The sequence below is a fragment of the Aythya ferina genome, assembly GCF_964211825.1.
Source record: "Aythya ferina genome assembly, chromosome: 9".
Taxonomy (NCBI): Eukaryota; Metazoa; Chordata; class Aves; order Anseriformes; family Anatidae; genus Aythya; species Aythya ferina.
In genome coordinates, this window is record NC_140305.1 from 12,711,667 (window position 1) to 12,854,098 (window position 142,432).

The following is a 142,432-nucleotide window of genomic DNA, read 5'->3' on the forward strand; positions in this document are numbered from 1 at the left end:
TCCCTCTGCTTGGCGTACCTGAGCGTATGCTTTCTGCAGCTATGAAACCTCAGGAGGGGCAGGTATGACCAGGTGAACAGTGCTTATCCAGTGTGGCTAGGCAACAGCAAAACATGTTATTCAATATTTTATTAGGGAGAATTAATATTTCTTTAAAGGTCTGCTAATGATTTAACAATATTATTGTTATGTTAAGGTTGGGAGAATTAGAGAAAGAGTACTTGTGTTAATATGTCAACACATTAAAAACGCAGCTCCATTTAAGCAGACACTTAGGTTAATGTGCTACATATTAAAAAGTCCAATTTCCTTTGCTGGCTACAAATAACGACCTAGATTATTGACGTGAATGATTTGCAACGTACTATTTTACTTTTCACTTCTTGTGTTTGTACATTCTGCTTGATTTATAATGATTGGAGCTCTGGCCCCATAAATTTCCTCTCCCCTGAAAATATTAAGCCAGTTTTATAATAAACAATAAAAGAGAAGAAAACATTGCATGCTGCCATGCACGGACATGAGAATGCACTAAAACTGTCTGAAACCCTCTGCTTAGGCTGTGTACCCTGGAGGAAAGCCTGACAGAGCCCTTGGGTGGGTGGGACATGTCTATGGTGGCTGGGGTGAGACCAATGCGGGGCTGCTTGCTCGCTGGATGCTGGTGCTTGGGGTTGAGAGAGCTGGAGGTGAATCCAGCATGTTAATCAAGTGCAAATGGGAGTGTTAGCAAACGGGCTCCAGGGGATAAACCATGCACACATGAGTTTTGCAAATAGCTAACTTTAGAGGGTGTTTTGTAGTGATAAAATGTAGGCAGAAATACCTACCTTGCCCCAGACAGAGGACAGACCCCTCCCAGGACACTGTGCCCACTGCCATGGGTGAGCTGGGGCTGCCACCAGCTCTGGTGTCCTCATGTCCCTCCCGACCTTCTCCCTTGCTTCAGGCTAAAGGTGACTCCTAAGGACATCCTGAAGATATGAGGCTGGGAATGTGGCTCTGGTAGGTAAAAATATAAAAAAAAGTCCAAAATAAATTGATGAAGACGTGGGTAAACTAGTATGGTGCAGGGCAGGAGCGGGGGACAGCATACCCTGCCACTAACATATGCCTGTACCTTCATGGGGCTTCCCAGGATAAGACCGCTGTCTCATTTGCTTAATTTCGATCTGGAAACTGTATATTCAAACCGAAAACTATCACTCTGGCTGCTTACATCAGATAGGTGTGTTATTTTAATGTTTCATCTTACGGAGCCTACCTGGTTCTGGGAGGAAAGCTGGGGTCTGGAGAACTACTGGGGACATTTCCAAATTCCAAGCCAGGTAAGAAGGGACCATAACCTTCCCTGCATCACCCCCGCATCATACCCATTGCTCATCCTCATGCAGGACTCTGTCCTTCAGGAGACATGGAGAATTCAAGTGAAAATCTTAAATTTAGGCTGCCTTTAAAGTTTGCTGATGAGAAGAAGATATTTATCTGCCTGGCTGAGATGTGGTTCAAAGACTCAATAGCTGCATGTACAGTGCAGAGATGAATTCAGTGTACATTTCTGAATTTCTTTTTTATACACCCGTCATCAATAAATCCTCAAAGCCACTTGTATCAGAATAAAAACTAGCTATGGAAATCATTAGATCTACAGTCAGTAATTGATAACACGCATTTCAAATGCGGAAATGAATTAGCTTTTGGCTTATGGGGGGATTTCAGACTGTATCCAATTTCATTAGGCAAGAAATTCAAATGATGAACGAATAGCCTTTATTGTTCTGCTTTTAAAAGGGAACCATTTGTTATCTTCTTGCCTCTTCTGATGTGATCTCTTTTGTTGTCTACAAAGTTTAACTAGCTCAAACACAATCTTATGGTTCAGTAGGATGTGAACTTCCCACTTCCCACATCTTTTACCTCTCCAGAGCTTGGACTTTCAGATCAGTTTTGCTCTTAGGCATCAGACACAGGGCACTTTGCACCCCATCGTTAACAACTAAGCTTCCCCTCTTAATGCCACGACATCCCCAAAGCTCTCTGCTGGAGCAGTTGGAAGAGCTCTGAAAAGCAGACGTGGGCAGAAAGCCTCTCTGCCATGACATACAGACATGCATCTCACCAAACTAGTGCTCACAAGCCATCTTTCAGCTCAGAAACTTTCAGGCACCACTCTCGCTAGCCTCAAAACAGCAAAAAAGTTTCAAGAAAGCAAGATTTGGAACTTCTGTTGGACGAGGAAGCAGGGCAGGGAGCAGCTCCTCCAGCCTGAGTTGAGTTGCAAGTTTCAGACGTGTTCTCCTCTCTCCTCCATCCCACCCCAAGCTGGGACAGCGGGAGTCTGGCTACGGCTGAGCACATTTCAGTGAGCAGAGAATGTAAAACAGTTGTTGTTGTTGCGGCTTAGGCCAGTTGAAATATTTCGTCTTGGATTTCAATGGTTAAATTAAAAAAAAAGACACCCCCGCCCAGCCTCATTTTGTTTTATTTTAGCTGCAGAATTGTGCTGGTTTGAGCACAGGAAACACAGTTGCCAATCTCAGTATGTCATAACACAACATTTTCACAATTTGGATTTGTTTTGGCTTTTCAGAAGAAAAAGGCATAGGTCAGGAGAACTACAAAATATAAACCTCTTTTGTAAAAAGTTTCATTTTTGACCAATAATTAGAAAAATAGTTTCTTGTTTCTGATGTTCCCCTAAGCTTCCAGTTTCACTCATCAGCACAGAGACATTTTTGAAATCTCAAAGCCACTCTGTAAGACACAGTACTCTATAAAATGTGTCCCCATTTCCATCCCATCCTACTATGTGCCCCAAAATGAAATGCAACTTTTCTGTATGGCACTGGGCTCCCTCACACTCTCACTTCTCAGTGCAGGGCATCTTGAACCAATATACTCATGGAGGAATCCCAAATTCCTCTCTAAGCCTTCCCTGATGGCTGCCCAGCATCTTCTCGTGGCCTGGCAGAGATGTCTCCCTCCTGCTTGTTAGGATGTTTCTCCTGATGCCTTGCCTGAATCTGCAGCTCTGCAGATTCCTGTCCTATCCTCCATGGACCTACTGAACAAAACCTTCTCTTTGCTGATGCTAAATATATATTCCCATCCTTTAGTGTATTTTCCCTTTAGTATTCTCTCATGTGAATTAAACAGCACCAGTTCTCTCAATCTCTCCTTGCAGATCATATTTTCTGTACCTCGGATGACTCCTGCTGCCTCCCTCTGGGCTTCCTCCAGCCCACCTCCCTGGTGAAACAGTGGGGGACAGTGCCTGCTGTCTGAGTGTAATACTTTGCCCTTGTCCCTATCAAATTTTGTTCTACTTCTATTTCTCAGACCTTTTCATTACATTATCAGCTTCACCCTGAATTCAAACCCTCTCCTCCTGTGCATCCGCAATTTCTTTCTGTTGCACAACAAACCACATTTTGGAAATATAGTCTCCGCTCCCCAGAACCTGAGCAAAAATGCTCAGCAGGACTATATGCAAGACCAGCTCTTGCAAAAACTCATTGTTATGCTCTTTGAACCACTTCTTGGATGTAAGGAAATGACTTCTTTTATTTGTGAGCGTATTCTTGACTTGCAGAGAGACACACGTTTGTCTAACCTCAGTCATCTTCAGGGTGGTCCCAGAGCTGGAGGGAAAGACGGACCCCTTGATCTGGTGACTCATGCAAGCCTAGCACAGGTGTCTTCAATAGGTGGGAAAAAACAGTCACTTAGTCACTGAAAGGCCTGAGAGTCTTTTAATTTGTCCCAAGCTAGTGGCAGTCTGGAGGAAGGACGGATGTTATACTGGAGTGCAATGCAGCCTGGTACTCAATGGCTGCATGGCAGCTCTGAGAAATTTATTTTGTTCTTCAACCATCTTTAATAAGACAAAAATAATAATAATAATAAAATATATATATATATATATATAAACTCAACAAACATCAATCTGAAATTCATAAAATTTATAGGAGAAAAGAAAAAAAAAAAGAAAAAAAAAAAAGAAAAGAAAAAGAAAAAAAACCCACAGCTCCTCTATTGTTTGCTCTGGGCAACGTCCCAAACTCACACCGAACTGCGAGAGTGATCTTAGCTGGCCTGAAAACACTGAGGCTATTAGAGAAATTGAATCCAGACCTTTCAAAAAAATCATTTAAGATTGCAGAGAAACCCATATGGTTAAAGAATATTAAAGTCACAGAGTGAAGTACTCAAAACTTAGGAAGTCTGAGATTTAAGGTTGCTTGCAAATGCATTTTCAACAGGAATGGCAAAAAACAGAACTCAGACATGAGAGCCACCCCTTGCTACATTTCCAATACCAGTTCCTGAGTATTTTCTCAATGAAAGCAAATGAGGTTCTAAAAGCTTTCTTTAGCCTGTCTTAGGTGAAATGGCATGTTTTCATGAGATGTAGAGGGACACCTTGGTTACTAGATCCACAGGTGTCCTGTGCCAGGACACCGCTGTGCACAATGGGGTGTGTTGCTGCAAAGCAAAGTTATTTTGGCACTCCTGAGCTTTAGGAGGGTGGGGGATTTTTAGCAATTCCAATTGAAGAAGGTCCAGAAACATCAAAAGTCCTCTTTGGTTGCTGTGAACACCCCGGGGTCATCCCGGTATGCCAAAATCAATAGTACCCGCACTGTATTGATTTTGAAATTTGAGATTAAAGCCAATCATTTTCTACTGCCAGCTGCCATCTAGAAAACCAAAGTAGCAATGGAAAAATCTCACTGAAAGAAAGGAAAGCAAAACAAGAAGAAAAGGAATTGAGTTATGTTCCTTTATACGAAATAATCAGCTTTAACCAAGATGGGTTTTAGGTCTTAACACATTGAGCGCAAACAGGGCTGTTTCATTATCATCCAGCCAATGATTTTTTTTTGGAATGAAGGATTAACAGCATCTTAAACAGATGCTTCCAATGAACTTCCAAAAATATATGTTATTTTTCTCTACCAGGGATTAGAAGGATGTACAGTAATTAGTTCTGAAATATTTTGGCCGGATTACTGTGTACTGCTGTATGAAGGGTATGTAACTATCTCTCACTACTCTGGTTAATACGTTCCATTTTGTATTCCAAATTCATTTATATTGTCTGTGGATTTGCTAAAAGTATAAATAGAACAAAATTCCAATTTTCATTTGCTGGGAATTTGTCAGAGCACATTCTTTTGAGAACCGTCTCAAAAAAAAAAAAGCAACTTTTTTTTTGGACCAAAGACTATAACATTGCAGAGCTATGGCCTACATTTTCTGAAATGGCTCCCAGCCTTGAATTTGCAGTTTTGAGGTATTTGGTGTTGGTCAAGTCTGGATGACATCAATGACTTCCTCGATGAAGCCCTCAGGAAACATGATGACTTGAAAGGCTATTAGCTATTTGCCTGCACCTTGACTTTTGCATGAAGGTATTCTTGGACCCATTTTCTGAAATGGTTGAGTATCCAAACAGGTTGATAAGGATACCCAGCATGAGGTGGGAATGCTCAGCACCTCTCAAGAGCAGCAATTGCTTCCTGCATGCTGTGGTTTTGGTACCTTTGCCCCAGGGATCTGAAAGCTATGTTGGAGGCCATGTCTGGCATGAAAATCTGCAAAATCAGTAATTTTTGACCAGTATTTCTTTCTTTGGAATGTGTAGGCTCAGTGTCGGAACAATGACATGGGTGAGAGGCTGTCCTCCTCCAGGCAGCTATGATTGATTGGAGCTCCAACTGGAAATCTCGCCCATTCATAGAAACTGCCTGAGAATGAAGTCTATTGGCCAGGAATTACTTGCAGAAATTAGTCAGCAAGTATTTTGAGTTGCAAGACTGTGAGAAAACCACTATGCTGCTCACAGGCAGTTTGAAAAACAGAAAGAAAGAAAGAAAAAAAAGCAAATAATTCATCAAATAAGTTATTCATAACGAATTATTAGATGTTTCCTATTGGCTACTGTGTATCATCAGGATCTAGAAGCAGATGAGGCTCGAGGAAGATTGTAAATCTCATTAACAGTCAACAGACATATGTTCCTGACGGAGGGAAATCCTCCCGTTATGTCCTCAAGCAACGCTCCCATCTTGCCTGGATTGAGGCATCTGACTCCCATTTGCCTCTTGAGCCCTGTCCCTTAAGGAAACATGCTGCAAGGGCTTCATTTCCAGTTAGCGATGGGACTTGCCCATCGAAATGCCAAGTTCTCCTCCACTCAAGGCCGCCAAAGACCCCTCAGCTGGATGAAACCCTTGCCCAAACATGCTGATTCTCTTTAGGAAGGAGAAAGCCCCAAATTTACTCTCCAGGAGCAGGGCAAGGGGACCAATACCATGTCATTATTTCACATCTGATTTACAATTCTGCCACGTATTGGGTGTATTTTGTTCTCAAAGAGCATTTGTTTCCAGTGGCAAAATCTTCATCTGCCAGATGCCAATCAAACGAGCTCTTCTCACACATGATAGCATCTCTGATACTAGCAGTCCCTGTATTTCACTTCACATCAGCACTAACAGTTGTTGGTCTTGACTCTAGAAAGAGAAAGAGTATGAAATATTTACAACAGTACCCCTTTTATTTTTCAGGTCAACCTATCATTCGGATTTGGCAACCTCAAATGAAGATGAAAGCAAAGTATCTTTATCACATAGTGCAGAAGAATTTACAGTCCAAATGAACCAATTTCAAGGAGCAAGAGAAGGGGGCTTTCAAGGTCTTATCTGCTACTTTTCTGCATTCTGCTGTCTTGGAATAAAATGTAATATTTATAACAAGGAAAACTGTGTACATTTAGACTGACATTTGGAGCCAAACTTCTTGTTTCTAAATATTCATGAAGCAAGGCGACTGCAAGCATCTCAACAGCGAGGAACACATTCCTTCAATGCATTTTCCACATAATTCTCTTTTTGCATTTATTACATTTCCTGTATTTTTTTTTTGTTGCTTTAAACGCCTTCTCTTCATTACATGGGTTTTGAGATATGGAGATGTGTAAAATTGGCAATCTGCTGTAGCGAAACACAGCGTACACTCATCCTGTGCTCAGTCCTCTGCATCCCATTGCTCTGGCTGGCCGCGTGCCGAGCGCCGGCTCTCAGCAGTGGCAGTGCTGGGCTGTGTCGCTTGCTTCTGCTGCTCCCGAGGGTTCATGTCACCCTCAGCTCGGTCTGTATCACACCATGGGCACAACTGGGCTGTGTACTCTCTGAATGCACACATAAAATCCACTTGCAACGCCCAGGACTATGCCCTCAAACGAGAGATGAAGGCTGTTCACGTCTTAAGGATGCACACTTACAGAGGGATTGGGGAAATTTCGGATAAAAACTGATGGTGAGGGGAGGGAGGTGGAAGGCAGAAGCACCCCCCACCACCACCTTATGAGTTTGTGAGGTGGGGGACGATCCCCTCGCATCGCTCACGATGTCACAGCCATGGGCAGATGCTGCTTCCCTCCTGCATTGCTATTGCTACTCTCTCCGAATTTTGGGTTGCTGTAATTTCCTTCCAAGAGGCACAATGTCCTAGATGGAAGAGCCCGTGGCACAATGCAGGAGCACTGCACTCTCTATTTTGTCCTTTCTTCTTTTCCTATCAGCCCCGTGGCTATAGCCATTTGCTGGCCACTGCAGCCTGCTGGGCTGTCAGCCGCAGACAACTGCTCTGAGATCTCGTTTCAGAGGTAATAGCTAATTTAGTTCCTTTCACGGTGAGGGTAGAGCCAGGTTATTTTCCCCCTATGTGTCTTACTTTGCTCTCAGCAGCACTGAATGCCAGCTGCCATTTTACCACAGCCCTGGGAGCCCCTTTTCTGGCTCAGCCGCAGCTCTTCACTGTAGGCTGAGGACACAATGAAGCCAAATATTTTGGTATTGTAAAACAGGTCATGGAGCCAGACTAGCTGCATGGCAGAGCAGCTTCCCCTTCCTTCCAGGGCACCCTTTATGGGGGTTTTATCAATGTGCAGGTGTAACACATTTGAGTGCAGTCACTACATGGAGCTGCTGCTGCAGCATGTTAGGGGAGAGCCTCCTTTGGGGCACACCACTGGCAGGAGGTCTGCCTGGGGTCATGGCTGGCCCTGCTCTGGATACCCCTGGCTTGCCCCTGCCCGTTGTTTCCCTGTGGATGGTGGTACTGCAGCATTTGGGTGCAGGCACAAAGCCTCAGGGAGCCGCAGGCCAGCCCACCAGTGGGCTGCTCTTTGTATCCTCACAGACCTGTGGGACGTGAGGGCCGGTTATGAAAGCTGGGGACACTTCCCTAGAACATTTCATTTTTCCAGAGGTGCTAGCTCTTTCCCTAACCAAGTTTTCTGCCGATGAACCCAAAGGCCAGCCTCACTGCTCTGTGTTTCCCTGGGTTGCCCCCAGGCTTGCTGTGAAGACTTTAGGGCCTGCACCCCCCAGGACCCAGGCTCTGCGTTGTGCCTTTGGCAGCAGCACAGCACTGGGGCTTCTGGAGATGTGTTGCTTGCGGACAACGAACAAAACAATCTGTTTCTCTTTTTCCCTTTTCCTTGATTGCCCCTGCTTGTCTCTGCAGGCTTCCTGTGTCTGCTGTGTTTGGAAAGGCCTGTGGTTTCGGTTTTCATACTCCTACCACGCCTGTCCCATCTGTCTGAGGGTTTCACGTTTACCCTGGCAGGGTGTGTGCTCTTCTCCACCTCCCACGCCTGAACAGCCTCTGCTTTTCACTCCTCTTTTGCTTCTTACCTCCTCAGCCTCCTCATGGCTTGCAAGCCTAGCTTCAGTCCAAGTCCAAATGAAAACAGCCAGAGACCTAAAAATCCTTCATAAACATAAAATTTCTGTCCACCCCTTACCATTACTCCATTTACTTTTACTTTATTATTACCATTATTTTTTCCATTATTGCCATTTATTTTTTTCAATATTGAGGCTGGTTTATATGCACAGATATTTGATCTCAGATGGATTATTGTAGCAAAAAATGAGTAAATAATGCAGCGGTGAATTACAAAAATGAATAACTTAAGATGCAACCTGCCTTAGCAGAGCCCTGTGAGAATCAGCACTCCATAATGTGAGTGGCTGTGATTTATGACCTTCTGATAAAGATACCCTGATGGAGAAAAGATGCAGTTATAGGTAGGCAGGAGAGATGTCACATAGTTTATGGGGTTTGAACTTCTATTTTGGTATGAGAAGCATATATATATCAAAGGCTATTTATCAGAGCTGGGCAGAAAAAGAAGATACTTGATGCTAATTTTAACACCTTGCCTCAAAATAGTGCTGAAAAAGTTTGCTTTTCCAGCAAGAAATTTCTGACCGATTTGTAGATATGTTTTCTTCCAAAATACTAACATTTTTTCCTATTTATTCTGACTCTGACAATAAGGATTGCTGCAACATGCAATTTTTTATTCTTAATGTATAGGACTATATATCAACACTTTTGGAACATGAAGACATTGGAGCCTTTAGGCCTAGATGTGATAAATTGAGACTGTCTAGGGTGAGATAATTACAAAACAGTTGCAATTATCATTGTTGCTCATTGAAAATCTAGGGTAATTTGCATGCAAGACTGCCAGGTTCAGTTTCAAGAAGGTGAACAAGCTGGATTGACAAATTTGTTAAATCTGCTTGAGAAGCACAGTTTAAAATAATAACAATAATTAGTAGTAATATAATTGATCTATTTTGTTCTGTGCATGACAGGAATTCACTTTAAATTGAACCAGCAAATTAAAGCAACATTTAGCATACTAAACAATATTGCTCATGAAAACGTCTATTTATATCTGCCAATAATTGTTATCTAACTCTGAAGTATGCAGTGGATTATACAGTAACCTTGCAGTGCATCAGAGGAAGGAGACTTAAATCACTGAAGAACAGCTGAAATTTTCCAACAAAAGAGACCCTATCTGAAACATCAAGAGTTCATTTCAAAGCCAGCCACTGAATAATCCACCACACCTCGTACTGTAAACGATCTTGTTATTTGTGTACAAGAGGTTAAATGAAATTCAGCTAAATGGACAAATCGGCATTCTTGCGGATATTTTCTGTTTTGAAATTAAATAAACCAGACCTGGAGGTTTTTGAGGGGAGGAAGGATTGCTAAGAATGTTAGTTTGGGGGAAAACAGAAGGAGAAGGAAAGCAGTGAAGGCTGCAGCATGATCCTGGGGACACAAGAGGGACCGATCCATTTGGTTCTGCCTCCCAGAGTTTTCTGCTCCAGAAAGGCTTTACAGCTGGCTGTGTCAAGACACACCTATGCCTTTGCTGTGTCTTTCAGAGTTGAGTTATAATACCCTGGCGATATCAGAGTTGGTCTTTGGAGGTGATTCACATACCTAAGGCTACAGAGAGAAGGCTCAGAAGGTCTCAGGAAGGCTTGCTTAGGGCCGGGCTTGTCCCAGAGAAGTCCTCTCACCCAGCTGGTTCCTCTCCCTCTCTCTCTGCTGCACTGGACCATGGCTTTTTCTTTTTTTCTTTTTTTTTTTTTTTTTTTTTTTCCTTTTTTTTTTTTTTTTTTTTTTTTTTTTTTTTTTTTTTTTTTTTTTTTCCGGCCCAGAGCCCCAGACATTATTTCTTGGGCCTTTTGAATGCAGCTGTGCTCTGACAGAGTGCTGTGAAAATGTGGTGCTTTCTCACACAGGTGTTTCTGTAGGTTTGCAGAAGGAGCATGTTGCTTTGCAGTCTGGGTTGCTGCACAGAGCCAGGCTAGTGGCAGGAGCTGGATCTTGCTGTGGCTTAAGCCTTGAGGTGGAAATCACTGGCACACATCATGCAGGAAAGACCTCTCTGCCTCTGTTTTCTTTACTTTTGCATCTAATCAGATTTACCCTGGGCTTTCCTGAAAGCCAACAAAAAGAAATCTCCAGCACCAATAGCTTCTCAGAGCCAAACTTCTTCCTAGCATACAGGGTCTGGGTCCCCACATGTTTGCCATGCTCTGATGATGAAGGTGTTAACCAGTCTGGGGCAGCTACCGGGGTTTGGAGGATGCTGAACCACAGCAGCTGAACCCGAGGAGCACAACAGGTCTTCCCCTTGTCCATAGGGCAAACTGAGGCCCAAAGCCCATCCAGGTCACCAGCAAGTCTCCTGGTGTCACTTCATCAAGCCTGGCTTACATGTCTTTGGTAAATGTGCTTCTAGGGAAGCTTCTCTCCCTTGGTACTTGGTGGAGTAAGTTGACAGAGCTCGTGGAGCTCAGGGAGGAAGTAATATAACCAAATGGGAGGCGTTTGTTTGTTTGTTTTTTTTTGTTTTGTTTTGTTTGTGTTGTTTGTTTTTTTCACCCTCTTTTTACAGAATCACAGAATCACAGAATTTCTAGGTTGGAAGAGACCTCAAGATCATCAAGTCCAACCTCTAACCTAACACAAACAGTCCCCACTAAACCATATCCCTAAGCTCTACATCTAGAAAAGATGATTCTGTTGTAGACTGTGCCAACACTAAGGACTATCTGAGTTCCTGGCAGAGGTTTTCCCTGTCCAGCCCAAGGCATCCCAGCCCCATGGCATGACTGAGACCTGCTCCTAGCTCCTAGAGCTGGTCCCTGCCCTGTGTCAGGGTGAACCTGTGTGCTTGCCAAACCTAAATCCATCAGTTCTGGTGACCAGTGGCTCCTAGACCACAATTCAAAACCTGCTAAAGTCCATAGAGGTCCCTCTGCAGACTTCCATGGGGGAGAGCTTAAAGGCTAATTCCTCTTCCTCTGGTGCCGTGGAGCAGAAATATCCACCTCATCAAAGGGAAATGCCTGGCTGAAACAGCCAGGACGGTGCCCAAGGGCAAGCTTGAAAGATACAGACAGGTCTCCGTGGTGCATGTCATACTCCACCTGGCTCTGTGCTTCAATTTAATAAGTGACTCCGTTTCCCAGGAACGAATATTAACTGAACAAACTATTTAATTTTGCTGATTAATTAACACAGGAAAAAGATCTGACCTTGCTGCAGAGGCAGTAATGTTCCTCTTATGCCACCGCAAGAAGATGGTTTAATTCTGTGACCCCGGAGCAGCTCGGCCATCGCTGTGTGCTGAGTGCTACGGTGAAATTCTCTTTCCTGAGGGGAATGTGGGTGACCCTGGGTAAGCAGAGCACACAAAAAAGGAATTATCTGTTTTATGCAATCAGTAGATCAAGAGATAATAACAGTGCAGAAATGTCATGAAGTACATGTCTGTCTCCGTGTACATTAGCCCTCCACGTGCCAAGAAGCTGGGATCGGAGGCATCTGGTCTGTCAGAAAGCAGAGTTAAAAGAAAAGCAGAGAAAGCTTTGTCTTTTGTTCCCGGGTGGTCAGAGTGGAGCAGCCGGGGCAGAGCGCTGATGCAGCTTGAAAACAACATGAAGTTGTGGCAGGGCTTGGGGTCTGCTCTCCTGCGGCTCGGGACCCCACCTGAAGCCCTCAGACTGATTTCCAGCCCACTGGCCTCTCCAGAGCAAGTTCCTGCTCTGATTCCCACCACCCAAACATCACGTCACCCTGGGCAGCATGCAGTGACTTCCGCAGGACAACACTCTCCTCCAAAAAGGCTGTGCTGCCACCGCCTCCCCACAGCTCTCCCTCCTGTTCCAGCACAGCACAGCAGTACTGGAGGCATTTTCAATATCTAACCCCATGGTACACGTTGCTCCCTCGCCAGCCCTCTAGACCAGCCACGAGCTTGTTGTAATAAATTCAATGCTAAAGCTGGTCGAAAACACTTCAGATGAACGTTGCGGTTTTTTCCCCCATGGGAAAATGCAGTCGGACTGAAATCAAAACATTTTGAAGGAAACGTGTTGATTTTGACTGGGAAGTATCAAAACAGATTGTTTCAACTCTCTCGGTTTGTTTTGACAGTTTCAAAATGTTTCATTTCCATGAGGTAAAAACATTTGGGTTTGAATTTGTCTTAGTTTAATTTTGACTTTCACTTTACATGAAAACATTGTCGTTTGTCACAAAAAGCCTGAAAAGAAGCTCCTGTAAGCCTCAAAAAAAGCCCAAATGGAAGCACTTTACTGTGGCTGCTGCCTCCAAGCCAGCTCCGGACCCCCCCAGAGCAGAGGAACAGCCGGGGGAGCAGCCATGAGGCCCTTTGGGATGATGCTGTGCCCCCCAGCACAAAGGCCTTGCAGACAGCACCCGCAGTGTGAGGCTGATGCAGAACCAAAACCAAGTCTCTGCTTGTCCCCTCACTGTCCCCCACCACCGTGAGCAGCTTTTGTCACCCAAAGTTAGGGGAAGTGTTTAAACCTGCCAGGGGAGCCTGGAGGGGAGACAGATCTATCAGCAGGCTCAAGCAAACAATTAAAGCAAAGCAGCACACGGAAATTAACCTTCAGAGGATAGGAACAGATAAAATGACTCCTCTTCCTCTGCTGATCTGTTTCACAAGCTGGTGATTCATTTCTCCGTGGTGCTCATTGCCATGTTATAAAGCATGGAGAAAACTAGTAGGTAGCTTGAGAAGTCCCAAACATTAAAATACTTTATTTCCTGGGTGTTCTGCTTTCCCGTTTGCTTGCTGATTTCCTGTGGATCTTTTTCTAAGCATTTTAGGGTGTATTTGCCTGTTGAGCATGGCAATGACTTGAGTAAAAAAACAGGGTTACTCCTGAAGTGGCTTCTGCATCTCATCCATGTCTGAACGGGCTGCGCTGCTCTGGGGTGAGAGGTGAGGGCTGAGCAACCTGCCGGATCCATTACAACTCTGCTGCCTGCGAGGGCATCTCTCACACGCCCCTCTGCCTCCTCCACCGCTGACATCTGTAGGAGTTTTAGTTTTTTAGAGACTTTCTTTGGTCAAAACTGGCCAAGAGATTAACAAGTTCTTATAGAAAGAAGGATCCCATAAGCTTTGCTACCGTGAAAAGCAAAGGAACACAGGGGGCTGAGTGCCCACACGCCTGCCTGTGGTGGGACAGATGAGGGGTGCTGGGTTCGGGGGGAAAAGTGCCCCCAAACCAGAGAGCAATAGGCCAGGGGAGGCCTGTGGAGGGCAGGGGGAGGAGGTGGGTCTCCAAAATATTGCATAGGGTTCCTTTTCCCAAGCACAAAGAGTACACGTCCAGCTTCTTCCCAGAGAGAAAGTGAATCTCTGAGTACCTGGAGGATAGCCGCAGTTAATTTAACGGGTCCAATTCAGCACCTCGTCCCGCACTGCTGAGATCAATGGGTCACACAGACTGTAAGTGTTTTATGAATACATTAAGAGGGTGATATCGGCTGGAGTCTATTAAACAAGCAAAGGCCCCAGCATAATAGCTTCTCTCCTCTGCAATTAGAAGTAAGTTCTCCGTGTGCAGTTCCCGTCTTGCGTTTGGAGCTGAGCCCTTGGCCGCCCACCACAGGACATGGCGTCTCTGAGAGCAAAGCATCTTGGACAAGTCGCAAAGTAAAACCACATCACTAGGTTAGAGAAGTTTTTTAAAAAAAAAAAAAAAAAGGCATCAAGAGAGAAAGAAATGGGGCTGGGGGCAGGAGAGGAAATCAATACCTCGTTGAGCCTTTATTCTGGTTCTGGTGAAAGCCCAAGATCACTCATAGGAGCCCGCACAAGTTCATAAACACCTTTATTTGTAGTTTCCAATTTGACTTTGTTCAAAGTGGAGGGTACAAATGTGTTCCTGTCGCTAGCTGCTGATTCTGCTACTTCTCCAAAAAGAAATGGCTTTGCCTTTTTTTTGTGTGTGCCTCATAAAATAGGGATTAAGAGCATTTTTTTAAAACATAGTTTTTGTAATAGTGCAGCCCCAAACCCCTTCAATCAGCAAACTTTAGCACGACTTGACAGACTAAACTGCCATTCCTTAACCCACAGGACAAGAAGTGCCATTTGCACATGGTTGAGTGGCGAGCAGGAAAGATTCATGTTGCTTGCTAATTGCCTTTGGCTCTGCGCCACCGCACAAACACTTCAGCACCAACTGCATTTCTGCTCCCGCTTCCATCTTTGTAAATGTCTCTTGCTGTATTTCAATGACTCGGGAGTGCGTGTAGCTGGAATTCTTGTAAAAAGGTGGGCAAGCAGAGGACAAGCAGCTATTGCTGGAAGGGCACGGGGAGGCAGAGTGCTCCAGCAAGGTGTGTGAGCACAGCAGGGGCCTTTGTGCCCACCTGGGCACAGAGCCTGAACTGTTGTGGGTGCTCACTGAAACCTCCCGTGAATGTCGGCTGAGCACTCGGTTCTTGGTGCAAAAGCAGTGCGGACATGAGGAAGAATGCCTGCCTTCGATGTTCTGTCATCAGCCAGGTCTGGTGGTGCTGCTGGAGGTACCTGAATGTATCTGAGATGTCCTCCACACAGGGCTGGGAAATAGCAGACAGGTCTTACAATGGACACGTGCCTTCTTTGAGTGGCTTTCAGCAGCCAGGGGTGGGTACCCCAGATGAACACCCTTCAAGTGACCCTAGGCACCTCTGAGCAGCCAAACCCCTCCATCCGAGTCCCTCCTCTGCCTGCAGACTTTACCCCAAATTGGCTCGGAGCTGAGCTGGGGATCAGCTGAGCATCACTCCCTCACCCTAATCCCTCAGAGCTGGGTTGGGGCACACAGAGACAGCTCCTCCAGCCCTCGCTCAGGGGGAAGAGCATTCCCAAAAAAGCCAGGAGAAATGAGCCTCTCTGGGCCCAGGGCCAGAATCTGCAGGAAATCATGCAGAGGAGGGTTGTGAGCATTCAGACTAACCTGGAGCGCTGGCCAGCCCTCCCTGAAATCACAGAGAGGAGGGTGGGAGCCCACCTGAAGGCGCATTCAGTGGAGAGGAAGATGAAGGTCTTGGCAGTGGGAGAAAAGACGTGGCTGTCTAGTGAATCCAGGCAGAATGCCAAGGGGGGACGTAAGGGGGGCATGGAGCTTCGTCGCTGCCAGACATTGCAGTCTTCACAGGACAGTCCTCATGTTTTATGCACTTTTTAACTCTGCAAATAACTTTCAAAAGATAATTGAAGGTCTTAGGATGAGTCTTCCTGAAGAACTACACCACATTTCCAGTTATCTGCACAATCTCCTTTAGAGCCACATAGCAGAAGCTGTAGTCATTGATAAACTTAATCCGTTCATTTCTCCGGGGCAGAATCCTGTAAATAAGAGACTCGTTTCCCTCTCCTTCTCTTGTTTGTTTTGTCATTCTTGTGGACAGGATGATGGATTTTGATTTCCTGTACCCTTCCCTTTCATTGATGGGCTCTTGTAAAGAAACACTGCTCACACGGATTTTCTTTTAATAGACTTAATTGAAATGATGGCAAATGTCATGACTTGAAGTGCAGGATATGAAATACGAATATACTTGCATATGTTCACTTCTAACAATACAAAATTTATGATTATATAGCTTACATTGAAATAGCCTAACATTGACTCTAAATGCTGATTTCAGTATATCATGTGTTATGTACCCTGCAGGCAAAGCAGCACATACAGGCGTTAAACCAGGAACAATTAGGATTTGGCAAGTTTATTTAAATCTACAGAGAATGTAATCGACCATGAATGCTATGAAGATAACGTCAAACTGTCAAACGGAGTGACAAGTTAGAATGGGGAAAATCCACGGTGAGAGCAGTGGTTTGCTGCGGAGCATGGGTTGAGCTGAAGCCAGGGCTGGAGCTGGCCCTCAGAAAAGAGCCTGGGAACCGGTGTCTGCCAGGAGCTTTGGAGCTCTTCGGCCACAGGACATGCTGGGACATCGTGGGGCAATACAGGCCTTAGGTTTTTGGTAGCTCACCTTTCCAGAAATTGCTGCAGCAGCTGGAGCACACACCGGAAAGCTGGGAGCCTGATGTGCACATCCCTCCCTGCAGGTGTCAGTGCCCCCTTCTCATCTTCAGTGCCTCTCAGAGTCCTCTTGCCTTCATGCACTGGCACCCACTGACCTGCTGTCTCCTGCCAGTGCTTAACCTCTTAACCTCAGTTTAACAATTAAATGGGAACTAGCTCAAGAAAGAATGTACTTTGTGTCTTAGGGCCAGATCAACATCTTCCCATGTGGGTGTCGGGGATCAAAGATGATTCTGTTACTCCCACCCTAAATTGCTTTGTGCTTTGTCACTTCCAGCTCACAGCTTGCGCTTGTTCAGGAGGATAACACAGAAACAGCAGGTGGATCCTGCAGCCTGCAACCAGTCTGTGGCTTTCTTACATTTCTGGAGAAAATGAAGTGGGCAGAGAGAGGTGTGCAATGGCACGAAGCCTTCTGAGAGATGGGAGGACTAATGAGGAAAATTGTCAATCACTTGGCTTGATAGGGAGCAACTTCTCCATCCTGCGAAGGCTCCTGGCTGCCTCCTGTCAGGGGTATGTCGGTGATAATAAGCCTTGCGTAAATTACTAGGGACAGCCTGAATACATATAACTCTACGTCTTAGTAGGCCTCCATCCTCCTGTAATAGCTGGGACCAGATAATGGGAGTTCAGAGTGACACCAGTCTTAGAAAAGAGTTAGCTCTGCCTCCAAGTTTAAACAGCATTAAGTTCTTTTTTCATGCCTTGGACTAATTATTATTAAATCTAAACATTTTCCTGAACAGTTCAAGTCTTTTATGTGCTTCCTTTTATTTTCAAAGGAGGATGGATCTCTCTCTCGTCTGGATTAAAACCTCTTTTAGAACAAAATCTACAAATGCCTTGATTCTCTGCTTTTAATTTTTGCAAGTGCTTAAGAAAGAAGACCTTTCATAAGAAACATGAGAGATTCATGCATAAGACAATGCAGATTTGTGCATCATTTGTGTAAGTAAAATACAGCTACAGTTTCAAGTGATGTGACCAACCTTCTGCTCTTTCTACCCCCTAGCAGAACTCCCTAAAGGGCAAGCTAAGCCCTCTGCAGCATTTTGTCTGTTGACACTAAGGGGCCTTTCCAGTTACACTTTGCCCCAAACAAAAGGCTAAGCACTTAATGCCTTTTACATTCATTACCAGGAAAATTTGTCACCTTCTCAATAAAGCCTGGCTTTTCCATTTTCAGACCCTGCTCCCTGATCAGTGCCTAGCAATTAGCCCTTTTGTGTCCAGCTGAAGACCTTCCCAGGGACAGCTGGTAGGAACAAGCAAGAGCAGCGAGAGGTTTCTACCTGCAGTGCTTGCCTCCTCAATCACATACTGCTCTTGCCACGTGTCAATGACAAAGAAGGCTGAGCAAAACCTCTCCTGAAGCCCTATTATCCAGCCAACATTGCTCAGGCTCACCCAGGAGTCAGGGCAAACTCTGTTTGCCTTTGCAGGTGCATCTGCAAACTCTTGAGTCTTTGGGGGATACAGAACAAATACATCTACCCGAGAGGGAAACCAAACAAATGAGATAATCGCTTGCTTTATTTGTGGAAGCACACGATGGCAGAGCTGGCACTGGGAGCACAGCTGCTCCCCCCGCAGCAGGAATGATCGTCCTTACCAAGGAGGCACGTCGGTGGAGACGGACAGATGTGGAGGCTGCGAGCTTTGCTGCCATGCTCATCCGTCTGGAGGACGGCAGGAGACACCACGAGGGATTATGAGCCAACGGCTTTATCCTCAAAGAAGGCTCTGTGATTCATTATTTCTTTAGCATCACGAGGCCTTGCACGATGAGCTTGGTTTGGTTTCCCTTCTGAGGCTCCACTGAGCATGAGCTGCTTTGACTTGCTTGGTTTCTGCAGGCTGGGAAGCAAATCACGTCTGAAATGCAGCAGGAGGCTGCCTGGGAGAGTGGATTTCACACCGGAGACAAAATGCTGTGTGCAGTGTGTTCCTAGCACATCGTGCAGCCTCTCAGACTCTGCCTGCAGAATACAGCAAACATTTCCCTGCCAGCTGTCAGAGTGTGCCTGAAGTGAAGGCAGACGCTCCCCTGATCCCACCTGATGCAGGAGGGCTGAGTGTGACACAGCACTACATGGCTCAGATGAAGACATGGGCACCTGGAGAAGGACAGCAGCACACCAGTGTGTGTCCCTGCCCCAGGCATGGTGACACCAGCCACACCATCTGTGACACCTGTAATGCCTGGAGCTGGACCTGCACACTTGTGGCCTTTCTTATCTGTCCCCCCATGCTACTGCAGGGGTTGTGCCTCTCTGGGGCTTGGCAGTGAGACTTCTGCTCTCCAGACACAAATTACAGGTGAAAACTCCACCGATGGAAATGGGGGAGAGTTGCCCTGGCCAGCTGAGGTTTACCAAGAGAAGCTGTGCTGATGAGAAGGCTGCAAGGAAATGCAACACTAGTAAGAGGTTAAAAAGAAACCCCAGTGTTAGGAGAGAGCCCTCAGAGAGAGCCAGGGCTGCAGCAGCAGTCCTCATCGCTCCGGTGCTTTCAGGCTTGCTCCTGGAGGCCTCAGCAGGCGCCAAGCCCATGTGAAGGAAGATCCTTAGAGGTTTATAGGCTGGACAGGTCTGGGCAGATGCTTTGCAGGTCTGTAAAAGACACATCTGTGACAGCAGGGTGACTCCCTGCCAATTCTCAAATCCTTGCTCCGAGCCCTGGAAGTGTAGGGTTTCTCAAAGAAACCATTGTCAGAATTTGTTTAACACGAATGAAACTGTATTTTTTCTTAATCTCATTTTTATTGATCCCTCCTATGAAATGAAAGAACATATAATCTGCTTTTCTATATATCACAGGCTGTTAAAGGTCACCCAGGTATCTAGATCAGGCCAAAATATGAATTATGGCTAATGTTTTGAACCTAAAGACAGAAGATATCTGATACAGACAAGGACAGAAGGGAGCAGGATGTTATCAACACATTTTTAGTTTTATGGCAAGGCAGAGAAAACCTTGAGCAAGCACACTGCATACTCTAATGGACCCAACTTTTCTTCTCACTTCATAGTGCTAAGTTGAGTTCCTTAAGCTTCACATCATGAGGTGGTTCTCCTTCCTGGGAATGATCCAGAGCTGGAGTCAGCCTGTCCTCACCACCAGCTCCAGACAAAGTTGCCTTCCAGTCTGGGCTAGGAAGGGTTTCACCCTTTCTTCTTCACCCTTTAGGTGACAGCTCCTAGTTCAAAGCATTTATAAAGGCTGAGGAAGCACGGCTAATTTATTATTTCATTTTAGATGAGGAAAATGGAGGCACTGCAATAAGAGGCCTCACCCAAGATGGCACGCTGAGGCTGGCAGAGCATCTTCTCACCCCTTGGTGAAGTTAGGTGGAAGAGGGACCTCCCTGGACATGAGTGCTGGGTTCCTCTTTTCTCCTCTCTACCCCAAACATGATAGATCAGGGCCATATGGCAGATACGTTTTAATTCTAAGTGATTCTATTGTTTATTTAGAAAAGTAGTGCTGATTTTGGCAGATGGAGTTTCTGAAGAGTCCTTGGAATGGCTTTTCTTTCCTGATCATTCCTATGTACACAGTTTCCTTGGTCCAGGGAAGTACCACTGATATCTGCCAGCCTTCCTGGATTGCCTCGCAGACGTATCTTCTATGGCTATGATAAGTCAGGGGTTTCTTTTTCCAGATCCTTTTCCCTTTGGTTGTAAAGCCCACTTACATTTCCAAGGCTGTGTTGCTGCGTATTGAAATTAAAAAGTCCTTTTTGGAGAAAACAAATCACAAAATATAGCACAGAACTATGGGACAGAATAACAAAAAGATTACTAAACTGGCAAAAATGCAGTCCAGGTATGGCTCCAGGTATTAGTAGGTGGTGGGGATAAAAGCTAATGAATGCAGAGATAAATATGGCGCTTCATGATGTATTGAGATGAAAGCACGTAGTCTATATAGTGAAGTAAAGTATTTATGTCTCTGTTCTCCAGGAACTTTTGGAAAAATACTTTTGCTTGTGTTTTGCTGAAAGAGAAGCCAGACTGCATAAAAATCATTATAAGCTGTTTTATTATTATTATTATTATTATCTGTGATTTTTTTTCCCCTCACACTAATGGGTCCCAGACCTTTCTAAACCAAACAATAATAGCTGGGGAGAGAGCTGGAGGGATCCCTTCCTTTGCCAGTGCTGAGCTACAGAGCATCTAATCATAACCAGGAGATGGGAACAAAGCCCAGAGCCCTTCAGTGTCCAGTTCCTAGGAAGGAAGAAAGAGAGAAAGAAAGAAACACCCCAAAGTTTCCAAATGCAGTTTGGATCCAGCCCTTTCAAGCAGGAATCAAAACTGTACACACCTGTGAGAGCTGCCAGCAGGACCCTTCCCATTGCATATCTGGAGGAACAAGCAAGAAAGCTGTGCTGGAGCAGAGAAAAGGCTGCACAAAGTTTTCCACAGCAACATGAGCCACAAATCTACCAGTATACCTGGAAAACCCTCTTTTCCCATGCAAGAATAAGAAGATAACAAAAGAAGTGAGCAGAAGCTGGTTGAGACAAATAGCAGGGCAAGGTTTCCCCTGTATGCTGCCCATGCTGAAAGGTATGGAGACCACTAACTCCATGTGGAGTCAAAGGCAGCGGGGACAAGCTCCTGAAGGAGAAGACATGAACAGAGAGAAGCTACAGGCAGACAATAGCATCTGGGTCATGCTGAAACCGATCCTTCACCCAAACAGAATGCAATCTGCCCAGGTCTAGTGAGAGGATTGTGCTGCTATACATGTAGGCTTTCTCCTTTTCTCTGCTTGGTCCAGGTCCTCACAAAATCCACTAAAACTCTATGGAGGTGGGTTAGATCCTTTTTTACCAGCCATTACCTTCATGTCTCAGAAATAGCTGCTCTTTGGTGGTTATTACACCTTGTGCATGTGCATGCCGGTGGAGGTAGCCTCATATTTCCAGCACACAGAAGTATTCCTGCCAAGTCATGTCTCTTGCAGCTCATGAAACACCTCTTGCTTCAAGTGTCATTCAGGCATTCATCGCTGCATGAAGCTGTGAGGGGGACCTGATGGCCAAGAGGTGGTCAAGAGCAGGTCAAAGGAATGAACCAAGTCCCATCTCATGAATACGGAGCAGGGAAAAAAGACGTGTGGGACCCTGCCTTCACCAAGCATCACCGCCTGTGGCACGACATGCTTCCCTCCAGCAGCTTCCAGCTCCTCCAGCCCTGGCATCACCCCTGACGAGGCAGTGGTCGTCACTCACGAGGCGTTTGTGTCAGAAGACAAGCAACCATGGATGATTCAACAGGCCGAGAGCCATCCTCTGGGGAGAAAAGAGCACTTAAGAAAAGCAGATTGGATCCTCTGTTAGTGAGGTCCGGCGTCTTGGAGCTCATTGGGAGCTTGGCAGTGAGCGGAGGGGAGCGCCTGAGGCATGCAGAAGCTTTTATGCAGCTGGAGAAGAGACGAAATCTTCCATTTGCCTCATCCCAGGCTGCTGGTGAGCCAACTGCTCCAGCATCATTTGTGTCCCTGCTTATTGACAGTATATTAACCTCTGGGTGAAATGATAGGCCTGAGCAACTTCACAGTGGCCTTTACGCTATTTGCAGCAACTGCTAAATGCTGCAGCAGATAATGTTATTTATTCAGCACATTGCTAATGTCGGATTACAACCGGACCCCCGTCTGCAAATGGAGAGAACCCCCTGCAAGAGGCTGGCATGAATTCATTACGAATCAGCGCTGCTAGAATAAAGCATTTATTGAGAATATCTAAGCAGTGACCTTCATACAAAATGTATCGCATAACACTTTCTATTAAAATAATCATAAACACAGTGAGCAGTAAACAAAACAATCAAAATGTGTCTTGAAAATAAATGCAGAGAGGGGGTGGTAGATGGAAGAGGGATTAAATTTCCATTTAGGTATTACAGGCAATGAAGGCTTTTTTTTTTTCCTTCTCTTTTCAAACAATGTTTCCAAAATCAATAATGGGGGGAGGGAAATGGTGTGATTAGTAACATGGTGAGTAATTGCTCCAGTTTGTCACCGCTCGTGTTCAATGTTAGAGCATCTATTAAGAAAGGAGGCTGTTGGAATGAGCCCCAGTCAATATTTGTCCACGCCTCAGAAAAAAATCCTGCAGTCTGGCTAAATTCTGTGTGCTTTTCGATCAGCTGCCTCGCCTCAGCCAACATCTGTCCTTCTCCGTGTGAGCAGACCGACAGGCTTCAAAATCCAGAGGCCGCGGTGGCAGCTGGTGGCAGGCTCAGGGCGAGGTGATGCTGTGATGGGCAAGCAGAACGACGAGACAGCACACCAAGGGCAGCCAGGAGAGGGGGCAGAGATGGGCCAAGAACTGGGTCAATGCCAGAAGACCCTTGTGGTCCTTGCAAAAAGACAGGACATATTGTGCCTGTAGTTGTTCCAGTCGCTGCTTTTCTCTTTTGCACACACAGATGCTGCCTTTGCTCTTTGCTGGATGATGCCCTCTCCTGCTGGCTTTCCAGCCCTTGCTGGGAGACCTCTAACACCACGGGAAGGGGCTCAGGATTCTGGATGGTGGCTGTTCCTGGTGTCTCAACCCCCTCTCCCACCCTCATCCCACCAGCCTCATTGCGCTGAGGGTTTCGTTCTGCCTCCAGTTTGTTTCTGGTCCTGCAACCCCGCTCTGCTTCATTTTCAGTCTTCAGCATAATCCCTAGAAACACATTCATTTTCAGCATGGTCCTACTTAGATTAGCTACAATCTCTAGCTGCACAAGGAGAGAACAAGGAAGGACTGTGGCTCTAGGGACAGCCTTTTGTTAGAGGTTTTAATATATTTTGCAAGTTCTAGTTCAGTTTGAATTTCTCAATTTTCATTTTCTCTGTAAATTTCCTGACCTCTGTCACATCTCTCCCTGATGATCAGTGTCTTTTCTGTCCCTTCTGTGGGTTCTTGGCTTACTGCTTATGTATTTTTAGGGACGGTTAGTCATCCCATCATATCTGGAATTTTTTGCAGACATATTTTCCTGGTTACTTGTCGGACAACTTCCAGACTGCCTCCTAACTTTCAGGCCCCCAAGTTTTTCAGCAAGTTACTAGCAATTTACCTGAGTTTCCCCAAGTTTGCCCTTGTGATTTTCAGAGAGCTCTACGTTTACTTTCTTCCCCTCCAATCTCAAATGACCTTCTCATGGTTAGTCAACACAGTTATTTTCTATGACCAATTCATTAGCTGTACCTAAATCTAAAATGGCAACGGATTGTTGACTTGGAGCCTATCCAACAAAACCTTGTCACATCCATAGTCCTATCTACAGATCAGGGCTGTTTGCCTGACCTTCCCTTTTCTCCAGGTGCTGGGGTCCCAGGGCTCTCCTCCACTGCCGTCTGCACCCCCCGTGCCCACGTTGTTCCCCTGAAGCGAGGCACCACACAGGGCCATGGTCACAATCAGTGCCCATCCCTTACCCACTGACATAAATGTTCATCCAGACTTTCAGCATCTTCCTTCTTCCTTCCCCTTTCTCATCAGCTGCCTTTATATTCTCTCCCTTGCCCTTATCTATAATAAAAATGCTAATTGTATGATCTCATCTAAATTTTTTTTCCTTGCTTTAGTGGCAATGCTCAATGAATGAGGCAGGTTTGACATTTGCTTTTAGACTGTCTTTTCAGTGATCCCATATCACTGAAAATCAGTCACCCTAAGAAAACGCTTTTTTTTTTTTTTTAACTGAATATTATCAATGAGTAGCCATAGATGCTTTCCTTCTGATTAGCACTAATGAATCTAATAGCATGCTTTTATCAGTATTCCTTCATATTATATAGTTTATTGATGTACTTTGGTGCCTATTTTCTATAATGAAAACTATGAAATTGCATATCTATCATGACTAAGTAGTGATGTAACTCAGAGCCAGCTTTAATTGTTGATTCTTTCAGTGAGAAGATGATCTTAGAAGCTATAACTACAAAAAGCCATTGAGTTATTTTTTCCTAATAAATAACCCACTTTCCCATAAAGGTGGAAAATTCAAACTGATAAAAGAAAATAAATTTTCATATACAGCATAATTAGTTTGTTGGACTTCTCACCACAAAGTCATTCAGCTCAAGAACATTGCAAGATTAAAAAAGCTCAGGCATTAAATGAGTAGTGAGAAGCCTATGGCTATTACAGCTACAGCTGAAAAGGTTTGGGAAGCAATACGATGCTGCACATTTCAAGTTTGCTGCTCTTTTCCAGAGATCAGGGTGAGTCTTAGAATGGGACAGGAAAATATACAAATACTGAGGGTCTTGCACCATTTTTGAAAGCATCTGGGTGCTAACCCTTGGGAGAAGGAAGGTCAGAAACTATCCGAGCTCCTGACCTACTGAGGCTTGGCTATTCCTGTACCCACTGTTTAACTCCAGTCCGGGGAATAGATTTCTGCAGGGGAAAAAAGGCTCAACCGTTCAAGCTGCCACTGCTGTGCCTCTCCTGTTTATAATGAAATAAGTTCCTTTAGTTTCTAATACATTCAAATGACTTCTTTATAATCCTTAATTATGAGATGAACTCAGCTTGAAATATTAGAATAAATCTAATAAAACAACTGGCACTTTTCAGAAAATTGTGCAGTTTCACCTAAATGCCATGTTTTACGTTGCTTTCAATCTGAAGAAAACATTGGGTCTATGTGGAATCTGAACCTTTTCTGTCTTTTTTTCCCCCAAAAACACAATATTTTGGTGCTGGGCTCATGGGCAGAAAGGAGGGGGATTGTAAGGGCTGAGTCATGCTGGAGAGGAACGCGTTCCCAGACAGGGAGCTGGGCAGGCAGCTGGGGACCGAGCAGTTACAGTGCCCACAGTCACAGTCAGCTCAGAGCTGGGGATCTGGACGCACAGCCATCACCTAACCCAAACCCATCCTGGCTGTAAATGCTCTTTCCTGGGTGGGAAACCCATGGCAGCCCGTTTTTAAGATGCTCGTGACTCTGCAGACAGGCTTTAGACCATTTGGGGTGGCTGTCACCGATGGTTGGACGTCCACTGCCTGTCACCCCGGAGGCAGGGAGTGAACGCACAGGGACAAACTCTTCCTCCCACCTTCTGCTGGGTTTTCTCCTAACTCCTCCTGTGCCCTCCGGCTCCTGCACCTTTCGGTGCCCTGTGGGGGCGCAGGGGACCCGTCTCCCCCCTGCCAGGCCAGCTGTGCCACATCTGGAGGGTGTCGCGGCTGCGACGGAGTAACCCTGACATCTAGTGGCTTCCAGAGCCCAGGTCCTGCTCGTCCCCGACCGAGCGGCACCCCCGGAGAGCAGAGCAAAGAGGGAGGCACCGGGGGATGGATGTCTCCAAAGGCCACCTTCCAGGGTGCGGTGGGCTTACGGGGCAAGGGCTCGGTAGCTGGGGGTGCAGGGTGGCCTCTGTGAGCTGCCCCGTGTCAGACGTGAACACAGCCAGCAGCAGCATTTCCAAAGGGTGAGAAGAGATACCGCAATCCACACCGCCCCCAGGGACACTGTTAATAGTGCTGTTGCTGATAAACGACGAGGGAAACCTCACGGTTAGCACAGCATAGATCTGGGCCAGCTATGACTTTGATTCTCCCTGCATGTGACTGCTCTCTGTTGGGCAAAAAGCCATGGATGGCTGTTTTTGGCCCTCATTTCCAGCCTCTGTCCCCCCAGGCTGGAGGTATTCCTGGTTCCTGCTACAGAGGTCCACATGCCGAGGTGGGTGAGCTTGCCTGGGGAGCCCATGCTTGCCTGGCTCCGTTGGGAAAACAAAGCATGGGACAATGGTTTTCATTAGACAAGCAACTGTGCAGCCTCTGTGCCTGGAACCATCCCAGTGATGCTATGGGAATGGGCAGGAGGGGATGCCAGGCAAGGGGAAGAGGGATTTCAGTGAGAATAATCACAGAGAGGTTCATGCAGGTCAGCAGTCTTCTCCCCTCGCACCTCCACCCCTGCAGCATCACCTGTATGAAGATAAAGGATGGTGTTATCACTTTTGCCACCCCTGTTCCCTGCTGGCAGTGGATTTCTGGATGCCAATAGGGGCTGGTGGCAACCTCACCAGGTGAGGCAGGTCTGGGATGGGGTGAATGCCAGCCTGCCCTACCATTGCCCTGGGTCATGCTGCTCACACCACTGAGCACCAAGCCCTGCTGCATGAGGGATTTATAGTGGGGGAAAACACCCCAAGGGAATGCGCAGAGCACAGATTCTCTAATAATTTGTCCATTTTGAGGACATGAGGGCTATAAGGAGCCATTTACTTGGAGGATTGTTGGAGGATGCCTTTAGGCTTATCAAGGGCAGTGCAGTTGGTGGATCAGCCCTCGTCCTCATAACAGGGAAACAGTGCTGGAATTTCTGCTCCTTGCACACGGATCAAGGTCGTGCACGCCCCAGGAGGGTGAGAGGATGGAGGTGGCCAGCACAAGCATGACCACAGGGCTTGGGACAGCAGCACTTTGCCCCATCCCTACAGCCCCTTCCAGCAAGGTCCCCAATGAGGGTCCCCATTTCCGTGGCTGACATGAGCCATCCCCCCTCATCCTGTGTGGAGGATTTGCCATGATTTTCTGCTTACTTCCAGCTGTGGTTACAGACACAGGATTTCTTACTTCTCATGAAAGTCACTCCCAGGGTGAAATTTGAGTTTGTAAATTATTAAAATGTTATCAAGAGCATGCAGACTTGCCCATTTTTTTTCCTGTTGGTGAATAAGCTGATGTATAATTCAATTTTTCCCCTACAGTTTCTTCAGTAATACTTAAAAATTATACACACACACACACACACACACACACACTCGCACAGATCCAAACCTTATTTCCATTTATTTAGAAGTCTCTTTGGGCCAGAGGCTTTATCTTCCCCTCTTTTTGCACAGTGCTGAGCAAACTTATGGTGTTGTCATTATATGAATAATATATAATAATAATAAACTCAGAATTCTTAGTTTCTGAATGTTTCTTCATAATATATTATTTTAAATGCTTGTTTCTAAGAGAGAAAAAGCAAATGAAAGCACATATGTGGGACACAATTATTATTGTTGGTTATTATGTGGGACAGGAACCAATACTGCTATTTACAGTTTCCTGACAATCTCCTTTACAAAAACCTGCATATAATTTTTGCTAGATTTTAATTCTTTGGGCTGCAGCTCCCTTGGCTGGCTGCCTGACAGGGTTCAGCTTTTCTTGAAAAGTGAAGTAAGCAAACACTTGCTTTCTCCTCATTGCATTTAAACAATTTTACAGCCTGGAGGAGTTTCCATGCCCCCAGGCAATAAATAAATAAATAAATCCCACGCAGTTTGGCAGAGCAGCTGAAGTCCTCAAGTCAGGGGTGGCACCTTGGAAATTCCTCCGGACTTAGTCCAAACCAGTAACTACTGAAAATGCCCACTCACACCCTTCCTGCTGGGGTTTGTTGGTGACTGGAAGCCAAATCCTCGTAGAATGGGAGGTGAGCAGAGGAGAAAAGCAATGCAGGATGCAAAAGAGAAGAGGAAGGTCAAAAGAATGGGGGATCAGTAGTGGGGTAGAGCTGGAAGGGATCTGGAGGAGGAGATGGCACAAGGTGGGATGACAGCTGAGGATGCCAAACGACACGGACTGGGGTGAGGAGACAGAGGGAAACTGGGAAGGGGTGAAGGGAGACACAAGAGCTGCCTCCCCTCCTGCTTCCCTCCAGGGACTGTTCTGCAGGGAAGAAAATCCCACCCTGGTTGCTCCGTGAGCTGCAGGGGATGCAGGGGAAGGAAAGCATTGCTCAGTACATTGGAGGCTGCTCAGCCCACCCAATTTCAGCTGTCCATGGCTCACACGTACATGGTGAAGCCAGGCCCCTGATGCAGGCACACCGGGGACATCGTCCTGTGTGGGAGAAGACCCTCCCTGCTGGTGGCACGTCCTAGCCATGCTTCTTCCAGTGACTTCTACCCCAAAATCCTTTCAGTTCACCAGCCTGATGTGGAAGTCGGGGCTGCCCTAGAGCCTGCCCTAGAAGGTTTGCTGATACCTACTTTGATCTTGTCTTCCCCAGGAAGCTGCTCTGAGCCACTCGCTGCAGCTCTTCAAGTTTTCAGCAGGTCACCCAGCCAAGGAAGTGGCTTTTCTCATCTTCAGAAAGGTTTCCCTATGCCCTGGGACGCAGATCTGCACATCTTCAAGACAGGCCACCAAGTGGCTTGGCAGCACATGCAGACAGGGCTCACACATGTGCTCAGCCGCTCCCCTCCTGAGGCCAACACAGCATCCTGGAGGGAAGCCGAAGCATTAGCAGAAGCTTTCCCATTACACATCTGGCAAGACCGGCGCTTTGGGAACATCAATGACATGCTTATGTGTGAACGCTACCCAGGAACACGTTTTATAGTGAAATGTAGCTCGCTAAATGCTCTCGTGTGTTCAGCTTAAGAGACTCAAAGGCTGCCAGAAAGCTCCCCAGAAAGCATGGGCCATCCATGGTCACATCGCAGTGCAGTGCTTGTGGCAGAAAGAAGCTGGGAGAGGTTGATGTATGGCACCACAATTAACATGAACAGGTTGTACACAGCTATCTGGAGCAAAGAGCACCCAAAGGACAGTCAGTGAGGAACAGCTCTCAGGCCAGACTGACATTCACTGTCCTGTGGGCAAACATTTCTTACAAAAATTGGACTCCGCAACCAGATGTGGATTCATAATCAAAATTGATGAGGAGATGAAGCTGTTGGCTGTCTCCATCAACAGCAACAGACACCACCATTAAAGACAAGGAGTGAAAGATTTTGTTTTGCTCTTTCTAATGGAACCCAATCTATTGAGATGTTTCACGTTGCTGAGATAACAAATAGGTGTTTTATTGCATCTCCAGTTCTGGTTCTCTCTTTTCCATCTCTTGTTAATGAATCTTTCAGTATATTATAGAGACTGCAATATAGATCAGTAGCTGGCTTGGTCTTGAAACCCATATTCCAAAAACTGCATCCTTTTGACCCAAACAGGAATCTCTTCCTCATAATAGACTGTTCTCCTGTCAGGTGGACCTGCAAGAAGAAGGAGACAAATAGCATTGATGCAAGCCATTAATTGCTTTCCCGTTTATGGAAGGCAAACTTGGATGCAGACTCTATCTAAGCATTTAATTACAAGCAGAAATTGCTTTTCTCTACTGAAACTAGAAATGTTAAAGCACGCAGACACTTTTCATGCAATGAAAGTGAATATTTTTGCAACCACATCAAATTCCCCCCCACCCCACCCCCTCCCTTGCTCCCTGTTTGTTAGCATTTTGCCAGCAAGGAAAAATAATTAACCAGAACAATGCGATGCAGAGAGGCGTCGCAGGCACTGGAGTCGTTTAACCAAGAGAGGAGAATCAGAAGTGATTTGATCGTGAGGGATATCATGAGAAGTAATAAGAATATACTGTCATTTCCTACAAGCAGTAGGGATGCTCAGCTGGAGTACGGTCCTCCCTTAAAACAAAGCGAAGATAATATTTTTAACTCAGAGGCTGGCGCTGGCATGGCAGACAAAGATACCTAACTAAAATTCAGTACCCACTAGGTGCAAGGTCTGCTCGTGTCCTTTCAGGCTTCAGCTTTGAATAATTTCTATTCAAGGCGCAAAGCTCTTACGCCGAGGCTTGTCGTTCTCCTCGCTGCTCAGAAAAACGCTGATTTATGGCAGTGGACTTGCCTCTAAGTCGTTGTTTACCGTGATATCTGCTTTCCAGATAAATGGATAAATTGGATAAATGGGGGTTGCTCTTTACGCGAAGAAAGCCTTGTCAGTAAACATGCATTATTGCTGTGATTAGCTTGAGGAATCATATACATTTTTCATGCTTTTCTAGTTCCACACTTCCTCTAATTCACTCCTAAAAGCCCATCTGTTTAAATGAGCTGGTAATACCCGCTAATCAATAGCTCATGCTCCAGGCAATGCTGGGAGCCAGGGGCTGAGGGATGCCGGGGGACCCCATGGCTGGGGAAGACCCAGGGAGCAGGAGAGAGCCCGCGACTGGGCTCTCACTGAAGTGCTGCTTAACTGGGGCTTGGCCCCAAAATCTATCCACAAACCTCTGCCTGCCCCTGCTGGGCTCAGGCTCTCCTACCATGCCAGAAAGCCTCCATAGCTCTCTTGCTGACAGCCCAAAATAACAGCCAGAGGATTTTAGGGCAGCTTTCACAGATCTGAGATCCCACTGTGACACTGCTGCCATCACCACGCTGTGTAAAGGGAATTTGGGTGGTGGCATCTCTGAAAACAAAGGTCTGGGGGCAGCAGGCTGACCTATATGGGACCTATGGGGTCCCAGGGACACAAGGTGTCTCATCCTCCCCATCAAGAGGAAAGATGGCACATTAGGGCAGCCACCCTGGGCAGTGGACCTGTTCCTTCCTGAGCCCATTCCCACCTCCAGCTCAGCACGAGCCCGTGTCTCAGCCTGGCAGAGGATCATCCGAGATGCATGTTCCTTAATTGCCAAAACATCTGCCTCATGCCAGGAGCAGGATGCAGTGTGATTTAGTTTGCAGATGGCTGGGCCTCCGTTGTGAACATTTTGCTGCAGACAGGGAGGCTGTGGCAGCCACGCAGCAGCTCCGCACCCCACCAGCAGCTGCAACAGCTTCAGCCGGGTGCGAGGTGCTTGGTCCCTGCCAGCATCCTTCATTTGCTACCACTGAACCTGCAGAGTCTATAAAAAGATCAACGTTGCATTTACTTAAGGCTTTGCAGGGACTTTTACAGTTTCTGCGGCAGTTATTTGCCACAAAAGGCTGGTAGGAGAGGTGGTTACTGCATGCTGCAGGGCACAAGGCTGATGAAATGCACAACTTAGGCTGCACAAGAACAGGAAAGTTGGTCTCTGCTTGCCAACAAGGCAAAAATTAATCTAATGTGACTGCAGAGCTAATGAGAAGCCTTTTCTTTCTCCATCCCAATTTGGGGTTGCTAATACTGTGGGTGTTTGCACAGACTTAATTGAATGTCCTCATCTCTGATGCTCTCTGACAACACATTTTGCAGAAGTTTGTCGAACCAACAGAGCAGCTTTGGAGGCCCAGACCCAAAATACAAACTTCCCTTTGAATTAGAGTCTGTGCATAATGTTTGCCTCATTTGTTAAAAGCCTGGTTTATTTGCCTACTCAAGCTCATCACTGTAAATATTTGCCCTCTCATCGTGCTCATTAAGCCTTTTGCATTTGAGCTGGAGACAAGAGGCAGTGGTTTGCGCTCCTGCAACGTGCACTGTGTGGCCACACACACGGGGGATTTGCCCAGCTCTGGTTTCGTGCTGTGCTTGTTGAGCTGCCCTGCAGCCTGGCAGGTTTGTGTCCTGGAGCTGTGCTGCTCGGAGACCCTTTTCCATGTTCATCCTATTGATTTGCTGTGTTTGGTGACAAATTCTCAGTTCTTCACAGCGATGCTGCTCAGGCATGGGCTGGGAGCACGCATGGTCTGTACAGGCACCAGCCACTTGGCTTTCCAACCAAACAGCATTTCATGGTGGACTCAGTGGCCTCTTGAAGTCTCTCCAGAAGAGAACATGCCATGAAGGACCAGCATCAAAACCCAGACTGAATGAAACACGACTTGAGGCCATTTCCTCTCCTGCTGCCCCTGCTCCATGCACAGAAAGCTGGCGAGGAAGGCCAAAAGGCAGAGCACTGGGGTAAAGCATTAGCATCTCCTGGCAGGGTCTCACTATTCTTATTAGAAGGGAGGGAAGGAAGAACAAGCCTTTCAGTCTCACTGCTTCATGCTTCCCCACCCTGAAGTGCTTCAAAGTCCAGAGGCTCCTTTTGAGAGCTATCACCAAGCCATGGGCAGGGCATGTTGCTACTGGGGTGTGGGGGAACACCACAGGCAGAGCCCCACCATGCAGGGAAGGGGCACATCCCCACTGCAGGCCAGTGAGCTCTTTACACTGTGTCACCACAACCCAGGGCCCCCCCTTCCAGCAGCAGGGGGCTGAACCTTACACCCAGAGCAAGCTTCCTCCCCAGGGCCACCAACCCACAGTAATAGCTACAGGCAGCAGAGCCTTCCCAGAAGGGTCACTTCCCAGCACACATCTTTAAGGAACCTGTCGCACTTTGGAGAGGGATCAATCTCCCTTTGCCCAAAGATCTGACAAAATGCAGGATATTCAGCGCTTGCTGGCACCTCTGAGCAGCCATTTGAACCTTAAGTCCAGATGAGTTTGAGTAAGGCAAGATCGCAGAGCTCACCAAGAAACATTAATTCTCCCTCAAGCTCTGAAACTTAGATAGGAAATATTTTAAAGGCATTTATTCCACTCTCCTGCTCAAGCCAGAAACACTGATTCCTCCCTTTGATGTAAGGTTTCCCTAAGAATAATTTACGATGCAAGAAATTTTACTCCAAAGATACTTTGAAGCCAAGCAGATTTTTTTGGTTGTTTTTCAACTCCAGCAAAGTCAAAGCCCAGTAACAAGCTGTTACATTCACATATCCCCTGTAAAGTTCTCAGAGCAGATTCATTTGCTCCCTTTACAGCTTTCTTCTCATGCTTGTCTGCAAAATCCTTTTCTGAGGGAAGTCACCGCATGACAGCCCCCAGCCCTGGAGGGTGCCTCTGCTTGGAGCATTGCTCTCCCACCAACAGAGGTGGGTCCTGGGACCCCACTAATTAAATAAATGCTGTACACCCCAGCTGAAGCTGTTCCCCAGAGAAGAACCCACTCACCAGCACTGCTGACACTTTGGGTTGCAGGTCTTTACAGCCACAATTCCCAATCAGCTGGGCAGGCACAGCAGAGGACCCCATGAGCCCCATCATTGACCCCCTCAGGGCTGCTGGTGCCTGAGGTCCAGCTCCTTCATTACAGGCCCCTGCAGGACCTTTCCTCCTTGTTCAAAGCTTGCCAAGTTACAGGACTGTAGAGCTAATTCTGGTTATGAAAGCGAGGTAATGCACAGCACCTTTCCTTCATGGGCATCAGCTGTGGCTCACTGGATGGAGCCCTGGAGGTGGGTTTTACTGTGCACAGTTGTGAACATTTCTTTTCACAGTGACTGATCCTGGAGGGGGAGGGGAAAAAAAAAAAAAAAAAAAAGAGTTTTCTTTTGTTAAACCCGTTGCCAAAATATCATTGCAGAGAAGCTTTGGACACAGCATTTTCCATGAAGGTTTTGTTCAACCTGATGCCATGTGCTCTGTTCCCCAGAGGTATTCTCAGAGGTGTTTCAGAGGCAGCCAGTGTCACCAGCACACAATTACTCTTTCCCTTGGCTGGTAATTTTTCAGTTGCCCTCCAGGTCCTGAGGTTGGAGGTTTGCTACTGACTCCAGCCAGGTCCTTCCATAGGCTTTGGACCAGCCCCAGCACAGAAGGTTAAAGCTGGGAGCCCCTGGGGGCCTGCCTGTGTGCAGCGGGGCAGCTGGAAGGACTCGTGCTGCGCTAAATGAGGATGTTCTGAGTCTGTAAAGCATCACCGCATAACAACTGACAGCCTTAAGTGAGCTTCACCCTTTGATTATGCTCAAAATTAGAGTGGAAACTCTTCAAGATAATCTCTCTGTACAAGTCCCACTCCTGCTCCCTGGGGACAGGCGGAAAGGGGAGAAGAAATCAGCAATGAAATGCTCCAAATGTGCAAGACAAGTTTCTGAGGGCAGCCTGTGGAGTCTGGTGTTGGCTGTGGCCTGCTGGCACTGCCATGGCCAAAGGGATGACCAGACATCAGTCTGTCTGTCCTGAGGTCCTTGCTCCTGCTGGTGGCCATGTGGGAGCCCCGGGGGACCCAGTCTTGGCTGGGTTCACAGTGCTCCAGGAAGACTGCCACACATTTTCTGTTCCTTTTTGGTGGGTTCCCATCTTTGTTCATAGGTTCAGGATGTTTCACCTCCACCAGAGGTTGTCCACAGAGCCTGTTGTCCACACTTCTGCTCCTCTTGTGGCTGTGGTGTGCAGAGATGCCCGTCCTGCACACATTTAGGCAACTCACGCCTTGCCTAAGCCTTTCCCCCACGCCTTGGGAGATAATCTTCAAGTGACCATTTGGGGATTACATCCAAAAAAAAAAAAAAAAAGAAAGGAAGAAAGAAAGAAAGAAAAAACCCACCTCGTTGTTATGCAGGAGTGCCAGAAGTGCTTCTAGAATTAGCAGCTACTCCAGGTTGCCCTGTTCATTTTGAAATGTGCCACTTCAAATCCCTTCAAGGGCTTGATTTGGGAAGTAAATGGGATTTGGAGCAGGTGAAACATTAAGTAATTACAAATTATTGGAACACTTCATGTTATGAAAGCCCTTCAAATAATTTTAAATTACTTTGTACTAATTGTGATCAGTGCTCCATTCATTTCCAACGTCCTCTTCAAACGACAAGTCGTGGTATATTTTGGGAGCTGGAACCCAGTGCTTGTTTTTTTTTAAAAAAATGTACAAAAAATCTTTTTGGAGTAATACGCTTCTGAAAAAGATCTGAAAAATGCACTAACCAGCTGCATTTCCCAGGTATTTCTGTATTGCCTGGAGCAGGATACCAAAACCCAGTCAAAACCAACGGCACCCCCTGAGCAGAGCATATTCCCTAATTACATCACTAGGGAATAATTTTCAAAAATGAAAAGAGGATTAGAGTAGAAAAGACCAGATGACAATGCTCCTGGCAAGAAACACAAGCACAACACAGGAATGTGGCTCATTCATCGTAGGTCTGATGGTCAGAAAGCATGAGAGTGGGTTGTGGCATTAAAGAAAGCAAGTTCCTGAAAATCCTAAGGAAAACCAAACAGCTTCTCATAGGGTTGAGTTTTTTAAGAATGGCAGTAGAAGAAAAGCCTACAAAATGTAGAGAAAACGGTCTGATTCAGGCAGTAGTATTTTCACATCTCGGTTTTTATTCACTTTTGATGCATTTTATGTGGAGCTGCATTGAATTGTTAACTCATATCTTGCCTTTCTAGCAGGGCCTTTCCTGGAGTGAGAAAACATCTTTTTGTGTCCTCTGAAAGCGTCAGTGAAAATCACAGCGACTCAGGTCTTCCCACCTCCTGCACCTGGAGAAACCTCCTCTCCCTCCCGCTGCTCCTGGTGCTCACGCAGCTCATTTTCCTCTCCCGGTGAGCAGGCTGAGGGCTTGCAAAGTTCCTGCATGGAAGTATCAGGCTGTGATCCTCCACACCTCCCCAGGGAGGCACAGCCCATGTGTCCACCTTGCTGAGCCTGTCCCTCAGGGGGTCACCACACAGCCACCCCAGTGACAGCTCCTTTCGAAGTGCCCTTAAAAAAAAGGGGGGGGGGGTGTTCCTGGAGGCTTGTCCCATGAGCAGCCCCCAGGACAGGTCACATAAAACACTCTTTTTCTGGGCTGAGTGTGGTGATGTGGAGAGAGAGAGAACCCACAGGATGGGAGGAGAGACGGCACGTCACTGCACAGAACAACATGGAGAGAAAGAGAAAGCAGCAACAAGGAAGAAAGAAAGGAACAGAGGTGAAAAAGAGGGGAACCAAACAGCAGAAGCAACGTTTCAGAGAGGAACAGATGGATGGGCAGGGAATGACTGCACTTAAAACATCCAACTGCCTTCCCATATAGCAAAGCACGCTTCTCCCGGTTAACAGTATTTGCAACCCTGCTGTGAGTAAAAAGGGAGAAGACTTTGTTTTTATTCTCACCCAAGTGCCTCCCTTAGACAAGCAGCGGTGGGATGAGTTTGGTTGGCCGGCTCCCCCAGCTGCTGGCCATCCCCACCAGTGGCCAAATCCTGCCATGGGCAGTAGTGGCTGGAGCCTCTGCCCTGCTCCTCTCAGTCTGCAATTGTCACAGGCTTGCAGGAGCTCAGTTATCTTGGAGATACCACCCGCACCCAGCAGCACCAGCTGAAATTGGTCACCACATGGAAAGGGTGAGGGGAGGGCTCACCAGCATGCCGGCCTAAAGAAAATAGGCTGAAAGCATGGAGAGAAATAGCACAAAATCAGAAAACAGTCTAATTTACTAATTACAATAACAATAAAGCTCAGTCGTTAAAAAAAGCAGTTAAAGCTGCAAATGAACAACTGCTTCGACCATTATCAGTAACAGCGTTTACAAGGCCCAAGTTCTCGAAAACCATGAAAACGAATAGCTCAGGATGTCATAAATTTTATACTGCTCCCACAGCAAACCTGCACACAGCACACCAGAAAATGCATATTTCATTACCACTCAATGGTCTGAGCTCCCATGCAGACTACAGGCATTCTTTTCGGTGTAATTTTATAATATGCACACAACTCAAAGCCTCTTTGTAAAAGAAACATAAAAATGATGCATGCGCATATTAAAGACTCGTATTTATCAGTCTCAAATGTAAGTTCACGTACATGCTTAATGTTACCATAAATCAACAGCTCTCTCCATTAAACCATATATGCAACCTTGTTATCGAGAAAAGCTATTTATGAACACTAGAGCAAGTAATCCAGCCGTCGTTTGAAAAAATATTTGTTAAAAATATCTCCTATCTGAATGAATTACTCGAAGGATACATCATGAAAGCAAAACAAAAACAAAACCCACCAATTAAAAGTACACCAGGAATTCAGGCTTGAGGAGCCAGCACTGGGAGGAGGAGGCACTAAGAGCTGTGCCCTCAGCTATTCGCACTCCTTGGCGGGTGCTGGGGTCTTTGAAAATCCTCCATGAAGTCTGGACAAAAAAAAAAAAAAAAAAAAAAAAAAAGGCTCTGTCAGAGCTAGTTTTGATGAGAAGACTGTGTTTTCAATGAGAATGGTAACTCTCTCTGCTTTTGTTGAAAATGATGGTTTTGTTTGTTTGTTTGTTTTGGTTATAATGAAAAAAGCATGGAAGATCATGATATGTTGCTTCTTCATGGAGTGGAGAGGGGGCAGAAGGCATAGCCTGTCCACCTTGGGCTGTCCTTGGCCACCGGGACCCCGTCTTCTGCCCCACCCAGAGGACTCCAGCCATGGCAAGGAGAAGAACCACATCTTCCCTCCATCCTTGTTCCACCTCCAGCCAAGGCCCAGAGCAGTTCTGGGGCTGGCACTGAGGGAAGAGGAGATTCCCCACCACCCTATCCACAGCTTCTTGCTAATATTCGGCGGCTGTGTGGCTACCAGCTCATTAGTATTGAAATTGGTTCATACATAGTTCACTTGCAATTTAGGCTCCAATAATCTTCCTATTTAGACCCTGAAATGCTACGAATTTATGCCCAGCTGAAATCTGTTACAATGCTACTGCATAGACATGCAATTTCATAGAGAGATAAGATATAGATCTGCTGTACTCTGGTGATTCTCTTTCAGAAGTGTACCTTGTCAGGCCATAATTTGATATTCTTTTACCATTTCTATAGGGGGGGGGGGAAACCCTTTAATTTAAAAAAAAAAATCACATTTTCACCCTTTTGTTCAGTAATGACACAAATAGTAAAATGTTCAGATTACATCAGGGAATGGAAAAGCCCCATGGAGAAAAGACACGGACAAAAGCTTCATTTTCAGGTAAAATTGCATGAAGCTTCAGGCACTGCATACTCTTAGCTCTGTTTTTTTTTCCCTTGCCTTTCATCCCCATGCATCCCTCTGAATGTTAATAGATTTTACATGGGGATGTTTAAAAGGACTGCAGAGAAATGGGGCTTTATCCACTCTAATGTCTTCCAGAAATCTCAAAGCAATTTACAACTGTGAATAATATACAAATAGTTTGGTGAGAGCAGGGGCCAGCAAATCGGATGCTGACTCCAGCTGCAGCTTGCATCCTGCTATAAAATCATTTTTAATCAGGATGCTCTTGGTTATATGTAATATGCATATATATATATGTTTATTTATTTTTTTCCTAAAGCTGCCCTGTATTTTTTACTCCTGCCTCGACAGCCATCAGAGATAAAGGGAAGGGGATGTTCCAATAGATGATGCCCTCACCAGGACTATGCCGGGGACGACACAGGCTGGGATTTAAGAAGTGCTGGTCACACACTGGGTACCAGGATTCCGTGCTATGAAGGCAGCCTCTGTGGTGCCTCCAAAGCCAGAAAGGGACTGTACAGGAGGGGTATGGGACTCTTTGTTGGAGTCAAGGGAAAACTGGCACCGGGTTGTAAAGTGGGACAGTCATTCTGAAACAGTGCCACCCGTGTGAAACCCTGAGAACAAAACTCTTCACTGGGGTTGCAGAGGGGGTGGTGAGAAACACAGAAACACACCCTGTAAAATCCAAATCCCAGTGGCTTCATCACCCTGTGCTCAGCTGCTCTCAGCAGAGCCACGCCAGCACCTCCATGGCCAGCGAGTGCTCAGCAGGGAGCGAGGGCTTCTTGGCTGCAGCTTGCTCCAGCACCTTCACGCACCCCAGCCCTCTAACCTCCAGAGCTTACTGCCCTCCTCCCAACACGGGGCCGTGTTCTAATTGGCTTTATGTGACCATGAAGTCATTAGCTTGTCCAGGCTGGGGACGAAAGAGAGAGCAGCGTCTGCCCGTGGGGTGCCACAGGACTGAGACACTGAAGTGCCAGGAGCTCCGTGCTGGAAGCAGCCCCTTTTCCTCCTCTGCCTGCGGCTCCTGACTCAAACCTTATCAATGCTGCTAAACTTTTTAATGTATATCAATTGGGTAAAGTTCACAAACAAAGGAGGGATCGATTGGTGGAATAATAAAGTATTGATCACCCTGACGTGAACCGATGAACCTTAAAATCAATAATGAGCACAGATCACGTTCCCGTAGCACGTTTGGTTACTGCCTGCTCAGTGGCATGCCGCTCCGGATGGCAGGTGGGAAGGGAAAGCCTTCCCACAGCTCCCCAGGTTCTGCAAAACACTGCGAAGGCATTTGGCAGGTGCAGAAATACCCTCGTGGGTATTTCTCTAAGGACCAAGCTCTTCCCAGATGGGCTCCCCATCTCTCTCATCTCATCAGCTGTTTCTAAGCCCATGGCTAGCTGGATTTTCTCTCTGAAGTGCTGAGAGGGAGAAATACTCTTACAAATGCCTGCACAACATGTGAGTGTTTGCCTACCTCCACCAAGCATTCCTCAGCCGACACGCTTGGGGACTGCTCATGTGGTTTCATGGTAGGATCCCTTGAAGGGTTTGCCATCCCAGCATGAAAACCTGGTCTTTCACTGCCAGGCTCCTTGCCTGAAGCAGAATTTTTGCTTCTGGTTTCCCTAGAGAAGCAGAGCACCGCTATCAGTGCTGCTTTTTATTGCACATTATTGATCGATCGCACCAGTATTAATAGGTACAAGGGTAACGGTGTGTAAGCTGGACTTGGACAGGTTGAAGATGGGAAGGAGACACAGGTTTCTAACTGTGATGCTCCCTCACTGGGTCCCCTGGGGCTTTAGCTGAGTCCTTCTGTGTCAGAAACATTCTGCTCTCAGGGGGTACCATGCAGCAGGACCCCCTCAGGCGGGGGCCATGGGTGTCTCTGGAGAAGCAGGAGCGTGTTCCTCTCTGCCCTCTGATGAAAATCGTGAGCAATTTTGTTTTCATACATCAGAGAAGAAAGCTGCCCCCCTGCCAGGTCCAGACAGGGCTGAGATATCAAATTGTTCTTTTCAGAAGAGCATTTACTGTTTCCAGAGGTTTAAGAGAGCAGGAGGCAGCTCATTCGGTTATTCACTTGGACTCGGAGCTGTTAGACACAGATCTTAATGGATAGTATTGATTGAAAGAAACAAAGCAGCGGTTCTCTTTCTTTCTATCAAGGGATTTCTAGGCTAAGATGAGAAGAGTTTGCAGGCTTACACTCTTAACAACAAAATACCATATTACAGGATCCCCAGAAGTCTCTTAGGGTATCGCAGTGGTGAGAGAAAGAAATGTGCAAGGTGTTAATGGGATAACAAATTAATAGAGAATAGGATTAGCGAGGGACACAGGCTGGTACCAGGGCTCCCGAGGTCACCGGTGTCGAGATGTAATCCACTCCTGGCACGTTGTCCTCGCTGGCAGATGAACACAAAGGGAACCCACCTGGTTCCCGGTGCCACTGGGATCCCAGTGGCAGCTGGGACACTGAAGTCATTGTGAGCAGCTAAAATGCAATTTTAGGGGAAATCAGCACCTGCATTACCTGGAAAGCCAGTGCAATTCTGTTCTGTAACATCTGAGAACTGTGACGAAGCAGCAGGCTTGGAAACAGTTTTAGAATCATTACCTGACTCTCTGTTGTCCCATGCAATTTTCCCATCCATCTGCCAGTCATTTCGTAAGGTCAAGAGCAAGGACATGCAAGCATGGGGACCCAGTCCTCTGTGCTGCATCTAATTCTGTTTTTCTGTCCCTGCAGGCAGATGGCCCCACTCACCAGGGCTTCCCAAGGGGACCTTCCCCACCTGGACCATCGATGGGGATGGGTGAACCCCAAGTCATTGCCATTGCCACCCTCCTCAGCAGAAGACTTTGATGCCCATCTTCAGCCCCAGGGTCTGCATGGGCTTAGCAGAGAATTTCCTACAGACCAACCCATGGTCTGTCTCCTTCCCCAGAGGGCACCAGCCCCCGAGCATTTGGGAAGGCAGTGTGAGCCACAATGTCTGTGCCAGAAGTCGTACTCAGTTCCAGATTCCCAACCACTTCCACCAGCACCAGGTATACAAATCCCCATGGCAGCTTTTCACACCTCAGCCCTCTGCAACCCTGGGGGCCTTTGAAAGGTCTCCTGCCTCCCATAAAATATTGATCTTGGGGCTTTTAAACGAGTTGCAGACCCTGAAATCCCACCTCTCACAAGCTGTTCCGTCCCTACTGGCATGAAGACAAAAACAAACCAGTTTTCATTTCTGCTCCACTCTTGACAGTAAGAAGAGGGATGGGGCACGGGATGGGACCTTTCATTGCCTTTAATGATGGTGCTGATTTTGGATGGGCAGTGAAGGTCACTGAAGTTTTGGAGGGCTAACTGCCCCCCAGTCCCCTTGGCAGTGGTGCTAGGCTGTGAAAGTGATGCTCTGCAATGCTTCATCCAGGGCTGCAACACCTCCTTGACAATATTTCCATCACTCGCTGACTTTGATGAGTCACTTATTACCTCCACTTTTTTTTTTTTTTTTAAGGGCCCCCAGTCTTTCCTAGATCATGCTAACAAGACAGCTATGGAGAACGGTGGCCCTGGGGGTCTTCATTAGTTCCTCCTAGATTTATGTTCCCTTCCAGTTTAATACCATGTTCTGGGCACGGCTGCTCAACGGTGGGGTCACGGTGAGTTTCCAGGGGTCAAGACCTTGATCTTGTTATTTATAGCTACATGTTAGGGGAGCTCTAAAACTGCATTTAGTCACAGCAAGGCCCTTGCATGGAAAATGCTGACAGCTGGAGGGATATCTGCACAACCGCGTTCAGCATCTACGCGGCACTCCAGGCATAAGGAGGTGTTGTGGGAAGGAGCTCCAAAGGGTTTGCAAAGCCAGTGCTTGGTCCTGCAGGGAAGTGTGCAGAAAGAGGAGACCAGATGCTCACAGGCTTGCGCTGCACAAGACTTTGGGATCGGTGTTGTCTTTTGGTGAATCCCAAGAAGGGAGCCCAATTTTCACCCATCCCATAAACATTGAGATCCTGCAAGAGTTTCACTTTGCCCCCTGACTGGAGACCTGCTGCCCTACCCTGCTGAGCACTGCAAAGCAAGCTGCAAAGACAACTCTTATTCTCTCCTCACTGCTTTATTTCCCAGTGCAGGCAGTTTTGTGCTGCTCTTTTCACCCCCATGCACATCCCACCCCCTTCCCTACTACATCTCCGTAGGGCATCTCCCGCACATCCTTTCTTTCAGCTGCTCTTGCTGCTGCTGGTGGTAGGTCTGGTCTCTGTTAGCCATGGAAATGCTACCACCTTCAGGATCCCTCTGCACCTTTCCTCTCCCATCAGGGAGACAGCAGCTCATGCACTGCAAGCTGCTCTCAACACCAGGTCTCCTGACGAGCCCAAGGGTGATGGGCAGGTTACCAGAAAAAAAAAAAAACATCAAATGCTCAGCTAGGAAAAATAATCACGGCTGCATTCAAATGAATACATCTTGATTTACACCACTGGGTCCACATTAATTTGGAGCAGCTGGGGCCAGGCTTGTTCACGACTACTATAAAAAGAGATTCTGCCTGCTAAGCCTCCCTCTCTTACAACTCTAACCTGTAATTTAGTAAGTGAGAGATGACCTAAAGAAATTCCCGGGTAGCTGTAAAATGAGAGGGAGAAAGAAACAATTTTGTTGTGCAGGCTACCACTGGCAAAGAAGTGATTGCACTGGTATCTAAAAAAAAAAAAAAAAGTAAGAAATCCAGAAAATAACAATAATAATGCCTGAATTTCAACATTCAGGAGCTATTGTAATGGTTTCTAATTGAATGAAGGGTTACTGTGGAGTGCTAGAGCCTGCATTTCTCTGAAACAGCATCCTTTGGCAAGCTCAATATTCAAAAATCCCCCTGAAAGCTTATTTAAACTGACAGGGTTGGTCTAGGTTTGAGGAATAATGAGCAGATTCTGTCTTTTTTTTCAAAGACTTAAAGAAGACTGAGAATTTTATGCTGGCATAAATTTTTGTTGTAGCATAGGTGAAACCGAGTGTCTTCCCATTTGAGAAAGATGCTGCAGTGATCAGAGATGATGTGTGGGGACAGAAAGGAGCTAAAAGCATTTCTTTGTCTTTCTCTGGTATTTATTTTTTTATTTTTTTTGACATTAACAGGTGGATTTTATACTCATGGAAAAGTAAGGTACATGCCAAAGAAACTGGAGTCAAGGTGTTAATTTTTAAGGCAAACACATTCCCTCTGTTTAAAGAGATAATTCTGTGATTAAGACTTATTTGGATTAAAAGCTCATTTCAGCTGAATTGATCAGATGGCTTTTGGGTGTAATTTAAACTAAAAATACGGGGAAGGGATAAGCAGACTTTATTTTTATTTAAAATTGTTTTCTCTTCCTCTGCCGTGCACCCATGTGTGCGCATTCACACTTACTCCGATCAACTTTGGCTGCTTTTGTGTATTTTTTGGTATACCAGGAAAGGTTGTTCAGCCTGGATCTGCAATGGAGATAGCAATGCCTTGCTTCTCATCGGCCTTAATTTAATATTCTTCCTTCCACTGCCACCTGCATGTTTTCACTCCTGAGAAATGAAGGCTGGTGGTCCAGCACCACGCCGCTTGTGCCACGTGGGGACAGATTTAGCTTCCACCGTCATCCTCGGTTCACAGTTGCAATCACTGATATTTCTTGGAGTACGTACCAAAATGTGTCCAGACGCTGCAAACCAGAGCTGGAAGAGGAGAGAAGAGAGCTGCTCTTAGGTGGAACAACATTGCCATCTCATGGTGTAGGTGCAGCCCTACAAAGTCTGCAGGGATGCTCCCCTCCGAGCCTTCGAGGTTGTGAGTCTCAGTACAGAAAGCCATGTAGGCAAGGGAGCTTCGCTGCTCTGCTCCCAGCCTTGCAAAGGGATGGAGGTGGCCAGCCTTTATGGGATAGATGCCAAAACAGAGTTTTCAGGCACTCACCAGCAACCTCTTGCACCCTGGCTCCTCTGTGCCAATCCTGTTGTTGTCCTCGTGCCAGCCCCTGATCTCTCCACTTCAGAGTTCTTCTGTTAATTCTCATTTTCTCAAGCTTTGCTAATAATTTCCCATGTGGCACCATATCAAATGCTTTATTGAACTCTAGATAGATTAGATCTACCAAATTTCCCTTGTCTGGAAAACCAATTATCTTATCAAAGGGAGATGTCAGCACAGTCTGGCACAAACTGCCTTTGGTAAACCTGTGTTGCACTTTATCTCATTTTTCTCTGTGCCTTTAATTAATGTTTCCTTTAGCATTTGTCCTACAGTCTTGTGTATAACTAAAAATGGGTTAACGCATCTGTAGCTGGCTAGCTCATGCTTTTCATTTTCCTTATCATAGTTTGCTTTTCTTATAATCCCTTTGCTTTTGGGGGTTCAATCAGTGCCTTTTGACCCACAGGACTCATCAGAAATGTGCTTTCCCCTCTGCACACAGGGCACCGCTTGTCTCCAAGCAGGATGGAGATTTCCTCAACCCCTCAGGCTTCATCTCAGTGCACTCCTGAGTTCTGCCTCCAGATGTGGCTGCTCTTTCTCCTTCCCCTCTTATTCCAGATCATGTGTGCTCTCACGCCCCAGTCAGTGTCACTCCTCCTGACAAAAATGATCTGTTTAATTCTGGGGGAAATGGTTTTATTACCCTTTAACCCAGCCCTGCTTTTGTGGCTGGCTGTTCCCCTTTCTGCATACTTCTATGTATAATGCTACATTTTTTATTCCCCCCCCCTTACACCCTATATGGGTGCACTCAGCCCTAGCCATCCCCTCACTTTGAAGCTGATCCATTTTGCTGACCTGCTGTTTCTGTCTGTCCCTGTCAGCTCTCCATCCACCTTTGCTACTCTGGAGATCTGGAGCCTATCTCAGTCCCTTGTCTCAGCATAAGCTTCCCCAGATTTTAATTAAAAAGCATAAACTGAGCCAGTTCCTAGTTCATCAGGACAATATTACTTTGAATGGACAAGCTTTCTATTAACAGTCTAAAGCCAAGTCCTTTCTCCTTTCACAGTTCTTGTGACATTTTGCTGTGACAAATGGGATGGGTAAGTGAAGCTGGTGACCATAATTTTCTGCGAATTCTGTAGAAGTGGGTTAAGGCTGGGATGACTGGTTGGGAAATGCTCTGGGACAAGGAATATCATTAAGGAGGAGGTGCCCAGCTCGAGAAGAGCTGGGACTTCAATTTCATCATCTCTCAGACTGCTGCTCCACTAGGGCTGTCCAATCACTAGCAGCAATGTGCGCTAAGGCCAAGAAAGGAGGTGGCATGTGTTTCTCTCTGATTTCTGCCAGGATTTCCTAGCCTGTAGGTAATCCTGATGCAGTGCCAGATTCAAAGCCTGGCTCTCTGGGTAGCTGCCCAGATTCTCTGGGCAGCTGGGTGGGGTCCCTCTCTTGAGAGCAAACCTGCCCCTATGAAGGGCATCCCAAAGTGAATCCATGAGCCACCTGGTGGTCTTCAGCTTCACCAAATCGAGGGCTTCTGGACTTGGGGTTGGAGAGGAAAGGTAGCTGGCTGGAGTTACAGCAGGCCAGTGGATGGCTGTAGGCAACTGTCCATCAGTGTACCGTGAGGACAGGTGGCAAGAGGGGGAGATCACAAGCTGTCCCTGCAGGATAGAAGATACCTGAGCTGTGAAGACAACTCAGACACCTCTGCAACTCCAAAGTACTTGAAAAATTATTCACACCCTTGGGAGAAGAGAGGTCCCCACTAGATGTGCCAGTGCAGAGGACTGCTCGTGGCAAGGTGTTGCTTTCCACCATGCCATGGGCACACAGGAGGTCAGCAGGGCAGGTTCCCTGTGGTAATTCCAGCCACTAAAATGTAACTGCAACTTTTGTCATCAAATAATGTGACATCACTGAAAAGAGAGTTGTGTAGAAGGGAGTGGTTTCCCCCCTGTTGTGACAGGGTGAGGGTCTGCACCTTGAAGAATTATTCCAGATCACTGGGGGAGGAAAACCTGAATTCTGGACAGGAACATGCTGAGAGTATTGTAGAGTAGTTTACCAGCATGCCTGGCACTTGTGATAAATGCCCCCTCCAGCTGACCCAGCTATGAATGGGTCCTTGCTCACACAGGATTTTTGCAAGCATCTTCAGCTCCCCAGCCTCTTTGCTATTGTGCATGCTTTAAAAACAAATGCACACATACAAAAAAAAAAAAAAAAAAAAAAAGAGAGAGAGAGAGAGAGAGAGAGAAAGCAGCATTCCCAGCAGTCTGCTAGTTAGGCTCTGGCAGATGCTCAACCAAATGTTGTATTTTGGCATGGTGGGATCCCATCTTTTTTGAATCCATCCTATTGGACTCATGTCAGAATACGCTGACAGCGTATATTGCACATAATGCTGTGGCAGATCTTTGGCTGGTGGCACCATATGGGCCATGTGGGGAGAGGTCAGGACAGGCTCTGGCAGGGGCAGAGCAAGGGGACTCGCTAATGGCAATGGGGAGAAGCAACCGGGGTGAAGAGGATTTCATTGCTTCTGCCATAAACCCTGCTGTGATAGCAGGAGAGACTGGTCCATGCTAGGACTTGCTGGAGAGCCTCCCAGGCATCTCCGCAGCCACTTTGGCTTTTTTTTTCCTCAGTCCCCAGGCTGTCTGCCTGCTGGAGGAAAGCCATCCATCACGGCTGTTATGCTCTACCCACTAGCTATCTAGATTTAGCTTGTGAGTGCATAATTTATGGTCAGTTGGTTCATCTCTGCTCTTCATCAACGCACAGCACTTTGCGGACTTTCCTTCGAGGAGAAAAACTCCGGTACTGAAGTTGTCCAGGAGCAGTGAAAGCCCCACCTCCAAAGCACACAGGGCTGGTACCGAGCCGAGGAGGCTCACAGGGGCTGAGAGGCGCTGGCGAAGCTTTGTGGTGGAGCTCCAGGGCTGGAAGCAAAGAGCCTTACACCCTCCTGTGAGGTCCCTGGATCAGGAAGCTGTTCTGCTGAGGCTTGTTTTGCTTTCTTCCTTCTGCACACGGGATAAAGCGGGCAGAAAGTGTGAAGCTGTTATTAGAGGCAGCGCTCCAAGCAGTCGAGAAAAATCTCAGGGAGGAGCATGAGTCATGTGCCCCAAACTAAATTTACCTTAAAAACTGGTATTGTTATACACAACCTCATAATGACTTTATTTCTGTTATGATTGTTGCTGTTGTTCTGGTTATTACCTTTCTCACTTAAAAACAAAACAAAAAAAACCTACCCAACCCTGTAGCTACAACTACAGTAATATTATTTGCTTGTATTATTCTTTAGGTGGTTCCTGTGCTGCAGGCAGTAAGTAGTTACAATCACTCAGACTATAATAGAGAAATTCATTCCAATAATAATAATAATGACATCTATTATTTTTGAAATACAAATCTGATGAGTTCATGAATATAGAAAGCTCTGGGTGCTGGCTGGCTGTAACATGGCAATAAAGCGAGCGTGATTTCCTGATAGATGCCTGCCGCAGGCTCCCAGCACGCTCCCTCCAACTGCGCACCCATCCCTGCTCAGCACCCAGCTGCTGGTCCTGCCGTGTGGTGGGAGACACCCTCCAGCAGTGGGGTCGTGCCTGTCCACGGCGGGTGCAGGCTTCATACCCAAAAAAGCCCTGGGAGGGTGATGTAGTGATGCAGGTGTTCTCTTGGAGGCACAGCAATCACTTGTTCTGTCGTTTTCCAGCATTTCTGGGGGCTGGGAGCACTGTGGGTGCAGCAAAGCCATGCTTGCAGCAGTGGGACGTGGGTGGGTTGTCTCTGGACTACCCTGTTTGGGGATTTTGTGAGGGCTTTGCCCTGCAGGGCCTGAGGGATTGCACAGGCTCTGGGCAGAGGTAACAGAGCTGTTTCTAATGGGAGGGGATTTTTAGATTTTTTTTATTATTTTTTTTTTCCATGTGAGGCCCATGAGGTCTAATGGTGTTTGCTTTCCACACACCAGCACAAAAAGCTTCTGTGATGCAAAGGCAGACGTGGGAGCTCCCAGCCAAACTGTTCCTCTCTACACAGTTCTGACAGCTGACTCTTTGGTTACCAAACCCTTGGGTTTCAAAAAGGCTGTCCAGTGCAGAAAAAAAAAAACACCTAAAATCGTATCAGCACTTTGGGGAACTAACTGATGATGTACAAACTAATATCATGAAGGCTGACTACATTAAAGTGGAGGAAGGCTATAATAATGCACAGGTGTTTGCAGGGCGTGATGCTATCAGGAGCTGGGGAGCTGCAAAAAGCTTAAAGTGAAATTAGGCAAAGGAAAGCAAACACCCTGCTGCAGATAGGGTGGCCGGCTTTTTAGTTGTTACTCCGGTTTTATCTCTGAAGCTGTATGGACATTGCAGGTGTTAGGGAAGTGAGCATGGAAACCTTTAAGCACAAATGTATTGCTTTACAATTGCTTGTAATTTGGCACAATTCAGCTCCTTGCATTCCTTTCTCCAGTAGTGTTTCCTCCATGTGTTAGTCCCTGTGGCACGGCTGCCTGCTTGCCCTTGGGGTGGAGCACAAGTGATTTTGTAGGATTAGTTGGCAAGGTTATTCAGGACAAAGAGAAATCCCCACAAGATCTCTGCTGTGGACCTGATGAAGGTTTGGGCGGGCTCCAGAGCAGAGAGTTGGGCTGTCAAGGGAGCTGGGGCCTCTGGCTTTGGGGTCTTCTTCAGCTGCAGGCTGCTTGTGTGACACTGGGGTGTGATGTTTGCCTCTCTTGGACCTACCACCAACCCGCTGGGGATGCAGAAGGACCCGGGCCAGCTTCTGCCTGCGGATCCTCGTTTTTCTGAGCTGTCCATGCAGCAAAGCAAAACCCGGGCTCCTCTAGAGGGCAGGGCAGAGCAGCACCAGGATTTTGGCCTTGGCCTGTATTTAATGGTTGTGGGTTTTTTTGTGCTCCTGTGGTGGGATGCAGGTGGGACCATCACAGCGGTGCCTGGCCTGTGATGCCCCAAGCAGGAGAACAGAGCATTGTCCCAGAGAGATGCTGGCACCCATATGGGGGCCCCAGAAAGGGTGCAAAGGTGTTTGACCCTGTTTGTTTGATGTATTGCTAACTGATAGACAGGATGGGGCCAATCAAGCAGATTTGGAGAGCAACGATGCTTTTTTTTAGGAGACCAGAGCCCAGCCAAATGCTGGGGCTCATCAACAGAGGTGCAGGTGACAAGCAGAAGAACCCCCGAGGACAAAGTCTGACATTCCTCCCTTGAAGTGCTTCCTCAAGCTCTCCAACCAAGCTGAAATGTGAGCCCTCTTGATGCTTTCCTCCTTGTGCTGCAGGAGGAGCCTGTGCCTTTGGCATCCAGTAGGTGCTAACACCTGCAGGGGGTTGGACCAGGCAGCCTCCAGAAGTCCCTTCTGCCCTCGTCTGTTCTGCGGCTCAGTCTCTATCATTTCTTATCATTTCACTGGTGGTCGCTGCTCCCCCAGGCTATAATTTTAGACTTCCCCCAGAAAAATCACCTCCTAATGCTGGGTCAAGGGGCTGGTGGCATCTGGAGGTGAAGGGGCAGCCAGGATGGGAAGGGGATGCTTTCCCACTATCTGGAAGGTACAAGATGGGCTGAGACTTGTCCAAACAGATGGCATCTGTTTCTGTGCATGCCCTGGTGTTTACGGATCAGTGCACCCTGTGTGCTCGGCAGGCACCGTGTTGAAAAGGGGTGGACGGATAGAAACCTCCACCCCCAGAAGATCTTGTGGCTGATTGTGTGCCATGCTATTTCCCTGTGGGACACAGTGTGAAAAGATGGACCCAAGCAAGTGTTTGCCAAAGGTGAGGGTTCCTGGGGAAAGCCGAGGTGTGTCGGGGCATGGGGGCTCCTCCGACGTCACTCCCAAGGGATTTCTTTGTAATGCGAGCCCCGGCCCCGTGTTTTCGCCCTGGGCGCTATCTGCTGATTAAGCCCTGGGTATCTCGATACCTTTCCGTGGGACTGTTTGCTCTGCCTGGCCGCAGCAGCATTAATGCTTCCACATCCTCCGTCAGCAGCCTGCAGCAGGAAGGGAGCACGCGGGAGCGCAAACAGAGCTGGGGGCAGACCCAGGGCCCTTTGCACCTGCTGAGAAGCAAATGGGCACACCCTGCCCTCTTCCACGGTGAAGTTTTAGAAGGCAGGCAGGCTTTTTGCTGCCATGAAGGGTGGACGGGATTAGCTGAGCGCTTCTTGGTGGTTTGTTAACACTAAGTTATCACTACGATGATGGAGAAAGATGTTTTTCTGTGTGGTGAGTGAGTGTTTTTCTCAAGCTTGAGTGCTTCAATGCCAGTGCTCATCTTTGCAGGGGAAAGCCCTTGGGCCACTCATCCCAAATCCTGCACCATGTGTAAGGCTGCCAGCCTCCTTTGGGTGGAGGGAGCTTCCAGCCCTGCTACTATATCTGCCATGGGTCTATAGCCTCACCAAAAGGGGAAAAGGCAGCAGGAGGGATACTGCAAAGAGCCTGCTGGCTGGGCATCCACATCCCAGAGGGTGCTCTGGCTTCCTTGAGAGGGCCAGCACAGGTCAGGGTTGCAGGAGGGATGTCCCAGAGGTTTCTCTGTTGGCTTTATGGCTCCATCTCTCTTGGAAACCCTGCCGACCCAGCACAGGACAGCCATTGAGAGCCAAGATGTTGTTAGTCTCCTCCCAAAGGGCTTTCTGACGTCTCTGATGAAATTCGGTAAACACAGCCACACTCACAGTGCAAATGAGCTGCGTGCATTTAAAAGCAATGAATTAAGCAATATCAAACTCCACAGCCTTTTTGCTCAGGTTTAAAGTGACCATGGCTTGGCTGACCCTCCATGTTTCCACCATAAATTAACCTGCAGTGAGGTCCAGCCCTGTGGGTGCTGGCTGTTAGGCTGCTGCTAAAGTGCTGCTTGGATTAAATAAATCCAGCCTATGCTGGCCCAGAGTTCAGGATGTGGGGTGTATTTTTTGGGATGTGTTTGCGTGTGAGGCCCTGCTGAATGCTTCCAAGCAAGGCAGCAGCATCCTATGCCATTTGGGGAAAATTCTTCTTTGCTATAGGGCAAAGACCTACACGATGGTGCAAAATATATCCAGATCAGTCCTAATAGAGAATAAAGAGAAAAAGCTAAATATTCTGCAAGCAGTCTCCTTTCCAGGCGATAGGGAATAAAACAGCACCCCAAAAGGTGCAATCAGTCTGTTTTTGTGCCTGCTTGGCTCCATCCCCCATCTCCGGGACCCTTGCAGAGCATTTGGGCTGCTTCACCCTGCCTGCTCCTGCATGCCTGCACCTCTGAAAACACAGCCCAGCTCCTGCCTCAGCGTTATCTCAGTGCACCAAGAATGCAAACACCAGAGCTGGTAGAGTGCAAGCAATGAGGCTGCTCCAAGCCCTGGCAGGGGAGAAGATAGTGCAGAGGCAGCGCAGCTCCTCCGGCACAGGCAAAGGGCTCTCCACTGGCCGTGGATGCCTTCCAGCCTGCTTCAGCTTGGCTTTGCTTCCCTGAGGATTGCATACTCTGCCATTTCTCTGCCATTTTTTTCCAGGCAAGAGGTGAGTTTTGCTTTATCTATAAAAATGTTGACTTGGGGAACTGGAATGTGAGTGAAAAGTGGTGCGGGAAGAAACCTTTTTGCTTGTGTGCATTGCTGGAGGAAGGGATGGCTGCATTAATCATTCTGCAGTCAATACAGCATATTCTTCTACAGAGTTTCTGTTTGATAGAGGTTTCCAGATGTGCCTGGTGCTAAAGCTGAAAGGAAGCTGGCTTTGAAGTGTGCACACATGCACTGACTTGATCACAGCTGCAATTTACTCGAGCACCTTCTGCAAAGACATTCAGTAAACCCATGCAAGCTCAAACTCTGCCATGGGTGCAGTCAGCGTTGGGGTTATTCCCCAGCAGGAGGAATAAGGACAGTCACCGTCAGATGGGTGCAGACCCGAACACAAATCCTGGTTGTTCTGGGAGGAAAGCCCCCAAATCCCACTGCACCCCCCTGCTGCATGTGTCCCGCAGGCACCCCTGAGGAATGACCGTGCAGCACACGGCGTTCCCAGTAATCTCTTGTAGGCTCCCACCCGTCTTCATCCCGCACTTGAAATACTGCAATTGCCTGGAGAAAAGAAATATCTTTACAAGAAGGGCCATCAAGCCAGCGTGCCGTCTGCTGCAGCCAAAAAAGCAGCCCACTCAGCAGGGTAATCTATTCAATGGCTGGGATTTATTTTTAACGCTCGGCTCTGCAGTCCTTTTAACTCGAGCAGAGAAGTGAACATTTTGATAACAGCAGCCTCCAGGTCAAATGTGATGAGAATTCGTAACTCGCCACAGAGTGGGTTTTGGAAAACCAACCAAGCAAAACAATTTCCCAGAATGAGACGATGAAGATTTGCGTTTCTCTGCACAATGTTGTACACGGAGCTGATATCTGTTGGAGTGTCTGCTTATTCTCCCTCCACAATTTGCAAATAAAATGCCTTCTGGACTATTTTAAATTTGAACAGCTATTCCAACCACGGCTCTGCCAAGCTCCTCATAAGGACTCGAGACATCGGATCTTGAGGCCATCGAAGAAGAAATATTAATCCTGTAATGGGAATGTTCGGATGGTCCCGTTTCTAATCAAAGCCAAAGCCTGGGTTTTCTGCTTCAGGCAAGGAGTCTGGCATCAAGATTTTAGAAACTGCAAGGAACAGGAGGGAGCTCCAGCTCCTGGGATGCATGGGAGCAACACAGAATTAGCAGCAGGGATGGCATAGGTCAGAACAGGGATATGCAGGGGGAAAAAAAAGCCTGAAAATCTGCCCAAGCTGAGCTTTGTGAAGGAGCTGCTAGGAGGCAAATTTTTATTTATTTATTTATTTATTTATTTATTTTCCCAAATAACTGGAAATATGTCAGAGCAGGTCTGAGAGGAAGGAGAGGAATGTGGAAGGAAATTTGGTGTTGCAGCATTATTGGCTTTATCAGTGGGTTCCAGAACATGTTTCCAAAACTGTTTTCTCTCCATTCCCTATCTGTAGGGAGGCCCTGGAGGCAGGGGCTGGGCTCCTCTGCACAGTGCTGGTGCAAGGAGACAAAGTGGGAGGGGAAGAAAATAAAAAACAACGATTAAAGCGAATAAAAAGCAGCACCCCCTTTCCTGCAGGCTGCAAACTTTGCTGGCCTTGTCCAGAAGATTGTCCCCACAGCCCTGCTGGTGGCTGCAGCACCTTCCTGCTCCCCCCTTATGCTTTTCCCCATTGCTGTTGCAGGAGCCTGGGGCATAGTGAAAAAACTATGTTGGCAATGGAAAACAGCAGCATTTGCTATGCAGCATGGAAAGCCGTGCTGATGGGAACAGTCATTGCTTTAATATTTAATTTGATGAGATCTAGCTCTGAGAAATGGAGCAGGAGCTGCCACAGCTTCAAGCTCAGCGCTTCCAGGGGAATTTCCATGGGGTTCGCTACACTGCGGACTTATCTATATTCTGGCTGGGTGACATGGTAATGCATCTCATTAGTTAACCGAGCACACAGAGCTGCGTTTCTTCCCATTCCCTTTAATTAATCAGGCTTTCAATGCATTCAGGGGTCGCTCGGACACTGGTTTGTCATTCAAAGCATCTCCCTTCCACCGGACCCTGGCTCCTGGGAGCTGCTTGGTCTCTGCAGAGCAAATGTGGCTGCTCACGTGCAACCTGGTGGCATCTCAGGAGGGAATTTCCTTACACCATGAGCCTGTCAGTGCAATGCAGCTAAGGCCCAATCCTGCCTCTCACCAGCCAGAGCTCCCTGGTGCTGTATGGGCTCATGCTGCTGCAGAACCAGGAACCAGGAGCAGGGCCAGGCTGTGCATCAGCACATGGGAGATGTCTCACCTAGAACCTGTTCCTTCTTTGCCCTTTCAGGTGGGTCCCATTGGCCCCAAACCATCTCTGAGACTGAGGTCCAGCCTGCAGCAGAGCCAGCTTTCCTCTGTGTGTCATCTCCCGCCTTCAGAAGTCCTGTTGCATGCTTCAGACAATTTGGGTGTCTTCATCCAGGAGCTGGGATTCCAGGAAGCCTGATGGCCAACAAACAAGCTGGAAATGTGGATTTGTCAGAACTATAATCCAGGTACCACCTAGCTTTCTGCGTGTGCAAAGCCACACACTTTGTCCTTATACCTGCCTCTCCCTCTGCAGCCTCCATCCCTGCAAGTCTTTCCTGCCAGTCCTGCTAAGCCATAGCACTGACATGTATTTCTGCTTTTCCTTGTCTCTCCTTAGCATACATGTCCGAGGCACAACCCCAGAGGCCAAAGGAAAGCAAGAATGTTGAAGAAGATCCACATATGCCTCTGCTTCTTCTTTGTCTCGGGCATTTTGTACGAGATCTCCTTGCTGTCCGGCTGCTTCTTCTCCTGTATGCCTATGCCCAAGCACTTCCTGACACCTGAGCAGGTCTTGAACCTGGGAAAAAGCATCATCTTCCTGGAGACAACGGAGCGCCTGGAGCCGCCCCCGCTGGTCTCCTGCTCTGTGGAGTCTGCTGCCAGGATTTACCAGGACCGGCCCGTCATCCTCTTCATGAAGGGGCTCACGAACGACACGGTGTTGGACTCAAACTCCAGCTATGCAGCCTTCTCGCTTTTATCTTCTATGAAGAATGTCTTCCTTTTCCCTCTCCAGATGGAAACCATCTTCCAGGAGACCCCCCTGCTGCAGTGGTACAACGAGGTGAGAGTTGGGATGAGGGGAAAAACAGGGAATGAATTATAGATGGGGGGATCCTCAGGACGAGGCTCAAAATGAATGGAGGAGAGTGGGCCTGGCTACGTGAAACCAGTCACTTTTATTTTTCTGGTTCAGAATAGGTTTATTTTTGCCATGTTTTGCAATGTAGTCATCTATCTGTTTATCGAACACATTATCAGCATTTTCCCACTATCTGGAGAATCAGATTTTTTGGCAAATGAAATGTTGGTAAAAATAGATTGCATACGTGTTTTGATAAAACAGAGCTTAATAGTCTTGCTCAACAGAAGCTAGTCTAACCAGGCGTGTTGCACGAGTCATCTGAGCACTTGTGAATGCTGCCATGCTGGCAGAGCACCACCTTTTGTGGTGTAGGAACAGTTTCATGGTGCTGTTTGATGCCCGATAGGGGATGTGGTTGTTCTCTACTAGCATCATGGTCTTGCCTCTCCAACTCTGCAGGTAGACCCGGAGGAGGAGAAGAATTGGGTCCACGTCAGCTCTGATGCCAGCAGACTGGCTCTCATTTGGAAGTACGGGGGCATCTACATGGACACGGATGTCATCTCCATCAGGCCCATCCCCGAGGGAAGCTTCTTGGCAGCACAGAAGTCACGGTTCTCCAGCAATGGGATCTTTGGCTTCCCTGCCCGCCACAAATTTATTTGGGACTGCATGGAGAACTTTGTTCTCAAGTACAATGGGAACATCTGGGGGAACCAGGGCCCCTTCTTAATGACAAGGATGCTCAAAACCATCTGCAATCTCACCGATTTTGAAGGCGTTGAAGACCACAGCTGCCAGAACATCTCCTTCCTAAACCCACAGCGTTTCTACCCCATCCCATACCCAGCCTGGGGCCGGTATTATGACGTATGGGACAAAAACCCCGATTTCAACCACTCCTACGCGCTGCACTTGTGGAACTTCATGAACCGCAACCGGAAAGCTGTGGTCGCTGGCAGCAACTCGCTGGCCGAAAAACTGTACAAAACCTACTGCCCCACCACGTACGAGGACCTGATCAAAAACGCAGAGCTGAGGGACTTACCGAGCTATGAGGACTCTGTGTGACATGTGGTGAGAAGAAGGGGAGTGATCCTTCCAGACTTCCCTTGTCCAATGGCCAAAACACGGTCACCACTGGTGGCAGCAGCTGGGCTCTGCTGGAGAGAGACCTTTTCATAACCACTGTCCCGGCTCCCCCGGACACTAAGGAGCATACGCAGAATGGTGGTGGTTATCCATGGGATGTAGCCTCCACTGACATAAGGACAGCTTTGCACAAGTGGTTTAGGAAATTAGGTTCTGTTTCCTCATAGGCACTCAGAAACCAAACCTTACTTAGTCAAAGGGATGTTTGGGCCTTTCTGGTGAGCTTTCTTGAAGGGGAAAGTTCCTGAAGAGTTGTGTTGGCCTCCTGGGAGGGATTTCAAACGCCCCTCTTGACATTACTGGCAGCTACGAGTCTGAGGAGTTGTAGGCAGAACAGGCCTTGGACTGGGATGAGGGCTCTGAGCAAGTGTAGAGCGAGAGTATAGCAGAGGATGGACAACAGTCATTACTGATGAAAAGTAGCCCAAACTACTGTCTTCATTAATCTGTGTCTTTTCTCACATGAACTTTATACCCTACGTTTTCGAGAGGGACCTATCACTGCAAGTGAAAATAAAATGGGTAGTAAACCACCACTCCTCTGAGCTTGCTTTCGCCTGGAAAAGCCTTCCTCTTTTTAAGGAAGTTTACAGTCCTGCACCTCTACTTTGTCTCCTTTCAGGAAGGGGCTGCCCTTGCCCAGCCCTGGGGACAGTTCTGGCCACAAGGTGTTGTCTCCTGAAGGGTAGGTGCTGGGGCACCAAGAACTGATGGCACCAGCCTGAGGGGACTCCCAGGTCCCATTGAAATCTATGGATTTCAGTTGCCCTGAAAACGGGGCACAGCAGCTCCAGAAAAGCCCTTTCTGGAGGTTTTGGGAATGTCACCCATCTCCAGACGTGCCACCAGTTTTTGCTTTCTCTCCGTTCTGTAAGATTTTGCAGTGCCTGTTGCATTTGTCCCATTCTGTCTTGCTGGCCTCCTGCCCACCCTGGAGGTGCTTCCTTCAGGATTTGCTATTGCTGAGAGACAGGATTCCCATGGGCCACGTCTCCCCACCAGTCTCTCTGAATTCTCTCCATGCAGCTCCATTTTTAGGGCCACTGTGAAAAAGAAAGGGCCCGTTTAATCCTAACAGGCTTCCCAGTGACTTTTCTTTTCCTGCAAGAAAGCAATGCATCCCCTTGCATTTACTCCCTCCCCTCCCCGAGGTAAAGCAAATCCACCTAACACCACCATGAAAAGCCCAGCTTGCAAATCTCTTCTGCGTCTGTCTGAGCAGCTGTTTTTAGGCTGGGAGCAGAAAGGCGGGGGCGGGTGGCTTGCCCGTCATCGAATGTTTGCCATCTGTACAATGCTATCTTCTGTAAACACAGCAGCTAATGAGCGCGCTGCAATCTGCACACGGCGATGGCAGCCGGATTAGTCGGGAAGAGAAAGTCCTCTGCGCACGTGGGCTTTAGCAGTCAGGTGCCGGGCTTGGGTCTCACTCCAGCCCCACAGATCGACCCCCATCCATCCTCATTAAGCACTAAAGTCAACCAGTGTAAGGGCAGAAGGCACCAAGCCAAGCTGGGGGTTGTCAGAGCACCAGCATGGCACGGGGGGATATTTTGCCTTTTCCTTCCCCAGTGTGAAACTCTCATGGCTCAGCCCGGGGCCATGGGTTTCATGCTTCAGTGCTGCCCACGGAGGCTGGTTTTGCCCAGCTGTGGCAGCGGGAGCTGCTTTTTCTCGTGCTTTTGAGTTTCACAGGCTGGGGGAAGTCTGGGAGGAGTGTAGGGTTACAGCACGGGAAGTTCTCCCTGCTCTGCAGGGCTGTGGACAGCCCCTCACTGCCCTGTCCCGTCCCCGTCCCAGCTCCTCACTTCCTCTGTCTCTAGCAACAAGTGAGTATTTGCTTTTCTTTTTTCTTTTTTTTTTTTTTCTTTTTCTCTTTTTTCCTTTTCCTGCCCCCACTCCTCAAGCCGTGGAGGGGAGGGAGGGACGGTGCTGGGGGATGTGCTTAGGCTTGAGCTGCTCAGGCTCTCGTAGTGTGTTAGCTCATGTGAAAAACATTTCCGAGGCTCCTCTGGGCTGAGTTTTGGCGAGAAGAGAGGCTGACGAAGGGAGGGAGGTGAATGCTGCTTGCAGGCAGGGCCCAGGGAGCTGCTTGTGGGCAGGGTCTGGGTCTCCTGACCCCTCTGCTCTGTGGTCAGTGCTGCTCCACCAGCACCTTGGTGGAGCTGGTTTGTGCACAGTGGAGTGGGAATTGTGCAGGTGAGCACCTCTGACTAAGCTCAGCTGGATGGTCCTCGCTGCTGCCTCTGTGACGGACCCTCATCCCTCATGGCCGGTGTCTACAGCACCCAGCAAGCAAAATCTGAGTCCCAGTGAATCAATGTTTCCCTGGTGGGCCCAGAGGGTAGCTTCTACCAGCAGCCATCGCATCTGCTGATGCTGCACTGCATTGCACAGCAGAAGGCAAAGTGCTTTTACACCGGCTGGGGACATACCCAAGGCAAATTCGAGCAAGAACTGAGGAGAAGGAATAAACCTGAAGAGCTGGGTTCCTGCCTTGCCTGCTGCAGTGGTTTCAGTGCACCCCAAAGCTCTGGTTGCACCAATTGAGACTTGGCGTGTGGCATTTTACAGGAAATGCAGGGGAAGCCCACCAGGCTCTGGCACCCATGGGCATGCCCGAAGCAGGTGATGGGGCAACCTCAGCCACGCTGCTAAGCAGCAGGGCTAGGTTAAACACTGCTGGCTTTGGTGCATGAAGGCCTTGTTAATATTAACAAGGTTGTGCAACACAGCCTGCCTCCCAGGGCGTGTGGGAGATTGCTAGGGGGTTTTAATTAGCGTCCCAAAGAACAGGGAGACGCCTGAGAGGGAGGGGACTGGGGTTGCTGCTGTCTCCTTTCCTCTTCCAGACCCCGTTTCCAGGCATTTCTCATAAACTCAGCCTCATTTAGGCGTGGTTGGTCCGCAGCCCAGAGCCTCACCTGCAGCAGCCACGTGCTGTTCCCCAGCAGATCTACGCAGTTTGTGGCCGTGAGTCAGGGCTATATTTAGACCTATATATACATATGAGTGTACATATCTACACAAGCACTGTGTCTGATGCAATGAATTGGGTTGTCTGACACTTGAGTGCTGCTAATAGCATATATCTATATATATACATATATATATAACAGCAGTAATAATGCTAGTGATCTTTACTGGCCATACAAGCCTGGGAGGGAAGGGGCTTGCTGACGTGGTGATTTTAGGTGCACATCAAAGAAGATAAAGTGAATAAAGCCTAAAGGAAGCCTGTGGTTATCTTCATGTCACGCTGATGTGCAGGCCCTCCTGAAGGCTTTCTAGCACAGCTGACCAAAGAGAGGCAGCGACATGAACAGGCTCATGCAGGGCAGAGGAACAAGAGGGGACATTGCAGAGCTTGCAGTGGGTTTGAACATGCTGAGCTGGACTGAGAGCAAACAAGTCTTGCAAGGAATAGGGGAAAAAAATGATCAAAAAATGATGATCCTATCCCAGAATACATGCAGGCACCGCAGAAGGCTTCCTGGCTGGGATTTTCCAGCTGGAAAGCCCCATGCAAGGTGCTCAGCTTGAAAGCGCCTTGCTCATGCTCCGTTGTGCCTGTGCCACCGTCACTGTACGTGCCTGCTGAGACCAAGCCCTGAGGAAAAGCACAGGGTCTGGAGCATCCCACTTGCACTTCTGGGGACTGAAATTGTGGCCAAAAAAAAAGCTGTAATGCTAACCATTGCCCCATCTGAGTTAGCAGAGGAGACCACAGCAAAGCCCACATTTATTCGGCATCTCCCTGGGATGCCAGACCCAGCGTATCCCCGTCACATGAGTGCAGAAGCGGGGCCAGGAGTGGCGACACGGCTGCACGCAGCACACCCAGCAATGCCCTGCCCCACGTCCTGCCCAAAAATAAGGTGAGTGGCCCCCCAGCAAAAAACGAGGATTAAAAACGAGGCGTCCTCGAGACGGCCAGAGGGCGGCCTGCAGTATGTGGGGCAGCTGCAGACACAAACTCATAGCACAAAGCATTGCAGCTTGGTTGAATTTGTAAATGTTTCGCAGCAGTTTGCCTGTGCTCAGACAAGAAACCCTAGTTAGAGTCTAGGAACTGCATAGGGCAATTTCACAGGTTTAAAGCTATGTGTTTTAAATATAATTACTTAATTATTGCTTAGGATGCAGCTAGGAAAATGGGTGAGCACTGCTTCTGGAAATGATTTAGGTCAGAGCAAGATAACGCAGAGGGAAGCAGCACTGTGATTTTTGTGTGACCAGTGTTTACCACGTACTGCTTGAAAACAGGCTGTTTTCCTAAAATGTGTAAGTCAAGGAGGTTGGGTAAAGGGGGTTACAAATTTGTTCACAACACTTTATTTTAAAGAGTGGCAGTGTGACGGTTTTAGAAAACTTTCCTTTACCAAAAGCAGATGGTAGATAAACTGGAAGGGTGTTTTTTTTTTCTTTTTTTTTTTCTTTTTTTTCTTTTTTTCAGAGCTTGGCAAAAGCAGTAGATAGCAGCTGCGGAGAGGAAGAGAAGAAGAAGGTTTTGTGCTTGCTCCCAGGTATTATGAGCATTGACCTGCTCCCCACCATGGTAGGGCATCCAGTAGAGCTGGAGGGCAGCAGCGTGGCCAACCTTAACACATCCCTTCTCCCTCCCAGCCCTTTTCCACAGGCATTTCCAGCCCTTGCATGGGGCCGTAGGGATGCTGGGCACAGTCCCAGGGTTCACCGGCCCGATCCACGTCCCCTGCTTCCACTTCCAGCCCCGCCGGGCCGGCATGGACTGGCGTCGCTTCAGCGCCGTGGACGTGGAGCGGGTGGCCCGGGAGGTGGACGTGGCCACGCTCCAGGAGCACATCGCCAGTGTCACCTTCTGCAACCTGGACGGGGAGCAGTGCCCCCACTGTGGGCAGCCGGCGGACCCCGTGCTGCTGAAGGTGCTCAGGATGGCCCAGCTGAGCATTGAGTACCTGCTGCACTGTCAGGAGCACCTGGGGAACAGCCTGGCCACACACACACAGCGCCTCCAAGCCACCCGCGCCGAGCTGGCCCGAGCCCAGGACCTGGTGTCGGAGCAGGCAGCGCAGCTCCGGGGAGCCAAGGAGGAGAACAGGAGGTGGAAGAAGCTGATGGCCACCCAGCAGCTCCTCCTGCAAGCCGGCCCCAGCAGCTACTGCAAGGTGTGTGGCGGAAAGGTGCAGAGCGCGTCCCCTGTGTGATGCTCTTTGCTGCATCCGGTGCTGGCTTGTTGCCTCTGTGGAGACTGCAAAGTCCTTGTCAGCCCAGGGGCTCCCTTTTTGGTGGACATGCAGGGGCAGGGGGTGAGAGCTCCATGGGCTGCAGGAGAGGAGGCTGGAAAGGGATGACTGGGAAGATCTTATGAGATCCGTGTGTCCTGGGGGATACCTCATGCCAGGAGGACTTGGAAATCCTCCAGCCCACTGGGGGGTTTCTGGAGGCTCCTGGTTTCAGTGGTGGTTTTGACTGTTATCTTGCTGCTGAGGCTTTCCCAGCCTTTCAGCAGAGAGACTGCCAGCCGTGCCTTTGCGTGCACATCTTCCCCCTCACCAAATCAACCCGCTTGCTTACTCCTGGAGGTCAGAAGGCCCCAGACCAGGTGGTTCAGGTTCGTGCCCACAAACAGTGCTCTCCCTTCCTGCATGGCCTGAGCAGACCCCATTACAAGCAGCGCCTCACTGCTGCTTTGCTTATGCTGGCCTGCTGGGGAAAGTCATGCCTCGTGTTTTCTCCTGAACCCCAAGGGGCTTCTTCTTTGGCTCCCGCCAGAAGAAACTCCTAACACCTACGTACATCTGACACAACAGCCAAATCCCTCGAGGTCTCCCCTTTTGCTTTATGGCAGCAAACCTTTGCCATGCCAGGGATGTGGGGAGAGCCGCTTTCTGCTTCTGGCAGTCCTCCTGCTGACTCTCTCCCCCTCCCCAGTGCCACCTCTGTGACAAAGCCTTCATGAGCGATGTCTTCCTGCGAGCCCACGTGCAGCGCCGGCACGCAGAGGACACCGAGGCAGGTGAGCACTGAGATGGTTTCCCTGCGCTTTCCTACGACTTCTCATTTCTTCTCTGTTCCTGTGAATATTTGTAAATGTTTTCTGCTCACTGCCACTCCCTGAAGCACGGGCAGGGTGTGTGGTCAGACACAAGACTGCAGGCACCCTTACAGCCCGTCTATGCACCTCAGGCTCCCCGAGGACCTTCCCTACCCGTGGGGATGGAGCCACAGTGGGGAGTCTGGGAGAGTGTTGTGCTTGAGTGGCAGAGGGATTCACCTTTTTTGCTCCTTTTGGCAAGGAATTGACGCTCTTGGACTTGGCAGATCAAAAAACTTTTGCTCTTTGCTGGCAGGTTGAAACCCCAGTCCAGGGCTGATGCAACACAACAGGTTTGTCTTTGCTCTGAGGCACCTTCCTGGGTGCAGCCCAAGACGTCCAAGCAGGGCACTTCAGCTGCTGCAGACAGCCAGCCCAGCTGCTCCTCTAGCCTCTAATCTCTCCAAGTTTATCAAAAAAATAAATAAATCAGAGGCCACTTTTCTCATGTTTTTTCCTGCAGCTGAGCCAGCTCCTTCTGCAGCCTGACACCCTGCGGCGAGTTTGCTCGGTGCTTTGGTGGGGTGTTGCTGGGTTTTTCTGGGTGTTTCTGTCACCTCTCCAAAGCAAAATCCCAGTAGGAGCTGGCAGATCACACCCTTGCTCACGGTGCCTCTGTTTCCCCAGGCTTTGCAGAAAGGCAGAAGATGAAGCGGGTGGAGCAAATGGAGCAGGAGGTTGAGGAGCTGAAGGAGAAGCTGCGTGAGACACAGCAGCAGCTGGCAGCGGAGAGGGAGGCAGAGAAGCTGCACAGGGAAAAGGTATGGAAAAAGAGGGAGGAGCAATGAAACATGGGACATTTTTAAGCATAAGTGAAAAAGGCACTGAAAAACATCATACGGTGGGGCTTGTGTCTATTTATGTGGAAAATTTGCCCCAGAAGGTTCCTGTCGGAAATGTGAAGTGGGGGTAAATGTGGCACTTGTGTAAGTGTGCCTGCCCAAGGCTGTGCTGCCTTGTCCTCCCGTTGTGTGCAGCATGGGGAGCCCCAGGAGCATCGCTGCTCACGTGGCTGGTCCAGGGCAGAAGCCCCAGCCCTTGCCCAACCTGCTCTCTGCTCCTCAGCCAGGACATCTGCTCCAGTTTTTTTGTCCTCTTTAGGAAAAAGAGAGAGCTCACCAGCGAGAAGAGGAGAGCAGGAGAGATTTGGAAAGGTGGAAAGAGGAGGAGAGGATGAAACTGCGTGCAGAGATGGATGGCCTGAAGCAGCTCTTCCTTGGGGAGCTGAAGGACATTGCCAGCAGGAGCAGTGCAATGGAAGGGGTGAGCCAAAGAGACAGCAAGGGGACATCTGAGCTTGATGCCTTGCATGATCCAGGTGGCCTTGCAGGTTCAAAGCCTGAAGAGTCACCCCTTTTCCTGGGGCATGCATGCACTTTGGATTTGGGGGCAACAACTGGCTGAGGTGGGACTACCTGGGAGGAACAAAGAGCCTCCTGAGACCCCCCTGGGACAAGCTGCTCCTTCTCCATGCTGCAGAAACTGCAGGAGCTGCAGGCCAGAGAGACAGTGGTGTCCAGCCTGGGGACCCTGCAGGACGATGACTCTGATGAGATGCGGTGGCAGACACCAAGCTGGACAGAGCAGGAGAGGGCAGCCGTGCAGGTGAGCAGTGGGGTGCCTGTGTCCTCACCCCTGCCACACATCCCAGGAGGTGTGCTGGATGGAGATGAACCCACATCCGTGCACCTCTATGTGCATCTGCTCCCCGCATGTGTGGTCTCAGCTCAGTTTCTGGTAGCAATGAGCCCAGAAATGGGATCTGGAGGGCACCAAGGGCACGCCAAGGTGCCAGGTCAGCCCTGGAAAACCCTTCTTCACTGGAGCACTGTTGCAGCTCACTGCATGGAAAAGCATTTAAAGTAGCAAATGGACAGAAGAGATTTCTTTCCCCATGCATCAGCTGCCTTCTCACTCTCTAAAAACATCTGAACAAGGCCTTGGCATGCACAGCGCCTCTCAGTGTTGAGTGGGTTGGGACAGGCACAGCTGCTGTGGTGGCAGGTGTCCTTCAGAACCCAAAGAAATGGGATTTTGCCATGCACTAATGCATTTGGGTGCCCCTGCCCATGAGGACCCCACAGCCCAAGGAGGGACACGTGGGTGTGTTTAATTTGGCAGAGGACAGAGGGGAGGCAGGCACTGAAGGACCTGGAGAGGGAGCACCCAGACATCCTTGACACCTTGCCCAGGTGCCAAAGCACCTCACTCAGGAAAGGCCTTCATGGTTTCTCTCCATCTCAGCTTCAAATCCCAGAGATACAGGTCTTGTCAGAAAAGCTGGGGGAGACCCTCTTTGCAGGTCAGCTTAGTGCCTCCTGATAATGGGAAAGAACGGATCTGCACACCTGAAGTGACTGTAGCTGGATTTCAAAGCCCAGGTCAAGAGAATACAGTTATTTTATTATAAAGGGGAAAGGCGATATGAAATGCAACAACCAAAGTTATCACAGCTGATGAGAAGACATAGGCTTGCCACCAGCAGATTTTGAAGTTGGCCATAGGTCTTCTGTAAGGCCAGTGATACCCTTTGGCGGACGCCTCCCTGGGGATGCCAAGATGACCCAATTGGACTCACGTCTGTTGGCTTGTAGATCACCAGAACGGCTTGCATTACAATTTGGAGCATCTTCTGCTCATTATCTGATCTGTGAATAGCACAGAGGTACAACAGCCTGGCACCTGCTGTGCGGTGGTTGTACCATGGAGGAGTATGCCCTGGCGGGTATGGTCTGCTTAAAGCTAAAAGCATTTTGGAGTGTATGTGTCCAGGTTAGGCTCCTGCTGTTTTCTGCTCCTTTTGTGGTCACCCAAAAGTATTGACGAAGAAATGACCTTTGAGTGATGCACAGTCTGTTTCTTCACAGACCAAGCTGCTGTCTGCAAACAAGCCTGAAGGTAATGATTGCTTTTTTAAGGTGAATCAGTTTGGGTCTAGATCAATTTTTCATAGCTAGGAGCCCTTCAGAGCATGCCGTCCTCTCTGTCTCCCACTACAAAAGCATGCCATGGAGTCCTCTCTGGGAAGCTGGCTGTGTGTCCTTTACCTGAAGGCACGGAGCAGACATCCTCCAGCCTCCTGACTGCCTGCTGCAACAGCATGGAGTACAGCTCCAGCTACAAGCAGAAAACCCCTGTCTCTTTGGGTCTTTTTTTTTTTTTTTTTTCCCCATAAAACTAAGAAGCTGGGACATGCTGTGGTTTCTTCTTTACAGCCTGGGTTTCCTATAATCAGGTGCCAGGGAGGAAGAGTGGGGACTTCCCAGCTCCCTGATGCCTGCTGTCCAGCATCTCGTCAGAAAACAAACAAAAATAGGATTTCAGACATGGATGGCTATTAGCAAATACCCTGCGGGTACATTGTCCACACCAATCCCAAGGGATGGCAAAGGGCTGTTTGGCCACTGACATCCTCCGGCTGGTGGCCCCAGAGGGTGGTGGTGCTGCTGCTGAGCACCCCGGGCTTTCCCTCAAGGATGCTCTCCAAGGCTTGGGGCCAGACTTGGGCCATCCTTGGACCCCATGGGCACAGATGTGTCAGAGCTTTCCATACAGTGAAACAAGGAGGTCAGAGCTTGCTTTTGTGCTCACCTTGGCCCTCACAAGCTTTTTTCATTCCTGCAGTGACCCGGCAGGTGACCAAAGTGCTGGCTGCTGAAGAATCCTCAGAAGAAGGTGGGCACTGGGAGTGAGACCATCTCTGTCCTGGCAACACCAGGACGAAGCTGGTATTTAGCTTTTGGGGTGTTGCACAGTGAGGATGAGGGGTGGTGGCACATGGTGGGGTGGGGACACGTACCTCCATGCCAGGTACAGCAGCACCATGATCAGCCCTGCGGGGAATGCTTCACCCTAGAAAGCTGCCCCAGGCAGCTGCTGCGCTGTGGGTGGGATTTTGGAAAAGCTGTGTCTGGGAATGACTCAAGCTGGAGGTGGAAGGCACCTCAAAGGGGACCAGGGACCAGCTGGCTCCTCAGGGCACAGCCAGTGCCTTACTGCTCCCACCTTCACTGCAGGCGGGGAGGAGGATGCCCTGGGTGGGAGGCAGAGGCTGCTGGAAGCCCTGCAGAGAAACCCAAACCTCCTGAAGAAGTTTCGGCCCATCCTGGAGGAAACGCTGGAGGAAAAGCTGGAGAGTATGGGCGTCAAGAGGGTAAGTCTGTCCTTTTGCTGCTGGCACTTCCAGCCCTGAGCCAGTGCAGGGATGCAAGGAGTGCTGCGAACAGATTAATTATTTTGGAGCAACCAAAACACTAGCAGGGAGTGAAACAGCCCATGCCTGGAGCAGTCACAGCCTGAGAGGCAAACGGGAAGGTGGAGGCAGAAAGCACATGGTAGCGCAGGGAATAAACCGCCTCTGAGGTTGGTTATTAATAAATATCCAGCAGCTCTTTCTCTCAAGCAGCCTTTCATATGCTAAATCACCCAGGGCTCCCTCTCTTCCAGGGAAGGAGGGTGTGTGAGGGCACAGCAGCCTCTGTCACAGGGATTTCGAGAGGACTTTCACTGGTCCTTTTCATGCCAAGCATATTAAACAGGACCTCTTATGAATCTTGCCGAGCTCCCGGCAATGCAACACCACCACCTAGCACCTTGCCGAGCTGGTGCAACAGCAACCAGTGGCTGAAGCCTCATCATTGGACTGATAAGAACATTGCACTGGGGAAACGATGGGCTGGGGAAATGATGGGCTGGTACCACCCTTGGAGTATGGGCAGGTCTTGGGATGGAGCTCAGAGGATACTCATGAGATATGGGCAGTGCTGTTGATGGCTTGTGTCACCACCCAGTGCTGTGGAAGGACAGCTTGGCCACCCTTTTCTTTAGGTCATGACGGGTATCTCCACTCAGACCTACCAGCACCTCCGGGCTGTGGTCAGGCTTCAGCAGCAGCAGAGGGCTGCGAAATTTCCTGGTCTCCTCCACCTAAGGAGTGAGCTGATCCAAGCGGTGAAGAGGAAAGTCAAGCAACGCAAGAAACCTGGCATTGCTGCCCCTCGACAGCTCTCCATCATCCCAGGTGAGGTGACCTGTCCCTAGAGAGCAGCCATGGGGACCTGTGACCACCTGCTGATGGCTGTGGGATGCTGTTCCTTTAGGCAGCAGGGCAGCCCTTGGGCAGCTGGCAGCTGCATCCCTTCTCGTGGAGCTGTGCCAGCGCCAGGCCCCCATTTCTGTGATTCACCTGCTGTGCCCCTTACAGGGACAGCCGTGTCCACAAGGGAGAAGCCGGTGGAGAGATGCCTGGTTGCAACCACACGGAGACCAGCTGGTGGGGTCAGCTCCTCCCAGCCCTGAGCTCAACATCTCCCAGAGCCACTGGGAAACTCCAGGTATCTCATGTGAATGGTCCCAGGGATGGTCTTGGATGTCATTTCCAGGAAAATAAGGTTTTGTATCCATCAGCAGTGCCACAAGGTCGTCCCTTTGCAAGGAGCTCAAACTTAGAGCAGGGGAGACCTGGCCACTAGTCCCTTCCCCAGGCAGAGACAAGCATCCTTCCCTTCTTCTTTGTCCATCTGTCCTCTTTGGGGGAAATTAAAACAGTGTTCATGCAACTGGTATCAAAACACTAAGTGTTAGAGAGTCAGATTAAGAAAAGGTCTCTGGAAAAAATCCCCGAATAATTGGAGTGATGCAATGGTGAAATTATTAAATTACTGAATATGACTTAAACATAACCTCAGTTTTTGGGGGAGAGCTGATATAATTAAATTGTGAGCAGAGTCAGCATCATATTGCTTTTATAGAAATGGGGGGAGAAAAGAGGGGAGGGAGGGGGATTTTACAAAAAGATTTTTTTTATTATTTATTTTTTTTATTGCAGTGAGGATGAAATTCTTGTCTTTATCTGGCAAAGTGAAAAAAAGAAGCGGAGATTCCTGGGGCACTTTGCAAGCCATGGAAATAGAGAGAGGGTCTCCTGTGTGGCATCCTGATGCAGCTGGGTTTTGCCATCTGCTCTAATTTTGCAAATACAGGATGAGCATCCTGCCCCACTGCCCCCTTCACCCTCCCCGGGCTCAGTCTGCAGGTGACAACAGCGACCTGGAGACCTCCTCCCCTGCCAAGCCACCAGCACCGGTGGCTGGTGACACAGGGGTGACGGTCCCTGTTCGGCCAAGCCCTGTGCGAGGGATGCTTGGTGGTGGCAGGGAAACGACAGTCCTCTGCCAGCAGCCACTGGATGGTGCCACAAGACCAGGAACGAGCTGCAGCGCAGCATCCCACCGTGCCAGGAGCTTTCAGCAGCATCTCCCGGGCTGGGGCCACCCGCTCCCACCAGGCCCGGTGCCTGTGGCTGCTGTACCTGTTGACAAGTCCAAAGAGCAGCATGGGAGGGAGAGAAGGCAGCTCTTCTTGACCTTGTGTCCCTCTCTGCCAGCTCTCCCAAGGGTCCGAGGGAGACCCTGGCCCAAGCACACGTGGGCAGGGGAGCAAGCCACAGCTGTGGTTTCCTTCCTCCTTCCTTCTTGAGTGGGAACTCTGACCCAAAGAACGACCCTCTGCAGCATCACCAAGTGAGATTGGCTCTGCTTATAATGCTTGTCGGCATAAATGAAGTGCGTTTTCCAAATTCACTCTGGCTTTTGTACATCTGTAGCAGGGCGTGAAGTGATCTTGATCCCTCCAGAGTACAAAATTTTTAAAAATGCAGCTTCTCAACTTCTCTGTTTTCCAATCCACTCCACCACCAGTTTAAATTTCTATCTTTGCCTGTTCCTAAGTGCAAACATTTGCACGTGCATTTTGATGCTAGGGAGCAGAAAGCCTGGCCAGGGCTGAGCAGAACAGGGTGAATTCATTTCATTCCATCAAATAGCAAAAGTGCCTTCCAGATAACTGCTTGCCAACATGCAGAATACCACCACGTAATTTGTAAATCCACAGGTCCCCAGGGATGTATTCAGTCTGCTGTGTGCCTATACCCTCCCACATTGTGTGGGTCTGTAGCTACATACCTTGAAAAGGAATTGTTCATTTTAATCTTTCGACGTGAAATAAGAACTATACCTGGTTTGTGTTATTCTTTCTGTAGAATGCTATTGCCAGATGTGTTACTTTATGGCTAATTTAACAAATGTTTTTCTTTTTGGTGAGTGGGGATCATAAGGAGAACTGCTTTTAATAAATTGAATAAAGGAGGGATGTTTTCATGCCATTCAGAGAGCTGAATTTGGTGTCTCAGAAAAAGAAATGAGCCTTTTACCTGTAAAATAGGTGGAGGTAGGAGCAAACGTTTGCTCCTGTGTAAGGGGTGATAAAGGCAATTCACACACCTCTGGGCTGTGCTGGCATGATCCAAAACTGATGAGAAAAGACATTTTCTGCCCCAAAGAGCAAACAGCAGAACCAGGACAGCCAGAAGAAGCTGTTTCACCCCTACTATGTAGCAAGCTCAGTGTCAAGGCTGTGCCTTGCCCTGCACCTCCCTCTCCCAGCTGCTTCCCTTCTCTATGTCAGAGAATCAAAGAAATCATGCTGTGCCACCAAGTGATGGCCAAACCTCAGTTTGTGCAGCTCCTGCACATGTTCACCTGCAGACAAATGCAGGAACCAGGCTTGTGTTCACTTTTCCAGCAGTTCTCGTGCCTGCGGTGCTTTCCAGCTGCTCCAATGAGCTTCAGGCACTCGACGCTGAGCCCAGATGGTGCCAGGCAGGTGGGGAAAAAAATTGCCTAAGACTGCGAAACTCCAAAAGTATCCTTGTGCTACAAGAAGCAAATAAATATATATACACAGGGACAGGGCATTTTTGTTTCGGACTAAATGTTTTGAGCCAGCACAGTCCATAGGAAATGGCTCTCCAGGTGCTACAAGCTCCAGCGGGCATAGGGGGAGAGGATGCACAGTGGGCATGGAAGAGCCATGGATTAGCACCAGCAATGGGAGAGGATGGAGGTGTTTTTTCTCTTGTGTTATGGACTTCTTCCCCTAGGAAAAGCTGATTCTTCCCGTGCCCCTTTTTAGCGTGCTGTCCTCAATGGGCTGAAGTGGTGGGGACCTGCCATGAGCCCTGTGCCCGGTAGCAGTGCTGCACAATCCTGCTGTGTTGTGCAATGCCAGAGCACCAGAGATGATCCCAAGCAGGCAAATCACGACAGCCAGGGGGATGTAAAACAAAACCAACTGAAACAAAGCCAACAGAAAGCGCATGGTGGCGGAGAAAGTCAGAAGTGCAAGTGGGGACTCTCGCTCGCAGCTGGGTTTCAATAGGCAGACAGGTGTCCTGATAATTCCTCCACACAAAGATGCCTTTGTAACTGCATTAAGGAAACAAATTCGGCTTCTCCCGTGGGAGAGCCAGAGCAGAACAAAAGCTGACTCCAAAATGCATTTCCCTTGCCCTGTAAAAACAAGATGTTGTAATGCCACGAAACAACTTTAACAGCGAAAGGAATGGGGAGGCTGCTGTGGGCAGAGATGCCCCATGCAAACCACAGCCATCCTGCATGCTGCCGCCTCCTCCAGCACCTTGCAAAGCCCCAAAATGTCTCCTCTCCCTCTCCATCCTTTGCATTTGCTCTTCAAGTCAAATCCTGCCCAGCTGTGGGCTGTGGTTTTGCCTGTCCTCCAGTGCAAGCAGCCTAGTGCTCACCCCTCTGCCCTGACCCACCAGCCCCCGGGCAGGTAGCTCCATGCCTCCCACACCCTTGAATTCCCACAGGGCTTTGTTTTCCTTCCCCTCATTTTTTTGACCTTGTCTTCAGTTTATTGCAGCCTGGGGAGTTTTGCACAGTCTTCACCAGTTCCTGTGCCTAGTTTTTCACACTAGAAGCATCCCCTTTGGCTTCATCCTCTCTGGAGTCTCTGGGTGAAGCATGTTCAAAGCCAGCAGTGTGAAGGGCTAGCGGATTTAAGGAAGGAGAAACCACACAAATCAGGGGTCCCCTGTGGAAACGGGTCCTTTGCACAGCCATGTCACACTGGAGGGTCTATGAGAAAATCAAGGATGTCCTGACAAAACCAGCTAATGCATGCACAGGCAGCTTCCATATTTCAGGTACTGTGACATGGCCATGCCATTTAGGACATCCATGGGGCACACGCATGACCCCCTTCCATGTGTCAATGCAGCACAAATCCACCGAAGTTGCCTGTTGGGCCCTAGCCAGGAGCCTAATGCCATTGGAGTATAAATGCTCTTTGAAAGAATATATTTTGTGTTTTGTTTCTCTCAGTGACATCTGTCTTCATGGGATGCCATTTATTGATAATGCTCTTATAAAGCATGAATACGTGTGGGACAATTAGCAGATAATCAAACCACAGCACTAACGATCTGTGAATGCGATGCAACGCTCCCAAATAACAAAAAGCTGGAAAAAAAATAAAGGAAAAGAAAAACCCTATCAAATTTATTCAGCTGGAATATCTCACCCAGAGAGCTATTCTCCCATAATATTTGGTGCAAGCATGGTGTCATAAATCTTAGTGCTATTAATCCATAGACTCATTCATCTCTGTTCAGCTATATAAAAGCAGTAACCTTGTCACTATAGGAAGGAAGATTGGGCTTTTAATTGCATATAGATTTCAGGAGAGTTCTTATCTCATAGTCCAATTTGTAGCTTCAGATATGGGTCCTTGCTTCCCTTGGTCAAAGTCCATGCAAATCTGCCGTGCTCTCATAGACTTATAAATGTTGCAGAAGCTCAGAAAGAACCTATACAGAGCTCTGCTGGCAGATAATACACACAGCCTTTTCAGTGTCTGCTTTATTAGACAAGCCTATATTTAATTAGCTGCTTTGAAGCAGGACGTGCACTTTCAGAGGATGATGAAATTCATGGAAACAAAACTATTGCTGAGTGTGGGCACACACACGCTCACATCCTCAACCACGTTTTTTGCTCCAGCTCATCTCCCTTGGCTCTGCGGCTCTACCAAATGCACCCCTTGCCCCATGGTTTGTTGTCGATAAAGGCAAAATAATTGGCAGGAGGTCTTCTGTCCATCACCAGTGGCAGATGCAAAAGGAAATGAGTGTTTTCTTCATGGGACCAAGAGGTCCAGAGGAGCTGGGCTCCTGTTATTTCCAGGCTTCTGGGGAGCAAACCTTCTTGTTGCTCCTCAGAGGTTGCTTGCACCTTCAGGCAGCTTGAATATTGTTTTTGTTTGTTTGCTTGTTTGTTTTTTCCAAAATTCTAAGAAATAGGATTTTTTTTTCAGTGTAACCCTATAATTTTTAGGCAGCAGAGCTTTAGAGGAAAGCTTGGAAACGGAAATTTTGCTCTCACTAAAGACCAAGAGCTTTCTTTAAGCAGATGGTTTCAGCTACAGGGCTTTCAGGAGTCAGATCAGCTTGGAAGGAGATATTTGGGTCTGTCTCCTGATACAGGGAAACACCAAGTGCTTTCTGCTGAGGAAAGGCAGCTCCATGGCTATGGGCGCTCCTTCTCCCCGTGCAGTCATCCCCCTATGCACGATGCTCACCACTTGTGACTGTGCCCATGTAGTGGTGCCCACCAAAAGACTGGGTCCCTTATGACCAACTCAGAACCAAGAGAGGAGCATCTGTAATATCAGGTGCTGCTACATAACAGACCAGCTCATAAATAAATGATTCTTGCCTGCAGAATACGATTTTTTTATTTTTTTTTAACACGGCAAATTTTCAGCCAAGGTAAGGAAATGAAAACTGGTGCTGGAAGATTAGAAATCTACTGAGGGCAGGAATCAGAGGATCCAGCTCTGCTTCAGCTTTCTGCCACTCTCCATAATGCTCCTGCCCGCAATCTTGTCATCTATATGCCTGCTCCCATCTAAGTGAAACTGAGAGATAGGCAGCTCAGTGTGTTTGTCAGAGTATCTGTGTTGCATAAAAATAAAATGCAACTTTCAAAAGTGTGTCCTTGTAATTTCATGTGTGCACTTCTTCTTCTCTCTTCTCTTCTCTTCTCTTCTCTTCTCTTCTCTTCTCTTCTCTTCTCTTCTCTTCTCTTCTCTTCTCTTCTCTTCTCTTCTCTTCTCTTCTCTTCTCTGTAGTTGTTCTAATGCAGTATTAGTGCATTATGAAATGCACTAATTATGAAGTGCACTAAATGAAAAAGTATTTCTTTTTTTTTTTCTTTTTTTTTTTTTTTTTTTTCCTGAGTATTCTTCTGTATTTTTCATTACCTTGTGTACCTCTACCTAACCACCACTTAAGTGTTTCCTATCTAAATTAAACATTCCTGTGCTTTTCAGCCCCTTTCCAGTGGAAGCTGGCAGGAGTGAGAGCATACCAGCAATATTTTTTTTTGCCTTCCTAAGAACAATGAGGTATTTAGAAGTGTTTAATTGCTCCCTTGAAAGTTAGGCAGATGCTGGGCTTACCAAAGTGGTCCCAACCCCCAAAAGCCCTGGGTACCTGCTGAGCTGCACTCCTCAGCATGCCCAGGGAGTTCAAGGAAAATCACTTGGTTTTCCAGCTGGGAAGACCCAGTAAATGCTTTAATCAGATGAATCTGGTTCAGGAGCAGCTGCCTGCAGCTCCCCCGGCAGCTTGTCCACAGTGAGGGCAAATATTCCTACATGGGGCAAGTTTGGCTGAGCAAGAAAGCTGGCAGCTTCTGTTCATGGCGAGGAAAGAACAAATGAAAACAATGATTTGGGGTCGTAAAGGCCTTTTCTTTTTTAATACTAAAGTAAAAAATATAAACAACCAACAAAACAAAACAAAATCCAGCATGCAGAAAAAAAGCAAAAAAGCTAAGTCTATACTGAGATGTGGGGGAAAATCCGTCAGAAAGACTGCATATTTAATTTTAAAGGGGACAGTGTTTCTCTTTGCACAACTGAAGTGGTCTCCTTTCAGAACAAATCCTTAAAACAAGTCCTCCACTAGTACAGATGGAAGAGTCAGCACTGGCATCCACTGGTTTCCCCAGGTGGCAGTGGCGACCAGAGTCCCACCGGAGAAAGGGCCAGGACCCTCTGCTGGATGGAAGACCTTCCGCTCTCTCCTCATGGTGGTCACCTCTGCTGACTGGCAGCCCCAGTGCTGACCATTCTCCCTCCACCTCTGAAGGCCAAACTCCAAGGAAATGTTCGGCTCTACCCATGATACCTCCACAACATGAAACTACCCAAGGGACTATCAGTGTTTAGCCAAAACAAATGTGCCTGTGAAAAACTTACAACTGTTATAAGTGGGACGAAAACCTGTTGCAGAAATCTATCAAAATGGCTACTTTGGAGTGTTCAGACTCTTTTTTGCTTTCTCTTTTGCTTATCCCTCAGTACCCTTCACTATGCTCATAGACCCTTTCTTGAGTTCTTATGTCTCTTTCTTCAGCCCCTTTAAATCAATATCCTTTCTTGTGGAGAGGCTGGAAGGGGCAGTGTCCCACCAAGGATTTAATCTTCACATTATTTGGGGAGGAATTAACACAAGAAAGTCCCGATGTTAATAAGGAGTTACACATCTAGTGCTCCCTGGGATTCCTGCTCCAAATGCAACTCTAATTAATTCTAAATGAGAAATTCTTCTGGTTTCATCAACGATCACATCTGCAGGAACACCAGTCACACACAGGTTTTCAGCTACTACAGCAAATGTCTAGCATAGGAATAACAATGGATTATGTATATCCCCCAGTGAGATCTGAAGAAATAAATACACTTTGGTATCACGGGTTATAGAAAATGTCTAAGTAACATAAATCAGATTAAATATCACAGCAGATCAGCACTGTAGTACCACCAGCAAAGCAAAGGTGTGTCTGAGTAGAAATAGTGCCCAGGGAGGAAAAATGCCATGACTACATGGTCTGTATGTATTGGCCATCACCAAAGGGACATGACTTCATTTTCATTCAATACACCACAAAATAATACAGGAGATTTTCAGATTATAATTTCTGCTTTTCACAATGTTTTTGGTTTAGCTTCTTGATTTGTTAAGGCTTTTTTGTATACAATCTCAGTATGTGTTTTTCAATCACAGACATCCAAGGTGACCACAAATGTAACAGGACCATTACTAAATGGGAATTGAAAACTTTTAGGTGAATTAGAAAATGGCACAAGGCAGAACCCTGGTCCTGGCTATCAGAGTTTATATGTAAAATATGAAGAAACTGTTCTACTCTGAAAGCATAGAGACATTACTTTTGCTATAGGCATGCTGAGAGAGAGCATGCCAGCAGTCAGCCAAATAAAACCAATGTGGTTAGGATACCACCTCCAAGTGGGGGAAAAACAATAGAAAACACAACCCTATTTACATACTTCTTTGTTTGTGTATACTTGTTTCTAAACTGTAAAATGTTCTGTAAAATACAGCACACCTCAAGCTCAGAAAGTCTACTAGACATAGTCATATTTTGAAGGGTACGAGCGTCCTCCGTCCTCGCTTCGAGGAGCTTCTTCATACCCTTGTCCTTTCCTAGTCTTCGTTTCAGGTTCGTACCCCGAACCAACCTTATAGGGCCCAGTTCTGTAGGAGATGTTCCGCCCCGATGCATTGTAGGACACTGCCTTGTAACTGGAAGAGACATGAGAGGTGGCATCAGATGCTGCAGACTCTGTGACTCCCCTGTGCTGCACCCTGTGTTCCTGTTTGCTGTTGGGTTTTGGGAAACTCTGTACTGTCATAACTTGGAGTCGCTGAATATGCTAAGCGCCAACCACCCGCAGACAGGCTACAAGTCTCTCTCACGTTTTTTCATAAACCTATCCTTTCTTTCCTGTGAGTAAATCACTGGCTGAGTGAAGGACCTCCCAAGGTCTTCCCCGAGCTTCCTTTTCTTACAGATAAAAGAAACCATTTCCCTCATCAGCTCCTCATAAGACTTGTTAATCATGATAACTTTTGCAATGGGGTCATTATGCCTACACCTGTCTTGTGGTGTACTGGCTGCATGCTATCTTGCCACCCAAGGCCTCATGCAATACCTTCCTGTGTCCACCACAGACAGACTTACCGGGATTCTTCTGGAATCATTCCTCTGCAAGCAAGGCACATCATGATGCCTCCTACGAGGGCCAGGCCGCCTGCCACCCAACCAACAAAGAGGGCTGAGCCAAAAGTGTACCTACAAAACAGCAATGTGCATGGTTACTGCTTTGACCATGCTCCAGGGTGTTTCTTCATTGACATCCCAGTCAATTTGCTCAGACTAATTATCTCCAGTGCAGATAGGAATGAGGTTCATTGAATCTTCCAAGTCATGGGACCAGACTAATATGCACCCGGAGTTTGTTTTTCCTTCAGCTGCAGCATGCCCTGGCCCTGAGGAAATCTGCACCATGGAGCATTCTGAGCTGAACAACCACCTACCTGTTCTGGACGTTCTGCATTCCCTGGTACATGTTGGTTGTGGACATCCAGAAGTTTGTGACCAGCATGTTGGCAAATACAGACACTCCGGTGATGGCACACAGACCTGAGATCAGACAGAAGGGTTGACTGAGACCCATGTAATACAAGTGATCACCTTGGGCCTTGAGGAAACACCTTACAGCTTGGGTGAGACACTGCTTTTTGACCTGACATGGTACCTTATGGAGAAGTGGGGACCCACTGTGTGTTTGCATTTCTGACACAATTTCTACATATTTACATTCCAGCAGCAAGAATAAAACTTTATACTTCAAAATCCCAAGTCCTACCAGCAGAAATGCCTGTGACCAGATGTGTTGAAGACTGATCCAGTAATCAATTTCCGGTAAACACAATGATTTGCATGTGGAAGACACAACACCACCCACTTACCTGCAACAATAAACATGATGCCAGAGGTCAGAGTCATGTTGGCTTTTGCAGAATCCTCCATGTTGCCGATACGAATGCATTTCAGAGCAAAAATGCACACAAAAAGGCCAAGGATGCCCAGAACAATACCCACGATCATGAGGGCCCTCACAGCCTGGAACATTGCTGCAAAACAAATTAAGAGCCACAATGAGCAAATGAATTGAGATTTGACAGAGCCTGGGAAGTTTTTAAAGACTATTTATGTATAAAAATAATATATATATATTATTAAAAAAAAAAAAAAAAGTTTAATATGCTGAAAGCAAAGACCATCCCATGGAAAATGGGCACCACATCTACTCTCAGCATAATTTGGGATGCCTCTGGAAATGCAGCTGTTTGTCTCAACTTCCCAAAGAGTTGGATGGTTTAAACAACTTTTTTTGGGGAATGTCCATGGGCATTGGTCATGATTTATTCAGCTGAAATTGATGGAAAGGGGTTGGTATACAGCTGGGGCAAGTGTGAATCAGGCTTACGTGGCCTTCTCTATTGCTACTCCAAATAAAGCAGTTCAGCTGATTGCATTTGCATTGAAAAATGTTTCATAGGAGTGGAAAAATCATGACTTTCTAATGTGAGAAAGTTAAAATAAAGCCTAAATTATCCGAAGATACTGATATTCCTACTCATTCTCAGTGTGATAATGGATATTTAACATTGCAGGAATATATCAGGTCCTTAATTTAAATATTGCAGGAGCCCCAAGCTATAGTGTTAGAAATACCACAATTTTCTACCTGCATTTCAAAGTGGAATAGAAACCTTCTTTTCTTCATTTAATTTGTAAGGATTTGCTCATTTTATCTCTCTGTATTTATGTGCGTCGCTGCTGCACCTCTAACTTACATCACACTAATGCTCTGTTGTTGTTTGGCTGATCTGTTTTTTTAAAAAATGGAATTTTTCCATAACTGAACTGATTTGAGAAAGATTTTTTTTGTCCCCAGACTACAATGAGCACAGAGAGCTCCACCCAGCTGTCCATGGTATTCCAACCACTCTGTGACACCAAGCAGAGTTCTGTATGTTCTTCCTTTATAATAAAAACACATGTAACAGGACAAGAGAAAATCACCTTGACCAATGCTGCACATAGACCAAGGGACAGCAACAAGGCTTCAGCAACGACCTCCCCGGCATGTCCTTTGATTGCTTATTTGTAATATTAGACTTGTATACACCCATCCATGTTAATTAATAGGACACGCAAATGCCCTAGCTCTGAATTTATTGATCATTTTGCCATCAGGGTGGGGTTGCTTGGTTGGAGGCAAGCTGTGATGCTGGTGGGAGCTGAACACTGCTGACCATCAGGCAGCAAAACCCCTCCAGGCTCCTCCTGGCTTAAGTAGAAAAGTAGGGGGAAAAGCAAAGGGGAACATGTACCTTTTAAAATATAGAAGTGAAGGGAAAAGCCTGGGCATTTGAACACCAAGATGATTTTCTAATACGGGCACATATCCTGTCTTGCTTACAGCCTGATACTCCCCACCCTGGCAGAGATAGGAAGGAGGCAGCGCTGGCAGGACACTGGGAGGATGTTGTCAAAAGTATTTCAAAGGCTGTTGTGACTTGGCCAGGACACTTTGAAGCCTCTTTTTGCCCTGCCATGAGCTCTCACAGCCCTGGGTTTGGCTTTGATGCCTCCCTGTGCATGACACTCGGGGAAGATGACAAGAGTTTGTGAGTGACTGAGAGCGACAGGCAACATATCTCACAGCCCCAGTGGCTATGGTAACTCTGCCCATCATCCCTTTTACTGGGCTGACCCAGGGAAGGGAAGGGAACCGTTTACAAGCACTCCCCAGGACAGCAAGGTGTATGGAGCCTGACCAGAACCACATTGGAACCACAATGCCTGGACAAACAGCCATTTGCCATCCCACAAGCTGGGACTACATCACCTTCTCCCATCTGGCAGTCCCACTGGGGCTGCTGCTCTTATGACTCAATTTGCCCTTATCAGCTGATAACAAGTGCTAACGAGCCTGGGATTTTCAATCTCCCATTCATCAGCCCCCAGGTGCGAGCTCACTAGTTATTATTCATCCGAGAACAAGAAGCTGGCGGATATGCCTTATCAGCCCTCAAAAGGTGTTCGTGCAGCACCTGATGCAAAGCAGAGAGCTGTAAAGAGAAGAAAATCACAATACTCATTTGTCTTTACAATCACTAAAGTTTCTTTCTAACTGCTTGGTTTCAGGAGGGGCAACAGAGGCCGATAAGGCAGCATAAGACACTAGGGATCCTGATGGCAGGTCCTTGTAGCCTTCAGGGTCTGCCTCTGGGACAGTCCTTTGTTCCTGGGATGTTTTCTACAGACCTTCTGGTCCCTATGTGCCATCACTAGGGTGGTCCAAGCCCTTCAGGAATAGGTGATCCAAAGCCAAGACCTCACCAGAATATCGTGGGCTCCCAGGAAAGATGTTACCAGGGCTTTGAGTGCCCGTGAAAGGGCACAATGGGCAGGCCAAGCCAAACATCTCGTGCAGACACCGGACTTCTGCTAGAGCACTGAAGTCCGAGTGTGATGGATCTACACTGAAAAGCAGCAATTTGCCACCATCAGAAAGGTAGAGAAGGGACACACAGCAGGGCACAACAAAGTGCAAAGCAATCAGCAGTCACTCCTCTCTGCAGGATGTCAGTGCCACGGGGTTCATTTATGCATTGTTTCTGCAAAAGGATGGCAAGGAAAAGAAAGTGCTCTCAGGTCTGCTGTGGCATTAAGACCCCTTCACCAGGATCCTGGGACCAAAAGTGAGAGCACTGCAGTATGAAGTGAATTCTGGCATCCATCAGAAGTCCTCTGAAGAGAGCTGCTTTTCAAAGGCAGTGACCTCCTCTAGCAGAAAGGAGTGGAAGGTTGCAGACAAACAAAGCAGGAGGCTGAGGAAAATAATTGTACCAGGAGAACTAGCTACCATGCTGCCCTGTAGTTGAAGCCAAGCACAGAAACTACCTGCCTGTCTTTGCATGTGTGTTTTGCATGGGATACAATAGCTGTGCTCTTACTTGTGCATATATGATTGCTCGTTTTGCACATACACGATTTCCATACAAAGGGTTTGTCTGCCAGAAAACAGTATCAATGCACATCACCAAAATAAATAAATAAATAAATAAATAAATAAATAAATAAATAAATAAAAGTCTGAAATTTTGAATCAATTTGCATTACTACATTTTTTCAGTCCTAAGTGGAACTGGAGAGCTGTCTTTCCCCCCAGTGTTACTGTGAGTAGTGAAAGGTGATAACAAAGCAACAAAGCAAAGCAACTTAAAGTCATCCAAACTAACACCTCCAGCATTTCTGTTACTAATACAAAATACAAAGGTGAAAATGTAAGTTTATGATGAGTGTGATCAATGGAATATGGAAAGTTTAGGGGAAAACACTTTTTTTTTTTTTAGTTAACTAAATTGAAGCTAGAGCATTCCTTCTCTATGTTTTAAGGTCAGCATCAACTAAATGGGCAGATAAAGAGAATAAAACTGACAGAATATCTATGACACAACAGAAATTGTCTGTGAATGCCTTGCACATTTCTTTGTTGCTTTATCACTTAAAAATAAAATGAAAAGTAGAACCTTGATAATGATAAATCAGCATCGAAGTAATCCTTGCCTCAATGCTCTTTTAAAGCACAACCACATACAGGCAGCATTATTATGGTATGTAAATGTAGAGATCAACATGTGCATGTATGGTTTAATAAATATATTTTTTTTCTGCCAAATGAAATGAGCAATAAGTCACCTGACAATCCCAAGGCTGGAGCCCTAGAAACACATTTATTCCATCACAACCCTCAGGATGGTCACAGCCTGTTCTCAAAAGGCAAAAACCGCACGCCAGCATCCTGGTCTTCAACACAACATTTGCCCCTTCCTTGCAGCAGGGGAGAAGGGTGGGCATGCGTGAGTGTACGGGCTGGGAGACTGCCTTGTACTTTCTTCTGCACCAGATGCAAAAGGTCTGCATGCAGTGGTGCTTGCTTGCACCTAGCTGCAACATTTCCCCAAGAGTGAAAAAGGCGCTCAGAACTGTATTTGGTGCTTGGTGGCAGGGCATGGTGCCATAGGGCACAGGGAGGCACGGGGAGCCAGGCTGGCTGCCCCCTTCCCATGGCTCCAGATAGCTCAGGAACACTGGAATACCCTCACATGCAGGGAGGTGGGAAAAGCTGCTCCTTTTGTACCTGACACCGTGGAAATCACAAGCAAACAAGTAAGTAAAACCCCTCTGCAACCTACTGCTGCAACCACTAAAACTCCACTGTGACTGAGCACACCCTTCCCCTCCTCGCCCTGCCCACACTGCTCAGAGGAAGATTTTTTCCATTGCAGAAAAGATCTGTATTTTATGGGAAAAATAATACAATTGTTTTCAGCAGAAACCACAATTCTAATAACAACACAATAACCGCATGCAGCTGTTTTCCTTGGGCTCTGATCCAAAGGGGCAGAGTATCTGGAGGTCCAAGCATCCTCACTCTCCTCACATCAGTAACGGAGCTGAGCCCCATGGCACTCATCCAGAGATCACCTACACATGCTCCAAGTTGTGGTCTGCACCAAGTGAAGGTATTATTTTGGTAACAAATACGTGCATATTTTTATGCCCGTGCACCGAGAAGCCTGGAAATTTTATTCCTTGCAATATGCTTTAAAATTGCTGCTCCTGTTTGTGGGTGCAGAGCTACAGGAGAGCTCCTGGGTTAAACCTGGTGCATCTTTTGCCCTACCTGGCAGCCCAAGAATGGTGAAATACGGCCGGCACTCTGTAAAGCCTGAGCTCTGCCGCACGCAGCTCCTCCACAGTCCCTGATACTGGAAGACGGCTGTGACCGGATTGTCATACAAGTCCTGCGTGCTCCACATATCCATGGCAGTGGACACCATGCACCCCGCAACCCCCAGCGACGAGACGATGAACCCCATCACTTGGCAGATGGTGGTGGACATGGTGTCTCCCCCAGCAAGAGGAGGTGAGACAGCCCCGGGAAGCCACAGACCTAATGGGAGCACCGAAGTCCTCCCGACTGAGCCACCAGAAACGCAGCAACCCTTATCAGATGCTTTCCATTGAGCGGTGTGTTTGCACAAAGTGTTTTTGCAAGATAGTCCGGTTTCACTCTCGCTGGGTCGGTTTGTGCTGGCAGGGCCCGAGATATGAGCTTTTGTCCTTTAGAAGTGCTTGTCCTTCCCGGGCTAAGCGGCCACGCTCGGTCAAGTGTTGGGCAACTCACTCAGAGCTCACACCGGCCCCCGCTGAAACCCTTCTCTGCCCATCGGGCTCCTGCTGCGTGCTTGGCACAGCATGAGTGTGCTGAGAGGGGCAGGGGGAAAGAGCATGTTCCCAGGAGAGCTCAGCATCCACAGCTCACCGCCTCCTTGGCTCTCTGCTTATGCAACGTGGGAGTAAATCTGCCAGTGGGCCAAGATGGGGACACCTCCATGCCCTGATGTCCCTGTGGGCTGTAAAAGAGGTGTGGAGGTGGATAGGGACACCAGTGGTGAGCTTGGTGGGTGGCATGGGGCCTCCACCACAGACAGGGGCATCGTCGCTCCTTGCAGCCTCCTGGGGCATCACCGAGATCACCTCAAATGCTCATGAGCCCCCAAATTACCCAGCAATGCTCCTCCAGCCCTGTTCTCCTCCAACCCACATCCCTATCACCTATCACGTGGCCCCACCAAAACCCATGTGGGGGACAGGGACCATTCAGAAAGTGCCTTTTTGCAGGTGCTTGTCTGCATTAGGTAGGGCAATGGTCCTGGAAAATGGGGCAGGGGATATAAAAATTAGAAAATGAATTATCTCTTGGCACAGCGGAGTAGTGCTAGGCTCAGGGGAGTAATATAAATCCGCCATGATGCTCTGCTGATGGAGCACAGTGAGATACAAGGACCTTCCAGACTTCACACTCATCCCTTCTGATCCAAGACCCTGCTCCAAGAGATTTAGTTCAGCCCTGACCTAGAAACAAATTCTTGCTTTATCCAGCCCAGCTCCATGGCACCATCCCTCTCCATATGAATGCCTGGTCAAGACAGTGTGAAAGCTACAAGGAAAGGAGGAGAAGCTGATTTCTGCGGATGGATGATTTACAGTGGGGTTGTTACACATTGGCTATTCCTTCTGGAGAACCCATGGCACCCCTTTTGCTTTTGGGACTGTGCAGAGGGCTGGTGGGCATCAGGCAGAAATGCTTTTGCACTGCAGTCTGGTAGGTCTTGTTATTGCAGCCAAAGACAATTCACATCTTGTGTACAGATCACAGCCATCAAAGCCCTCCAGGGCCAGGCACAAGATGTCTTTGCTTCCAACAGCTTTATTCAAATTTAGTCATTTCCACTGGCAAGTTTACATCAGGGGAAGGGGCAACTCCAACATATCTAAAGGTCAGAAGTAGCCAGCAAAAGAAATAATGTGACCAAAACCCATGGAAGTGAGCCCTCGAGAACAAGAGATGATAGGAGCTGCTCATCCTCAGTGAGGAAGAAGACGCACTCACAAACATCAAACATACCTCATCTGGGGTAATTCATTGTGAAAAGTAAGGGCTGAGGAGGACCTGGAAGCTGGGAGGACAACAAGGGCTAGAATAAGCAATGTAGCCAGCTCCCCATCCTGACCTTTATGGCCCCACAGCCTGTGGCAGATGGGGGCAGGGGAAGGAGTTGCCGAAATGTCCCCATTCCCGAGCATCACTCCAGAAGGGCTGGTTGTGTCCAAGCCTGATGCTGCCCAGCAGGTCCAAAGGACTCCCCTCCTTCTTGCCACCAAGTGCCAAGAGGCCACATCTCTTTTTTTCCAGGCTAGACCACTTCTAGCCATGTCCCAGGGACTGGTGTTCCTCCGGGACATCACTCCTACTCCCAAGGCTGGTGTCACCCCGCAGGGTTTGCGTGCAATGGCTTGCAGAGGTGAACACACACACAAATGGACCCCAGGGCTGGTCACAGCTAAAAATAACCCCTTGGGGAAAATATATGTAGGGATAGTGGAGTGAAATGCAAAGGACAAACACTTTCTTCCCATTTTTTTCCTAAGAAGAACCTCCATCCAGCTTGCTGGTGGCGGTGGTCCTGCTGCACGCTGGGTCCCTGTGTTTGCTTTGCTGGGAGGGGAGCACCCACTCCTTCCTCTGAGCCCTTCTGCTGGTTTCAGCTGCCTGCAGCTGGAGCAGCTCTTCCAGCCAGCAAGGCTTGGGCAATGAGGGTCGTTCTGAGTCCTGAGCTGAGCAACAAATGAACCCTCAGCCATGCTCAGCACCCCAAGCACTGCTGTGTTTGAAGGATTTTTAACTTTTGGAGGGGTTTTTATTTGCTCATCGTTGGGTATATTGCTTCAGGTGCTATCCAGCCATCCCAGCATTACCTGCTTGCCTTTTCTCATGCTCTGATCCGCATCATGTTTGTAGACATAGGGCCTCAAAGTCCCCACAAGTACCTTCCTTGGTGGCTGTTTGTAGCAAAGTTATGGAGAAAAAAAAAAAAGAAAAAAAGAAAAAAACACAAACCTGTTTCCATCCCAATCCTTCCTCCAGCCTATTTTCTCTGCCTTTCTGAAATGTTCTTATTTTAAACCCAAATGCAGTGTGCTTGTTGTTAATGGTTGCTTCTGAGCAACACACGATAGAGAAAAAATACATTTCCCTTTGCAAAAAAAAGAACTCTTCACACCATTTTCCCAGCACCCAGTCCAATAATAGATGATGACCTGGAGGTTTTATCTGAACTTCTGGCTCAGTGCACAACCTGAAAAATCATTGGGTGGTGGGCAGCTGTAGAGCATGTCTCAGTGTCTTTACTACCACCTGATATCCACCTCCAGTCACTCCTGGTGGTTGTCTATGTCCCAGGGTGGCTGCAAGGTAGGGGACCTCTCCCCAGGTATGGACCTGTCATTCAGTCTCCACCAAGGAGGTGGAATTTTGGGGCCAGAGGGCTCGCCCTGCTGCATGGTGATGCTGAACCAAATCAGAGGAAGGGGCACGATGTGGCACATCTCTCGCGAAGACCAAGCTGCCCCACCAAGAAGCAGAGAATGGGGCTGCTCCGCACTCCTAGGCATACCAAATGAGGAAAAGGAAAGGTACTTTGTGACCACTCCCCTCTGCAACCTTTATTTCAGCTCATTCTTGCTTTATCTACCCAGGCGTCAGCTCTGTATTATCTCAAAACCGTTCGCTGGTCCCATTGCAACTCCTGAATGTTATCACTGCCTCTCCCATAAAAATCACCTACAGCTCATGTTGACTTTAAAATTTGCAAATATAACTCACACCCTGGCAGTCAGTTCCAGCTTGTTCAGGCCGAAATAAAGCAAACCCACCCTTTTCTTTCTGTCCCGCCATTGCTATGATGACTTCAACCTCCTGAAATATGTGGCCCACAGGTCCATAGCATGAGAAGAGCCGCCCAGCCTTTCTGAACCTTGGCGTGGAAAGGGGTAGTGGCAGCACCCCATCACATCTCAGGCATCCTCTATCTCTCTGGTCTTCAGGTGGTCAAGACAGGTTTTGGAGGTCCCTCAGCAAAGCTGACATGAATGGAGATGCATCCTTCCCCACAAGCCTCTGAGCTGTAGCTCAGCCCCGACACAGCAATTAGCAGTCCCCCTCCTTATGAGCATCCAGCAGAAATGCTGTTTCCTTGGCTAGTGGGCTGCCCAATCTCAAAACACAAAACAAAACAAAACAAAACCATCCAGAAACACAGAGCAAGGTTTTTCCTAGCACTATGCCAAAAAATGTGAGTTGGTTGTACATAAAAAAAAAAAATAGAAATAAAATAATAAAAATAAAATGAAATAAAATATATAATAATAATAATAATAATAATAATAATAATAATAATAATAATAATAATAATAATAACTTTTTAGAATTTCATTAGTATACTGGAAAAAAAAAATCCGAGGCAACAAAAGACCCTTCATAGCCTAGAGTTCATGACAAGTCCAAGCAAACTCCTAGAGGACGCAAATACCCTGTCACATAAGCTTGCGTGGCCACTGAAAGTTACCAGCTACAGAAGTTTAACAGGATGCTTTCAGACTCAAAGTTTGCTGTTGGAAAATCTGAAATATTCTTATTTTTTAAGTCACCAGCCTTTTGTTACAGAGCTGAGAGATATCTCTGCTGCCTTTCTGGGAGGGTCAAAAGGGATTTTGTCTCAAGAACAAAATGCCCTTTCAGAAATGGCTGAACAGCTGTAGCTGAAGATGACTGGAAAAAAAAGAGACCAAAATAGAAAAGAGGAAGATTACTGCTGACATTATCGTAGGTTGACAAACTTGCAAGCAACTGAAGAACTGTCATTTTTGCAGAAAGTGTGACTTCTGCAATAGGTGAAATGATCACCTTCATCAGTGCTCAGCTACCTCTGTTTCTCTATTATTTGTATGTTCAAATTGAGATCGTGTCCTCCAGACAGTCACGGTATGGTCTGCCCACACACCAAAACAAGCAGCAAAAATAATAAGAGAAAGCAAAATCAGAACAAACAGTCTTAGATCTCAAGTGACACATTTCACCAGAGACTGACTGTTTATAGCCGAGCAGTGAGGGGGAAAGACATAAAGTACCTGTTATTTCTCATTTTCATCTATTATCTTGATTTTTCCTCAATCTATTTGAAATTAAAATTCCCAACTAAATTGAAGATAGATGATGGGCAAGGCAAGTTTAATCTTTGCTGTGGGAGCAAGGGATTGAAAAAAAAAATCCTCAGAAACCCAAACTTCGCTGATGTACTCAGGTCACCTCGCTGCTTTGCTGGAGTCCTATTATTTTTATTCACTCCGGCACTATTGTTCCCAATATAAATTGCCATTGTCAGAATAATAAATAGGGGTTTATAATGGAAATGCTGACAAACCATTAACTATGGTGCGGTTTGCAAGGGGGGTTTAATGGAGATCAAGGTGCAGCACGGTTAGAATAAATGTTGCGACAATCTGCTTAAATAATTTCTTTGCAAATTAATAATTTCATTTTTGGCATCACTTTGTGCCCCCCTCTGGCTGGGATGCAGCTGCCCTGCAGCGGCAGCGGGTGGGATGAGATGCCCGTAGGAGCAGATGAATACAAGAATGGAGCCTAGAGGCCTGGAGCTTATTTTTGCACCAGCTTCTCCAGAGACTGGCAGTGCCAAATGATATATAACAGAGAGGAAAGGGGGGGCGCATGGAGTGACTTGAGAAAAAGAGCAAGCCCTGCTCATTAAAAAGAAAGGAAAAATCCACCTCGCTTTGTAGGGCAGTGCTGATAGCACTGGCCGCAGAAATCAGCTTGTCAGGACACAAGGACATGAATATTCACATAGTCACACACCAGAAGTGAAGGCAATGACCCCTCACCAACTTTGGGGGTTTTTACTGCAACTTCAGGAGTGTCAGGATCCCACCCACCTTTATTTTTAAAAGTTGTGTTTTGTTATATATATATATTTTAATCTCTCTTTGGTTGTGCAATAAACCCAGCAATTCACCCAGTAGCTCTGTTGAACCTGTAAGGTGAGCGGCTCATTGGAAATCTAAACATTTAGGAGAGGATTTGGGAGGGACAGAGACATCTCCAGCAACCAGTTGGATAAATGCAGGAAATCCACCCCCCAGACTGATTGCTGTGCATTTGCATTTTAGGAAATTAATGCCCACCCTACAGCCAGCACTCTGGGGGCTGGGACCTGCAAAAAGGGCAGTAATCATGCACTGCAGTGCTGAGATTTTTGAAGGTATTGCACAGCAACAAGAAGACCCCAAATCTCAAGGATTCTCCAATTTCTGCAAAGATTAAAGTAGTTCCTGGAGATGAACACTTGAAAAGTTCAATTGTTCCTTCTCTAGAGTTACATTCTCCATAATTACATTCTCCATAATTTTAAGCTTTCAGAGCTGATGAACTGAAGAAGTTCTTCAGTGTGTGGTGGGAGAGTGTGTGTGGGTGTAACTTAAGACTACATGGGGAGAGGATTTGCGTTTTACACCTCTATTTGTTCCTTGCAAGGCAACTTTAATCTTTATGCATATAAGCAATTGGCATGCTGGAGTCGAGTTTTTCCAACCTGTCCTGCCCCTTGCTGCATGCATTTTCCCCTGGGGAGAAGCCTCAGCTTTGACAACAGTGATAGCATGAATCCAAGCCCTGCTCTAACATCCCCTTTTGGATGTTGTCCATGGTTCACCTGCTGCAACTCATGGCTTTTGCCAGGGACCTCACAACAGGATGCCCAGGCAGGATCAGCACCATGTCTTTCTATCAAAATGCATGCCTGCACCCACAACAAGGTGTGAACACATGGGGCCATCCACAGCCACAGAAAGCCATGGATCAAGCAAGTGGAAGATGCTCATGGGCATCCTTGGCACCTGGCACCAGAGGTGGGTGAATTTCTGTTTTGGAAATGTCATTTGGCAGAAGTTCTGCAATATCTGCTGGTATAATTGGCTTCTTCCCTCTGTTCTTGTGTTGCAGCACAGAGGGTAGATGGATGGAATAACCTAAGTGCCCCTCTCCTCAGTGTATTAAGGCAAGAAGGAAGTCTCGATATTCCTGTTGCGACCTAATTGTTCACAGCCCTGGATACTCTGGGCTCAACCAGGACAGAAATGACACCCGTGGAAGGAAAAACTGGAACTGAAGGTAAATTAGGGGTGAGCTGAACAGTGACTTATCCTCTTTGAAAAGGATCTTCTCAGACACCAGGAACATTAGTGGTTCTGGTGGGAAGCCACATGCACCATGCAGCTGGCATGCGAGTGTACACCCAGGTCAGTCCTAGGTGCCTTTCCAGGACAACAGCTCAGCTACCTCATGCATAATAACAAGTTCTGCTGAACCCCAGCTTGGTTGTGGGAGCTGAGGTGCCTCCAAGAGCCCTGTCCTCCAAACCAGGTCCCTCATGGCTAAAAGGTGGGTTCCCCGCTCTGTACCAACAATTCCCCATCACCATCGATCACCCACGGCACCACTTGGGATGCAGCATGGCCACAGCGCTGCCCTCCCAGCCCTCGCCAGCAGCAGTCCCTACCTGGCAGCCCCAGGATGGTGAAGTAGCCGCGGCACTCGGTGAAGCCAGAGCTCTCCCGGACACACGTGCGCCACAGGCCCTGGTAGTTGAACACGGCCGTCACTGGGTTGTTGTACAGGTCCTGGGTGCTCCACTGGTCCATGCATGTCGACGCGATGATGCCTCCTATTCCTAAAGCGGACACCACAAAGCCCATGGACTGGCATATTGTGACGGACATGGTGCTGGCGGCTCGCTGGGCAGGCCCTCGGCGCGCACAAGCCTCCACAAGCTGGCTCTGGGGCACGCCGCCAGGGCAGACGGGACTTTTAGCTGGAGGCACAGCCTACGTCATGGACGGGAGTCAGGAGAGGTCTGGCCTGCACCATACAAACCTACCCTTTCCCTTTATCTGTTTCGGTGAGATAATTTTCCTTGCTCAGTACCAAGGGCCGTTTGTTGCAGGCGGTGTGAACGCCTCGCTCTCTGTTTACCTTCTCCTTCGAAGCAGAGGTGCAGCCAGCCTGGGCAGTCGGGGGCCAGGAGGTCCCTTAAACCAGTCCCTTAAACCTTCAGAGGCAGCCACACACTTCAGGGGGGCAGGCACAGAGATGCTTAAATCAAATGTAACAGATAAAAATGATGGAGAGCCTAGTCCTTTTCTGGCAGGGTTGATGATTCTGAGCCCAGTTGGGTGGCATTTATTAGCACCCCTTTATTTGGGAGGTGTTTGTAGGTATGTGTAGGACAAAGCATTCTACAGACCGCTCTCATCTCAGCTACACACAACTGAGTCCAGGACCAAGCTCAGGGGGGCTGTGTGACAGACCACTGCCTCATGCTTGACCGCAAAACTTGAGCAAAGGATGGTGTGCAGCAGAGGGTAGGATGTAGCCAACGGCAGTGCCCCAGCAGAACAGGTATTCAGATGGATCTCACTGCATGGTGAAGCCAGGCTGGGAGCCAAGGGGAAGGGAGCTGCTGCCAAAGGGTGGGTGGTGGGAACCTGCAGGATGCTGAGGGAGCACCAGGGAGGGCTTGTTTTGCTGCTTGACCAAGTCTGGCAGACAGCCTGAATGAAATAATCGTAAAAGCAAATGTATATCCTCATTCTCTATCACTTTTGAAGAGAAAGCAGGTATGTCACTAGGTATTGTTGTGAGACAAGAACATCTTAGAGTCCAGACCTTCTCCTAGAGACTTTCTTTGTTGGGTAATGGCTTTTTTGCCCATTCTGTGGCATCCCTCACCACTTCCTTCCTAGTACGATTTTCCACAGGTGCTGACCTGACTGCAGTCAGGGATTTTGCTGGAGAGCTGCTCTTATGGGAGGGAGAGGACAGATGAGCCCTGTCTCAGCAGTGCCAGGCTCATGCAGGGCACTTGCAGGTCCAGGATGGGTCGTTCAGAAGAAGTTGAGCTGAAAGGGACCTCGGAAATTCATCCAGTCCATTCCTGCACCCGCAGCAGAGCAACGCTCTGACCTGCCTTTGGACAGTGTCCACAAGGAAGATGTTGCTCCTGCCTAGGAAAATTTATCCCAGAGTTTCAAAAATAAATATCATGCCTAATACTGATTTTTGCTCCTCTTTGTTCAGGAAAAATAGTGCCCGAAACTAGACACCAAAAAGGGAAAAGATGACTCTGTGTGTCTCACCAATAGTCCTCTGGTTTAAACATGGCACTCTCCGTTTTCCCCGTTTTCTCCAAAGGAACAGTATTGGTGAAATCACGTTCAGTCTCACAGTTCCCTCTCCCAGACCCTTTTTGGGCACAGCGATACCAGCCCCGGTGACACACCTCACCCGCTGCGTGTCGTGGCTGCAATTAGTTTCAGTATCAGTCAATAGAGCTTAATCACAGAAAGCTTTCCCAGTATCACACTGCCAAATATAGAACCCAAAACCGGAGCGCAAATACACTCACTGTGTTTGTCACAGCCAGGGTCACCTGGCGACAGGCAGGACCCATGGCAGATGGCATGGCTTTGAATAAACTGAATTAAAGGTAGCTTTGCCTCACATCTGATCAATCTGCGAGGTCTGGAAGATATGTATGCATGGAAAAGCTGCCTGCAGGCAAAGGGCAAATCACCTCTCATTTTGTTTCAATGCCGGTGCCAATTTACACCAGCCAAAAGAATTGGGTAGAATCATTCACAAGCAGAAATTTCATGGCTATAACCACAAGGACAGTTTTATCTGCTGACAGCATTTTACTGTGAAAATAATGAAGGACTGAATTCCTTCAACCACCTTGGCCTAACATTTTGGGAGAAGACCAATTTAAAAATGGACATAATGGAAAAGGAAGATGAAGCAAGGAATTCAGAACTGCAATTTCAATTGTTCTGGGCCTCGAATTACAACTGTTTCTGGTAAGGACTAAGTGGCACAGTTTCATCTCAGCCATTTATCTCCCACAGAATGGCTATGCTGAGTTTGAAGCCTTACCGTGTTTTTTTTCCAAAGGCCACTGGCCTCTGCTTAGCCCAGGTCCAGCCAACTGTGTCCACTGTCCTCCCTGCCATCACAGGCCATGTGGAAAATATAACACCCATTTCAGAGTAGGGTTTGCTCCTCTGCCTGTGACTTTGGTGATTTAGGCTGGCTTTATCCATCCCTGGTGCCCCAGTGAAGGAGACTCCCGACAGGACCCTGCTGGAGCCACCAGTCCCATCCCATCAGCAAAGTCCACGCTCCAGCTAACACATCTCCTCTCCTTTGCAATCCCACCGAGCCTCCTTCTTCCAGCACGGCAGCGAAGATTTCTCCCGAATACAGGATTCATCCCTGCCAAGGAGGACGCTTTGTCTGCCTAATTATTTTATTCATAAGCCGGCCGTAATTTCAAAGACATCTAGGTGACCTATCTAAAGCTAAGTGAATCCCTCACCCTGGAGGGGACCCAGTCTTCTTGATCCCTCTGGGGAGCTGGGGTTGGGTGGCAGAGGAGCTGCTGGAGGAGTGATGTTCAGCTGGACAATGAGGAACACATTGACAAAGCGTTCACATTATTGGCTGATAGGTCTGCATCAGTCACTCATTCACAAGCACAAGGTCTAAATTGCAGAACCAATTAACAGCACTAATAGCCCTTGCCTGAATTAATCTTTGAGACAAAAGAGGAGAGAAGTGGAAGAGCTATTAGCAAATCAAGCTGTACCATCCCTGCTTTATTGCGGGAATCTAAGTGTCTGTATTTGGCTATTATGAACTGACTGCAATTACAGCCCTCATTTAAAATGATTAAGTGGTTATAATTATTTTTCAATTAAAATTTAGATCTTCCATTTATACAACATTGCAGGCTTCAATTAAAGTCCTTTTTCCTTCCTTTTTTTGGGAGAAAAAAAGTGCTACTGTGCCAAAATAATCTTGCATCTTTTCTACCCATTAAGAGCCAAATAAGATGCTAATAATGCTTTTGTTTGCATCACTCCTTCCTGGCCTGGCTGAACCCCTACGTGGTGAAGGAGATTAAATGCTGGGCACAACACTTGAAGTACCTGCTGGAGGTCAATAAAAACGAGCTGGGGAAGTGGTACAGGCCTCAGCTGCTTCTCTGAAACAAGCTATGGCCAAGTAAAACCTATTTTAACCACCTTCAGGGCTATGCATGCAGTAGTTTCATTGTTATTTATAAGGAAGATTGGGGTTGGGGTGCTGGGGGGACTTGGTTTGTCTTTTGCCAAGAACGAACTCACTGCAACATGCATGATTGGAGTGAGTGGGGCTGCAGAGGAGCTCAGGATGGGTTTCTTAAAGGTCTGGATTTAAAAAATAATCTGGAGAGAGGGAAGCCATAAACTTCATCCTTGAATTTTGCAAAGTTAATTTTTTCTACTTTTCACTTTGAAATGTCATTTCTCTTTCTAACTTTGCTTACAGGGACATGAGGGGGTTTAGAAGAAGAAAGGAAACTGAAAGGAAAGGATGTAAAGGTGTTTGAGATGGAATGTGTTGGTCATTCAAATAGAGTCAGTCAGCCAAATGTATTTTCCTTTGATTTTTAGCCACAGGACCCACCCCAAAATGACTTTTGCTTTTCTTTACCTATATAAGGTTAGAGCTCTGAAGTGGCATTGCTTGCCCATGATTTCTATGGTCAAGTTTGATTCAGGAGTGTTAGTCATGCCACACTGAGACATCCCTCCTTCCATCACCGGGTGACCCCTAACAGGGCATGTCACAGCAAGCTTCATCCCAGAAATGCTGGGTGCACCAGGAAATTGTATAGGGAGTGCATCTTGCAAATACACAGGGAGCCCGGGGTGGAGGGGGGTGACTCAAAGGAGCAGGATAAGAAAGTGTTCATAGCGAGGGAGGCAGGATGCAGGCATGTTTTGGTTTTCCCAATGCAGCCACTGCTTCATGTTCTTAGGGTCTCCAGGGAAAGGGCACCAAGGAGCAATTTCCCTCCAGAGGCTCATGAGCTCCCCCTTCACACCTTCTTGGGCATGGCCAAGCAAGATTAGCTTCTCAAGCAGAGTGAATTTGTGCCACTTCTCAATCCAGAACTGATCCCCACAAGCCGTGAAACAACACTCCTGTTTGCCCTCGGGAGGAGAAGGAGGAAGAGGAGGAGGAGGAAATATACGGAAGGGAGAGCTTTGTCCACCAAACAGAATTCAGGAAAACTCATGAATTGCTGTTTGTTTCCCTGTTTTGTGACAAGGAAAAACCCTGAAGGAGCAGCAACACAGGAGGCAGCATCTGAAGACAAAGGGCGAGCACAGGACCCATCTGACCTCAACTTATCTTGAAAGTCTTCTCTCTTCCTTTTTTTTTTTTTTTTCTTTCCATTTTAATTGTTTTTTCATTGTTAATATTAACCCTCAGTGAAATGGCCCAGACAAACTCATTTTCAAAGGAAGCAGAAAGACCAGACCAGCACACAGGAGCTGGGACCTTCAAGCGGATCTTGAAGACAACTGAACATCAGACCTTGCTTGCTACAGCAGCTTTAGTGCCTGAATTTGGCACCTGGACACCTTTATGAACCTATCTGGCAGGACTATTGATAATACTTCTTCTCTAGGTGCTTGGAAATGGCTTTAAGTCAAATCCTAGGAGAGAGATGACCCAGTGAGCTCCATGTGGGACCCCAGGCAGAGGCTTGCACAAACAAGGAAGAACAAGCAACAGGTTGAAGACACAGGACCTTGTCTCACTGACACAAATGCAGACTAAACATAAGTGCAATTAACAGTGCAATTAAATATATTCCTAAGCAGTGATATTCTCCCAAGCTCAGCACTTTGCAAGAATAGGAGCACTGCCTGAAATAATGGACCCTGTTACCTTAGGCAGGGTGGCTTTGGGTGGCAGCAGAAACCCGTCTCTGCAATCCAAACTCACAGGTATTCTCGGTGAGGCAGGGGGAGTGGTCCCCAGGGATTAGCTGCTACAGGCACAGAGTGCCTCTTCATAAAGCACTTGGCCATAAATCGATGTGCTTGCTGACAGCCAGCCTGGGTTTCCTTTCTTTCCCAGGTTTGGATCGATAGGCCTTCTTTTCCCACCTTAAATAATTTCTTGATCACTTTGTGTTATTTTCACTCACAAATTTGTATACAAATATCATGTGTGCCACTTTTGTTATCTTTCTTCTAGGTGGCATGGGAATTACCCCTTCAACTCAGGACACAAATCATGCTCTCTAATCTTGTATCACGTTTGCTGCACAACTTCAGCCCCCTCCAGCACGTTTATTTTTACAACTTGATACAAAACCTTTCCCTTGTGCTGACACAACACTGAGGCTGCATATTTGGGTATTTAAAAGCCAGGAAATGTAGAAACTGCGGTTAAAGTGGAATGAAACTATGATATCACACGTGCATGTTGTGGCACCCACTCAGACCCCACAGTCTGCAGCTGAGGAGCACTCCTGTAAGAGGACCGTGTGTTTGCTGTCCACAAGGACTTCAGGGGTGATGACGCATGCTGCTGCTCAAACAATCCAAGGCAACGCAGGGTACCGGGGCCTGTTTCTTTCATTTATTTCTGTGCTGAAAATAATCCATGAAAATTTTTCTGCCTGTGCAAGGTAGGCAGAAAGAATTGAGCCTTCCTTGGAGGAATTATGCCCTGACAAATTTTGCCCAGGGCAAATTTAAAGACTGTTTTCAGTCACAGAGTAATCCATTTTTCAGCTGCTACATATTTAAGAAGTCAACAATGAGTTTGTCACTGTCTGCCTCTGGAAGTCAGTGTGGTGCTGTCTTTCAGCAGGTTGCAGGGAGTCTGTGGGGAGATTGGGGCAGGCCATGCCCGGGGCACAGGCAGAGCCAGAGGACGATGGTCTCTCTCTGGAGTTTCTCAATGCACAGAGGCTTTCTGCATTGCTCACAGAAGGTATGTCTCAGGGTTTCTTTCCATCTTGTGGTATCAGTCCTCATCAGTGTGTGCTGGTGCCCTGCGTGTGGTAATGGCATGGTGCTTTTCATCCTCTCGATCATTTCCACCACCAGAAAAGCTCCTCTTCACCCCACCTGCCCTCTGTGTGTTTCAGGCTCTGATCCAACCTTAAGCCTCCTTGGGAATCTCCGTCCCCAAATCACCCTGTGCAGCACAGATGCTCATCAGCACAATGAGTCTGGAGGGGTAGAGAGGTTGCTGGGAGGTAAAACCAGAGGTGACTGGAAGGAAACCAAGGGGAGCATAACCACATCCCACCTCCTCCCTCTTACCCACAGGAGCCCCACACTGCTTGGGGCTCCCTGAGTTCCTGAAACACCTGCAGTGCCTGTGCCAGCCCCACAATTCCCATCACGGGGCCACAATATTGAACCTGCTCTGCCAGCAGCAATTCCTGCTGGGGGCAGGCAGGAGGGTGATTTTTAACATCTAAAGTCCAAACAGATGGTAAATTCCTGCATTGGGTTTGGTGGCCAGAATCTAAAGGCTCAGATGCATCTGTCACAAACACCATTTCAAGTCTTTCTTCTCCAAGCCTTTGTTTTCTTCTTATTGCTTTGACACCAACAGACTCCCTCCGGAAATACAGGAATTGTGCTTGCAAATAATACAGCCCCAGCTTTCTCAAGACCTAAAGCCTGGCATTGAAGAGAACAATTGTGTCTGTCTCTGGTTTCTTTGGAAAGACAAAATTTACCTTGGCAGTGCTCCTCTGCATTGGTGGGCAGAAAGCATCTAAAGCACTCTTTTAAATTATCCTCTTTTATTTTTTTTTTCCCTTATGTTTATTTCTTATTTCCAAGAAAGGTTAAATGGGCCAAACTAGAGGACTTCTCTCAAGGTGCCTTTCAGCCTTGTATTATATTGCTCTGGGTAGAAAAGGAAAAAAGAAAAAAAAAAAAAAAAAAAAAAGAAAGAAAGAAAAAAAAAAAAGGAAAAAAAAAGGAGGAAAAAAAAAATGAGAGGATTTCATGAGCCTCTGATTTTAGGATGAATGAAAGGGAAAATGCAGCATGTGAGGAATGAGGACAGATGTCCCTGCACAGCTCCAGCAAAGTCCACTCAGCACTGGGGACAGAGGACAAGGAATAAACTCTTGCACCATCCTCTGCATAGCCATTAAGACTCACAATTTATTTTCTGCCTCTAAGGCAGCTTCCTACACAGTCCAGGAGCCTGGGAGTTGTGCTTTTGCCACTGGTGAGTCCCAGCACTGCACGGGAGCTCCTTGCTAGGAAGGAGAGCACTTTCCACCCTATTACAGGAAGTACCTGCAGATCCTTGGTGTTATATATTAGTATTTTAAACTCATCATCAATGATTTTTATTTTTATTTTTTCTTAAATTCGAAAGCATTCAGAATCATCCACTGGCCTTACATGTAGCTGGATGATAAAGTTACAAAGAAAAAGGCAGCTTCCAAAAAAATACACTTTTTCTCTGCATGTTTTTGTCCTCTTGGTGTCCTTTGCTGCTGTCTCTTGCTCTTTCAAGAACAGCAGATATGCTCTCTTTCTCTCCCTCTCTTTCTCTCAAGTAAAAGTCTCAATTTTCTATTTATTTTTTTTAACTCTGTTTTTTAGTAAACTTTGCTGGAAAAGCAACAGAAATGGACCTGGAATATAACTCTGGGCTGCAGAATATAGATGCTCCTATGTGATATCATTAAGGAAAGGCTGTATGACCCCCCATTTCAGAGTCACAGGGTGTCTAATGCGATGCTAAAATACAAGAGAAGCTTTAAGAGCAGGCAATAAAGTGATTTATTGGTTGCTTCCTGTGAGAGCACCAAAGGTGTGTGCTTGAGTTAGGGTCAGCACCCTATCTTTGACTCTGTCATCTCTGTCTTTGAGTTAGAAATCTTGCTTGAGGGCTTTGGAGGGAGGTGAAGCAGTCCTCGAGAAGGCCAGGAGGGCCCTGGGGGGTCTGTTCCATCCCAATGCTGCAACACAGCCCTTGAGAAAGCGAGGAAACCTCCAACTGCTTGTGGAGAGAGAGGGGGTTAAGGCATCTGGAGAAGAGAGCAGAACACCTCTCCTGAAAGCAGCAAGGGCAGGAGGATGGGAAGGTGACAGCTAGTCAAAATCCTGGATTGATTTTTCATTTAAAAGTACAAGGGGAAGTCAAATTTTTGTGTTTGTGTTGGCCAAACCTCACCACCCAAGTGGGAATTCCATGCAGAGCAGCAGCCTGCTCCCTTCCAATTAACCTTGTTTCCATCTCCTCCTCTTCATCAGGCAAACCAGGGTAAAACTCCAGAGTTAGCCCTGGGCTTCCCCATTTGTAAGTGTAGCTTTTTTTTCTCCTTGTCCTCCTTTTCACCTTTATTATTCTCTCAAGCTGCCTCCCAATATGACAAGTAGGGAAACTGTTAAAAATCACATCCAAAGCAGTGACAAAATTTCAGTTTAACATAGGTGGTTAATTTCAATGAAAAAGCCTATCAGAGTCGTCACTGGCCATATCAAGAATATTTCCAGGGTTCTGTACTTGCAAAGCAGCTAACAAACATTTCACTGATGAGCTTCTACATGAGGTGCTGGATGTGGGGGAAGATCCTGCAGACTGTGAGCCCCTCTGTCCTTGTAGCTCCCTGACAATGCAAAGAGTGTCTGGCTGCAATTGACTTTAAGTGTGTCAACAGCAATGAATAAACCAACTCTCTGGGTTGTGACCTGAATATGAAAAGTTTTATAATTTGACACAAGTTTTTGTTGGGAGTTGGCTTGGTTGGGTTTTCATGACCTCTGCTGCTGGAGGGATGGGCACATGCCTACACACCTTGAGGGAAATGGACTTTTTATGATGGAGAAGAGAACACAAATGAACCCTGCAGATCTAAACCTAGGGTGAAACTTGCATGACAAAATATTTTTGCAAAAATCTTAGGTTTGGGGTGGAAGACAAGGGGAGGGAGGGGCATGGGACATTTGCATGGTCATAGCAGGGAGACGCCAGCAGCAGCGTGGAGAGGAGCAGCCCCCGCCCACGCTGCCTTGGTCCCATGGGGACGTGGGACATCTGCCTCCACCTTGCTCAGACCAGCTCCTGCTTTGACATAAAAGAGAGATTTCACCAGGCTCATCCAAAAAGCAACGTGGACCGTGGCCACAGGATGGCAGCAGAAACTCGTCGATGGCCTGCAGCTCCAATCCTGGCCTAAATCCTCGCCCTGCGGTGATGGACTTTCCCTATTCGAGGCAGAGAACCAAATCATTTGTTGTCTGGAGGAAATTTTCCCACTTCTCCATCCGGAGAACTACTTTGGTTTTCCAAGGAGGCAGCATGAAGACAGAGGGCAGCGGCGTGCACACTCGTGGCCCATGGCACACGGGTTTCCCACAGCGGAACACAGGCACACCTTGAGGGCTAACTGATGGGAGAACTCTCCATAAATAAATAAATAAATAAATAAATAAATAAATATGTATATATAAAGGCTGTTCCTTCACCCTGGCCACCTCCTCTCTGCCAGGGCACCGCTGGCAGTGCTTAGACAGCCTTTACACACACACTAAGGCTTTTCAGCCTTTCTAGCCTATTTTACATGTGTTGTTGCTCTTCGTTTCCCCCCCTTTTTATTGACCTGTCAGACTATGCTGTCCATAGGAGCTGGGCTCTGCAAACTTCAAAGAATCAGTGCTACTGCCTCTGCCCTCTTCTTTCTACTTACAACAATGTGGCTGCATTTCCTCCTTTAACAGGCACATGACAGATTTTTTTGTAGGAAGAGATGGTGAGTAAATATTTTGGTAGCCTTAGGATTTTTTTTATTATTATTATTTGTTTGTTTTCCATTTCCATGGGTTCAGCCAGAGCACAAAAATTTACATTAGGCACACAGTTCTCAAGGTTTCCTCACTAAATTCTGGCAACTCAGATTTGCATCCAGAGCTGACAGCATCCCCAGCCTGCCCTTCCTAATGCTATTTTAATCCCTGCAGGTGCAGAGGCTGGAAGGGAGGTGCCATTTGGTATTAAAGAAGTTATCAGGGCATTTTTTGCCCCACGGTGGAAGAGAGCTCCTTCCTTGCCTCTTGGATAAAAGACAAAGAGGATATGGGCCAAAGAGCCAAAGGTGAAGGTGCACAGTGATGACCAAGGGATATTTCAGTGATGGCCTTTCATTAGACAAATCTGGAGGGGCTTTCTCATCCACAGCCAGCACTGGGTAATACAGTGCCTGGGAGGACCATGGTTAGGATGGGTGGCACAAAAAAGTCCCCAAAACAGGTTTGCAGGAGCAGGGATGGAGGAAGGTGCTTTCTTTGCAGTGCTTAGCAAGGGCAGGTCTGGGCAGCAAGTGGGGGAAGGAGATAGCCCAGCAGCAAGCAAAAGTCTCTGCCAAAAGCTGCGGATCATGCCTGAACTTAAATAGTGCCTTTCATTTTAATATTTTGCTGTGGGTTTTGTAAAGAGACCAAGGAAGCTCTTCCCCTTTGAGAGCAAGGTTCTGTGGCTGTCTTACAGCTTCAGTGTCCAGGGGATTACGGTAGCGCAAATGGCTACCTGCAGAGTTTATCTACAAAGGATGCCTGTGGGACTTTTCAATGCTCTTCCATCGTGGGTTTATCACTCGCTGGCCTCCAGAACTCAGTGCAGGCTTTAGGGGCAGTTTGCTAAAGTGTCTGCCAATGCTGATTTAGATCTCTTCCTCTGCATTGTGTGTCTTAGTCCCTTTAGCACAAGGGATCTGCTTAGCTCCTGCCTTGTCCCAATTTACTCGCATTCACCTGTGTGAGACCCTACCTGAGAAAGCCTCCAGCAGCAGCTCAAGCTGCTTGCTGCACATAAGGATGTATGTGTGCGGGGCTATCACAGCCATGGGCATGCTGGGGCCATGACAGGGAGGGATGGGGTATTTCCACACACACACAGCAGCATGTCTTTGTGCAGTGCCCCAGAGACAGTCGTTTCCTCAAGAGGCAGAGAGCAGAGATGTCAAGTGAGGAGAGCATCAGCAGAGAGCACAGCTGGTGTGGGAAAGCCATGTTCCCTAGCCCTCAGGGTATTTTCTTTGTCCCAGGATATAGGGGCGTGAGCAGACAGCTGGTCAGGTAGGGTGGCTGGATAAAAGTCCATGCCCCCAGTTGACTGCCTTGAATTACCTTACCCAATGGTGTTCAATGGCCATGGAGCAGGAGGAGCGATGGGGATGGTAACTGGGATGCAGTAGTGCTCTCCTTCACCCTTAAAGAGGAGAAAATCCTCAATATTTGACACTTGGGGGAAAGAATAAGACCACTGAGTCACCCCCTCTACCATTGCAAGATCCCGCTGGTGAATCCATGACACCCCCTTGCCAATGGCATGAAAGGTGGATGGTGGGTCCAGGTCTGCTCAGACTCACCACCATTGTCAATCAATATCTATCACCAGTCAGAGCTGTTTCTGCAGCACTGTGAGCTGTCTTTTTTTTTTTTTTTTTTTTTTTTTTCAACTCACCATCACAGAAGTTCTTCCCCATCTTAATCTAGTTTAAGTCCTGTTTCTACTGAACAGGAGTCCATATCTCTCTTTAACCAGCATTATCATCAGCAGAAAGGCCTGAGACTGAAAGGATGCAGAGATTCAACTAACCGTGCCAGTGAAAAAAGTGGTCCTGTTGTGATCCCTTTGATTTGGCCCTAAGAAATCCTATCAAAAGATGTGCTAAATTGCTGGCTCATAGGAAAATACAAGTCATTTTATTCAGGCTTTAGGGAAGATACATTTTTCCCTTCGATACAGTATCTAGTGAATCCGTAAGTTAATTGTGATGTTTTGTAGATATCTTACCAATATTTTTGCCAGTGGTGGGTACTTTGAGCTTCTTTCACTTGAAGGATACAAAACCAAGCAACATTATATCATTACACAGTTTCCAAGGTAACTGGAGAGAAAGATAACACTGGCTGGGGTTGCACACTTTGTGATCTCACTTCATTAGCTCATTTCTTTACATCAGCTTGCTTTTCTGGCTCCATTACTCCCTTTGCCTTGAAACCCCACAAGAACTACGACTCCACTAAGTCTCTCACTAGAAAGGTGATGTTGCCCAGTGACTATTTGGTGAGAGACAGAACGAAAAAAAAAAAAAAAAAAGTGGACCATTCACCACTCTAATTTCATTCTGGAAGATATTCATTCACCTCAAAAGGGGAATGAGGAGGGAAGTTTGTCATGAAGAAGGAACTGAGAATCCTTTGCCCCTCTCTCTGTCTCGGTGGCCTGAAATGCTTGTTCTTGCTCTCAGAAGACCTCCATGCCCAGCAGATGATCCATGGCATCCATCTTCTTCCCACACGTAGGTTTAACTTGTCCTGGGGTGACACAAGAGCAGTGGGGAAATGTCCTGGCTGGGACTTGCAAGGTGCCAACTGAGATTAACACCTCCCAGGACCTAGAGCAAGCAGCCCCCACCGCAACTCAGAGTGACCTGGTGCAGCATTGCATGGGGTGGGTGCTCATAGCAGTGCCAGAGGAAAAACAAATTGGGAACAGGCCTGTCATCCTTCTGGATGTATACCACTGCATAAAAGTGTGGTGAATGCAGCTGCCTCTTAAGAGCAATAGATAATAAGCAGTCAGTAAGTTGCAACGTGTAATAAACAAAATGCATTGAGGGGCATGCAGTTGGAGGTTCAAGTGACTCTAACGATTCGGAAACAAGGTTCTCCATTGGATTTTCTAACATGTTTGCAAGGCAAAGTATTAAAACAAGAGTTAAGACACTTTCTTCTGCAATCTCATTGCCCTATTCATTGTAGCCTTTAGTTTATAACTTCAGAGCCCAGCATATAGTATAATAGATAATTTATATTCAAATAGGTGTTACCCAACACTGTACATGCACAGAGCTTAACAACCAGTGTGTAACACCTGCACCTGATCATGCATACTCCAATCAGTGCTGAAAGCAGAAGGAAGAACTGCCCATAAAATATGAGCAGGTCCTGATGAAAATGATGTAGTTACTGTAGGGGAATTCTTCGGTGTGAGGATGAATTCCCCCTGCCACTGGAAAGAAGCCCAGAGGAGGATGCTCTCCTGGGACTCCCAGCTGGTATCTCAGTTCCCACTCAAGTGCCTACAGACAGAAAAAGAAGGACTCCAGCTTTTGTGCATATGCTGGAGTCCAAGGACTGGGGTCCTAGGGCTTCATTCCCCTGCGTCACCAACCCCAGTCCCACATCAGCTATCTCTGTGGCGTGGCTGCAAAGACTTTTGCTGAGCTCTGGGGTCAGTAATAAGCTGGGTGGTGATTTCGGAGACATTGCTTACACAGAAGTACGCTTGCACTGGATTGCACCAAATCAAAGCTTCCCATGCCTGGCTCTGTGTCCCCACCAGGCGTGCACTAAGTGCAAAATTTGATTCCAAAAATAGCCAGCTACGGAAAAGTCAACCCCAAACTATTTATTTCCCCCCTCCTTTTTCCAATCCCAAAGACAAGACACGCTGATAATTCTGGGCAACCTGAGCCACAAAGGATGTGGATGTGTAGGATTGATTCTACCTATTAGAATAACCCTTGTGCACACCTCTCCTTTACACCAAGCAGCTTCCATCTCTGGTACTTCATCATTTGTGGGGAGAAAAAAAAAAAAAAAAAAAAAAAAGAGAGAGAGAGAGAAAAAAAAAAAAGGATCCAATAGACCAAGGGGGATAATATTTCCAAAATAAGGGTGCATGTTTGTCTATGGTGGTGCCAGCAAAGTACACACAGATCTCTTCTGCAGCTTCAGTATGGGCTCAGTTGCCTGGATGCTGATGGCTGCTTTTTGGCAAGGCTGAACTGGGCTTCCAGTTCCATGCTTTTCCTACACCTAGCTGTGACGTTTTACCTAAAGTACAGGCCTGGTGGACAAATTATTTAGCATAGGCACCATCTGTTTATATTCCCTCTAAGAGAGACCTGAGGCATGCTGGATGTGCTGCGGGGACTTTCTAAAAAATTATTATTTAAAATACTGCTTGTCTCCCAAGCTGTGCATTCCTGCTTCTCTTTCCATCTTTTCCCTTTGAGAACGAAAGCAAGGACAGGTCACTTGCCTTTTTATATGAGCATCTCTCTGAACGTATCCAAGAGAGGGAGAAAGAGAAAAGGAAACCAAAAACACAAAACAAAATGAGAGAACATTTTTAATTGGAAGTGTTTTGTTTTCACCAGGATTTTAACTTTAGAGAGAGCCTCACAAATACTCTCTCAGGGTCCACTGCTGAACGGCTTTATTCTGCCGCAGGCAGGCTTTCATGGCACAGCACAATAGCTTTTGTTTCAGAACTATAGGGCAATGAGGACCTTGAATGCCAGAGGTCTGTATTATATCCATAACTGTAGATTTGGATGGTGGAACGGAGGTTGGGGGAAGGTGAGAATGAAAAATTTCTCCATTGTATAGATGGAGTCCTTCCAGCAAACACCGGCACAATAGGAAGCACATTCTTAAGAGCTGAAGCAGACTCTGGATAAAGACTCACTCATTTTGTACATAATGGTCTCTGTGCTTTAACCTTGTACAGCTGCTATGACACCTGCTTTTCAAAGCCATTGTTGAAGAACAAGCAGAGCTTTGTCTGATGTATACATTCTGCGCCACACATGTTAACATTTCTCTTTTTGTATTTACTTTTGTTTCCCCCACCTTCTCTCTCTTTTTTTTTTTTTCTTTTTCAAACATAACAGTTATGAATGAATGGCTGAAAACTAATTTCAGCCTTGATTCCCACAACATCGTGTCCAGTATGAAAGTCTCAATGTATTGTAATACAGAATAAAGGGCAGATATTAGACTGGGGAGTACTCTTTTCCTTTTCTATCAAATTGACGGCCTTTGTGTCTCTGTTTCCTCCTCTTCTTTCACATTTCCCTCCCTTTCCATCTCTCTGGCTGCTGGCTGAAAGGATAGACAAGACACAGCAGCTCCCCTGCCCTCCAGTGGAAATAGCTGGAGGGCCCCGAGGTGCTGATGTGCTCACCACATGTTTGGGATGGATGGTGAGAGCCCAGGCCACCAGATGCAAGCAGTGCTCATGATTAGATGGGATGTGTTTGGGACACCATGGACCTCAGGTGGCCTTTTCTTGGGCAGACATCCAGCTGAAGCCAAGAGAAAGGAAAGCCTGCAACACAAGGGATCCCTAAATATTTGCAAGACCAGTTCTCTTGATTCACAAGACCTGTTCCTGATGAAAAGGACTCGGGAGCAACAGGTCATTTGGTATGAAGCACTCTGCAAAAGAGATGCTGACTTTGTTCAGGAAGGATTTAACCTGACAAATTAGGAGAATAATGGTTTGGTTTTATTGGAAACTCTCTGTTATCTTCCTCTCACTTACTGGTCTGCTCTGGAAACAGGGCAAAGACATTGTGTCCTTCTGAATTACATTAAAGCTCCCCCACTTCTAAGCTTCCTTAGGTGAGTAGGTGCTAGCTACAGGGGGCAATGGGAATAAGTGAAACTGCTACTGATCCATCAAGGAGTAATTGAATGATGACTCTGGCCAATGGAGCAGCCACAGCCCAGGCCCCAAGATTTGATAGTGAATCATTTAATGACAAGGTTATTGATCATGTCCACTCCGTGGAAATATCCATGAAGTGATGAGCAATCCTCCAACGCCTCATCCCACTGGGTGCTGGCCTCTGTGCTCCACAGCAGATCATCTCTACAGGGAGGAGGTTCAGCTTCATTTTCTTAAACGAGCAGAACTGGGGACTGATGGTAGCCACCAGTCTGGATCTGCTTCTTCTCTGACCAGCACAGGCTCCAGCTTTGCCACAGGCATAAAGCCATGGCAATGCTTTTAACTATTCCTTTCTGTGAACAGACACACAGGCACACCAGAGAGCATGGCCAGAGGTGAAGATGAGTGATCTGCTCATGCAGGGTTGGTTGTTCCTAGTGTGAGCATTGCCCCTGAGCAGTACATGTTACCATATCCAAGCTGCAACCAAACCCTTAATAACCACCATCCTTAAATCGTCTGGGCTTTGTGCTTCCATTTGTTTTCGTGGCTTGGGAGTTTTCCTTTGGTTTGTGGCTTCAAACCAGCTCCACTTAAAGGCAGATTTTTAAGGCTACAAGGAAATGCCTCCTCCTCAGTTGAAGTCCCCTCCCAGAGCACGAGCCCAACTCTTGTAAAACTGGGGGATCCCCAGACAGCTCTTTCCTGACAGTGGCATTGCTGTGGCATGGGAAGAGGCACTGACAGCAGTGAGAAGTGTTGGGTAGGAGCGGTTCCCAGGTCCGAGGCACATATTTAATTTGAAAAAAAGAAAGAGGCTGAAATACGAAATTAAAGACAGGGGACTGGTTTCTTAAATCCCTATTTGGGTTTCAGTTTTTCATGAGAATAACTCAGACACTTGTTTCATGCTTTCTTTCCTGTCTAATTATTGATGGAAGTGGCTACCACATTCACTTGATCTTCAGCAAGTTCATACTTGCCAGGGAAGGGAAAACTCCATGGATATGTCTAGAAGACATGCACTGTTTTCAAAATGCAAGCAGCTGACTGGACTGCAGGCAGAAAAAAGGAGGGCAGGCTGGATTAGGGCTAAATGCTGAGCTTCTGCTGGGCACAGATCTTCAGTACAGGGAAAGATGCAGCAGCACAAAACCTGCCTTAGGACTGTGTTCATTGGAGCTGCTGTCAAGAAGGGAAACTTAACCAAGACTCTCATGAGATCAGTGGTACCTCTGAAATGTCACATCCATTCCTGACCTGAATCGAGGTGCTGTTTCTACCTGCTTCTCATTTGACCAGTTTGGTGTGAAGCTTGGATATGCACCTTTCAAGCCCAGACGCTGTGAGCTGAATGAGAAATTTTTGCATGAGAATGACAAGAAATTGTAACACAGTGTGAAAAACAAATGTTGGGGTTCCGATGGCTGCCTCCTGATTCAAGCAGCTGAACTCTTAGCTAGGGATGTGTCAGACTGCCATGCTTTGCTTGCTCATGAAGCAGAAAACAAGAAATAGGAGAGGAAGGATGGCTTTTGCCATCCTTCCTCTCCCATCCCAGAGCAGGCAATGGGATGCTCCAGGTGGAAAAGCATCAGCTGCTGCAGAGATGCTCACCAGGCAGGATGCTGCCTGGTGCAGTGCCCATCCTTCCCAATCATTTGACTAAGCTCATGTTCCTCCTAAGGCGCCCACCTACAATCTTGCTGCTTCCTAGCCATGTGCTAGTCTTTAAAATCTTCCCCAGCTATGCTGGCAGGGAGGTGTGAATCCCAGTGGGCTGAATTTCTTAATATTTGTGGAAGTAGGAATGTTTCTTTGATTAAAAATAATAATATTAAAAATAAAAAACAGCAAAGGAAAAGCCAGAGCGAGTGCAACTTGTACACTGAATACTCAGTCCTCTTTCATGTCAGACCCCCAAGATCAGTTCACGCCTCCATATCTGTGCTGTTAATAGAGCGTGAGACAATTCAGGCACCGAGCCATCCGGAGCATAATCCTGCCATTTGAAAGCACATAAAGGCACTTCATAGCAGCAAGTGTCAATAGTCACTCCCCTATTGATATAACATCCCTTCCCTCCTCCATAAACTCCATCTAGCAAAGAAAATAAACAAGGGTTATATGAAATCTACCCCCAGCATTGCTGTAAAAGATGCATTATAGAAAATAAATAAATAAATAGAAAGTCCAACAACAAAAAGGTGATATTTCATCCAATAATTCACTCTCAAGTCCCTGCTCCTTGTTTAGGAAGTGTATGCACAGAGGATTTCTGATGAGGGCAGAGGAAGGAATAGGGCCAGTATCCTGCACCACATCCAGAGCTGGCAGACCTTCTGGATGACAGGCAGACAAAAGGAGCAGTGCAAAGGAGAAGAGACAAGTGCTCAAGGAGCCCTTGAGCCATAGTGTCACTGCAGACCATTGGACATCCCTGAATCTGATGCAGTTCTTGCATCCCTGGGCCATTGGAGGTCACAGCAGCAGAGCAGAAAGGGAACACAGGCCAGGGCTGTGCTGCCAGAGGACTTTGGAGGGGAACAAAACCCATCCTGGGGCTGACCCACAGTTTGCTCCAGGGCAGGCTGCAGACAAGGCTGGGTGCCAGGGGTGCTCAATGCCCTGAATCTGCCTCTCACACCCTGCTGCTCTGCCCCACGAGGCAAGGCAATGCTGGCAGGGCAGCAGGAGGGCAGATCTGCAATCCCCAAGGAGGAATTTAGGCACCTATATCAGCAACCATAGCCCACAAAAGCTCTTTCCTGGCAGCTAGCATCCCCATCCGTGATACAGCACAGGAGCACTGCTCATACAAGGGCTGGGTCATGCTCCAAACTACAAGGTCCATATGAAACATCTAAGCCATACTGTCTTCAGTCAACCCTGGCAGTACCCATGCTTCACATCGTGGTGCAAGGAGTAGGGAGTTTTGTGGGGTAAGTTTGAGGGGACTTATGTTCCTAGGAGCGTCTCAGGAGATGGTCGAACCCGCTGGGTGGAGGAGAGCTGGATGTCCCTTGTCAGTTCCATCAAAGTGCCATTCAAAGGCATGCGGTGTCCCAGCAGCCCAGCTAACCGTGCCCAGGAACATGTCTGGGATGTGAATTTCAGCCTCAGAGCAGGTCCTAATTCCATCAGGAGTAAGGCCCACAGGTCAAATCCATCCATGTCAATACCAGGCCAACATCATTCATGAGGTCATGGAGCGTCACTAGACCTGTGCCCTGGGTCTGGGAACGTGATTTGAGAGAGGAGGCCAGACTCCTTAAACTTAGGAACTTTTCCCAGAGTCCTTGCAGAAAAGGACTCCCTTCAACCCATCATCCCAGGGTCCTGCAAGTTTTTTCAGAAGGGCCTTTATCTCTGGGAGCCGTTGAGTTCAGGAGCTGCTGGTATCAGTAACTCCCAGAGATCCACACAGGCAACAGAACATCCTCGAGGGAATAGCACAAAGTAAGTGTGAATTATGGTAAAGCTGGAAAAAGGCACCTTTGCTATCCTGACAGGGCACAAGGATGTGCTTCATGTGCTTGGATGCAACCAAAAGATGTAAGAAAAACCATCAGAGGCCAGAGCTGGGGTGAAACAGAGGTGACTGTCCAGTTTTTGCCTCGGTCTAATGAGAGACGATTTGCCAAAAGAGCAAACCCTGATTGGTTAATGAACATCTCACAATTTACAGCAGCAAAATGCTGGGTGCCATCAAATGCAACCCAAAGTTAAAGCTATGACTGCTTTAATAATCAATGACTGCAGAGTATTTAAAAAAACAGCTAAGCTTTCAGGGGCTTAAGACTTATTGCTCGCATTTTCTCAGCTTTCTTAAAGAAAAAAGGGGTGTTGTAGAAAATGGTCAAATTTATCATTTATAGCAAAATATTAATGTAGCAGCAGGAGACTTGATGTGGCCATCTATCTACAAGCATTCAGACTTCAAAGGAAGCATAAACACGAAATTAATGGTTTGTCTAGTGTAAAGGAAAAATAAATGCAAATGTAGCCTCATTAATACCAAGTGGGTGACTTCTTGGTTTATGGGGTTTGGATTGATTTTGTCAAAGGCCAATAGATTTATTAAAAATGTCTTTTAAATTTAGCATCCGTATACCCATTAGTTGAAAGAAATAAAATTCTCTGCAATTGCCACCACCTCTCCTCCTCCTCTCCCCCCTCCCTGGATGTTGTTTTACCTAAATAAAGTTCTTGCATTAGGACTCACTTTCATACTGAAATATGTCTCTTGTAGGAGCCGCTATAAACGTCAGCATTTTCCACAGCGTTAGTTTATGGGCCGAGTGAATTTTAATGGCATCGTAATCTCGCCGCAATCAATTGTGGTACATGGTGGGGGGGTTAAAAAAACCTTGGGAAGTGTCCATTAACCAGAGCTCTGCATCACTCCTGGTGCTCAGGAGCTTTCACAGGGTGTTTGGAGGATGTTTGCTTTTTTTTTTTTCCTTTTAATATCTATCCACAAAATGTTTGTTCTCAGATGTGTCATCTCATTTTTCACAGCTCAGAGGGAGCCCGGAGGTTCCTGACTCCTCTTCTGAGGATGGGCTCTCTGGGTGGGACACCTCATGCCTGCCCCGTGCCCCCCGTCGCAGGACATGAAGCTGGGTGTCACGGAGACATCGGTGGCTGGTGGTGGCAGCAAAGTCCCAGCCCACGGGCTGGTTTGCTGTGTCTTGTTGTTTTATTCAATTTAATATCCGGGGATCTGATGATAAATCTGAGAGTCAATGTGGAATGGTGGCTGGGCTGGTTTAACCCCTTCAGTGCCTGCACGCTGGCCCAGCACACAGCATCTCCTGCAATGGCAGGTTTGCAGAATGCGCTTGTGTGTCTCCGTCCTTCAGCTACCAGCACCACAAACAGATGTTTGTACCCCTGATTCAATTGATCATTTCTGCCTGCAAACCATGGGCAGGGGATCTAAGCCTTATAGAAAAAGACATGAGAGAGCTCATCCTGATCATCTGGTGCTCACAGAGCAAAGAGCCTGAGCTGGCACCATGTAAGAGCCTTTCCTTCTGTGTCTTTTGACCTGTTGAAGCCAACAGCACTCTACACAAGTAAAGGCAAGGAGGTAACTTTAGTCACAGAGGAAAGCTGTAGGATCACGTCCCTCTAAGCCTAGCAGGTAGCAGGACTGACTGATGCATAGCATGGAGTTTTCATTAGAAAAATAGAGGAATGCAACCTTGTAATCTCATAGTATGCATTTTGTGTTGCACAGTAACTGCAGATCACAATTCCTCTCTACAAAAAAAAACATCGGAAAGTTATCGTGAAACACAACCCATTGGTTCAACCTGATTTGTTCAGGTCATTTTAAAGAAGGAACATGCAGATATGCTTTCTGTGCTTCCATGCCTGTACTGGAAAAATGGTACAATGTTACAGGAGGGAAGGAGGTGGAGAGAAATAAGCAGAATAAAGAAATCTGGGCCCTAAGGATGTATTTGGTCAAGTAAAAGATGAGATGAGGGAGAGACAGGTGACTGGGATGGGGTAGAACTGTATGTACCAAATCTATGAGCATACACAAGAAACAAAAGGTCCTTACTTGTTTCCTTTGTTAACAATAACCAGGAATGATTCTTAAGATAAACTTAATTTAAAATTAATAAACAGAACAACCTCAGTTGCAGGAAAGCATCCTTTCCCATAACTTGGTCAATTTATTTCTGTAATTCTGATCTAATTGCTTGCACATGCCGCAAAAGTTAGGAAGTTTCCTTTCATCCTTTGAACAACCAGATTCACAATGAAGAAAAACAGAATTTGATGTATATGGTCTTTGACATGACAACGTCACAAAAAATAAATACTCTGGATTTCGTAGGAATTGTACTTTTAGGTACACTTGAATAGTAACGTAAGGGCAAGCCTATACCTCTTATGGCAGTACAGGATGCCACTTAGGTGCAGTGGTTTGTTCTGGCTTTCTTGACACCTCCATGTTTGTTTTCTCACTGCAGATTGTCCTTCTAACAGAAAAAGAAACCAGGATGCAAAAGGATGTTTGGCTATTCGGTACCAGAAGTCTGTGTTGCAGGATGTGATTGTATTTTTAGAGAATAGCTGGAGACCCCCTGAACCAGACTTGCCATTCACAGTGCAGGACCAGTTATGTACACTATGAAGCACATAGGCAGACCCATAGGCATTGGGCAAGAAATGGGTCTATTTCCCACAGAAGCTACAAAAAGAAAAAGAAAAAAAAATGCATTTAATGCATTTATTCCAAGAAAAATAACAACTTTTCAGCCTTTGGACTTTCATTAAAAATACAAACATTTTCAGTACAGCAGAGTCCCTGGGTATCTGTAGGCTACCTTGTAAAAGCTCCCATTCCAAACACCCCGAGATGCCTTTCACTCTTTGGTGTGTGAATTCCTATTAAAAGTGACCCCATCTGCTGTCACTATCAATGCATAAATCTCTGGGCTGACAGCGATTAGCAGAAGACAAACGGTCAAAAAAAGGTAACACTCTCCTTGACCTAGAAATCATCAATTCAGGAAAGCATCTGAAAGCACCCTGGAACCTGTCAGCAGAGCTGGGAGGGGAACAAGTCTCCCGACTCATTTAAATGTTTTAGATGCAAAATATTTGTCCTACGTGGACAGGTCAAAATGAAAACAAAAATAAGAACAGGAAAGCTGACAAAAACAGCAGCTTCACACACAGCTGCTTTGTTTTCTCATAACAGAAACAAAACATTTAGAGTAAAAAAACCTGACTGGGTTTCTCATTTGCATCCACATACAAATGCAAACCCTGCTTCAAGGAGAAAAGTAGGTGTTTTAAACTGAAAAATGCCATTTCAGCCATTGCAGAGAGATTACCATGTCACTCTCAGAGGCCAGAGCTAACCCCTTCCATGGAAACCTTTACAATTAGGCTTTTCTGATCATACAGAAAATTTTGGCACCAAGGAAGGCTTTGGGAAGGACCAGCCCCCACCAGCAAGGTGCCTGTCACAGTGCCTGGGGTGCCTGCCTGCTTTGCAGCAGAGAGGAGGAAGTCTGGCTGAGCCCACGCCGTCTGGAACAGGCGTCTCCAGCCCTTTCTCAGGCTCAACAAGCCAACCTTTGGCAAAGCCAGGGCACACTTTCCAAAACACATTTCCAGAATTTCTCTCCCTGCCCTTCGTCCCAGTCAGCCCTCATCCACACACACCAGCACTTCAGCAGCACTTTTCTTCCCAGCAGCCCAGGAGAGCCCAGTCCTGCTCACCCGTGGAGAAGTCAACAGCACTGTAGAAGACCTCGTGCCCTGTGATGTGTCCCACAGTTTGCTGCCAGCTCCTTTGCTGTCACAGGGGTCACCTTGGCCACATCCCCATGGCATCCCATCCATGAGCAGAAAGCCAGGGACTGCAACACATGCATGCAACATGGATGTGTGCCCAGCACTGTGCATCTGGGCTGGATGCATGTCCAGCTTTGTGCATCCAAAAGGGATGAGTGCCCATCTTTGCTTTCCAGCAGCAGTAGGAGGCCATCCACTGCATGGAAGCAAGCTGCCCTATGCCACTGCAGGGCAGGATCATTCTGGGTGCTGCCTCACTCAGCTCTGCTGGCACCATTTCTGGTCTGTTTGTAATGGTCACCAAAATTGTTGTATGACCTCTCAAGAGTCAAAGGTGCCGTGCCTTTAGCACCCGACTCATACCTCCCACTTCAGACTTCTTCAGAAAAAAAATACTAAACCTCAGGAGTTCAGGGCAATGGCATCCTCTGAAAACAGACCAAAATGCTAGGAGCAGAGAGAGGCTGGGATGTCATTAAATAACTCTCAGGGCTGGGTTTCAGGACAGCAGTGATTGCTTTTTACAGCAAATCTCCCCCTGCCACAAAAGAGAAACAGGAACCAGAATGTCTGGATGTATTTGGATTCAGCAGCACACACAGGTACAAGAAGACTGCTGACAATTAGCCAAGACCCTCCTTTTTCCAAACTCAGGATGGACTCAACCGTTTGTACTCAGTCCAGACCCTGGGACAACCCTCTGCACGGCTCCTCCAGAGAGATGTTCGGCCTTTTTATCAGATGGTGAGCCTGAGGAAGATGCCCGAATGGCTGTCCTTAATGAAAGCTTTTGTCTGGTTTCAGAAAGAGCTGGTAAATACATCTGTCTGCTGCTTCACCTACTCTCCATATGTGTTTCAGGACCATTCTGTGTTGCCCATGACAAGAGCAGACAGAGGATTCAGCTGGTTTTCTCTTCCTCATTTCTTCTTTCTAATAGGGCTGAGAAAAAAAAAAAAAAAAAAAAAACTACTGCTGTAAGTGCATTTATGTTACACCTGCAGCATCTATAATATGTTGGCAGGTTTGCAAAGGGAGAGAGACCTTGATTATTTGGGGACCCGTTGGACAACCCCTTGAGCCTTGTCTAAGCTATTGCTACCTTTATCCTCACTAGACGCTTTGGGACAAATCCAAAACACCAGAGCAGAGCTAGTCTGTGGTGGGAGGGATTAGCTTATACAGCATTCATTACACACGTGAGGCTACTATGTAAAAACACAAACAAAAAGCAAACAAACAAACAAAACAAACAAAAACAAACAACAAACAAAAAAACAAACAGCAAACAAGATTGAAAATTACAGGCAATGTTTCTTTTCCACCTTTCAAATTTCAGAAAACAGATGACATGTTTAGGGAAAATATCCTTGGTATATCCTGTCTTGCTCCTTTCTCTTCATTTAAAAAAATTAAATAACTCAAAAATCCAAGATGTATTTGTTTTTGTTTTCTTTAAAGATGATATTAAAATGAACATATTTTTGCAAAATGCTGCCTCTTAGTATGTTTGAATACAGCTTTCATACTCTGAAAAGCTCAGGAAGAAAAATTTAATTCTGCTCCTTCTGAAAAGATTCTCTGAGCAGAGCTATCCTCAAGCCTGGGGCTGCAGGGAGCTGGGTGTGAACTTGCTCTCTTTCCTGTTGGGAGTTTCTCAAGTTGATGACATGCTCCATGGGGCAAGATGAGGACAGGAAGATGAAGTTTTCCCAGAGAGTGATGCTATTAATCGCTCTTTTCGTTTGCTTCATGTAATCGAGCTTGGTGCTTTGCAGTAAGTCCTGGCTGAGACTGGAAACCTGTCTGAAAATTAAGAACAAAGAGAGAGACAGAGCTGGTAACCCTTATGTGCAACCATGTGCTTGACGTATGTCTCTTACATTTGGAGGGCAGTAGAATTGCACTGATAAATATCAGATAAATTAGCCATAATCTAGCCAACCCAGGAAGTCAGCCAGCAAGATTTTGTGGTTATGGTACCACACCCAGTAATGCGCCTCCCTCCCCTACGTACTCAACCTGGTATCATTCTGCCCAGTGAGCACCTGTGATCCCACCAGTGAGAAGCTTCCATGTGATGGACTTTGCTGGGATGTTCCCTGGCAGTGCTGCAGTGTCCCCTCTCTGCTCCAGATGAGTTTGCACCTGAACTTGCAATTCTGTTAACCCTGACTCCAACAAAGATATATTTAGAGCCCGTAACAAAACAACATTTTTTTTCTGGTGCTAAGTCTCCTCTGGTGTCTTCTTCCAGAAGGGTTTAATTGTCTTACCTTCCTGCATTTGTCCTGCTCCTGGTGGACTCTTGTAAGGGTTGAACCTGCGTTCCCTCCCTCCAGGCCAAGTGAAATCATTTCTATCTCCAACAGTGAGTCCCAAATTTATCCCACTGCCTCACAAGAGGACGGGTGTTCAATTAAACATGTTTTAACCATGGATTGAGTAAATTAATCTGTAACTTGGCTGTCCTACATTACTGTGGCCTGACCAATTCTCTGCGATGCCCTGATTCGTGAGATGCAAAATTTCTCCTGTCCATCTCAGCTGACAGCCAAAGCTCTGGCATTTCCCTCCCTCGTACCCATGCACATATTCCCCATGTCCCTGCTCAGGTAGCCCTGGGCCTTCGTAACCGATCCTAAAGGGACCCTACACACTTCACGCACCAGCCATGTAGGGAAGCAGGTCTTCATCCTGCATGTATCAACATGAGCCTTAGATAATAAACGAAGGACTGGGAGAAGAGAGAAATCATCAGGGCTGTTAATTTGACACCGACTCTTTTGATCTCCTCTTTAGATCATAAGGAAAGGGTAAGTGTGCTTCCTTTTAATCTTCGCTCCCGCACTTTAAAGGCCTCAATAATGTTCCCACCAACCAGATCATTTTCATTTGCAACTCTAATTAATCTGTGAATAAATATGCTTCGGAGAGGTGGATTGATTTAAATGAGGGCTGTCTTTTCACCTTTAATCTATAATGCTGCATTTCTCTCTCTTGAGAAAATAGCTTCTAGCTTGCACTCTCTCCCTTTCTCCCCAGGTTCATGCAAGGCTCTTTCTCCTCTTTTTTATTATAAAATAATGGCTTCGGCAGGTGAATAAAAGGTTAGGCAAGTTTGACAAAAATGGGAAGCTATTCACCCTTGCTACCTTTAATCTACTGCATTCTCCTCCTAATGAGTGTAAATTACCCAAGCTATTTCACAGAGTCTTTATATGGTATAATACCAGCTGGCAGGCCATTCTCAGAAGGGCATTTTTATATTATTAGTATTAGTATTATCTTTAATCTTTTGTGGTGTGAAAACTGAGGACAACACAAGGATCCACACAAAGCAGCAGGGAGCCTAGCAGGACCCTCTGGGCTATGTGAAGGAATGGGTCCTCCGTAGGAAGGATCTGGCAGCAAAGTGGCATCCTTGTAGGATGGAAAGCCACCAAAAACCTATCCCTGAGTGCTGATTTGAAGGTGTTTTAAGACTTTTCTTCTGGAAGTATTCAAGTAAAATCAGAAACAGCTGCAAGTTAGTTAGAAAGGGACTACAGCATAAAGGAAAAGTGCAAGGTATCACACCTTGGGGTTAAATATTCTACAGCTCTCACACCCAGTGTGGAACAGAACCTGGAAAGCTACCAAGCAGGCAGGGACTTTGCCTGGTTTAGACCTGTGCTCATGATGGAACAAGAAAACAAGCAGTCACATCATCTCAGGAAATTGCCACTGCTCACCCAAGGTGCTGTAGCAGACTAGGAAAGCAGTACCAGCCCTTGCTAATTCAGTGTATTCATTAGTTCCCAGCTCTTACAGAGAAAGCCAGTAGTGGCCTGGGAATGCTGTCACTTTTCAGTTCAGAAGCAGTGAATTTTGAAGTGTGGTTGTGCTTTTTTGTTTTTTCTCACTTGCACTGGCTTGAAACCAAAGAGCAGGCGAGTTTTGTGCCCTGCAGAGCTCATGCCTGGGCACATGGCATCAGCACCCATGCCTGCATTTGGAGCAATGCCCACTCAGATCCTTGGCACACGTGATGCAATGACTTGCAAAAATCAGACAGCACAGATCCAGCCCTCAGCTCTGGGATGGGGTCCACCCCAGTGGGATCCCACAGACCCACTAACCACACCAGATCCAGTGAGTCCTGTGGTGAGCATCACACCCCACCCATCCCTCACCAGCATGAGCTGCTGTCACCCCGTGTTACCAACCGGTGTCACTGTCCCTGCCAGCCACCCTGCTGGGGCCAGGATGTGCTTCAGGGAGGGAAGAAGGAGGATGGGTGGAAAGAGACAGTGGCTGGACAAAAGAACAGAGATGAGAAACTCCCCCCTCTCCAGTTTGGAAAGCAGTCTGAGAAAGAAGTTTACAGATGGACAAATAAATACAATAAATTAGTACGCTTCTTCTGGAGCAAAAAATCTTGGCTTTCTTCTTGCTACAAGTAGCACCCAGGCCGCTCACTAGCCCAGTCTATTGCTACACGCCTTCAGTCATTCCTCTCATCACAGGTTGGCTCAGGTCCCCATTACTTCTGTTAGATTATATGTCTTCCATTTTTTAAAATTTGCTACTTGTGATTATTATTCTCTGGTCTAAGAATGCCTCATATTCAGAGATTCATTTGTTTCACTCTTATTATGCACACTGTATATGTTCAAGGTCGCTAGTTAGTCTATTATTCAAGCGGGCACTTTTTTCCTTTTTAATTCCCCCCCCCTCCCCAAAGAGGCTCAGTTCAAGGTCTCACATTCTCCGCTTTTTTCCCTAAGTTTTGCCATTTCTTCTTCTTATAAAAACATTTTCCCTTGCCTCACATTCTCCAGTAGCTTCCATTCAATTCAATCCCTGCTAATATATCTCCACAAGAAGCCCAGGGCAGACCCCAAGTCAGCTGCTTCTGCTGTTTTAAAAGAACCAAAGAAAGCTCTTTATTTTCTTAGACTCTCCAGCAATTTCTTGAGTTGCAAACTGATATACAAAGCATTCTTAGAGGTGGCCAGGAGATTTCCATATCATTTGCAGCAGCACTAGCTAAATATCAGGCTGCTGCGTGGGGACTTGGGTGATAACCACCCCAGGAAATGAACACTTACACTCCTATCCACTAGACATGAATTTTAGCAGTGCTGCTGTTGTCTTGCTTGCAACAAGAGGTAAAACAGCCAGGGATTGCCTAGCAGGCTAGTGTTTAATTTTGGATGAACAAAGGAAGCAAGGCTTTAGCCCACTACAAACCTACTTGTTTGTCAAGTGACAAGATCCTCAACAAACCTGCCTGTATTATCAGGCATCTCTCATTATCCAGATATATTTATGTACATTGTCTGTGCAGGAAGAACACCTACTGCTTTGAGCTCTCCAAGCAGGAGACTCGTGGCATCCACTCCTGAGCTTCCGCGTGAGGTGCAGTCGTGATTTCACAGCAGGCTTTAAGACACAGCCATACAGCCATCAACACATGGAAATTCAGGTTCAAGCCACTTGAAATCGGAGCCGCTAAGGCACAATGTAAGGTACGGGAGGAGTAAGCCACATTTTTACACGCAGGTTAAAGCTGCTGCCCTTAGGGAAAGGGAGCTGTATTGGGGAGGGGATGCCTGCAGCAGGACAGATGCTGTCCTCAGTGCTGGACGCATTAACCACAGAGCCTGCTTGTGCATCACTGCAACATCAGGATCAGCTCCAAAGAGCAGCTGTCAGGAAATAACCTGAGCAAAACCTTGAGCTGAGCTCATCAGGCCCCTGAGAGCAATCCCAGACTGCAGGGTGGGAGCATGGGGAAGATGCAGAGAGACACCCTATATTTGTAAGGATTTTATGGGCCTACCCTGGCTTAAGTTTCTTTGGGCTTATCTCTGCATACCGGTTGTTAAACAAGCTTGCAGCACTTGTATACCAGATAGTTGCGTTTGATTTTCCGTCAGGTCAGCAGGAGCATATTCCAAACACAGGTTACTTACCTGAAACAGTGGAAGCAGGAGATGAGGTCACCTGTGCATTCCCACCCAGATGCATTTTCATTTCCAACTGAGAGAGGAAAGAGTCCATCTTCCACCCTTTCCTCTACAATGTTTCCCAAGGCCCACATGCCCTCAGTTGCTGTCACCACAAGGAACTGTGCATTATTTTTAATCTTCTCTTCCTCCTCCTCTTTTCTGCTTTAAGAAAAAAATATTTTATTTTTTTGTTTGCCAGGCTCAGTTGCAGCACAAGGACATGGGGAAAGACATTCTTTCAATTCTTCGGGCATTGTGGCCGTCTGAAATGGGAAACAAGACAAAGGCAGAGAAGAAAAGCTTATTATGGGCAGCCTAGTTGGAAGAAAATGAATCACCCAAACAGATAGGTTTCAATGATCTCAGGCGAACTACACTCTTTATTCCATACACCCGCATCTAATTGTTCAAGAAAATGTTCATCTGCTTCATAATGACAGTCATAATGGAAGTTATGTGAAATAACTAAAAAAGTTTATTCAAGGGTCTGCTTCTGAAAGTACAGCTATAATGCACTTTCTTCTGGGGATTTAATAGAATTTCCTCTCATCGAAATTGGATGGAAAACAAGTAATTTTTTTTTAATTTGAAAACTATGTTAGATAGAAGGCTTTCCTGACATTAGATAGGACTTGTGGGGTATAGGAGCAGGACAGTCAGATGTTATTAAAAAAAAAAAAAAAAGAGAGAACAGAGAGAACCAGATGGGAAAAGACAACAGCAGTGTTTGCCCTGCTGCCACATCTCAGGGTCCCTCATCATCAGCCCAGGTTATATGCCGGGATGAGGAAAACAACAGCTCCTGTTCATCTTTGGGGCCTAAAACAGCAGAAACCTATGCTTAGATCCCTTCCCAAGACACATCCCAAGATCAGTGCTCTCTTCCTTCAGCGGAACGTGGTATGAGTGGAACTTATCTGCACCAACTCTCAGGGCAGAAACAGCAGGAGAAATTCAGGCTTGGCTTCACTTGCCAAGCCCCAGAAGAATAAGAGAAATAATGCAATGCCTGCAAAGAGCAGAATGACTGCACTCACTGGGCTTCCTAGAACATGCTCAAGATAAAACAAAACACTGAGAACAGCTACAATTTCCCTTAGGATGTTTAGAGCACTAGAGGGAGGCAACACTGTGAGTGTGTAGGATCAAGTTTATAGTCTGGTGAAAGCCTCCTCCAGGTCCCTTTGACAGCTCTCTGGTACTGAGGGTGCAGAAAGCAAAGCAGGCTCAGCCCAGCACTGCAGCCAACGCCTGGGCATCACAAGGCCCTACTTTTGGTGAAGCCCATCAGGTTTAATGGAAGGTGTCCCTAACTTAACTCAGAATCAAAATTCTCAATATTTCCTTCAGCTGGACAGCATGAGGTTAGCAAGACACAGAGAAAACTTTTTCTTTCTTTAAACTTAAGAGTTTAAATCATTTTCCCCATGAAATATGATGAAGTACCTGGCATGTCTCTGTACTTCTTGTCAAACAAAACCATAATGCAACTTCCAAAGCAGAACATTTTGACATGAGCTTCAGCAGGAGGCAAGACGGTGCGATGCTGAAGGACCAGCCCTCTGTTTGACACCAGCTCAGATTCTTCATCCTTGAGCTGGAGGGGAAAGGAAAGCTCCATTCAATTCAGCGGGATCCTGAAGGACGTGACCAACTTAGAAACCCATGAGTCATTCGACCAAAGCCAGGCAGAAAGAAAACCCATGTGATTCAAGTTAGAAATGTGCTGAAGTACTTCACAGAGCTGAAGTCTGAGGCACAGACTGGTAGGTGCAGTTTCCCCTCTGAAGAAATCAGAAACAGTTTTTATTTTCCTTTAAGGGAAATGAAGCATTTTTACTCCACATCTCTTCTCCCTAGAAGACTCACTGGGCTGGTCCTTGTCTTATTGTAATGCCAGGGCAGACAAGGGAGAGGACAGAGGAGCTGAAGCAATAGGAGACAGCAGAGTTTAGGGGACCCTTTTAGAAGCCAGGGAGAACCAGGCACCAGGAACATCCTGCAGGTACAAGAGCTCACACAGCAGGGCTTCCCAGGCTAGCAGCACAGACGGATAGGGATATGACCCATCTGCACCCCCAGGCCTCCCAGTATCTCAAAAAAATGTGGCAGGACTCTCAGTGAGCCCCCCTCCACCCAGGCCCTATTTCGGCTTAGTCCTGCACAGGCACCTGGGGGGCTCAGAAAGGATGCCTATGAGCTGTTCCCAGCTCTTGATGGCAGGAGGCTGGTTCTTGCTGGAAGAGCACTTGAAAGGAATAGAAGGAAGCATTACACCTTTCATTTTATATACAGAAAGCATTGTATGTCAGGCCTTTTGTCTGAGAGCATGCCTCTGTTAGCTATTTTCACATGCAAGCCTTTTGAACAAGACAATAAAGTTTCTTGGAAAAGCTTCAGCTAGGAAGCTAGTTGAAATACATCTGATGTTTATGTTTAAAGTTATAATACTTCAAGATTTATGAAAGTGACAAGCTGAGGTTTCCCAGGGAGCTAATTGCTCAACTTCCAGTGGCATTTCAAATAAAAATTCAGGAAATAGGCTTTTTTTTTTTTCAGGAAATTACCAACACCATTTATAAACAAGCAAAACAAAAGCACTTCTTCCATCACCTATAACGTAACATCATCCAAAAAGGTGTCTTTTGTCTAATTACAGTCCTTTTGATACAATTTTGCTGGCCAGTCTGCCTTTGGAGGAGTACCTGAGAGCATCATCCACCAGTAGGAGCATGTTGGAAGCAGGACATCTGGAAGGTGTTCTCAGCAGTTCAGTGAAACCATCCCCAGAACGTGGACACTCATCACCCAAGGGCCGATGAGTCTCTTATGCCAGTGGAAATTTAAGTTTAAAAAAAGATTCATTCCCCTTTTACTTTACAGGAAGCAAAAATGAGGAAGCATTTCCACAGCCACTTTGTCTCAGCTTTGTGTTGGAAACCATGCACACAAGGATGGATGTTCTGCTTATTTATTTTATATCTGCTTTTAAGCTTGGGTAGGTGAAAGGAAATAATTCTGCCATGTCCCAGGCTTTTCCCTGTGCAAAACTGCAGACTCACCTCCCATCACCCAGTTCTTCAAAAAACTGCAAATGCACACAAGCGTAGAGAAAGGTGCAAAAGAGCTCAATGACACTATTAGCACTTAAGCAATCCCAGAAGAATTAACAGGGCTTGAAGATGTGCTGCAAGCAATAGGATCTTGATGCTATACTGCCATCAATGAAGGCTTGAAATTGCTATCAGGACCTTCAGGTGCTGAGGGCTTTCTGTAAAATGGAGAAACAAGCCTAGAATTTGGGACAAGAAAGAGCTTTCTGTAATCTAAAGGCACTTGATAAGAAAATTACTGAGTGAATCCCAACACGCAATCACCATGAGAGTGCTGGGAAGAAGCTACACTTTGAGTCACTCATGGCAGTCACCAGGAAAGAGCCAGAAAAGAACAATATCTATTTATCTTTGCTATCACGACACCAGAATCCAGATGCCTGTAGCCAGCCCTGTGCAGCTGAGGAGGAAACCCAAGGGGTCCTATGAGACACCCACCCCACTTGAGATACCAACCCAACCTGCCCAGGGCTGCGAAAGAGGAGCATGAAGCAGCCTATAACTCTGATATCTGACACCACAGAGTGCCTGGGCTGTTCTCCCAAATGTCTGAGGAGTACAGCAACATCCACCCCCAGAAGACTCAGGCCTACTTTTGCGACGGATTTATCTATTCATAAAAAGAAGCACAACCCAGCTCAAGCAACCTTTGCCACAAACTATTCACCCCAATAAGACACTCTCCTGCTGAGGTGATGACTGCCAGGCCCTCCCTAGAGAAGTTTACTCTGTAGACCCAACCCTACACAAAGGGAGAGGAATAGAAAACTTGATGCTGGATTGCTAGAGAAAAGAAATGGTCTCTCCAGGGATGCATAGAGAAACACATGCTACAGCAACCATGACACCCTCAGCCCCAAGAGGGAGAGCCCTGCTGAGACCCTATTTCAGCCCATCAGGTCCTTGGTGAACTGCCCTACTTCTGCTGAGCAGGGCCAGCTGCACCCTGCACCTTTAATCAGTCCCTTTGCTCGCTTCAAGTTTTTTTCCTTCTAAGATATAAATTGTGTGTGTTTTCCTAAGGGTCTTGAAGTGAAAATGTCAGGCTAGCAACGTTCACACAAGCTTTTCAAGCCTGCAGCTGGCCCTGCTGACAGCTGTTGGATGAAGCCCCTTGCTAACATGGGACCTGGGTTTGACTTGCTTACACCCTCCAGCTGCCCGCACACCTCTCGGCCAGGGCCCTGCTGGCTGCATGGGTCCCACACCACCACAGGTCCCAGGGGATCCCCATCCTCATGGCCACGTCTGAGCCCTTCACTTCCCACCCCATAGCTGTACAGAGCCCCTCGAGGCCATTGTTTTCCCCATCTTGTTTCGCCAGAGCTGGTGTAGGTATTGAGGGACGGCTTTTCTCGAGGTGGCTCTCATTGTTCCTTCCCCCGCCTTCCCCCGGCCGGCCGAACGCATGGAAGGTCAGTTAGAAATGAAGCTGCCTTTATCTGCAATCTCCCACCAGCCCTAAGCTGGGTCCCCTTTTTCACACTGAGGCCCAACCAAGCATGAAGGAAAATAATTTTACCCAATCTCTCTGCTCTAACGCGCACCAACCCCCGCCCTCCTTTTCCACAACTCCCCACCGACGTAAAGGGGAAGGAATTAAAAAAAAAAAAAAAAAAAAAAAAAAAGCCCTTTCCACAATGAAAGCACTAGATAGAAATCTTGGTTAGGCACCACTCTAAACGTGACTGCAGCTTTCGGCTCGTCCTCACTCCAATATCACCATCTCCACTGTTTAGCCTTCTGGTACAAAAATAATAATAATAAAAATAGTAACATGGTGATTACTCATGTTCAATGTAATTGCAACAGGCAGAAGAAAGAGGACTGATTAATTTGCCTTGTGAATTATGCATTATTTTCCCTGTCTCCCTCCCCCCCACCCCCCATCTCCCAAGCACACTTCTCCAAAGCTTTATTGTGTATATTTCTTGAATATTGTCACCTGTCCTCTCTTTTTTTTTTTTTTTGTGAGAGCTGTTGTCAGTAAGTATCAGTTAAGGCTTGGTGTTTAATCCGCTATGAACACTTAGCTGAGGAGCCTGGGTTTGATTACCGTGGTCGGCGTATGAGTGAGAACAGAAAGCCCACCAAGCCAATGCAAAGTGCTACTGCATGTAATTCCCTGCTGCCAGCTGCGGATTTACAGAGCCAGGCAAACTAACTTGCATGAATGAAAAGACAAAGACACTCCAGGCACAACAAGGAAGCCGCTATTCGTATTTTCAAACCACAAGTGGAAGAGCAGTTTTGCCTCTCAGCTCTGCAAAACACTTAAGTGCATGCTTATGTTCAATGTCCACTGGAGCATCCCTGTGCTGAAGTTACAGTCCACAAGCCTGTTGCCTCAAGGAGTGGTATTGTCCTCAAAATGTGGTATAAACAGGTGAGGAAAGGCTCAGTGGTCATATGTCAAGTGTTTGGGGTGTCTTTGTGGCAGGCAGATATGGAATTCAAACTGGTAAAATTCACGTCTCCTCAGATACACCTTTTTGGTTTGGTGGCGCTCCAGGCCAAGCTGCAAGAGGGGTCTGGAGAGCAAACACCATCACCTTGGAGCTGCATTGAGACACCAGAGTGTGCACCAGCCCAAGTCAGCAGATGCACTTCTGGAAAGCCTCCATCACCAATACAAAACACGCATGACAGCACCAGCCCTTAAATTTGCTGGGGTGCCATCTCCTGCAACCTGGCAGCTGGAGATCCCAATCGAGGAGGCTGATTCAGCCTCCAATGAAACATTCCGTAGAAAAAAAAATGGTGTGCTCCCAGTTTTAATCCCTAGTGTTACCCACAAAAGTATGTGACAGATTCCAGAGCCCAGTACCCCTCTCCCACTCCCCTGAAATGGCACTCTGGGGACAGCAGTGTTTTTTGGATATGTCCTTGTTTCTCCTTCCGAGAGAATGGATGGACAAGGCAAGGAAACAGAGGAAGGCATAGGTGAACCCCCCACTAGATCTTCCTAAGGAGATTTTAGAAAAGATCACTTGCTAAGGAGAGGATGGCTAGAAATTTTTAGGGTCTCAAAGCTAGCTAAAAGCTCAGATAAGGTCAGATTTTCAAAGGTTGTTGCAAAGCTGCTTTTGAAAAGCCCTCTGGTTTCTTCTGCTTCACCGGGCTTTTCCGCCCCTCTCAACAATCCCTCCCTGGGCTCCTGAAGGTGAAAGGAGCTGAGCCACGGACACCAAGGGGGGGGGGTGCAGCCAGGTAGCTGCTTGGGGGATTTGTTCCTGATGTCTTGTGTCAGCAATGGTGCTGCAGCCCCGACAACTGACATTTGGGGCCCCAGGCCCCGGGGATGCCACTGACCTTGTGGTGCCATCAGGTGCACACAAAGCCAGAAGCTCTTCTCAGGAGGACAGTGTGGAAAGCTGAAAGACGATTATAATATTCCAGGGGGAAGTTTTTTGCTTAAAATGAAAATGAACGGAACTGAAGGATTACAAAACCAAACATGGAACATTACATGAAGCAATAATTGCCTCCTATTATTTCTCTGCACTCACCAAAACAGCTATTTAGACAAACAAAAGAGCAAAGAAAGGCAGAGACCAGTGCTGAAAGTTGTTTTATCTCTGCTAATCCCCACTGCTTTGATAACTCTGTAATAGGATCATTTGGCATCTCCAAAGCATGGTGTCTGAGGAAATTCATCTTTACAGGCAGGTTTGGCTCAGGTGCCTGCTTTCACCTCTTGGTGATGGGGCGATTGGTGACTGCTCAGTTCCGGCTATGCAGCACTCAAAATAAAAAAAAATGAATTTTGCATGCATGGAGCCAAAGAATCTTGTGCTACTTTAGCTAAGATTGCTCCCAGATACTGTTTTATTATTGTTTTAATAGTCTCTCTTTTATGTTGTTGGCAGCTTAGTTAATTTGAATGCTATTCAGTGCACATTGGATGCTGTTATTCATATTTAAAGAGGCTTATTCCACAAACACTGACATTCAATTCACTTGGACTGTGTTAGACGCTGTTCAGCTAATGGCATAGGCTCCAGAGTTGTGCTCCCCTGCCCCCAAAAGGCTTGAAACAGCAGGAATTTGATCTGGTCAAGCTAGCAGAAGGAACAGGAAATTTAGTATGGGTTAAATGTTGTCATAGGAGTTGAAGTGTTCTCAAGAATGGAAATCACACTGAAATTTGTCTTCCAGAAAGATGAATAAATACCACAAATTCAATTTTCAATCTAAAAATGATAATAATAATAACAACAACAATAATGATAATAATCATAACGATGATGATTATTATGATTATGATAATAATAATAATAATAATAAAAATAAATTTTTGGTCTTTAGCAAGATCTCATTTCCAAGAGTAGGGACCTAAATATCAGGGTTTATGCTAAGACTATAGGAAGATCTGCTCAATGCAATGGTTTGGAATTTCTAGTACTCCCAATGTCTTTTTCCCATTTTCCCTCTCCACATTATCTAGTTTCACACTCTAGAGACACACATGGCCTGCTCTTAATATTGTGTAAAAAGTACAAAGTGTTTCCCATGTCCTTCCACCTGCAAAGCTGGGTACAGCATGAGCCCTGCCATGCCTTTAAAGCAGAACTGGTGAAATACCACAGACAGGCAGTTTATCTCAGTGATGATGGGAGAGCCCGTGAGGAAGCTTTTCTGGACTAAGGGAATATTTTGGTAAGGAAAAACAATGGCCCTGAAGTCACGTCTGATAGGAGAAGGGTGCCCAGGCTGTACCAAGGGTTGGTAGGTGGCTCTGAACACAGTGATGTAGCAGCTTGAGTTGCCTTGTAGGTTCACGTCTCCTTGCACCAGATGGAGAACTGCCTGACTGCTTGGTCTCCAGCCTGTGCTCTGTGCACATCTCCTCCCAGCAGGGGCCACAGTGCTGTCACTGGTGCCAGTATCCCTATCTCCTGCTCATCACCACGTGGCACAAGCAAAAAAACTTAATCTCCTACCAGAGAGATCTTTTGGATCAAAGGTGAAAACAGCAGAGACACAAAGGTGTCTGGTGGCGACTTCCCAGTTACAGAGGATGACAAATCAAGTGTGTGGTCCTGATTTTGCTTAGGTGGCTATTCCAAGCAGAGAAAATCCTCAGGGTTATCCTCTGTCATTTTTGTGCTTTTCACACACACACACACACACCGTTAGTTTTGTTAATATGCAGTTCTGGAAACCTGCTTTTTTCCTGGAATTGACAGTCATCATCCTGTTGTTTTGTTGTTGTAGCAGTAGTTGTTCGCTAATATTTCTCTTTAAAAGAAAAAGATGACCTTCCTACACAGAGTTGGTATAGATGGATACCTGGAGTCGGTTTGGTGGAACGTGGGGGGCTTGGGGATTTTTTTTAATGTTGGATTTAAGATCAATTTTAGCCATTATTTGCCATATCAAAGTTTATGAGCTGTGCACAGAAACTTAATTGCATCAGATTTTTCTGTCAGAAGCTATGCTTTTCTGTCAGATTTTATCTTACAACAAAGAATGGTTCATGCACTGCTGCTGGCACATAAGAATTCATGAGCAGCTGCTGGGGGATAACATTTTCTCCATAAGCTGCTGAACTTTTTACCTGCACAGAGCAGTGCTACCTCTGTGCTGCCACCAGAGATGGGTGGAAAACACCTGGAAATTAACCCACAAAAACTCCATTGTGCAGAAGTATGATTGCACTGCAACCCCACTGCTACTTCTCCAAACCCCACAAAAAGGAGGTGAAAATAAGCTTCTTAGTGCCTCATATATCACCAGTACTGCCATGGTGTTACTATTTCTTCAGATCTCCTGGTGCACTACCCCTTACCTGGAGAAGACAACCTTCTGCCCTCCTTGCTTCTCCTCTGTACCTTCTGTTCCCCCGGATGCTAGCAGCTGCTGCACTAAGCCTTCAATATTTATCCATCCAAAGGAAAATACAATGAATATTGCACGCAGAAAGCTGTGAGTGAGGGGAGCTGTGCAGGAGATGTGCTGAGTTGGGATGGGCTTCTCAGCAAAACACATTGTGTGAGCACACACCATATGCATGTGCAGAAAAGCAATATTTTGGGGTCAAAGTGTTCTGTTTACTCACTGTGGTGCTTCTTGTCTTGACAGTGGAAATGGAGCGGTGGGGTAGAGTGGGGTGAGCCTCACCCCATAGGGAAGGGGGAGCTGCAGCCAGCAGGAGCAGAGACAGTGTTACAGCTTCCTAAGAGCAGGAGGTGCCATGCCTTCATGCCAGGCACTGCTCTACATGTGTTGCAAACAGCACATCCCACCCCAAAGATCTTTTGCTCTCATCTCCTAAGGCTGGAGAAGACCACTTCACAGAATCACAGAATCACAGAATTTTCTAGGTTGGAAGAGACCTCAAGGTCATCGAGTCCAACCTCCAACCTAACGCTAACAGCCCTCCACTAAACCATATCCCTAAGCTCTACATCTAAACGTCTTTTGAAGACTTCCAAGGATGGTGACTCCACCACTTCCCTGGGCAGCCTGTTCCAGTGCCTCACAACCCTTTCAGTGAAGAAGTTCTTCCTAACATCTAGCCTAAAACTCCCCTGGCTCAACTTAAACCCATTCCCCCTCGTCCTGTCACCAGGCACGTGGGAGAACAGGCCAACCCCCACCTCGCTACAGCCTCCCTTGAGGTACCTAAAAAGAGCGATAAGGTCGCCCCTGAGCCTCCTCTTCTCCAGGCTGAACAAGCCCAGCTCCCTCAGCCGCTCCTCGTAGGACTTGTTCTCCAGGCCCCTCACCAGCTTCGTCGCCCTTCTCTGCACCCGCTCAAGCACCTCGATGTCCTTCTTGTAGCGAGGGGCCCAAAACTGAACACAGTACTCGAGGTGCGGCCTCACCAGAGCTGAGTACAGGGGGACGATCACCTCCCTAGCCCTGCTGGTCACGCTGTTCCTAATACAAGCCACTTCCAGAGCTTGGGTTTGTATTTACAGAGAGAGACAGGGCTGTTCCCAAGAGCGTATTCCCTTTGGATGGCTCAGAAGATATATACTGGTGACTGTTCCTATTCATAGCAATAATATGAACTGAAATGAAATATCAGCAACCCATCTTATTCAGCATATCTCTATTTCAGATCTGTATTTTGTAAAGAATATTGAAAGCATAATACAGAGCCTTCAGTAACCTGCTCTGCTTTATTACACAATCCGCACAAGTTTTCCATTTTTTATTGAATTGGTCACTCAGTCATACTAAACATGGCAGAAAAAGAACAGGAAATAAAATGAACCAATAAATAAAGGCAGGGGTTCCAAAGCTCTTCTTACTGAAAAGAAACCCAGAGCATTCTTCAGAGTTTATCCAGGAGTAAACCACCTTAGTTAGAATAAAATTGTGCAGTGGAACAGAAAATAAGATGTTACGGCAAATGAAATGTATTCTTCAGCAGCAAAAATTAAAGATGGCTTGGAAGATAGGATTGGCCTGTGCCCATCTCACCCAGCCCTTCCCTGGGAATGATGACAAGATAGAAATGCATGAGTGGTTAAACCCACCCATCGAGGGGCCAGGCAGGGCTGCATGGTGCCTTTGCTGCTCGCCCATCTCTACTCACCCCAGAGCTTTTTAGTATGTTGCGAAAGTGAAGATGTTTAGTTTGCCGTGACATCTTATTTTCTGTTCTGCTGCACAGTGTTATTTTAACTAGAGCAGCCTGCTCTCAGATAAACCCAGAGGAACTTAATACCTGCAGAAAATCCTGCATTAAAATGTGTGTGGGTGTGTGCATGCCGGGGAGACAGGAGAGGGCTGTGACTTGCTGTGGTTCTCTGTGATGTTGCCATGCTTAGGTCTCCCCTGTGTATGCAAGGAGGATTCATGTGCCCTTAATATGCAGGTTAGAGTGGCATGAAAATGAGCATCCTTCCCAGCTGCATGTGCTTGGGTAGATATACATATCTCTCAATTAAACCGAGGCAGGTTGTAGGACTCTAAAGCAGTCTGGAAGGAGGGTTGCTTTGTGCGAATCTCCACAAGGTCTTTGTCTCGTGAGCAAACACAGCAAATATCCCTTTCCTCCCACCTGAGTGCAATCACCATGGTGGGTCTGAGAAGGTGCTGCTTGATGCACCTTGCTGTGCTGCCTTTCTGAATGCAGCAGCCAGTCCAAAGGTCAGCTTCAGCAGGTGATGCAGCAGACCCAGCAAACAGCATTCCATTTTCTTCATGCCCAGACCCTGATATCACATCATTGATGTGATATTAAAGGTCTTCAATATTTAGAGGTCAGGACACAGTCATAAATAAGTGCTCACCTTCACCTTTTCAAATCGGTTATTGTCGCCAGCACTGACAGCTCTTAGTGTGCATACAAATGTTGCATTACCTTTCAGATCTTGCTCTGTCCTCAGCCTTGGTAGCTCCCTGTGCAAAAGACTTCCTAGATTCAAGCATCCATTGTATGAAAACGTTTTTTTTTTTTTTTTTTAATGGTTGCTTGAAGTATTTTTCAGATTTCATTGATGCCTCTCTAGTTCTTGCATGACATTTTTCTGATTCTCTGTTCACTAAGTGATAAATTTTCTGGGACAGTGGGACAACAGAAGCTGTCTACAGCATTTGGAAAAAAAAAAAGTTTCAACGTGTGATTCTCACAAAAATACCAAGCCCCAGTTCACATCAGGAATGAAAAAGACACTGATACTCTCTGGTATTAATATCTCCAGTTTCATACGTAGGAAATACTCAGCCTCTAATTCAGCCCCACAGCAGAAATCAGTGTCCCTTCCTCAGCTTCATCTCCCTGAGTTAATTGTGAACGAACATTAAAGTGTGGCCAAACAGCCACATGAAGCAGCTTGGAGTCCTCCTCCATGGCTAGCTCTGGACCATGGAGATGTAAGTGTCAAGGCCCCAAGCTGGGGCAGAAGCCCACCATTCATCTCCTGCAGCTAGAGACCTCTCCAGTTCGTGGGCCATACCTCAGTCCATACAGACTGCATCAGGAACATTTCCCTCACTTGTATTGTCAAAGCCAAGTAGGTTTGAATTTTGGTTCTCTGCCCAGGAAAATACAATAGTAAAGTACTGATAATGTTACACAGTTTAGAGCAGTCTTCCTCCACCTTCTTTTAAACAAATGATGACAAAGATACTTAATGACACAAAGACATAACTAAGGAATGATATAATGAGATTTGTCTCCAGCCCCAAGACAAGTTCTCTAGCCCCTGCACCTTCCCCTATCTTCAAATGCCCTTCCAGCAGCTAGGTTGCATCTATTCAATTGTCTGTAGATTAAAAGCTCCACTAAAACAAACAATTCACCCGAGCACCAGACTCTTGTCTGGGACAATGACATAACAAATAGTCCCCTCGAGGCACACTTTGAAGCCTTACTTTGGATCTTCCTCAAAGTCCACAAGCCAGATGTAAAAATCTTTCTTAAGCAGTAATTCTTAGCTAACATAACATAGATTGGCTGGCATGTCACCTCCATCCCAGCCTATTCCCAGGCTCTACTTGTAGCAGACTGGCAGAAAACACTTTTTGTTTTTGTTTTAACAGTTTATTATATATATATATATATATATATATAATTATTATTTTTGGCTGGCTCCAGATTGGAAAAGTTCCGTGTTCTTGTAGAAATTAAGCCTGCTTGCCCAAAATGTTGGTGAAACATTCCATTAGCAGAGACAAGTTTTCTTTCCTTCTGTTTGGTAATACCATTTAGGTTGCACTTGATCCTGAGCTAGTGTTTGAAATGTAAATGTGAAGCTTTTTCTGAAAAGACCAAAAAGAAACATTTAATCCTTCTGGGTGTTATCCCCTGACTTTTGCAGAAAAAATGGTGAAAGTTTATGGGTATTTCTGGTCAACCAAATGACCAACAAGAGGTAGCACTTTACTACTTGAGGCCATTTTAAAACAAAGTGCTTCATTCAGCCTCATCATCTGCACTTCTTCCTTGAGCAGCAGGGCAAACTGACTGACCAAAGGATGGTTCATTCTCTCTAAAACCCAGTGCCTAAGAATGTGGAGGTGTTGCTCACCTTCGATGGACTATGGAAGGAGCCTAGAAAACCAGTGTTGTGCTTTACTTTTCAGTGGCATCCCTCTGTGGTGCAATTCACCTCAAAACACCAGGCTCCCCTTCCTTTTTCATCAGCCAACCCACAGATGCTACAAATCCATCCCCATTCCTCTGAGCAATGCCATCCCACTGCTGCATCCCAAGGGTGTGTGTGGCTTCCAGCTTTGATGGAGAAGCAGAAAAGCACCCTGGAAATCAGGCATCCATGCAGAGGTGGTTGGGCAATTTGAGAACAGATCTGCCTTCTGTGTATCCCATTCATGTCTTGATGGATTTCAGGAGATTCCTGCTCTCCTTTCTTTTGCCATTCCAGGAGCTTTGGGATGGCTTGTGAATGCAAGGTGGTATATCTTACAGGCTGCATTTCACCTGCTGCCCCTAGGTCTCCCAGGCACCTCTTCTTCACTCGGATCTGAGCTTCATTGCAGGAGGAAGTTCTGCCTTTGAGAGCAACTCCTGGATGGCCTTTATGCTCCTCCAGCAGCAAATGCTGGTGTCTAAGACTCTTAACTTGTGGCACTGAATGTCCCTCAAAAACTACAATTAATATTAATGGCAAATAAACACCATCAATGAGAATCAGTCTGGTGTGACAGGCTCAATTTCCAGCCTATAGCATCTTCCCATTCAGCACGTTAATACTGAGCCGACCTTTCCAACCACCGCCGTGGATGAATAATGGAAGAGGCCGAGGGTTACCTAAGTGTCCCCACTGGCCATCTTGAGGAAGGTATGGCCATGGGTGGCCAAGGCCATGTCCCCTGTCCCCTGGGCTCCCTGTTGCTCTGAAGGACAGCACAGTGGGAAGCTTGAGCCAGCACAGCCCTTCCCAGCTCTGACACTGGGAGCAGCCTCCACCCCAGGTCCCTGCTCACCTGCAAATCTACTCAACAGCTCTCGACACGGGGGCATTTGTGGGCTTCAGCAGCAGCCTCCCCTCCCCAGAAGTGTGACAAAAGGGAGGTACAAGCTGCAGTGATGACATTTTTTCCCTAGGACATAAAGTTTGGGGAAGTTGAGGACTAGAGAGGTGAGGGACTCTCTTGTTAAAGCATCCCAGCATGTGAATAACCCGTCACCCACTCTGCCTACACCAGCCATGCCGAGCTTCTTCTCCAGCCGTCTGTCTGGGAAGAGGAAGCTCTTCATTATCCTACATGCTCCCTCCCTCCCCACCCCGCAGGAGAAGAAACAGAGGAGAGATAATGCTTGAAAAACCGCTAGAAAAAAAAAAAAAAAAAAAAAAAAAAAAGGAAAAAAAAAAAAGGGAAAAAAAAAAAACTAATATGGAGCTGCCTCCAAAGAGCTGCTTTCCCTGTGTGGCAGACGCCTCATGGATTAACCTTTTGTATATTCAGAAATAGGAAATGAATAATTGAGCAGCGCGCAGACATTGCAGCGTTCCCTGTCCCGCACACTGTGCTGCTCAGACTCGATGGCTCACTTTACAAAACCCTCTTCAATAGCACCTTTTAATTGAGATGTATAGAGGATGGGAGGCAAGGGGCAATGAGCACTGCTCATCTCATCACGCCTCGTGATGTGCCTGGGATCATGTGCAGCCAGTGTAATTCTGTCAACAAAATTATACACAGCAACAAATCCATTGGCTGTGTCACATCTGCTGGCATTCACAAGTGCACAGGGATGGTGGAGGCAACAGCAAAGCTCCCAGATACCAAGCTACCAGCACAATCTGGGAAGAAACCAGTTAGTTCCCTCTAAACAGACCCTCATAGTCGGACCCCTCTTCACAGATCCAATTGCAAGATTGTGACCTTGGCCCTTTTTTCCCCCAGTGAAGATTCATCACGATGCAGTGCTGACTTAGTCTCCTGGCAGGAACTCGTTCCCTTGGGTGCAATCCTGTCCACTCAGAAGTGCCTGCAATGGAGTCCCTGCCAGAGCAGAAAGTCAGCCCTAGGCAAAATCAAATGAGGAGGATGCAGAAGAGGCAAATTGGATGAAGTCTGGAAAAAAAGAGAAGCCTTGCTGAGCTCCTGTCCCATGCAATTTGCCACAATACTCTGTTGTCTCCCATCAGGAACTGCTGTGCCACCCTGCTCAGCCTTTGAGCTGACAAACTGGGTGTGGGTATTTTTCACCAACTTGTCTGAGCACATTTCTAACGTGGTTCTCCACAGGACTCCTAATTGATGGCATTTCAGCTGTGACCTTCCTTGTTCTCCTGAAGAGTGGGAAGAAATCATCAGTTGACCCACCAGCTGATGGCAGTGATGGTGGATGTCCCTGGCGATCTCAGTGGTGCATGTTGCATTGGGCATTGGGGCAGCAGTGGGCATCGCTTCTATACATGCACAAACCTTCACAATTTATAGACTCCCAATGCTCTGGTACTAGGATTTGGGGTTTGGCTGACTTCCTTATCCTAATAATTGCAAAGGCTATGCCTGAACAAACCCATCACAAATATTTAGCTGGAGGTGTCAAGAATGTTGTGTCTTTATGGAGCATCACAACTCTGTTTGTTCTAGTTCAATGTCACCACTTTACAGATAGGCTTGGGAGTAGGTCAAAGAGACCCGACCCTGTGCTATCCCTACCCCTATAGCATTTCCTTTCAGACAGCCTCAGGTATGCGCTGGTGGGATTTCAAGTTGTACATGTGAGCATGGATCATGCACATTTACAGCATTCCCCATGCCACAGCAGCTTTTCCTTGTCTCCTTGCTTCCTTTTGGTCACTCATAGCCAGCACTTTCCTTAGGGTGCACAAGCAGGCCCAGCTCTAGCACAAACTCCTGGGTGGCAGGGCTAGCATTGCTCCGGCAGGTTAAGCAAGAAGAAGAAGCTCTACCAGTACCACCATATACCATCACCACGTTGATAAAGCTGCACAGACAGTGCTGCTGCTTTGCAGCTGATGTGTCTAATTTCCTTGCTGGCCACCTGTTCCCAGAGACCTACAAGCTCCTGCCATGTTCCTTAGTATGGCAGGAACACATCCATGACAGTATCTTCAGTGCTGTGAGAATATGGTTTCTTCATTCCTTAACTAAGCTTCTAGGACTGGCCCCACCTGACTGTCCTTTGCAGGGAATGACCCCACCATTCCCTTGTTTCTACTCCTTTCATTACCTGCCCCTCAGTGAAGCCCATCAGCATGTGGAAGCCTGGTGCTGGTGTACACAGTCTCCCCCAAATCCTCTAGTAGGTCTTCAGAGGGTCATACAAGCAAAGTGGAGGTGTTGCTCTGGGATGTGAACGTGATAAATTCCCGCAAAAATATATTTTGGTGCCCAGCTGATGAATGCATAAATGGAAACTGTGAAAGGACCAACAACAAGGAAGAAGAAATTACTGATGAAAGCCAAAATGCTCCTTCTTCTTGCCCATGGACACTTGGCCCAGACAGAAGCCTTGGGAGATCTGGAGACAGATGTTGCCCTGACTAGTGTACACATCCTGAATGCAAGCAAGAAGAGGGATGAAGCTTTCCCAATGTTGGCTCCTCACAGAGAAGATATGATGAAGAGAGAGGAAGCTTTACCAGCTGAGAAGGATCTACAACACAAGGCTCACACAGACAGCCTTCAGCACTCCTGGGGTATCCACCTTTGGAAGGAGAAAACCTCACGTATTCACACAATTACTGTTGCACATGCTGGCTGTGGTGTAGGTCTGTCAAGTAATTTCTGAAGGCTAGCCAAGTCCTCAAGGCCTCCCTGGTCCTTACAACAAAGGAGATGTGCTCAAGGCAAAGATGTGACACAGACACATCTCCAAAGGCAGTCCTGCAGGCTGGACTCATACCAGCAATGAGAAAAGAGTGGCCATATAAAGCCAGAATTGTTTATCTTTCTTTCCTAATATTTGTCGTTTCCATGGTGACAAGTCCCTCTTCACTAGTGTCAACTCATTAGACCTAGTAATGACAAGTTCTATTTTTCCCTAATGAATTCTGTTAATCTCCATTGTGGTCAGAGTCTGTTTACCCTTGAAAATGGTTATTATGGTTTAAAGCATGCCTGGTGTGCCTCGGGGCTCTTCTCTCTGTATTTGTCTTTTTTTTAGTCAACATGGTAGAGATTTACTTTCACGTTTTTGTATTTCTAGAATTAGTACAGATATAGAAGAAAGACAGAAAAGGACAAGACAAAGAAGGATTTCCTGCCAAAGATAGCTTGGTGCTCCAGCAAGTTGGTGTCCTTGCTTTCCACCTCTGCTGTTAAGAGCTGATGTGAGTCACAGCTGAAGCAGCTTAGGAGGTCTACATTTAACTCTTGGGATATCTGCTGACTTTCTGGGTCAAATCAGGATGCTGCAAAGAAGCAGTTCAATTTTTCTTTTCCCCCAGCACATCTACCCACACAGCATAGCAGCAGCATCCAACCAGTGAGCAAAGAATTTGATGTGACACCTCTGCTTTCCCAGGGGTGGCATCACTGGAGAGAAAGCAGGAGGTGGTTTCTAACATGGTCACAGCACGTGAAAGAGATGCACCAACCTTATAATGGGATGGCTGCAGTAAGGGTGGTGTTACCAGCACTTCTAGACGTTGTGGTTAGGTGTCTCCACTCCCTTTCTTCTGCACCAGAATGTGGGACGGGGCCCTACCCTGTCACCTCCCCTCTGAGCAGCATGTTGAGTCAGATGGTCAAAGCCAGTTAGACTTTCCGAGCCTAAAGAGTGCTGTGTAAATTCATTACCCCCTGCAATGTCAAACTGCAGCCCGCTATCATCCATCCTTTTCCTCCTAGGACTGCCCAGCCCCTCCCTTAACAGTGCTGCTAAAGCAAGCTTCCTAAGGTGAATTTACCATATTAAATTTGTCTGTGTTATCTGCACTGCCCTGGTGCTGGTTCAGGCAAGAATGATGGATATGGTCCTAGCCTGACAGAAATTAGGGAAGTTCACACTGTGTTTTAATAGCAAGTGCAGTGATTTGACATTGAATAATGGATCTGGTCAGGTTCTATTAGTGGCAGATTAGACCATAATTCAATCTCATACCATGCTGTTTTAAGCCTTTCTCACAGACTGTATTAAACCTGACCCAGGCCCGAAGAAGCAGAATGGAAATGCTCTGTGGTACATGGGGATGAATTACTTCTCACAGGGATGAGAAGTACACAGCTGCATTTGGACCCCAAGGGACCACAATGGCAGCAGCCCTGGCTGAACCCAAGACATCCAATCCCACTGCTCAAACTCACCCATCTGAGATACAACACATCTGGAAAAACTCTTAAGTGGGCATCATTCGTTATATAGGGCTGCACCCACCAGAGAGGGGGCACAGATCCACGCAGCTGGCACGCAGGGCTGGAAGGAGTGGGAATGATGCCTGGATAAGGGACACACACAGCTGGAGAGGGCAAATTGAAAGGGTGTCCTGTAGGTCCACCCCAGGAACAAGTGGGATGCTGACAACAGGGAGCTACGTGTGCCCCAATGCAGGCTGCCATGCTGGGTGTCATCAGCTAAGGAAGGCATCTCTGTGAATGTTGGGGCTCCCCGCTCCTCCAGGGAGAGTGCAGGACATGAGGAAGAACCCCAGGGCACAGAGACAAAACCCACACTTTGTTCAGTGGTAGGGAGCAAGGCAGATGTTTCTAAGGAACAGATGAACACTGCAGCACGTGGCTGCAGCCCCTAACTCATTCCGATGCCATTCTCCCATGGATGTCTTCCCACAGCTCTCGCTTCCCTAATTGCTACCGTCTCTGGCCATGGAGTGTTTCTATCACCATTTGAAGCTCAGCAGCCCCAAATCTGTGTTTTAGACCTGCTTTCAGAGTTTTCTCACCCTGCCTGGGCTTTGTTTACTGAATTAGTGTGTGATTGGTTAGCTGGCATGGTGCTGTGTTTTCTGATTGAGAGGAGAACGCTGAATTACTTTAGCAATCATTTATTGAGTACCTAAGATACAGAAAACCTGAGAGATAACAATGTCCTGGAGATTAAATTCTCCATTAGAGAGATCTCAGTAGTTAGGCCAGTAAATACTTTCTCGTCGGTTTTCCCTCATCTGCCATCCCCCCATGATGCAGGCTGACAGAGCAAGCAGGAGTTTTGAACATCCTCTCATCTTCACAAAACAGAAGAAGCCTCAAATAAAACCATGAACATCATTGCCCTGCCTGCCCGCTGTGCAGAAAGCATCCAGCTACCAAGCCTCTCCCATAGCCCTTTTGCTGACCACAGGACCGGAGCAACTTTTGGTCATTGCATGTTCAAGCTGGGAGAATTTAACCATCAGAAGACATGGGACGTGGGCCATCAGATCAGATAAACACAGCCACAGGAGCCCAAAGGAGATGTTTTGCTTCTTCACTGCTTTTGTGACATTCAGCATCTCTCGTATCCCCTCTGGCCTCCTCACTGCCTGCAGGAGTATCCCCAGGAACAGCCTTTGAAATTCATTTTCTTGTGGACTTCAGGGCAAACTGGAACTTCTGCAGCAACATGGCAGGTACAGAAAAATATAGATATATGAAATTGTTATAGTAGACAGATAGAGAAATGCAGTCAGTAGGATTTATTTACATTGAAACACAAATCCTGCTCTTTTAAACTATCAACCTTACATGCTTATTCACACCTTTGTTTTTTTGTATCTTCCAGCTGTTGCATGTAGCAGTCAAATTCCTGCTTGCCATCTGGACAAGGTGGTCTAGGACCACCAGCTCACCCAGAAACTAGTGACCTTGGCAAAGAGGGTAAATTCTGTTTGCGCTGAGCCATCCCAGGGAGATCATGTGAGAGCCAGGACCTCAAGGGAACCCCCTGGAAGACATCAGCTGAACTTTCAGTACCATCTGAAAGGGAGGAGGACCTGGGCAGGTGGTCCCGTTAAGTGGGAGGCTGGGTTTCTCCTCTCCAGGAAATCTAGAAGGGCTGCTGAGAACCTCCCAGTAAACACGGTACTGGTGCCCGGTAGGAGGTCCAGTGCTGGAAATGGCTGCAGTCCCTCACTGCAGTGAAAGTAGCAGCAGGCAATTGTAAGACGAGAACGTTCACAGGGCAAACTGCCCCTGGGTGAAGGCAAAAGGGTGGCCAGCTTCCAAGAGAGATGATGAATGTATTGATGACTCTCTACTCATGACCCCAGCCTGTGCAAGGGAAGTGCCACAAGGAGCACTTTATGGAGCACTTTGACTTGTGCAGATGACAAACGTGGTACAAGGGCAGTCTCTCATGAGTAATCTGGGAAAGGTTCTCCGAGGTTCCCCATACTGCAGCCCATCAGCTTCTGCCTCATAACTGAACCTCTCCTGGAGTATTCACAGCACAACGGGTGCATAACCAGCACTTCACTACAATTATTCACTTTACACAGATAGAGACAGTAATGAAAGTGGGTCAGAGCCCTCATACATCTCATGAGACATGGGGTTTCTCACCTATACTTTGTAACAGAGACACAAGGACTGCATTTGTTTTAAGACCACAGTATTGCTCTTACAATATTGCATGCAATCTCCCCTCCACAAGCCCCCTGGAGCGGAGTGAATGAATCCCCAGCCTCACACACAGTGCACCAGCTCTGCAGACTTTCACTTTTCCAAAGAAAAACACTTCTGGTTTCTCACAAAACAGTCACGTCCAAGAGCAATAAATGCACACATTCAATAAAACACCATGAGAACAGATTATTGCCTCTGAAATATTGGCACAGAACACCTTTGGCTTCAGGCTGATCTCTCCTCCCCACCAGAGTTTCACACTGGAACAGCCAAAGGCTGTAGGAACAAGCCCAGCATGAGGGGGCTGCATTTATGGTGCTTTTTTTAATTAATAGGTCCACCAGCCCTGGACAATGTTACAAATGTATCTGCAAACCCACAGTCAGAAGCCTGTGTGGATACAGTCAGCAAACCGGTCTCCATCAGTGGTCAAGGGGCTACCACAGATCTGGCCAACCTCACCATACACACTGCATGCATCCTGCTATATTTTTATAAGTAGGAATGGTGGGACCTCATGATGATCACCTTGGGTGACACCACTGCCCATCACTCCATGAATGCTCTTCTGAAGTCCTGCCACTTCTGGGATGCTGTTATGGGATCCCTGAGCCAGCTGGGGATCACAATGCTTATTCTATAAAGGTGGTTCTCACATGCCAAATGCCAAATTAACTAAATTAAGCTCAGAGGTGGCACAAACCATGTAGACATGCGACCGCACTTGTAAATAACAGTGTGCTGAAGCAGAAGCTGGAATTACATCCCTCCAGACAGCCATTTGGTAAGGGAGAGAATAGGATGCACCTGCTGTAATGCTATGCATTAAAAAGCACTTATGCTGCAGAAAACAGCATTAGAATAGCACATAAACATTGCTGTCATGATCTCAATGGGACTCTGGAGTCCAAATGGGAGCTCTGGCAGTCTCCTGGAGACTGCAAAGGTGGGGGTGGGAAAAAGAAACCATTTCATGTATTATACTGATACATCTCTGGCATATAAAGTCATGCAGATGCACCCATGAAGGTTGCATGGAAACACAGGCAACTGTGCAGCAACAAGGGGAACCAGTTTACACCTCAGTGGCTCCCAAGAGGTCAAACCATGGGAAATATGTCACTTAAGTTTCCTTTTAAGCAGAAACTGCTCAAACAGCACAAATCCAGTGGAAACATGAGCAGTTCCCAAAGCCCAGTAAGAGGATGATGTTTGCATCATGGCTTTTTCAGCAGCATCTCCAGCCCTGTCTTCTCCAGTAGCAGCTGGTGCCTTGGGGACCTGTAAAAATATGGAAGACACTAAAAATACATTCTCATTCCCATCCATAAACCTGACCAAAATGCTGGTAACCACGATGTCAGTGAAGATACCAAGGACGAGTTAAATATTCACAGTTGCAGCTTCAGGGAGGGCAGCTGACATGGAAGAAATTGGTTGGCAACTTTGATCAGAAACTGTAATGTCCTCACTAGGAGCCTTATAATTTCTGCTGTTATTTCCCCAGCATTGCAGCAAATACCGGGGCACTGTTGTTTAATCTCCGCTAGCAGGGCATTGATGTTATAGCTAGAAAAGAGTGGGAGTGAAGTCTTAGCGTCCTGCTGCTGCCTTCTTTGAGTATCTATTGCATGTGGAATTATACTGGGAATAAAAGGGACAAGCAGGACTGGTGGGATACAATACAGAGTGTTGGATTTAGGAGGAATGGGCTGGGGAAAAAAAAAAAATCAGAAGCAGGCTTGAAACAGTAAACTTTCAAAGGCAAAACTTGCCTGCTGCAGAACTGTGCCTAAAATCTCTTACTTGTGGATTAGTTCTTAGTTTGAGTTTCAGCTTCTAATTCATTCATAAAATGTTGATGACTATGGGCAAATGTGGACTTCACGGCTTCTTTCCCCTCAAAGGAGAAGTCTTTCTGAGTGAGAGCAGAGGGCAACCCCAACCCATCTCTTCATGAAGAACAGGCAGTGCTGGCATTGTCACGATTCTTCTGAACTGATGGAAATTTGCAGAAGTCAAGGTTTTTAATTAAAATTCAAGTTTGTTATATGAAAACCTGGGCTTTTTCTCCTGAAAATGTTCATGTTTTCCTATGTGATATTGCAACTGTGAGCAGAGAATGAGTGAGTTCAAGGATGATCTGGTGGATTGAGTGGAAAGGACAATTTCATGAACTCCAGGTCCACGTGGCTGCTCAGAGTTTGATGGTGATGTTAAATGAGCTTGTAACCTCATAAGGAGCAAGCCAGGAATTTCAACCAATCCTGACTTTCTTTGTCTGTGTATAAGGAAGTTAACAGCTATACTGATCTTTACCTACAAGCTTAGAGGCAGCCCTAGATGCCCCTGGCTTAAGGACCACCATGGCCCTGGTAAATCCCAGCCACTGTGCTGGAGCAAGGTGGAGAGCTGTGGGTCCATCAGCAGACAGCATTTTCTTTTTTAGCATGTTACCTGCAGAGGGTGGAGATCTCTACCCACATCTCCACTTGTGTCCTGTCATCTCGCAGTCTGGTCTGGCCCCTGTTTGCTCGGACTGCTCTGTCCCCTCGCCACCCCATGCACATGTATACGTACTATTACCAGCCTGCTGACGTGGCTGGCTCAGAGGGGTCTGAGGAAAAGCATCTCCCATGCTCAAGCAGTGCATAGTTGGGCTCAGTGTGCAGATTTTGCTACTGTAAACAACACCTACAAACACACACTCCTTAAAGGATTTCCACAGCCTCAGGCTCCATCACTGTGGTAAAAACACAGGGACTTGCAAAAGGGAAGCTTCTTCCCACTTCTTCCCATCTCTGCTCCACAGGTGAGCAGGGTCAACTATGGAAATGTTCACACTCAGGAAACCAGAAGACCTTAGAAAGAAAGAAAAGAAGTGATAAATTTACCAGTCTGGACAACAAACACCAGAATACACATGCACATGCATACTTGAGCCATCCTGGCATTGCAAGAGGAACTCAACAATCCAGAATAGACTTGTATCGACTTTTCAGGATTTTCAGCATCTCTATGCAACACTACACTCCCGTCTACAAAATGGAAACAACAATGCTACCTGCACAACTAAATGATTTGAGACGTTCAAAGGGAATAATAATAACTTTGGTGAAAATGAAGCATTTAGTGTCCACAGCTGGTTGTATGTACTAGCAAAGTCCAAAAATCCCCAAAAGATTGAAGGCTTGACAGTATCAAAAGGTTGCTGAGAAATGACCCATTTCTCTATGTACAAGTCTGTTCTCAAGAGATTGCTTTCCTTGTCTGCAGAGACAATATTTCATTGAGTGGGAATGCTTGGAGTGAGTTCTCCTGGGACTCAGATCGAGAAAAAAAAATCACATTCAGTGCACTGAAGCATTTTATATCTGAGCTTCAGGGAAAGTCAATAGGAACCATTTACTAGAAACACAAGTACTCGAAGTGCACCTATGTGGTACAAGCCAGCTGTGCCTGTGGTGCTTCATGGAGTTGATGTATACAGATGTTAACTAATCCAAAGGCCTCCGTGCCCAATATCACATGGCAAATAAAAGATGTTGGAGAGGATTCTGATTTTAAACTCCATTACTCCAAGCTGAAAACAACAACAGTGATTTTTATTATCACTATCAGAAAAAAAAATAAATACATCTATAAGATGATATTGAAATAGTCTGAGTCTGTGCATTACACCAGCTGTTCAGAAGCAGAAATCTTCCTCTT

The 142,432-nt window shown here is 46.9% G+C and overlaps 3 protein-coding genes and 1 long non-coding RNA gene across 10 annotated transcripts; 2 read left to right on the forward strand and 2 right to left on the reverse strand.

The window, feature by feature from the left end:
• Nucleotides 1–28,945: 28,945 nt before the first annotated feature.
• LOC311441155 lies at nt 28,946–33,647 on the reverse strand. Its single transcript, XR_014695834.1, has 2 exons — nt 33,451–33,647; nt 28,946–29,774 (listed from the first exon to the last, which is right to left on the reverse strand). It is a non-coding gene; the product is annotated as an uncharacterized lncRNA (long non-coding RNA).
• Nucleotides 33,648–48,563: 14,916 nt separating this feature from the next.
• Nucleotides 48,564–56,644, forward strand: A4GNT (alpha-1,4-N-acetylglucosaminyltransferase). 6 transcript variants are annotated; one of them, XM_084529238.1, is made up of 5 exons: nt 48,564–48,656; nt 49,385–49,576; nt 54,126–54,333; nt 54,486–54,935; nt 55,416–56,644. In XM_084529238.1, exons 3-5 carry the CDS (start codon nt 54,229–54,231, stop codon nt 56,025–56,027), a joined length of 1,167 nt encoding a protein of 388 aa, XP_084385364.1. In that variant the 5' UTR covers nt 48,564–48,656; nt 49,385–49,576; nt 54,126–54,228; the 3' UTR covers nt 56,028–56,644. The 6 variants fall into 6 exon arrangements, with proteins under 6 accessions (XP_084385364.1, XP_084385363.1, XP_084385365.1 ...); XM_084529239.1 differs by lacking the exon at nt 48,564–48,656 and adding an exon at nt 49,263–49,292; XM_084529237.1 differs by lacking the exon at nt 48,564–48,656 and having other exon boundaries at nt 48,678–49,576.
• Nucleotides 56,645–57,799: 1,155 nt separating this feature from the next.
• On the forward strand, nt 57,800–69,346 carry DZIP1L (DAZ interacting zinc finger protein 1 like). 2 transcript variants are annotated; one of them, XM_084529956.1, is made up of 13 exons: nt 57,800–57,937; nt 60,565–60,634; nt 60,735–61,255; nt 62,022–62,106; nt 62,812–62,945; nt 63,286–63,447; nt 63,664–63,789; nt 65,052–65,082; nt 65,809–65,859; nt 66,201–66,337; nt 67,012–67,204; nt 67,388–67,517; nt 68,012–69,346. In XM_084529956.1, the coding sequence occupies exons 3-12, from the start codon at nt 60,779–60,781 to the stop codon at nt 67,480–67,482; spliced, it is 1,491 nt and encodes a 496-aa protein (XP_084386082.1). In that variant the 5' UTR covers nt 57,800–57,937; nt 60,565–60,634; nt 60,735–60,778; the 3' UTR covers nt 67,483–67,517; nt 68,012–69,346. The 2 variants fall into 2 exon arrangements, with proteins under 2 accessions (XP_084386082.1, XP_084386083.1); XM_084529957.1 differs by lacking the exon at nt 57,800–57,937 and adding an exon at nt 59,869–59,986.
• Nucleotides 69,347–73,776: 4,430 nt separating this feature from the next.
• On the reverse strand, nt 73,777–82,248 carry CLDN18 (claudin 18). The gene is made up of 5 exons (XM_084529242.1): nt 81,679–82,248; nt 76,886–77,050; nt 76,451–76,556; nt 76,095–76,205; nt 73,777–75,655 (listed from the first exon to the last, which is right to left on the reverse strand). Exons 1-5 carry the CDS (start codon nt 81,896–81,898, stop codon nt 75,478–75,480), a joined length of 780 nt encoding a protein of 259 aa, XP_084385368.1. The 5' UTR covers nt 81,899–82,248; the 3' UTR covers nt 73,777–75,477.
• Nucleotides 82,249–142,432: the final 60,184 nt, after the last annotated feature.

Coding starts and splice junctions, on each gene's coding strand:
- CLDN18 (XM_084529242.1), bottom strand. CDS start 81,898: ATGTCCACCACCATCTGCCAAGTGATGGGGTTCATCGTCTCGTCGCTG. Junction 76,557..76,885: donor CATCATGTTTATTGTTGCAG/GTAAGTGGGTGG, acceptor GTCTGATCTCAG/GTCTGTGTGCCATCACCGGA. Junction 76,206..76,450: donor ATGCAGAACGTCCAGAACAG/GTAGGTGGTTGT, acceptor GCTGTTTTGTAG/GTACACTTTTGGCTCAGCCC.
- A4GNT (XM_084529238.1), top strand. CDS start 54,229: ATGCTTCAGACAATTTGGGTGTCTTCATCCAGGAGCTGGGATTCCAGG. Junction 54,334..54,485: donor TTGTCAGAACTATAATCCAG/GTACCACCTAGC, acceptor GTCTCTCCTTAG/CATACATGTCCGAGGCACAA. Junction 54,936..55,415: donor TGCTGCAGTGGTACAACGAG/GTGAGAGTTGGG, acceptor CCAACTCTGCAG/GTAGACCCGGAGGAGGAGAA.
- DZIP1L (XM_084529956.1), top strand. CDS start 60,779: ATGCTGGGCACAGTCCCAGGGTTCACCGGCCCGATCCACGTCCCCTGC. Junction 63,790..65,051: donor AGGAGAGGGCAGCCGTGCAG/GTGAGCAGTGGG, acceptor GTTTCTTCACAG/ACCAAGCTGCTGTCTGCAAA. Junction 66,338..67,011: donor AGAGTATGGGCGTCAAGAGG/GTAAGTCTGTCC, acceptor CCTTTTCTTTAG/GTCATGACGGGTATCTCCAC.